Genomic DNA, 144179 nt, shown 5'->3' on the forward strand with positions numbered 1-144179 from the left:
GGGTATATATTACAATTAGAATGGGGTCTGCAATTTGGGTAGGCATATGTGCAAGTTAGCTTTCAATATCGGAGTCTGGACAAGATCCAGGGGTGTAGCTGCAGCAAAAACAAAAAAGCACACTTAAACTGAATTGTGTGCTGCTATTAGGGTCCAACCAAGCTAATGAACCACATAAGGCCTTGAGTGAGGTGTAAGCAGACCACACATTTCACTGTTGACCTCTTCAGTGATTTCAGTATTACCTTTGTATAGTAAGGCAAGTAATGTCATCTTTGTGGTGATGAAGAATACATTGTTTTTCCTCTATAAGATGAAAAGAGTATCAGTGTGGAATTTGCAGCATGTGAGCTATGATTATCTCTAGTCTTGAGAATGACATTTGTGCAATTAATTACTTGTAACCGCTGCATCCAATCGACTTTAAATTCTGCCAAATGGCTCGATGAGCTGTTTTCCTTTTCAGTCTGCTGATACATCAACCCAACTTTTAAAGATGCTGGAATGCAAGGATATATAAATGAAAAAGAAGTTGCAACTAGGTGAATATTTAGGGTCAAATATATATACTTTAAATAATTAATAAATAATTTAATGATTTATAAATAATGACTTTCTATATTTAATCCTATTTTATAATCAGATTGTAAATTCTTTATAAAATGCAAAATTATATTTTACTACAAAAATACCTTCCTGTTAAAAATCTCACATGTAAAAAATATTTTTTTAAAGCACCTATGACTTTTGATCTTGATAATTTTTTTACTGTTGTTTCAACAATATGAAATATCAATTGTAAATAATATTTTTAAACTCTATGGTAACATATTAAAAACCTATCATTGCCAGAAAATGTTTTAATATTCTTTAGTGCATCCACTAAATAGGTCAAGAATAAATAGATTGCAATGCGTAAAGATGTAATTTAACCTGAGTTTAGCAGGACATTTATATGTATACACCTACACATATATATATAAAAAAAAGGAAAATAAGGCTATACAAGACACAAACACTTCTCATTTTCCCAGAAAAACATATACCAACGTCTGCCAGGAAACAATTTCCATAGAAGGTGTTTACTTTACAACATTACTGTCCCTAACTGTTGTTATACAAATATTTTTGCTTTTTTTCCAAAAGATTTAATTGCCAGAGTAAGGGGATTATGGAGGAACCTTGGCTTTCTTTAAAAATCTTAACATTTTTATATCGTATCTGATAGCTTGAGCTTGTACAAATGCATTGATTAAATCTGTTTGACTTTTGTAGTCACCTGGATCTTAACAAGTACACTTGCAGAAGCTGAAACAGCATCTTCTTGATGCTTGGGTAACTGTATGTCCTCTCATATTTCTGAGGCATTCTCTGATTGCATGACTACCACTATAAATGAAAGAGAAGCCACAGTCAAGCCCTGGATCCCTGATTTTCTATATTGCTTAACTAGCATTTCATTCCCCAGCTCCATTTTGGACTGCCCGAGTTAGATGGCACTGTGACAAAGCTCAGAAGTGGCTAAGTAGAGATCATTTCAGATAATACAACTGTACTAATCTAACCTCAGTCTATCCTAAACAATCCTCTGACAGCACCCAATCTTCAAACACCCATATAGGCCTTCATGGCACTTGCTAAAGAAGGCAATAAATAACTTCAGTCCTCCCTGGCATCTGTGACATACTCCCTATGCTATTTTAGGCACTTTTAACTGGAACAAAATGAGTAATGAGTAATAACAACATCTCAGGGACTCATGATACTGAAGACCGCTCTGGACAAACTGCTATAGAGCGTGGGCATGGTTAGCTTGCTCCAGGTGTCACCAGCCCTGAGATCCCAAAGCCAGGCAATGTTGGGATCACTGCCAGTCTCTAAATAGTATAGTGGACTTTGGAAAATGAGGCTTCTGTGTTTGTATGCAAATCTAATTAGTACATAATTATTCATTATGCCAATTTTCCTCAGCAGCCAAGACAGTTTACCATTTACCAGGTCATTAATGATATGCCTGATAATCAAATCTAAGTTGTTTTTAACTGTTCCTTCTAAATCCCTGAGCATTAGAATATCTGCAAGTTTTGATGCTATTGGGGACTACTGAAAATCCACCAATTAAATAATGCTCGGTATGTTTCTTCAGTTCGTTCTAACAGCTCATGTTCCTATTCATTTTATACTCAGACAATTGTCCAAACTTTTCGGCGTATTCTAACAATTTGCATATAGGTCTTTACAAACCACTTTAAATCAGAGTAAAATAAAGCAATCTGAACCCCACCGAAGTTTTAAATCTTATGTAACATTTCTCTGTGCACTGAGTGCTTGGCTTATCCTATGTGGTAAGCACTTATGTCTGGGCTTAGCTTCACATGAAGGGTTGTACTGGAACTAATGCACCTACTCTTAAAACTCAGAATATATAACTGGATTGTCTGAGTCAAAATCTCAGTTTCCTCAGGGCAGGGCCATTAGCCATTCTTTCTGTGAGACTTAAAAAGGAAACATTTACTTATATGCCCATTTTTCCTCCAAGTCTGGTTTGCAGCATGCAAAAATTGCAGCTCAAAAGTGACATGGTCCCATGGCAGAAGCACAGACAGCCCAGCTCCACTGTTTATGGGGCCATCTGGACTCTCTTTTGGTCCTCTCATGTTAAACACACCTGAAGGGCCTTGATGAGTTAATGGTTTTCAACAGGTTACTAAAGAGAAAACAGGGAACTTACACATGGGCAATGTTCTAGCTTGGCACTTACCAGCAAGGTCTCCTATAGCACCAATAAATTTCTGCAGAGACCCAGTTAACAGGCTTGGGGGCTGCTGGTTTACTTTTCATTCAGCCTATAATTGTATTATGTATGAGATAAAATTAGGGAAAAGTAAACACGAATCTCCAAAGACATGACTCTAAACAAGTATTTTGCCATGCTTTCCTACAGGGTTTCTAGAGCAAGCAGCAGTCACAAGTATAGAGGCCATGTTACTGAGAACACAGTTGCAATGGGCAGGGCACGTCTCAAGGATGAAGGACCACCGCCTTCCTAAGATCTTGCTTTATGGTGAACTTGCCGCTGGCTGCCGCATGGGAGGAGCCCTGAAGAAAAGATCCAAGGACTCCCTGAAACAACATCTCAGCCTTGGCCATATTGATCAACATAACTGGTCTACTGTGGCCTCCAATTGGGAGGCCTGGAGACACACCATCTATAACGCAGCTGTCTCCTTTGAGAACACACGCAGGATCACTCTCGAGGAGAAAAGGTAACGCAGAAAGAACCGTGTATTGCAGAATATACCACCTAAGGAGTCTTTCTGTTGTGCCTTTTGCAATTGGATATGTCTGTCACATATTGGTCTCATAAGCCACCAGCGTGCCTGTATCAAATGTGGATAGAGCCTTCCCAAATCTTTGTTCACGAAGCCTAGCCATGAATGAAGAAGTCCTACAGGGTTACATACCTGGGACTCTTCATCTGCCACCGCTGGGCTATCTGCCTCAAGACACAGGTGCTCACTATCTTTATTACTATCTCCCTGAGTGCCTTTTACGGCTGATCCTTGCAGGTGTGGTTTCCTAACTCAGGTCTCCCATCTTGAGGATGTGGAAGCCTACAAAATCAGTGGCTGTTTTTTCTAGTGTAACTGTCTCCTGCTTATTTAGAGAAAATAAAGTGTGACTGTGGCTGAGGTGAAAGTCTACACAAAGGGAGGTGTTCCCTCTGCAGTTTATAGTCCAGTCCATGATTTGAAGCTGTTGTTCCACACTTCTAACACGTCTGGTTTAACTCCATTAGAAAAAAAAGTCCATGACGGAGTTATTGGCTCTTGGCAAGGTAGTGAGCTGTTCAACTGTCCAACTTTCAACAAAGTTTCTCCACAACCTGCGCCCCCCTTGCGGTTCTCAGGAGCTGTGAGATGCTCTGAAGATGATGAAGCGTGGTCGTTCACAGGTGTTGGGGAACTGCACCATCTGTGCTGCTAGCAGCCCTCATTTGGGGGCAAGACTGTGTCCATTGCAAGTTCTTAAACAGGCTGTTATTGGGTAAACATAGTTTGGTCTTTTAAGCCTGTGAGACCTTTAAGTCAAAGGTTTCTTTAAGGAAAGGCTGAAAGTTTATTCAATGTCAAAGCATACTCAAGATTTTATCTGTCTCTCTTGCAGAGGAGCAACCGTCTTAGCCACTCTGCACACAGACTGCCTTGCTCCTGCCTATCTAGAGAGCCAGAAATGGACTCAGCAATACCCTGTTCACCAGTGCTTTTACGCAGAGAGGAAAGAAACTCCTTCAAAAGTGGTACACGCTCCTCCTACACTGCATCTCTTAGACAATTCACCTATTCAAAGGGGTGTATCAGGTATGATGCTTCATACTTCACTGAGTGGCTGGTAGCCCAGTGTCTGATGATGAAGGATGGCCTGCCTTAAGAACTCAGGGTTTGGCAACCAAGAGGAGGCTGAGAGGAACTGGCTTGGAGGAACTACTGGGCTGGACAGCGCTATATTCTTATGAAAGAGAGGGCAGCATGTCATACCAGAGTTACTGAGTTGGAGGGGGATACTATGTCTAGCAGTATAAGTTTCCATGTCATTCATGATTCTAGTGACCTGTAGAAATGTGTCAACAGGTCATTCCCAGGCCACCTGGAAGTGCCCACTGGAGGCAGATGGGAGAGGTGGGTGCACCTGAGGTATCATCTGCATTCAGAGAGCATTGAAAAATCTCACTGAAAACTGTGTAATAGGGAGTTTCCCACTCATGGCAGGAGCTAAAAACCTGCGAAAATTTGTGCAAGCACTCCCAAGAGCAAGGAAGGCGTCCATATTCTCTCTCAAAAATATAGGTTACTTATAGATGCTGAGTAAAGAAAAATGTAAGTCATTAAAAGGACTGGCAGTGGGCACTTAGCACTGACTGCACTCCTAAGTGTCCCAGCCGAATAGTTCTCTCTTGCTTTTTCTACCCACAGAGCAAGAAAATAAGAGTGGTTTGTTTGTTTGTTTGTTTGTTGTTGACAGCTGCAAGAAAAACAAAAGGGTGGGGAAAAGCTCGATCCCAGCCCTCCTTACCTTCTTCACAGAGTGAGGTCTGGAGCAGGGAGAGCTCTCAGCAGGGGTGAGACCAGCAGTTTGGGGACCAATGGCTGGGCTTGGGGGCAACAACAGGAAGCAAGAACCCACTGCCTCCCTGCCCAGTACAAACACATACAGACTTAACCTACAGCTGAACTTTTGCCCTTGAGTGACCAGTGCCATTAGGACGCAGGTCAAAAGGTTGCAGGGTGACAGAAAATGGAACTTTATTGAATGAAAGAGAAAATGAAAAAATTCCTTTGTTTGCTTAACTCTGTGTGGTTTGTATAGCCACTGTGATCCCATAATGGAGTCCAGAGTGAAAAAGTAACTTGATTTATCACATGCAAAGAAAAAAAAAAAGGAGGGGGATTTTACTAAGGAATAACCAAATAAACAGTGAAAGACTAACGTACTCAAATCCCTGAAACATTAGAATAAATGTGATTTTAATCAATAAAAGTTGTTTTATAGATATGAGGCAGAGAAAGATTTTTCATTCTTTGGGAAGAAGTGTATATTAAGAACACTAGTGTATATATCAGTGTGTATTAAGGACACTAGTGAGGCATGCTAAAAGAATATTCTTCCTGTATGAGTCAAAAAATGTGCACATATATGAGCATCTGGCCTAAAAATATTTTGGTTTGACACATGTTTGAGTGCCAAAATCATAGTTCTATATGTATAATCCATCTGCATTTATATGCAAATGCAAAAGTGAGATATTTGAAATCTGTTTGAGGAAAGAACACACGTCTGGATAAGTAGAAAGAAAAAGGGTAGAACTGATGGGGCTCTGGCTGAATTGGAGGTTCCAAATGAACTCAGCTAAACATAACCTGAAATCTCAGCACATTTGGTGTGCCTGATGTGCATTTGATTTTTTTCATTTCTTGACAGAATGTAGTCCATCAATAATCTGTTTATAACCAAATGTTTTAAAATATTGGATTTTTAATATAGTGGCATATTCTCAATCAGATCCAAAGAGTTATGAGGTTAATGTTCTAATTCTGAGCCCTCTCACCAATGACATAGAAATCAGTGGAGGTAGAGCACAAGAAATCAAACAAAGTCCAAATCTATGCAAGGTAGTAACATTTAGGATATATAGATACTCCCAGACCCACCTAAATTAAAAATAAAAGGGTGTTAAAGACAGATTTTTATTGAATTAAATGGTTCACGATCTTACGATCTATCTTTTGAAGCACTAAGGAACAGACTCTGTCACTTGTGGCATATGTAACTGCTGTGGGTGAGATGAGTGGTACCGTACTCGATGTGTGCATAAATACTACTTCAGGGGCAGGAGACTGAAAGGCTGCTTGGCAGGAACAGGGCATCAAAAGCTGGCTTCCCGCTAGACTCTCACATCTCTATTACTCTGCCCCCTTCCTTTTCATTTTCTCCTTCCCTCTTCCTCTCCTTTTCATCACTCAGTCCACAACCTACATGGCTACAGCAATTACATCTACGTCCTCAGTGTGCCCCACAGCCTTTTTTTTAATCCCTGTGGACAACCAAACCTTCTGGCCTGTCACTTAGCTCCAGAGTGACATTCTCTGTAGATCATATCTCCAAGGGTCCTCATTTCCAGAATGTGTTTATGTTTTGCTGATTCTTTTTTGCATTGTATCACAAACACAGGCCTTTCTTTCTCATCTGTATAGCTAAAACTCATATCCAGACTAGTTTTGGGTGTTGCAGTCACGTATATCGCCTACTGCAGTATCCTGTGCTTTTGTTCCTGAAAAATGCAACCGTGCTCTCATCATATCTATTTGGAGTGCTACTGTCAAAATCGTTATCCCCATCTGTTGCTTTGAGTCTGACATAATTCTCTTTGTCTCTTTGTATTGTATCCTCCTTCTCCACTTTAACAAATACACTACTTTTCCCTATTCCCACTTAAACGACTCTAATAGTACCAAAAGGCTGACTGCAACCTCCATTAGGAGTTATCAGTTTCCATCATCTCCTTTCCAATTTTCAGACATGAGTTTCCAATTTTCTATCTCTCTTTCCACCTAGGTGTGGGAGGAAATCCCCATTAATGCATGCAAACCTGCTTTGTTTTCTGACCTCAAAAAGTCTATTTCATTGACCAGTGCTATTGCAGTTTCCTTCAGCTCTTCCATCAGGCTGTCTGATTCCATCTAGTGTAAGCACTCAGACTCCTGAAATCTTCCTTTTTTTGTTCTCATTAGTACAATGCCTAAAGCAATGGGGTCCTTATTCCTGCTTAAGGGTTTTAGTTTCCTTGGGTAAATCAAATAAAAATTATTAGTAATAACTTTCTTGGTCAAACAAAGCTAAATAAAGAGTAACTCCATTAACTCTAAGTATAAAGAACCCATGTTTATATGAATAGTGAAAAAAGTTTCTCTTTATTTTACTTCTACTCTTCACCTACGAGGACTAGTAATTGCCATATGTTTCCCCTTATACTCCTCAAGATTGTAGAAAATGTGGTTTTAAGAAAAATATAAAAAAGAAAATGTGTAATGAAGTCTATTCATGTGCAATATTCTGAATGAACTTTGAGGCTGTGGTGAATTAAATGTCTATGAAATCCTTATAATGCAACTTAAAAATAAGCTTGTTTGTACACAAAATCTTGAAGGCACTGTAAATTTCTTTTTTTCATTCAATGTGTTTTCTTCTCACAAGTATAGTTAGACATATCATAATTTACTTTTCTCTTTGAAAACATTGAAAGGTGCTTTTAGGATCATGAAAAGAATCTGAAAGAAGAATTTTGTATTTTGTAAAGAAAGCTTGGTTCTAGCCTAAGATCCTTTATGCCAAGTTTCAGTGAATATTTTCAGCCAATACACTTCCTCTGACAATTTTTAATGTTACCAGACAATTTGGCTACATGGTACTGCTATCAAAATGCTAAAAGAAAAACTCAACAATTCATTGCATTGGGGAACTAGGTGGCAGTAGACAGTTATTATGACTTTTAGTGTTGTTTATGTTCTGTAGGTATTAACATGTTTGGAAAAAGGGAATAAAGGATGGTAATAAAGGCAAGAATTTTTTTGGTGGGTAGATGGATGATTATGCTTCTGCACACTGGCAGAGACAGAAAGTAATTTGTGGAAGGCATTGTTCAAAACAGAGATATTTTGGGAGCAAAAGTACTGTGCATTGTATACCATATGTCAACCTTTTAGGAGGTCATGCCAGAGAGGCAGAAGAAATTTTGGAAAAAAAACCAACAAACCCCTCTACATTTCTTTATCTTCAACACCTCACCAGGAATCTGATGCCTGGAAAATATGAACCTATCAATTAAACTTGCCTTTCTCAACCATAATGTCTGCTAAACAATGTAGATGGATCCTTAAAAAAAAATCTGATTTATTTCGTATAGTGATAGAATGTTTCTGCAGCTATTACAGAAGGGAATGCAAAAAATATTGAAGACAGGGTGGAATTCTTCTGAAAGCAACTAACACCTCTGCTTGGTATGAATTAGATGATTCATTTAGACCAAACAGATAACATTATGTATAAGACTTGTAGGCAGTTGAAGTTAAAGATTATGAATCTCATTCACAGAAACTACCTACACTTGTTTTGGCACTCCTCACTGTGCATGCAAAGAATCAGCCTCTGACCGCTGCCAGGAGCATCACATCAGCAGTCATGATGTTGAATGCAGGCAGAATGCGTTTATACAAAAGCAGCAAGGTGATCCCTTTTAATATTTAAAAAGCTCACTATTAAGTAATACAGATAGTTTGAAAAACAAATACACTCCTTACAAAAACAGGTCAAACACTTTTCAGATATTTGCAAGTGCCATGTGCAATCAGTCCATAGCTTCTCTGTGAAAAGTGCCAGCTTGTTCTGGTAGGGCAAGAGAGGGACTACTGCTGGGAAATAACTAAGATGCTCCCTCATTTAACACAGACCACAAAACAGCTGCCGGATATGAATGCCTTTCAGTCACCATTGATCAGGAATTGATTAAAATTAGTGACCTAGAAATAAAAGGCTTCATAATAAAGAGCAAATTTCCTATACCATTCTGCCTTCAGTAATGAGAAATGCAACTGTCTGCCACATTTAACTTTCAGCTGTTAAATACAGAAGAAATAGAGGACCTCAAAGAATGACAATATGAAAACAAACCTCTAAAACTTCAAGAATTTTTCTTGTTAAGTGCTTTTTTTTTGTTTGTGTTTGTTTGACAGCTTCCTCACCACAGTTGTCAGTTAGGTGTTTACAATGTTAGGCAAATGTAGGAAACTAATATTTTGTTTTCCACACTTTCTCATAAAACCTGGCTTTACAAATGGTTTCTCTATCCTAAACTTCTTATATTACATTAAAACCCAAAGAGAGGGTGTGCTTTCAAATGCTAGGCTAAAGCATTCATGATTTGGATTCCAGTCCTTGGCTTTGGAAGAACTACCTCTTGGCCTTGGCAAGCTACTTGTATTTTCTCCATCTCAAATTTGCACTTAAAAATGGAGAAAAGTAATGTTTCTCTATTCTGGGAATATTTTGAAATTATAGTCACAGGTAACTGAAAGACACTCTGCTATGCATATACAAATGATCAATCTGACAATCTTATTGGGCTTTTTTGACTACCTAATGTTTCCTTTGAAGGTTGAGCTGGGAATACAAGGCTGAAATGTAAGATTTATGGATATCATTTTCATACTTGTGGTTCTTAGAGATAAAAACAAACAACATTTCCCTCTCCCCAACCACTGAAGAAAATGGGTCAATCGAAAATTATCACAGTGACAGGTTTTTCCTTTCATTAAGATTACAAAACACTCAGCGTTAGTAGAATTGTACAGATTTTTCTGACAGAATTAATTATTCTGAATGATTAGTTTGTTATGCTCCTTGCAGGCACTAAGTTTGGAAGAGGAAGTGCTTTGTCTTTCAATTAAAAATATCCAAACAGCTCTGTGGAGTCATGATCTGAGAAACCAAAACAAGTCCTTAACCATAGATAAATGAAGGTTGGCTGATCTCAGTTTGTAGAAAGCCAGAGGAAGCCCTCTGCTCTGACCCCATGCCCTCTGGCATCACAGCTGGTGCATGAGCACAAAGACAACTTGGACGTAGATGCTGCTGTGGCCACTTTACACAGACTAGATTGTAAATTTGTCCATTTATGAGTGTCCTGCAGGGTTTCCCACCAACTTGGAAGACAAAGCAAGAGTTGAAGCGAACAAAGCATATCCATAAAAGCTCCTCTGATTGCCACTATTAATAAAATGGAGGCCATAAACAAATTTACTGTGTACTGGGTAATGTTTCCTAAATGGGGGAGCAGGAAGCAGGGGATGCTTCCCTGGAACTGAAGGAGGTGTGTGTGCTACACAGGGTGAGTGTAGAAGGTATGAATGCGTTATGAAAAATAAGTCTGCCTGATGGAAGTGTTTTCTTTTAGACTTCATGCTACTGGACTGTGGACAGGAATTTCATATTACCTGAAATCCCAAATCCTCTTGGCAGAAGTTTGTAAATTTGCATTTGCAGCATACGTAAAACAGACAGGTTTGGATTTCTGGAGTGGTTTTTTTTCTTTATATAAATTCAGAAATGGAAGAGCAATTTTGAAATTGTCCTGCCATGTATCAGTATACTCCAATGCACTTCAAGGTCCACCTCTAACTTGCATATTTTTCATTTTTATTTACCCTTTCTAACAATAAGGAAAAGATACTTATTGATTATTGATATCTAATAATGCCAAAGGCTATTATTAGATATCATCCAAAAATCATAGCAATTTTATACAAGTGGCTTAGTTTTGAAGGAGCGATTGACAGGGAAAGCTACATTTCTTTCAAAATGGCAAGCCCAGTGGTTCCTTCCCATCCTGTGTACAGAGACCGGTTCACACAACGGTTTCACTTATAAGCCATAGGGCTTCATGAATTTTCCAGGACTCTCTGCCCTGGTTTGCTATTCATGATAAGGAGTTCTGCAAAACACTGCAGAGGTCAGTAAAGTGGGGAACAAAGCTTAGGTGGAGGTGATCACACAGTAACCTTTTCAGTTGTCTTGAAGCAAACAGTGTTTGCCAGACCCTGTGTCAGTCATGCACCCATTCTGCTGTAGTCCACCTTGTATTGCAGGTACCCATCTGGAAAACTTCACTGCTTCCCAAAGCTGATATGTGAAGTTAAATACATTGATTTCTGACTCAGCAATGAAGACCCAAAGCAAAAAAACAGTGAATACTCCCAGTGTGTCTACAAGTCAACCAGGTCGTAAGGAATATCTCTGTGGCCCAGCAGTGGGATCTTCCACAAGGGGCAAAGACCTTTAGGACACCTGTGATCAGTTCCTGGAAGCGTGACCCACCATGGAACACAATGAATGCCAAAATCACAAGATATTAGAACACAAAGACACTACTTGTGCTGTAGCTTTCTGCATTGCACTTGGATCCTCTTACAGATAAGAGTATTTTAGGATTTGGAAGAATATTTATACTGAAGAAAATTGGATAACTAGCATGGCACTTAATCTCCCCAGGGTACCAAGCATCAAATGTAGCAGAGAGATCCAAGTGGATTTTCTTTTTTTTTTTTTTTTTTTTTCTTAACTTTAATTACTGCCAGGTAAGTTCTAGGCAGAAACCGGACACCTAGCTTAGCTGGAATTCATGGTCTGGAAACCACTAAGAAAAGCCAATTCCTGTGTTTTACATCTCAAGCCTAATATCATGTGGTCACACTCTGTCATGCAGTAGCACTGACAGCAGTGCAGGAAATAGCTTGGAGAAACACCCTCATTCTGTTTCACTTGGAGCTCATTTGTTCTGAAACTTCCAGTGGCAAATTATGGTGCAGTTTTAATAGGAGTATGTGTCTAAACTCATACTCATGTTTTTTCTGCAAACATGGGTTAGAAGATCTCATTTTTCTCCTCCCACACATGCAATCTCTGCCAGCTTCACAAACAATGACCTGTATTCATGCACACTGTAACTCTGTTGACATCATCAGGCTACAACAGAGATAAATTTGGTCCAGTGAGACAAAGTGCTGCAAAATAGTTTGAATTTATCTTTTACCTAAGGCAAATGCATCTGGAAACCTATCATACTTTCATGCTGACACACAGAAATGTCTTCATCATTATCAGGTGATTGATTTTCCTACACATCCATGAGAGGTTTTTTTAAACAGATGTTTAAATCACAAATGCAGTGCATGATATTTTGTTCCCTGCCCAGATAACTTCTTACAACTGTTTACTTTCGCTGCACGTGCAAGTGTCCTGTGCTAAAACACATGTGTAGTTGACTGTGGGGTTCATTTGTAGCAGGGTTGCCCACAGTAATTGCTAGCCACTTTGGGGAGTAAGCGAACTACAGCTAGAGTCCACGTCCTCCAGACAAACTGAGACAGCATGGTACATTACAAAAGCTCTGAAACTAAACATCTCATTGGTAAATTAAAAATTGAAATGGGGGTGTGTGCCTAGTCACATATTCTTCCTGCTCAATTTCCATATGTGGTGAGGAAAAATATACCAGAAAAAGAACTCAAACTTTAGGAGACTAGGTAGACTAACAAATCCCTTTTGTCCATATCAGCTGAGAAAAGGTTGAGATGATGTTGTGCCCAGGCAAGTAGAAAATAGTGCATGGCTGAATCCACGTATTCCATTACCACATCAAGCTGGGCCAGGCTAGCAGATATGGAGAGAACTGCAGCTCAGCTCAGAGCGAGGCAGTGATATCAGATAACAGCAGTACCTGTACTGCTGAAAAGGTGTATAGAGCCTATCACAGGCCATTTTCATAATTTTCTCAATTGGAAGGGACCATTTATTTCATGAAATTACCCAGAATCAAAGAAAGTTTGCGGCTGTCTTGACATACTCTAAATGTGTCTCACCAGTGCAGAATAGAGGGGAAGGATCACCTTCCTTGGAGTGCTGGCAATGTTCTTATGCAGTCCAGTACACTGCTTGCTTTCTTTGCTGCAAGGGCACATTACTGGCTCATGGTTTAACACAGTGTCCATTCAAGGCTCTCTGGTCCTTTTCTGGAGAATTGTTTTCCATCTGGTTGGCCCTCAGTTTATACTGATGCATTGTGAAACTTGAGGTTCTTGTCCGCTCATTTCACAAGCCTGTCAAGGTTCCTCTGAGCACACCAGTCTGGTATATTATCTATTCCTTCCAATTTTGAATTGCTTGTAAACTTGCTGAGGGAGAAGTTTGTTTCATAATCCCAGTAATTAATAAAGAACTTTCAAAATTTGCAGCACAATTGATGCTGTCTCTTAGTAGATATCTGCTCATTTGTGAAGATGATGTGTGTGTCACCATACTGAACTTCTCAAAGGCACTGGTATCTTCATACTAGTAATTGTGTGACAATGACAGTGAATATTTCTTCTCTATTTGGATTAAAAATGATTGGATGGCCTTTGTTTGAATTGTGTGGTATAAGCAATTAATGGACTAAGTTGTCTATCACACAGATTATATACTGGCTAGGAAGTCAGTCTCAAGAAAGTTGTTGGTATCCCCCTACACAGTCAAATCTACATGCGCTATGCAAGACTAGCATGCATAGAACATACTTAGAAAAACTGAATTATATTCCTCATTGACAGATTCATCCTTAAGATGTACTTTATTCGAGCACAAAATATGTTTAGAGACAAAGGAATCCTGGCAGTTGCCCAAAATCTATGCTATTTTTCTTCACAAAACAGGTAACTCTGTGATGCCTCATACCTTGTGAGATTAACTCTAAGAGCCCTAAATTTCATGATTTAAAACCTCAATACAGCTTTCAGATGCATAAAACCCCACTTAGCTCCCTGGTGCTTCTTCTACAGACTAATTCTTCAGGACTGGGCACGTGAATGAGATTGCCATAAGAAGAAAATGGGGAAGAAGACCTTGTGCTCTTCATGGCTAGAAGCCATCTCTGACAGACAGGAAATTTCAGCATGACAAGAGAGGAGCATGCTCTGAAAAAGAGCAGATAATGTTTTCTGAAACTGTTCAAATATTACGGAAAGCACAAACTTCTCATTTGATTAATAATCAGCCTCTTCAGTAACCTTTCTTTTGCACTTTATGGCTGTGTAGTGGGTTGGTTTTGGATTTTTTAGGCCATCCTTAGCAACGGGGGTCAGAAATCTAAGGAAGTATTCCACATCATCCTTTAGCGTAACACAACGTATAAATAAGACAGTGATAAGAGAGCTCGCTCTCTTCTCTCTTCCAGTGGCTGAAGGTGACAGGTCTCTCCGCAGACGGTCTTTGCCTGTATAGGCCAGGGCCTGCCTGCTCCGACTTGCCATTATCTCCAGTTCCCTTCGGGAGCTGTGGGGGAGTTGCTTGGTGCTTTCCACAGTTCTGTTGTCTCGTTCAGGGAAGTATTTAATTCGTTTTTTTGTATTTATTCGCTAGCTCTCTACTAACGGGTATATTTGGAGGATATTTGTTTTTAGGTTTTTTATCCCTGTTTCCCTCTCCCTTTTTTCCTTTCTTTTTTTCCCTTCGGGAGCTCCCTATCGTGTGTACAATATATTCAAATTGTATATATAATTGTAATATATGTAAATATATATTTTTTTGATGGAATTCTGTTTGTTCAGGTTTTTCCCTGTGGTTCATTTTTTTTTCCCTCGCTTAGGAGAGCGGGGGTGGGGGGAGGAGACAGCTTGGACTTGGCCGGAGTGCCAGGCCAAACTGCCACAGGCTGGAAGGAAATGAAGGCGTTTACACTTCTGGTTCTTTGCATGCCATCTCAAAGGGATGCTGAGTGATGCAGTATACAAACCTCATTGCTACAGAGAGAATGAGTGCTTGAAAACTAAATCTGCCTATCAATACTTTTGAGAAATGTCAGACTTGGAAGTAAAGCTCCAAAGGGAAAAAAATTACCCACATGCTGACAGATCAAGCTTTCATTTTCCATCTGCTGATGAGAAATGAGGTGAAGGGGGTAAGTTCTTGAGAGATGGTTGTATATTGATCCTCTTCCCGAGGAAAGGAAAATGTCGAGCATGACAGTTTCTTACCTTAGCTTGCACTTCTTAGGTACAGAAAGTGTTAAGCAAGGTTTCCATATGAATTGAATTGTAGCCCTTGAACCTTGTGGCTCCCTATGATAAATACCTCTGTGTATACACCCAAGCATGGATTTAGATCACCTGTTTCAGTCCCACAAGCCTATCTAAGCCCATGCTGCCAGCTTCTGTGTCACAATCTCATGTATTCACAGTACAACTCAACAGCTTCTCTTCTGCTTAAGGGACTACTCAATATGGTGTTTTCTGAAACCCAGAAAAGCGTGTTGGTGTTACTCTGGACTTTTCTGGAAGGTAGTAACTTGGCTTCAGTCTCCTCCAAGATGTTCTCCCATACACCTCTTGGATTATTTTTTAAACCATCCCAAGAACTTGGACATCGTGAAATGTCTACCCTAACACCAAACCAGGGGTTTGTCAAGCATATCAGTGAACTACATTTTTCGAAGTCTTGGTTCTGTAAAAATATTCTAATCTTCTAGTCTCTAGCTCAAAATCTGATCACGTAATTTCTTCATGAAAACTACATTATCACGATTAAGAAAGGAAATATTTATTTAAAAGATATTTCTAATAATGCTATTAAGCTAGAATAGGCCAAAAAAGTTAGAATGAAATCATTAATTAGAGTCTATTTTGCTAACACTTATGGTCCCATTAATTTCAATAGAATTACATGACTTGGTGAAATAAGTAAGTTTTTCCTGAGGTAAACCTTTAAATTAAAAGTTGATGGAAATCTTGATATGGGGAACTGTTGATTGAATTTGAAATATGTAGCTCTGATTCTGGACTAATTTTTTTTTTCTCTAAGACTTTTTATGCTTGCCTACATATATTTTACCTATCAGAAGAGAAAGGAGTGTCTCAATTAGAATAATTGAGAAATATTAGTATATTTCTATGTTTCAATTCTTTGCTCTTCATAGGAAATAACTGATTGTTTTAATGTGTTGGGATTTTTAAAAAATAAAATTAAATTACTGTAGAAAGCTAAGTAAAAATATTTGATGTATTCTTTTGAATTAGGTAAAGTTAGATTCTTATCTTCTTTGTGTTGTTTATTTTTTGGTATATTTGATTTATAACATCTACAAGCCTAGATAGCGATGGCAATCCCACTGTACTGTGCATATGAAATCCTACTTTCAGGGGAGCAGAGGGTAGGTTTCATGGCCCCTACCAACATCTATTATATGCACAAATGTAAAGAGGTACATTCCACAAGTGTAGGCATATTCCTGCGCACAGGGATGTGCGTGCGTGGGCACACTTGTTCATTCACATGTGCACTTTACCCTCACTTTGAGAGCCTGATATGCAGTGAGAGAATTTTACTCCCATTTACTGACCTTTCTGAGAAGTGAAGGGAAAGAGAGGAGGGGGAAGCATACACACCTGCAGTTTACTTCCTTTAAAGAGATGACTTGAAGATAGTACAGATGAGATAGAGGAAGAATACTGCCTCTTGCCAGGAGCTTTGTTCAAAATCTATACAGTACATGGCCTCAGAAGCTGACTGGGAACTGTTGCCATTGAAATGAGGAACAGTATTGCTGGAGGTCATGGAGCAGGGAGTGCAATTGATTAGAGGGATAGATGGCAGCAGGGAAAATGTCAGTAACCAATCAGTCTGCTAAATAACCTTTCCTCCAGATGCATATTATTCTTTTAAAGCTGAATTTGCGTTCAGGTGTTTTAGCTTAGGCACTGGAAGCTGAGTGACTGTGTGGGAAGATAATTTAGAACAAAGGATTCATGAGATTATTTATTTAGCATGAAAAATGCCTGCTTGATATTTGAAAATGTAACTACAAGGGAATCTAGAAATAAGGTGAGAGAAGCAGAACTTAGCTAATGTTTATTGGTGATAGGTAACTGATTATCATTTAAAGGGCATTCCAAGTCCACTGATGTCAGCGGTAGCTTTTCAGGAGAAATTTAATTGGGTCTTTGGTGAACAACATCAGTCTGTGGAGATTGTTTCAACAATGTAATTGGATACTTGTTAGGACAGTAGGCTCCTAAATAATTGCATTATTTATGACAAGCCACATTTATGTCTGTTATAGTATGACACACTCTGTATTTCTCTTATGAACCTCACTGACAGTTTTAGTATGTAAAAATTAAGACAAGGCTATTTTAACCATGTTAGAGATAGATGCCCTGTTGGCCTTACTTCCTTCTGTTTTTTCTTTCCTCTGTAGAGAAAAAAATATACATTGCAGTATGCTTAAATTTAACTCATCACTTATTCTTGTCACATATTTCTGTATATTGTCATTCAATCCTAAAAAAAAGCCCCAAACAAACAAAAAACAACTCTCTTTTGATAATGGGATCTTTTTCAACAACAGAAATTCTTTCTTCTTCAAATTCTGCTTATGCTGTACTGTGCCCTGATTCCTACTAATGTGGAGAAACTCACAGTTCTTTTATGATCTAAAGTAGATCTGAACATTTCAAAGATGAAAACTGCATGAACAGCAGCATGGAGTTCCTGGCAGAAATTTCTGTTCTCAATATCCTCTGTCAGGAGAAATGTTTTCAGCTACAAGATCAACTTATGTTCGTCACAACCGAGGAGTGAAAGTGCCTACTCCCAGATGAACTGCAGTATTCTGCAGATGTGATTACACTCTTTTAAGTGGCATGAGAGTTTCGTTGGTTGTGTTGGTACCTTGTATTTGCACTATAAAAGTTTAAACCATGAAGACAAGTTACAGTGTTGAATTTCAAATGTTTTTGATGGACTAGTGCATATAAATGTCTTAATTCTCTCATGATTTCTGATAGAATTCACTCTGCTAAAAGCTATTAAGTCAGACTGAGTGAAAAGTAGTATAAAACATACAGTACCATGTTACATCACTGTTTTTGACATATTGCACGATTTCAAGACCATTTTGGAAGGCAGGTTTTAATTTCTTCTAAGTCCAACAGCTGAACATATTCTTTGTTATGACACAGTACTGATGTTCATGTCAAAGAAAGATACTAACATGATGGAAAACGTCAGAAAAGACTTCCGTCCCCACACTAGGAAGGATAAAGGTTACACTACCAGGATCTGTCATGCTCACATGTAAAAATAGTATTAAGACCTTGAACTCCCACGTTTGCTTCTTTTTTATCATAAGAATTCTTACAGTAGAGTAACAGCTGAAGTAATCTTTGAGTAGTATTTGTTGAAAATTTGATAGTTCTGATAATGATGGATTTCCTCAGTGTGAGTACACATATACAAGAGAAATTCTGTTGTTCTCACATCCTGTTTTGTACAGTGTTTTGTTATCCTACAGCTGACATCTGGGAAACACAGTAAGTAGCTGATATAAAAAATTATCAACATTTTACTGTCTTTAGCAACTATCCAGAGGCACACATCTTTGCAATCAAAACCAAATCTCTTATTTCAGCTGTGATATACAGCATTAAATCTCCCTGTTGCTGTAACCAGGAGACAAAAATGTGCTCCAAGCCTTTTTTTTTAAAGAGTAACACACTTCAACAATCAAAGGGTGAAACCATCTAAAAAGTTACATTGAACTGCATTTAAAATCACTGGTTTGAGAGTATGGGGGGGGAGGGGGCAGAGGATATGTGTGGGAGAAATCCCCTTAACTGAAAGAATTAGAAAAATGGAATGAATGTAAAATTCAACAGTTTAATTGGATCCCGAGGAATTATCTTGGAACCTGCAAACTGGCTTCCAAACCCTGCTAACTAACTTACCTTCATCAAATGCTTAAAGGCTTTCCTCACATTGTCAAAAGCATTTTAAGCAAGCACAGCACTCAGCTACATACCATGACAAATTTTGCCTGTAGGCTATTAAAATGGCTTTAAACTAGTGAGGCGTGCTCTTAAAATATATATACATATATACTTTGTACATATTTCATCCTGAGCTGTCTTCCTCCTCCCTAGCTGCTTTCTTTTTGGTTTTTGTTTCTGGTTACTTTTTTTTCTTTTTTCTTTTTAGCCTTTATATCTTTGGAGTCTAGCAGGGTTATTAATTAATGAACTTGTGTATTTTCTGTCTTTAGCTGCTGAAGACTGAGGAACTGTCAATCAGCGGGGACCCTCCTGAATTAGGTGAATGCTGACATTTGGCAAGTGTCATCACAGTTGCCTGCCCATGCCCTTGTAATGCTCTAAGCCAGTGACCCTTCCCTCTTTGTCACACATTTCAGGTAGCACTCAGAGCTCATTGTGTGCAACTGAGGTCAACCGCCAACCAACCAAGTGCTCTGTCCTGCTTGCACAAAGCTTTCCCTGAAGGCAAGAGAAAAGAATAATAAAAGGGGGAAATGGCCTGCTGAGCAAAGACTCTGAGTCTTTTATAACAGGAGGTCGTTTTTGATTATAGGAAGGAACCTTCAGTGGCCATGGAAACCAAAATGCCACACAAAAGCCAGAGGGTGCTTGGGAGGTAAACAAGATAGATGAAAGGTGATGGTGCTTTTAATCTGCACAATCCATGTGCTTAGGTGGGTGACTTTAATTTAATCCATGTCTGATTAACCCTCTCCCTTTGTTTACAGCATTATAGGAGTTTTTCTCCTATAAAATTTTTAAACAAATGTTAAAAAATTCCAGGAGAGGGCTGGTCACCACAGTGTTTTCATCCTATTCACCCCCCTAATGTAATCATGGATGTTCTCATTATCCACATAAATGCCTAATCCTTCTTACTCCTGCTAAGCCTATCCTCAGTGCTATATTTTTGAATGAGAGAGTGAAAGTTCTTATACAAATACAAATTCTTGTGACTTTCTTTTTCAGACATCTAGTAGAATGAAATAACTGGAAACAATGGCACTCAGTAAGGAAAACTTTTTCATTGAGAAGCCTTAGAGCAGTTTGGTTTTGATTTGGTTGAGTTATGAGCCCTTGAAAACTACACATCGTACAAGCTTAGATATTTTTAAATAGCAGCAGTGGTTTTAATGACAGCTGAATGTTCGGAAGGAAGTTGTGCTGTGCATGCGTGCGTGGCTAATTTACCTACTTACTGAAAAATATACTCAGGGGTAGTGCTCTGAATGAACCCTGCCACATTCAGTTTGGGTTGACTTACATGACTGAAAACTCTCTCTGATGGCTGCGCAAAGTTTTCCACAATAATGACATTTTATGGATGAGATTTTCAAAAGCCAGTCCCAGGTTAGGAGAGCGGATCCCATTCAGACAGGAAGGGGAAGGGAACTAAAAAAAAAAGGCCCAGGGGAATTGGTATTCCTATATCCCTTGGGTTTAAGGGGCACATTCAATAAAGACAGGTATTTAAGCACTTAGTCTCAGTGTCACTAGAGTATGAGCTTTAAAACCTCTCTGAATATTGTTCTGACTCCTGAATGAAAACAAAATTCTAACCCATTCAGTTGGGCTTGCTTAACAGTCTGGAGTAAGACAAAGATGCTTCAAAATAGTATTTGCATGAAGAACTCCCTAAGCTCACTGACTTCAAGTTATCTTAGCCCTTCCCACCATACAACTGTGCACTGTCAGAAGTTTGAATATTACGTATAAAATAAAATGGTAAATGTCAGGATATGGGGCCTTCAAGGTGACAAATCAGCAATTATGCGCTGGAGGTGCTTTCAGGATTAGCTATCAAATGTTCAATTTGTTTTCAAGGGCTTTGTTAAGGAAAAGTTTTATAACTCCTGATCATGAATCTTTCCATAACTGAAGCTTTTCAGATCTTTCGAAGGCCACAATTATAAATTGTTCTGAATCTAATATTTTGAAAGTTTCATGGCCATTCTCTTGGCAGAGGCATTGATCCTATGCTTGTAACATATGTGTGAATACAACGGGAAGCAAGGAGCTTTCCTTCTTCTCTTCCTGCTTTTATCAGCATAAAGATTGCCCAGAGCTGCTGTGGTCCATGCTATGAGGATTCAAATTTGAATCAAACTTGCTTTAGACTTCACACAAACTGGTAGGCATCTTTCAAGGAGTACTAATCCTCTGAAAAATTTGTTCTTTTCCTAAGTATGCTCAGGAAAATGTTTCAGGATTCTCTGCAGTGAACAAAATTTGATTTGCTTCATCTAACCAACCCGAGGATTATTGTTGACCATATATTGTGTCACACTGAAGCACTCACAGCACCATTCACATAAAGGAGCACAGAAAAAACGTGAATCCTTCTCTAATTCTGATATGGCAAAACTAAGCTTAGTGTGCTAGTCTATTTAATGACGACCTTGTGATCGGTACTACTGGTTGCATTTGTAGAATTCTGGCTTTTGACAGAGACTGAATCAAAGAGCCTGTGAAATATTTCTCAGATAAGTACGTGGCAGGGCAAGATCAACTGAGTTGGACAGAAAAGGAAAGAGAAAGCTTTTTCTAGGATTTTGGCAGGTTTCAAAGGACCTTCCACTCATCAGTCATAGGATCACATTCTTGTTTTTGCTTTGGAATTTTGTTTGGTCACTTAAAAAAGGTAACGAATGAACAGAAAAATCAAAGAAAGTAAGTGGTGGAAGCACATCACATAAGGTGATCAATATCTTAGTCTGTAAAGATAAAATATGTCATAACGTATGTCATTTAGACAGCAGATCACTCAAGAAATTGAGGATAATGACTGAACGAAAGGGAAAAGATTTTTTACTGACTTGAAAGGAATGGCAACAGTACCAAGACTGAGAGCATTGCTATGAGGATGAGGAACTGAAAAGAAAGGTGATTAAGTGATATTTAAGATTTTGCTTACATTCCTATCAGAACTTTTGGGCCATTCGTGAGTGTTTGCAACTGTTTCCACTTGTCTCCTTTGCCTGCTTTAGCAACAACATTCAAACCCTCCACATTCAATAATTTGAACACATCAGGGTGAATGCATTATTTATTACATGCTTCACTCTGCTGGAAAGGTCCCTAAGTTGCAGTGGGATAAACTCAGGATTCCGAAAAGGACCGTTTCTCACTGTTTCTCTCTTCACTGTGTGATTGGAGTGTGACATCTGAATCCAGACAAATTGCTGCGATCCTAGAAATGCAATCAGACTGCTTGCTGCACAATAACAGAAGTGTTATATGGCCAAACTAGGCAAGCCAGTGACCACCATGAAATCTATTGACGTTTTTCCTTAGACTTGATGTGGATACTTAGCCAAACCTCTTTGGCTGAGCAATTGAGCTTTATCATACTCCTGTCCTCTTCTCCCAGCTAGAATTATAAATACCCTTATATTTATGCTAGTGCAACACCACCTACTAGGAGGCTGGGGTAAGAAAGCTAGCTCTTTTAAAAATTAATGAGCCTTGGAAGGAAATGAAGCTGAGAGCGTATGAAAGCATATGAATTTCTCCTATACAGAAGAACCAGCATTCATTAAACTGTAACTCTACACTGTTCAAAGCTCCAGTCCACTTCAGCAGTAGATTAGTATGAGTAAGGACTATAGAGTTCAGGGTATGTGTTTTTCTCCTGCCTGGAAAAATATATTACTGCATGTGTGGATAATAAGATTAGCAAAGACATTTGCTTTGTCACAGAGACATGTCCATACCTGTGCATTAGCTGTAATAAAATGGGGGTTTGCAACAGTCTGAGAAAATAGGAGATTTATATCTAGTGCTAGATTTGGGACCCTTTGCAATGGTAGCAGTTGTAAGCATAATCCTATTTTTACACTGCTAGATGATGGGAATCACATGAACTGAGCATGTTTAGAATGGCAGTCTGGAGTTTTTGGTACTAGCTAATATTAAGAAAGCAGAAGAGGTGAAAATGGATGTTTTTACAAATAATTCTATTAAACGAGATACCTTTTAATTGTACTTTTATTACTTTTTTTACTTAAAAATATTAAAAATGTAATGCCTTCATAACCCTCTTTTATATGCAAAGAAGTGGAATACTATTGGGAACCAATAGACTGGATTATTCACAGATATATTTTTCCAGCTATGATCACATAACTTAGATTTTTGTACACGTGGATGTTACTTATTCTTCTCGTCCACCAAAAATAGTCTCAAAGAATTCATGTTCCAGGTCAGAATGCTAAAGAAGGACATATTGACCTGGATTCCTCTTGTTCTGTACGTTTTAGACTTTTTCTTATATTCAGTCTTCTACTGAGGGTCATTTATACAAAACATTTCTATCAACATATCTGTATCAAATGAAAGTTCATTGTTATTGGTATATTAGTACAAACATACTGTATTCAGTAGGTATGAATGTTATTCCTTGATACCATCTTGGAATAAGCTCTGCACAGTCAACACAGATCATATAGAAATGACTGTACCCATGCTAATGAACCATTATACCTTCATCACCAAATGTAAATAAAGAAATACAACTTTACAACTGTAAAGGAAATTGCTGTCAGATATGATGGATTGTATTTCCTGCCTCTATGGTTGGTAAATTTATATTTAGTCTTCATTTGATTACTGGTCACTATATTGTGTTTATTGCATTATCAATCACTAAAGAATTATCAAATACTTTCCATGAAGACACAATCCACCATTAGAAATGGAGATTTTTGAGGAGACACAATTTCTTTGTCTTTGAAAAAGCAGCTATACAAAGGATGATCTAACAAAAACGAGGAAGATTGTCTATATTCTTTCCAGATAGCCACTGCTGACATTTTTAAAGAGCGTTATTAAATGCAAGTAGAGTCGATCCGATGCAATCCAGTATCTGAAACAGTTCTCCCAAGACTATACAGAATTAAGTAGTCCCCAAATCAAAATAATGTTCAAGGGCTAGTCACAAGAGGGAGCTCAGTGCTTCAGAGCTATAATTGAAATAGATTTAGACTGAGAAGCAAAACTTGAATAGTTTGTAAAAGGGTATAGAATTTATAAATCAATAATAATTTTCAGTGCTTGGACTGTGTTCATTCACCTTGGATTTATCCTAGAACATCAACCTTTGGCATCAAAGAAAGAAGAGTATTTTGCACTCAGCTGATATATAGCTGACTTTCTCTGGCTTTTACCTTCCCAGTTCCTCATATTTCTATTTCTTTGTCAAGAGTAAGGTTAAAATTGAATGGAACCTGACAGTTCATAGCAGCGTTTTAAGGCAACCCCCCCTCCCCCCAAACCCAGAACAGTAATATTCTATTTACTCTATTAGTCTTAGGATTGGATTGGACACAAACTTACTATCACGATTAAAAACATTCAGAACTATGTGTTTAAAATATCATGATATTTGAAATTATATGATAAATAAAATGCAGACAAATGGAAATGGATTTTTCAAAAACTTCTTGTTGTACACCTGAGATATGCTGGCTTAATAACCGCAGACTGTAGATGCTAAAGAGCCTCACAGCCATGGGCATCATATTGATTTGCACCCAAATGGTCAGTTACACCAACAGGAATCAGAGAGTGGATGAGCTGGCTCAGAGCCAATCTGGTTATTTAGGCAATTAACACATTTGCCAGGAATATTTTAGTTTTAAAAAATAGCATTTTTGAACTGAAGAACCGTTGATTGATAAAATTGTGTTGAGGTGATCCTGAACGTATTAAACCTAGAAATCACAACAATTAACATGAAATTTTCAAGAAATCCAAACATATTCTAATTTTTGGAGATGTATATTTCTTAAATTCTGTTAATTCTCCCCTGTAAGTTATATAATGGGAAAAAAATATGATTTAGGCATTCCAGTATTTGTTGTTCCAGATTAAAGTAGGTTGATTCTTTAACAATGTCTCGTTTCTCATTTGTCTCACCCACTCCTGGTGTTGCCTGGGTGATGTAGTTGTTCAGATGTTGTGGGCTTCTTTGAGTGTTTAGTTATCAGTAGTACAAAGCCTGTGGAAAGGATTTGCTTGATGAATTGGTTTTATAGTTGTTTTTCTTCCCCAGAACAGTAGAAAGTAACTGAAACGGTCATATTTTTCCTTCTTTCTGTAGACTTCCTTATCTTCACGTCTCTTAACCTACCCTATCTTTGACAGTTTCTTTTTCATGCTCTACATTTGCTGGCATGTTTCCCACTCCTTCTTGCAAAACTTACATTATCCTCATCCTCTCTTGGCCATCCGCTTTGAAAATGTCTGGTGAAATGGATAATTTAAAAAGCCGAGTCTGTACATGTCTCACCAGAGAAAGATTTGTCATGGTCGCAAAATAGAAGCTGAAGCAAATAACCTCTGCAACACCCTTTCTAGGAAGTTCTGGATCCTGTGACAATTATAGTGCTTGAATTAAGTCTGAATCTGAAGAGTATGCTTTCAGACTATACTCATGGACTTCATGACAAAGGTACTTGATAAAATTCCATACTCTATATTATGCAGTTTTTCAACATAAATCAACCTAATGATCTCTCCTGGCTTTATGAAGTTTTGCTCTTTTGATTTAAAAGGGCCACCATGTCCTACCATTTTTGGTGAGCACCAAGCTGAGCACTAGGGTGTTACTAAGGTATTTTATTAGGAAAAAACCCTAAACATTAAATATAATAGTATATTTCCTAAAATATCAGTTTTAAATCAATCAATTTATTAATTCAGTTTATTTGTAATTTTTAAGAAACTGCTTAATTCTAAATTTAAAGAGCAAACACTATAATTTTGGGTATCATAAGCACGTGCTTGCAATTCAGAATCCTTGCATTAAGACAAAAAGACCCCAACCTCAGTTATGAATGCAAGCAGTGATTCTATGAAAGATTTACAGAGAGTAGGATACAGATTTTATATTTCTATGCATAATTAATGGCTATATAATGTATAAAGAAAAAAGACTTGAATAAAATTTTCCACTTAAATTATCTTTGGCAGAAGGCATTATCTTGCATTATCTATTAAAAGTTTTCTTCAAAAGTTTTTGGTCAGCGTATGTGAACATCTGGCTTTGGCACTATTTTCCCCCTTGTTTCTCAAAGAAGCAAGGTACCCATTATTGCACTGTCTGAATAGCCTTCTATCTTTCTATTTTCCTCCCTAAAAGCTGTAAAAATGTGTTGGGTATTTTTTGATATAATTTTCATGATTTTACTCGCATGATTTTACCACTTGTTTGGAAAAGAGAACCTGTTAGGGTCTCACTTATGGAGAACGTACAGAGGGTTCTTCTCTTGTCTTTCCTGTATGGATGCTCAAAACTCAAGATGCAACTACTATTTGACCAAGAAGCATTTGCATAAATAACCAGCTAATCAACATACACACGATTCAACCACAAGAAATGATGCCCCTTCCTTTCCAGCAGGTCAGAAAGTGGAGGATTTGCAAGGCAAATAGGGATATTCCAGTGTATGGAACAGAAGACACGAAAGTGTAGGAAATCAGGCTTATTTAGTTGTTCTTCTCAGTAGTAAAGACAATTCACAAAACAGAGGAGAGACCTTCTCATACGGCCATGAATTAAGCTCAAAAGAGGCCGGGTATCTTAGCCTGAGAGAAAAATTGGGAAATCCTGCTTTTAACCATCTAGTTGCTCTTGCGATCAAGGCAACACAACAAGCTATAAATTAGCACATGACAATTGCTATAAATTAGCACATGACAATTTGAGTTAATTCCAGTAGCCCTTATGGGAAATGCCTTGGCAGCCAGGGTTTGATGGCTGTGAGACTCCTCAGCCACACTCTTCACCTAGAGACATCTTGTCCCCAGAGGCTTTTAGTTGTATCCCACCGCTCTTCTCTGAGGAAACCTGAGGAGGCACAGAGGCTCTGACTATACAGCTGTAAAGGTACTAAGAACATTCATTTCCCTCCACCACAGCAAATTTTAAAACAACAACTTAAACAAACCCCTCCTAAACTGTCTATAGCTCAGAAATTAATCCCAGTACAAATTGGCAAAAACTCAGATAACTTCAAATTGGAAAATATGCAATTAATTTGCTAAATGCAAGATGACATGTCTGAGAGCATAGTCTGTATAAGAAATCAAGGACAGTTGATTAAAAATTGTGCTCTCTGCTAAGAAGGAAATAGTCATCCTTAATCTGTGATTGAGAGCTTGATTTTATTGTACTCTCCTTCAAGTGTGCAATGTCTCATTGAAAATGAAGCAAATCTAATTAACTAATATTGGCTTCTCATTATCGTGCGTCTGCCCTGCACTTCCTGAATGACAAACCTAAGCATCAGGAAAAAATACAGCACTCTTTATAATCAAGGATCATATAAACAACAAAATAAAAAAAACCCCACAACTCCCCGAGCCATATCCTATTGCTAAGAATAATCCAACGGTATTTTAGCTGCCCTGCTGAACAGACAGGCCTTACATCGCGCTCCCAGTTTCGCCAAACCGGAGCTCTGGCGCATGGCCAAAGGAAGCAGGTTTCAGCAGTGCGAGCCCTCCACTGAGAACACCCTACCGCCAGTCCCCCCGAGCCGGGGCACTGCGCACTCATTTTATGTGTAGTGCTCCTGTGTCTCACAACTGCTATGTCTGATATTTTCTTTATGACTTCAGCTTATTTGAAGATTTGGCCACAAGATGTATTTTCACACAGTACTCAATACAAAATCTAAAAATCGAGCTCAGAAATACAGTCAAACAAATTGAAAAAGTCTAACCTTGATCTCTAGAGATAAATAACTTTGGAAAGACAGAGGGATCTCTTCCTATGCTGTTTCGATAGTTTCTGACATGCGTGATGACACCAAAAACTGTTATACAAAAATATACGCAACCTTAGCTGTCAGTCGGGTGAAATTTCTTCATGTATACCTGACAGAAACAGTAACATTAAATCACTAGTAGCAGACAACAACCATGAATATTCACAACCACCTTTGTACTCTATCTCACAGACTGGCATTCCAACCTCTTTAACTCTTCTAACTTCAACTTCCCTTTAGAATGCTACCAATGACCAGTATATGTTTTTTTTACGGTGTGCCTGAAGGGCTAAGGTGGAGTTTTGAGAGGAGAGGAGGGGGAAAAAATTGGATGTGCAAGCAGAGTCACAAGTGCATGATCTGCAAATGTCTGTGGTCTTCGGCACTTGACTGATTAATACAAAATACCCAACTCTTTCCAAGAGCTGGAAAAAAGGTTGATTTTTACCTCATCACTAACATTCTCATCAAGCGATGAACTATAAAATTTTTGCCTGCAAATTCAAATTGAAAAAATGGTCAGACAGAATCAATATTTTTTTATGCAGTAAAACCTTAAAAAACTGCCCAACTGCATGACTTCAGGTCTGCTGTTAATATATGGAGTGAGTTCCATGGACAATACTATGGTTTACCAAAGTACTTAAGCACATGCTTGATTTTAAACTCCAAATAAATCCCATTTGCAACAGAATTTAAGAAGACATGCCAAACTAAGGATGGAGTTGGAGACAGAGAGCAGTCCTTCCACACGGCTCAATCATCACCTCTAGGAGTTTTGCTGTCTGGATGCAGGTGGCACAGCTATTTTGCAGGAATTTAGGTTTGGCAACCATTTACCTGGAAACCAGGATAAAAACACATTAAAAAAAATTAACCAAATCATATGACGAAGAACCAGCAAAAATCTGTTGTTATGAGAAATAAGCAGAAAAAAAAATATGGTAGATAAGGTATTTGTGAGTTTAGTGTGTGTCTATGGCTTTAAAGAAGTGTTTGGATGGCATATAGTACAGCTCTTGGGGATGGTCCTGTGCAGGGCCAGGAGATGGACTTGATGACTCTTCTGAGTCCCTTCCAGCTCAGCATATTCTCTGATTCTGTGATTCTGTGAAGATTATCATGTTGATTACAAAGAAATCTCCAATTAGTATTTCCTAAGATATTTCCCAGTCAAGTTATGATAATAATTTTATATTTGACCAAGTGTGTAGAAACTTATACCTGCATTCAAAATGAACAATCAGAAGACAAAATAGTTATCTGAACATAGACTGGTATCAGTGAGAAATCTTACTGTATTCTTATTTCACATGTGGAGCAGAAAAAGAGTAGGTCTAAATATAGTTACCAGGAAGGCTGAATGCCTCATTTCTCTAATGCAGGCGTTCTCCTGGCATTAGAACCAAATTAAAGTATTAATATCTCTATTGTCATGAAAATGTAGGCATCATTTGAATGTACTTTTACATTTTTATAATTGACTGCTTGATGTATTCAAATATAGAGTTCCAGCTTTAGTTTGTATGGATACAATGTTGTGATATTGGAAGGTAGCAATACAATAACAATAGAAGTAATAACAGCCTCAGTTTTGTAAAGTATTTTATATGCAAAATGAAGGGGCACTTAAAATAAGCTTAAGCATGGCTTTAGAGGCCTAATTTACTGAAAAATACTGTTGAGTAATTACATGAGAGAACAGCAAGTTTTGTTCTGATGTCTTAAATTCTGGAGCTTTAAAATTCCCTAATCATAACTGTTGGTGAAACTGTCTCCAAGATTCCCCTATCACTTTTCATTAAGCATTTTCCTCTTGCCGTCACAAGGGTAGAAAAAATTAATCAGTCTGGTTTCATCATGCTAAGTGATTTTTGCTGAAAATTCATCACATGTGGCCAGGTTAGGTTGGCAGGTGCTGGATTTTGTTAGAAAACTCTATCCACTAACTTTATTACCAAAGTTGAACCTACCAGAGACTACTTTACTTGATGGCACTACTGACAGAGCCTTGGTCAAATCTGGAATGGACAAATAAATTTAAACAAAAGAGTTAACTTAAACAACTGTCTGAAACTCAAAGTGTGTTTCCAAAGAATCAGTACTTTGGTTTTGAAAAAAGCTGACAGAACCTTTCTTGACTGGTTTTTGTTCCGTTGTCACTTTTAAAATTCCTGGTTTAAGCCAGGCCAGTAAGTAGAAACAGAAAATGCTACAGATCTACCTGTTCTTGTGGAGTTTTTTTTACCAAAAAAAAAAAAAAAAAAAAAAAAAAAAAAAAAAAAAAAAAAAAAAAAAAAGAAGGAAAAAAAAAGGTAAGTCTCTTGATCTTGCAACTTTTAAACCCAAGTTTTGCAAATCCAAGATTAAGCCAATTAAAACCCAACTTCCCCCCACACCAAAAGAGAAGAAGAAAAAAAAAAATAATATTTTATGTCAGAAATTTGATGTGTCTTCAGACTGGATTTATACATGAATATGAGTTTCCTTAATGACTTAATAGATAGAAATATCACCATAATTGTACTATTATGGAAATTTAGTTTCATATAAAGAGTCTGAAAAATATTTTTTTTTATAGTGATAGCATCCTGATATAGCTGGATTTGAGTGCTAGAACTTTTCTTCCCTAGTCATGGAACCAACAGAAGGTAATGCTTTTATCAGTTTTGTTTTGGCGCGGGGTAGAGAGATAACAGAAGTCCTAACTGTATCAGATAGCTTTGAATCCATATATGATTTAGCTTAAATTAAATATAAAAGCAAACACAGTCTAGACAGTCTTTATTTCAAAAAAGCAGTTCTGGAGAACTTTATGAAAACTATTCCCTAAGATTTAAGGAAAGAAGAGGTCTCTCAATAGTGAGAACAGGATTTAGACTGAGTAATGTATTGGGACAGAAAGAGAATAGTAAGGACTTTGTGTCATCCAGAAGCTATGACATAAGCATTATGGCCAATAAATTAAGATAAAATAGGTAAATTAAGATAAACCAGGTAAATCAAGAAATATATGCAACATTTAAGATTATTGCAGACAAAATGCAGGCAAAATTCAGTGCATTCAGCACAGGTTCAGAAAGTCTACATCTCATACTCTTGAAATTAATCTATGCACTTGTGAGATCTTGCAGCAAGGACTTATGATACTGATCATGTTGAATGTGTTAATTCATCAAGTGGTGCAGTGACTTAGTAAACTTAAGGAACAGACATACCACAGAATCATAGAATCATAGAATTGTTTAGGTTGGAAAAGACCTCTAAGATCAACCATTAGCTCAACACTGCCAAGACCACCACTAAACCACGTTCTTAAGTGCCACATCTGTGCATCTTTTAGATGCTTTTGAGGGATGGTGACTCCACCACTTTCCTGGTCAGTCTCTTCCAAAGCTTGATAAGACTTTCTGTGAAGAATTTTTTCCTAATATCCAATCTAAACCTCCCCTGGCACAACTTCAGGCCACTTCCTCTGCTCGTGTTACTTGTCACAAGGGGGAAGAGACCAACTCTCACCTCGCTGCAGCCTCCCTTCAGATGTTGTAGAAAGTGATAAGGTCTCTTCTGTGTTTCCTTTTCTCCAGGCTAAACACCCCAGCTCCCTCAGATGCTCCTCAAAAGACTTGTGCTCCAGATCCTTCACCAACTTCGTTGCCCTTCTCTGGACACACTACAGCACCTCAATGTCCTTTCTGAATTGAGGGTCCCAGAACTGGACACAGATATTAAACAGAACTGGCCCCCATACTGAGCTCTGGGCAACACCACTTGTGCCCAGCCACCAACTGGATGTTATTCCATTCATTCACAACTGTCTCTAAGCCACTGCACCCCAAAGAATGATGAAGCCACTTTAAACTCCTCAGATTTAAAACAAAGAATAAAAATAGCCAGGAGAAGATGACTCCATAACTTCTGATAAGAATAGTTGGACTGTCTGAAGTTCTGACTTTTTGCTTTGACTTTGTGTTTTGGTCAGTAGTTGGTTAGAGCATAAGTGCTACTAACACCAGCGTTGTGGGTTTGTTCCTCTTGTGGGCCATTTGCTTAAGAGTTGGTTGTGATAACCCCCGCGGGTCCCTTCCAACTCAGAATATTCTTTGAAATGAGAGGAGAGGGAAATCTCTCTGTGAAATCTTAATGAATACTGAATAGACAATTCATGATGCAGATAAAGAGAACCTAAAATCTCTTTCTCTTCCTAAAGGATTGTGCTCATCACTAAATAAGAGAATCAACTTTCTTCTTGCTTATTTTCTCAATGGCCCCATTTTGCTCTGCAGACTGGAAAACTTTCTGCTTAAGTCTCTGTGATGATGAAGGTGTTTTCCAAGGAGGTGGGAGCTGCGGGACATTTTCTTTCTGAAAATGAGTCTTAGACATCTGGTGCTTTAACTACTAAACAACTGTGTAAAAGTCTGAGCACAACTTGTTCCTCTATCCATGTGTTTAAAAAGAAACTTTCCAGATGCCTAATGAGGGGAAGCTCATTCTTACCTCCAAGTCTGGGAGTTTCCAAGCTGTAAAATCCAGTTGCATATAGGTTTTTATCTCCACTGTAAAAAGATGCTTCTATGTACGTGAGAGAGACAAGACTTCGAATATGCTTCATTTCTAAGCATTGCTATTACATGGCTTGAGGCTTCCTATCACCTACTTTAAGTATAGGCATCTTTCAAGTCTAGAGCTTAATACAGGTGAGCACTGAACTCAGAACTATGAATGCCATTCTCACTGAACTTCAGGTGCTGTTATGCTTAGCTAGGTATTGTCTATATACTTCTGGAAAGTGTTTTATAAAGAGCAAATAAAACAAAATACTCCATCATTGCCCATTGCTTCACCTTCTCTGTGAACAAGCTGCCTTTCTTACCTTTGCACATGTCTTTTAGACAGCTGTGAATGAAAATAACCAATTAGATCTTACTGTACTTAAGTCCTCTTAGATTGTACTTTTCCAGAAAGAAATTGCACCTTCTCTGGAGGTAGGATGGTCATGAGGAGAAGCACAATCTGAGTGATCTCTTTCTCAATTCTTTTGAAAGTGTCAGCAATATTCCTGGATTTTAGAGGACATTAAGGATTTGACTTCCCAAAATTAAGCACTCTTGAGTGGTTCTCAGAGGGAAAGCCCAAACCACTAGACAGTTTTAAACATATAGATTTCGTCCCACAGTTATAAGTTTAACAGAAAAAGTCTATTATGACCTTATTGGGAGAAAAAAATACAAGAAGAAACGAATCTCATTTATATGTTTGATGAAAAGTTGATTTGGAGTTTGTATAGTAAGAACATACTTTTTTCCCTTTGCTCATATTTTTGCCTCATTCTTTAATGACCTTCATTCAAAAAGTCTTATGAAAGGAACAACACACCATAAGTTTTTTAGGACATCTTACAGGAACATAGTGGCTAGAAGGTGTATGCTTGACACTTTTTAAAATCATGAATGAGCAACTCATCTAACTTTATGTCTCTGGACGAATACTCACGGATAATCCACTCACAGATCACACCTGAAAGTACAGATTTTTACACGTAAGGGTGCAGGTTGATTCCTGTAACTTCTGTTTTCTTTCTTCCATTTTAATTATATGGATTTTTCCAGATTTACAGAGATGTGAAGTTGAAGCAACACAGTGTTATATCCAGCACATTAAAAACCATAAGTACTTCTAGTGCAGTATTCATCCAGATAACTCTACAAGTACATTCTTCTACTCCTCACCAAACACTTTGTTTTTTGTGTGCCATTAATTTACTAGTTTCTGGGGAAAGAAAATGTCACCATTTGCAAGTTTGCATAAATTGCACTCTTTAGTGCAAGATAAATAATGCATAAAATCTATTCATGCTGTTTGAACAAGTCTAAGGACCCTTGCAAGAAGAGAGATGACAATTCAGACTTAATAGTTTGTTTAGTCAAAGGAAGTTCCCAACAACTGAATCAAGTTGATTCCCAGCAGTCACCTGCCACTGAATGCATTGTGATTTTGCATTATCACTTGGAAATTGATTTAGTGGTATCCCCTGAGCCCTAATCTTTTTCCTAATTGCCTGTAATGTATTTTCCAGGAAAGTTGGCAGCTTTGGAAATGTTTGAGTTGCTCTGTTAACATATCTGTTTTCTCATCTAACGGCATAGACTGACTGGAAATCCAGAGATACTGGGCTTCTGTGTAACTTCCAGAAAGATTTAATTATTAGTAATTAGATAAAAAAACAAATAAAAAGACTTTTCTGCTGTGCTTTTTGTAATTTTTCTGTCCCAAACAAAATGCAAGCACATGCTCCTGAAAGAAAGGGACATTCTGAGGAGGAATGCAATGCTACCTCCATGTAGTAAAAATTGATTCTATGGAGAATCTGTGGGTCCCATGAAGAAAAACATCTGATCTGTGGTGGACATCTACATTTGAACTAGTCATCTGAGTCCTCTTTAACAGTAGGGGGGGAAAAAAGAATGATTCATCTCACTCTAATGCAGACAGTTAAATTATGTGAAAGTAATTGTTCTTTAGGAGTATGTACTTCACTCTTTGGCTATGAAAATGACATAGTGGCATTAGTTCAGGTGAAAGCATCTAAACCGATGGCATGTACGGCTAGGTTAGGTGAATCATTCCTTGATGGTTTTGACTCTAATGGTAAATTAAGCAATGCCAAGGAATGATCTTGGGTACTGGAATTCAGCCTTATATAATACTCAATTATTTAAATAGCCCATGGAGTGATTTTGGTCTATTCCACTTAGGACTCCCACAATTAACTTCTTGGGAGCAGATATAGGCAGGCCAGCAGCCATTCCTACCAGGCAGTGTAGCCACCCTGACTTTGAAGGTAAAAGAGTTTAGAAACACAAATGCAGCCTGCTCTGTGCCAGCTGGCCTCAGTGCCAGAAAACCCTTCAAGTGATGTTTAATTTTCTACTACAGCTGTATCTGGAATATCTAAATTTGAAAGTAATGGTAGGGGGAAGTAAGTCTTCATAATGAAATATGTCACATATTTTCATCAATTTGTTGGCTGCAGCATCTTATGTTATCTAGTAGTGGCAAATCTGTACATAAATGAAACCAGGATGACAAGTGTTAGAGGATTTCCACAGTACACTGTGAATCACAGTGAAATATCCTTCTGAATAATGTGGCCTACTCTATCTGTGAATGCTTCAATTGCTCTGATACAACTTGTGCATGAGGGTTCTAATATAAAAAAAATAATAAGAACAACCAACACATTTTTTTGGTGCAGTCAATTTTCTATATTCTATCTGCCTCCTTTTCTTCTCTAAAAATAAAATAGAAAAGTTCATGAGCCTTATGGAATATATTTTAATTAAACAGCTACTATAGCATCATTCCTCCAGGTATTTGCCTTTGTATATTTTAATGACAGCTTATCATTCTCATTGTAGCAAAACAGTATTTTAGACTAGACATATGTTTTTTCTGATGTAACCAAAACTTTCATGTGTAATATGGAATTATCTGCTTGGAAGCTAGACACATATGTATATTTTGCATAGAAACCAATATGGAGTAATTACACGTTTCCTCTCTATTCTCAATCTTATGTATTTGTGCTATTCTCAACAATGTGATTATAACACTGAATGTCTTTTGAAAAACAGAAGAATTTATCCAAATTCTGAGGTAAATTATTCCATGACAATGACATCTGCAAAGTGTATATTTTAACATGAAACATATATCAAGTAAATAATTTATTTTAAATATATAAAATTCCTTGTATGGAATAGATACTATGCTCTCTGATTCAAATGAAAAATTACAAAGTCAATGAGAAATGAGAACAGACTGTTTGCAGTCTTCTGAGATCATGAGAAACTGCTGAGCCAATTGGTAATTTCAATTCACATGTTTATTTCTCTATTACCGTTACTGTAAAATAAAGAATAAACAATCTTTGCTCTGCCTATTGCTTAATTAACCATAACAAAACTTTCTGAAGTGTGGTACCTCAGCAATTGAAGGTATCATGGTTGTAGGTAGTGGCCTGCCAACAATAATATGAAAAGATCCTGAAACTTGCCAAGACTTCTCCTCAGCAAGGCTGGGGCTTCTGCAAGTTATATGAACCATTTCCTGCAGATGGGTTGGACTTTTTCATTCAAACAATTTTTAGAAATTATTTACTTATCAAATTCTGTGTATTTTCTCTAAACAGTAATGTCTTGCAATTGTTTCTGGAAAAAACTCAGATAGTTGGATCTGGGTTCCAAGCTGTAAGAGTTTTACTTCAGAACTTCACGTTTTAGTAAATTCCTACAGTTAGTTACACTGTACAGTATAAACCATATCTCACTGATTTTCCACAAGCAACTAAAATGAAGGAAAAGTTTGCCATAATATCCTTCACAGACTTGATGCTGGACAGTGGTTTGGATTGTCCATGTGAAAGAGTCAGGAGCAGAGAAACTAATACTCCTTGGTCACTGATCAGCTGAGAGCAGGTGGACAGAGAGCAAGTGGGATACGTGGACTGGGAAGGAAAAGTTGGGCATGGCCTTTACTTTTTTTACTGACTGGCTAGAGCATCTGAGCTAGAGCTGACATTGAAGTAGTTCAGTGCTGATGTAAACCTGCAGTGAATTAGTAGTACTTTGGAGAAAAAAGAAACAGGACAGAAAATGTGCCACAGCATCTCAGAAATGCTCTGCCTTCCAAGACTTTTCTTGGGTAAGTGCCAGTGAAGATACCATTCTTTGCTTTGAAGAGGAGCTGAGTTAAAACCTGGCTCTTGCTGAGTGCTCACAAGCCTCAGGCAGGCAGGAGACTTGGCCAAAGGCATGCATATGTGCCCATGGTTTTCATGGAGGCTTTTTTGTGAGGAGAGTTCTGAAACTGTGTGCATAGCATAGATCTAGTATATTTGTGTGTATGGATACGCAAATAACCTCTGTGCTTGGATTCCTGAGGTTCTACTCCTTGGCTGAAAATATTTCCTTTGACAGTTGTGCTATCCTAAACACACATTTGCCTTGCAACAAAAGCAACACTAAACATAATAAAAACTTGGCTCAGAAGTGCTCCCTGTTTTCTTAGATTAAACTCCTTTCCCTAGCTGCATCTCTTTTAGGGTCTGATCAACTTTATAGTTGACTTTCATGCTTCCTAAGGCTAATGGAAACTTGTGGAGAACACATAATCTGTGCAGCAATGAAAAAGAGCAGAAACCCTCTTGAATGACAGGTTCAGTTACTGTGGCACGCACAGTGAGACTTCTAAGAGTATTTGGATAAAAAACATAGACTCTTAAGAAAGAGACAGGATAGAAAATGCTAGTGAGAAAAATGGCAAATCAAGCTATGAAAAGCCCATGTGAGACCTCTTCAAACACTGGCCACCTGTCATTGTTCACAGAAACTCCTAGGTATGCTTTCTAAGTATTCTAGATTTTTCTAGCATTGTTCTTCATTTGGTTAGGACTATTTGCTCATTTACTGAAGTTTAATATCTATTACATGATAAAACACATGTCCAAGAAACCTATCATCTGCTTTATAAACTGGCAGTCTTGTCCACAACTTCCATAGGAGCCATCTAAATGCAATTCATGCTCAGTTGGCAAGCTCCATTTTACAGTTAATGGCCTTTGGGGAGACTGCCACTCATGAAAGCTGTCCTTTGGCTAGAATCATTCCCTGGAAGAAGAGGAGATCCCAATATAAAAACTATTTTAGTCTAAATAGAAGCCAGCTTGCATCCAGAAGCAGGATAGCCAGCGTCAGACTTAATATACCCTTGTTCTCCAACCCCAGATCCAACTGCTCCACTTTATGCCTGTACTGGCCTCGCAGGTGGTCTGGTTTGTGAGTCTATGGGAGGAGTCACTTGGGAAGTGGGTTGTGTTCACTCATGGCCAAATGAATGTTATGCTGAAGGGAAGATGCCAGGAAGAGTCTGGGAGAGCATGTTGTTCCTGAAGAAAACACTTTTGAAGTTACACCTTTATTGTTGCAAATCTATAGTTCTTTATTGCTTTGGAAAGGTGAGTGCAAGTTAGGTGCGAAATGGAAACCCAAACTAGTAGTATTTGGCTCTCATCTTGCAATTCCTTTGGATAATTTTAAGTGAGCGTATATACTAGCAAGGCAATGGATAATCAGGTTCCTCAGCTGGGTAGGTATGTATTTTCCACTTTAGAAGCCAAGAGAATATGTTGTGTGATGTGGTTGCTTTGAAGGTGTTTTATTTTGCTTTTAGATAGTTCTCTGAAAAATAGGAGGAGTGCCAAGTCTTCTCAAATGGCAAATGAAGACATACATCTCTTATTTTGGGATACTTTTCCTTGGTGGTGTGGGCAGAAAGAAAGGATTTTAGAGGGTGCAAAAAAGAATGAGCAGATGCAAAAGTGTATTACTTTGTTGCAAAACCTTTCAGTTAACTGGTTTTTTTTATAAAAAGGAATAATTATTTAATTTTTACTATATAATACATGCAATATGTACTTTCTCCTGTCTACCTTAGAAGAAAATTAACTTACAAGTTTATTTTTGAGAGTTTAGAATTGGAGATAATAAATTATTTTTAATTTTTAAATAACACTTTGTCATTCTTAAATGAAAAATTTTTATTCTACTCTACATTTTAAAGCTACTCCCCACCTTCTAAAAAAAATCTAAAAAAAAATTATTATTCAAAACTTTATTGTAATTTTCAGAAGAACTCTACTGGATTAGTGCTAGTTCTCTTCCCTCTTCTCTTCCTGCTTTGAGACTTCAATCTCCTCTTTTTTCTGTTTTTTTTTTTTTTTAATAAATTTTTAAGGGTCACACGTATCATCATCTTGCTGTATTGTTACCATTGCAGCAACAATACCAGAGGCTGTTGAATTTGATTATTATTATTCCCTTTACTCTTCTTCTTGTTATATGGCGTGTGAAATTTTTAATATTACATTTTTTGCTAATCATAGTAGCCCCAAAACGTGAGTAGCACTAACCTGTCAGTTAAATCAAATCAGCATCGGTGGGTCTGGGTGATTTTTTCTCTTACTTCCCAACATACACAAACTTTTGACAAGAACTGCAGCATTGGTTGTTTGTACCTTCAAAGGAACTATGTGGGTAAACTTGGGTGGCATGCAACAAAGGTTTTATTTCAAAAAGACAGAAGCAGGAAGTGGAGAATCAGGATCCCACCTCCAGGCAAAAAATGCCTCTTGGCCAAGGAACTACAGATGCTCTTGGTAGGATGGGTCTTGATTCCTGAATTCAGCTACCAAACTTGTCCTTCTCTATGTTTGGGACCCAGGCCAGACCCCAGGCCGATACACCCTGTTTTGTTGCTCTTGAGTTTCTGATCAAGTTTGGTACTGTCTCTGCCAGCAATTAACAAAAGCTTTGGCCTAAAGCTCGAATATGATTATCATAAACATCCACTATAGAAAATATTTCATTAGTGACTGTCTCCTGTTCAATTTAAGTCCCATACATTTTATTTTACATCTTAAAATAATAACTTCATGTCATCTACTGCAGCTTTCAACCATTGATATCAAAAAAATTGGCAGACTTCAGAAAATACGTGCCAATTCCTGCAATCCTTTGCATCCTTTCAGTGAAATCTTGTAATGAATTCAAATGGTTTTCCTTGAGAAAGGAATGAATAGAGGGTGGGTCTGTCAGAGCTGACATTGCTGCGGTCAAAACTAAAAGTGAGTCACCTTTGAGGAAAGGGTAAAGCCTCTATGCAAAGCAACAGGGACAAAACAGGGAGGCAGATGCTTTACAAGCATCTCTCAGGTATGGCACAACAGCTGAGGGCTTGTCGTGGAGAAGTAGAAACCTCTCTTAAGCAGAGGGGGATTTCTGCCTATCTACAAAGATGCCACCTGGGGATCCTCCTGGCCAAAAGCTGTCAGGAATTTCGGTCAGCAACCTCCTGGAAGTCTGTCTTCACAACAGGCTGCCATATCCTGACCACATCTTGCTTGAAATAACTGTTCTTTACTTGGTACAAATGTGTTCCTATAGTATGTTAGACTTAGCACAAATTCTCTAAATCCCAAGTAGATGGGAACTGAGGCAATTATATGAAGTTCCACATGTGGCAAAACCAGTACTGCTTAAAAGCATTTAGTATTATTAGACTGGATTTCTCAAAAAGAAGAAATACTGCTCAGAATGTAAGATCACTTTATGTTTTCAGCCTCCTAAATCTACTTGTTACAAATTTCCTGACTTTTTTTAACCTCTGTTTCTACAACAGAGCTGAACAGTCTGTTGTGGATATTTCTGTTAATGTTATTATGTATATTTTCTGGTCCAGGCAACCAGTACCTATCCACTTGCATAACTTTAACCAGTTCACTAAAAACGGAGTTTAAAAAGGATATAAAAAATGGTATTTCTGTGTGTAGGAGGATGCGAGTGAGAACATAGCTCTTTCCCTCAGCCCTGGTGATTTACATGGAGTAACATCATAAACCTGTCTCTGTGTGGGAGGCTCCATGAACACAGCATGAATCTGTCAAATTCCAGTCTCTCTGGCATAGTTTGTGCCAGCTCAAAATCTACTAGAGACTGAAAAAAGAATCCTAAAAATATCTCCCAGATATATAAAGTAGACACCACAGAATGCAGTGATAAGCATTTCATATGGATATTAGCGGAGATCTGCTTTCTTCTTTGGCTGTGTTTCACTTTCTACAGGCTTTCCCTGATTATAAACCTGTCTGCTTTATCTACAATGGGCTCTGCATCAGTATTGTCACTTGCAGGCTGGTGCCTCCTCATAGAACTGTCCACCAGAAAGAAACAACAAAACTTATTTGATAAAACTTTTATCTATGTGCTTGGTCAAATACAATTTGCCAAGGCTTTGAAAATCTACATCTGTTCTGTGTACAGTTTGTATTGCCATTTGTTACACAGATGTGTAACAAGACAAATACCTGTCCAGGCATACATGTGATTCAGAAATGCATATGTTAATCATGCTGGTGGAAGGAGGTGAAGGAAAAGACAATAAATCAGCCTACAAATGGTTTCAATTGGAAAGGTCTAACAGAACAGGGTTATTTTTATCCTAGGATGCTTTTAATTTGAATCAAAAATGCTTTACCACATGTTTTGCCAGCAGTTCAAAAGAATTGGTAACAAACATTTAATCTTTTTTATTCTGGGATTGGCACTAAGCCCTCATCAAAAAGCATATGCAGTCAAACAGCTTATCTCCACAGAGCTGTTTTCCTTAATGTGTTCCTAATTATAATCCTATATATTGCTCACTGTGGCCGATTGAACAATATGGCAATAATTTCTTTACAGACCTCGCTATTCTTTGAACTGCAAGTACAGAGGGCTAGAACGGAACCAGATCAATGGGATTTGAGTGCAGGGGAATCCAGCCAGATGCAATCTCTGGAGAATGCATTTCCAGCTGTTCTCCAGAAAGGGACTGGAACAGACAGCTGGTAACTGTGCAGTCCCTTTCATACAGCCCCGTGGATCTGTGCTGCAAGGTGTAGTCTTTTTTACCTTTATTGCATTCTGTTCCTCTGGGGAGGGATTCAAGCAAATTCCACAAAAAGGGCGGTTTTTAACTACAGGAATTGGAGTAACAGCTTGCCCACCCCCTTCTCTTAAGATTTCATTAGACTATTAAAAAGTTTCTGATGGGCTATTTGAATCAAACTTGGGCAAACATTTCCATAAGCTGAAAGCTGTAAAATGAAGCCAAGAGGAAGTAAAAGTATTTGTGTTATGGTTTTAGCTATGTTTGTTTGTGGAGGGTTTTAGAATACATAAAATCTGAAAAGTTATACCTTTTGTTCTTTAAGTGCCTGCAGCCTTAGGAATTGCAACCCTCTCTGCTTCCTTTTCCCTTTGTGAACACCTGGTTCACAAGGAACACATACAAGTTGTAATGTGACAGATACCAAGTAAATGAAAATGGTTATAACTGAAGTTATGTGTACGCCCAAACAATTGTTTGTGTTTGCCAGCTTCCACTTAGCTCTGATGCAGTGATAGATAACAAGGAGAAAAAAGTGGCCAACTAAAGATTTGGTACTCTTGTGCATTCAGTAAAGTTTCCCCTTGCAGATCATATTCCTTCTTTTATGATCAAGGTATGCATTTCCTTTAATGGAATGGTTTCCCATTGCCCACATACTCCTCACATACAGAACATCCAAGCAAAACAGAGCATAGTGCTTCATCTTTAAAACAAAGCAGATCAGAGAGGCAAACTCCTCAGACTATCCCTACATAATCCACAGGTCAAAATGGATATTCTGGGGCTATATATTGGCTTTAAGGGAAAAGACAGCATTGTACAAAGTGCTTCTAAGAGACCTTTCAATTCCTCTGGAGGGGTATTGGGCAGGTTCTACATACCACAATAGCCCCAGGCCTGGAAATCAGGAAGTGGTATGTTTCATATGTGTATGTTGCTGATGTTAGAGGGACTGAAAAGCAAATAAACTCATTTTTACCCCACCCACAAGATCCAAATACAAAGATTTTTTTTTGACCTCTGCCACATGTTGGCAGATTTATTTACAGAACCTGAATAGTGGCATATGGAAGTACTATTAGAGACGCAGCTGCCAGAGCTGCTGTCACTCCAGCTATGCCTTGTGAAATAGGGCTATGCACCCACCAGCTTCAACAGCCACAAGAAGGAGCAGGAGCTGGGTAGCACTAAAGAGAATGGAGGTGGATATGGGGGGAGGTGGATATGCAGAAAATCCTTCTGATCCATAGCCAATTGGAGTCACTAGGAAGACATCTCATGATTGCAACAGACTTTGGACCCCATCTTGCCTATGTAACATCTTCACATGCACTCACACAGAGTGAATTGTTGGGAGACTGTTCTGACCTTCTCACTTGAAGGTCTCACAAAACCCATTTATTCTGTACCTGGGTCTAACTGCCTTTACCAAACAATGTTGAGAACTTCACACTACCCCACTCACATTGTTTTAAATGCCTGAAGTCTACTAAGTCAAAGTGCAGAATAATATCACTTGAAAAACAGTATCACTTAATATATCATTGCACATACGAATAATCAATCAAATAATTAAACTTGCTGAGCATGTTCAGACTGTTTTTGGGGCAGTCAGTGTTCACTGAGGCTCCCCAAGGAATAAAGATAGTTGCTTTCAGAAGGTAGCACCACTCTTTTTTTTATTTTATTTTCATGTCTTGTGCCTCTAATCCCTCAACTTTTGGGATCATTGCCTGCCAGATATCTTAGTTATCACCCTTCAGACAGGTGGAAAACATGTTACTGTTTGTCTGTGGTTCATAAGTGTCTTAGGGTGCCAACTTCTTAAGACTGCCAGAGATTTTACTGCTCACTAATTCTGTTCATGTTCATTTTTCCCTCCAGTCATAGAACTATTGACACAACGTGTCCAGATACCAAACCATATTTTTTGATACAAAATACATATCTTTTGCCCTAATTGCCTTTTGTATACTGTCAAGTCACCACTAACCTTGTTTCATTTTCAAATAGACGCTGCACATTTTCAAATAAAGAGATGGATAAACAGTTTTTTTGCTGAATGTTGATCCCATCACTTGTGTTGAGTCCTCTAGAAAGGATTCTGGTGACTGTTAGATTGTTCTGCAAGTCAGCCACTTGTAACTGAAAGAGTATTCCCTGCGAGGTGTGTATTTCTGGGCACTTTCTAGACTTGAGAAGAACTTTATGGGCAGTTTTTTTACTCATACCTTCACATAAAGAAAAGCATGAAACTTTTTATTCTATTGACCTTGGCCAAAGATTTAACCAGATAAATAATTGTTCTTTTTCAGAATCTGTGATGAATATAACACTGGTTACCAGTTTCAGCTGTGCTGTTACATGAAGACCAAGTCAATAGCCCGCTTGTAGCATCTTCTAAGACGTTAACATTGCTCCTAATGTCATTAGATTTCAGGATCAGGGCCGCTTTGCCTCAGATTCTCATGTCTGTTGAATAACTTTGCACTGTAACATTCCCAGGTAGTCAGTTTAGGCTGTTAGACTGAGTGTGTTTACATGATTCACAGTATCAAATAATTTTGTACCAGTTTCACCTCTATTAACACATGCCTGCTGCTGAAAGCCTCAGCTTTGATGACCTACATGCACACTTACTGTCTCACACACATATGTTACTGTCTTCACACAGAAGCTACATTTCTACTCATCCAGATTTATCTCAGCTGATCCATGTTTTTCAGTCCTTCTGGTTATGCAAAACAACTTTTTCTTCTCATAGTTAAACACCATCTTTATAGTCTTTTGTGTCCTCTCTACACAAAAAAATGTTATGTTTTGCAGTCAAACCCCTCAGGGCCTGGAAAGAACCCAAATGGTAGTCTGCAGAAATAATATTTCTCAAAGGGACTGTTGAGTGTGAACAAATATCTTCTGTTTTTCTTAGGGCACCCTGTTGAAAGCTATGTGGCATTATTCATGTTCTCCAATATGTCTCCTCTCATAGGTAGAGCAAAATTGTCACATTTTATATACATAATTCTTCAGGACTAAAAATAGGCAGAGATTTGTCTCTTTTTTAGTCTAAAGGGCTACCAAATGAATATATTCTAGTAGGGGTTTTTTTGTTGCATGTCTCCTAAAGCAATAACCAACATAGTCTGCTTTAGTGTAAAAGAATCTTTCCTTTGCATATAAGTTGCTCATATTTTGGCTTTTTTAGCAATATTCCCAATTCTGTTGGGACTTTTCCTCTTCTTACTCCCCTCTCTTATAGTAGTTCGAAACCTCTCACTGATGTGTTAGACAACATCTTCGGGAAATTGCATTCTTAAGTTAAAGCTTGCTGCCTGTCAAACTTGAACTGTTTTGTTAATAATGATTTCAACATTCATCATATGGATTATGCTTTTTTTCCTCCTCCCTTTCCTCCTGTGACCTGTTTTCTGTCAAGGAGTTGCCAGTTAATATTGCAAGCTTTTTAGTCTCAGATCAGTTACCAACTACTACGTTGTTTTTTCCCTCTTCCTGCCTCATTTCTTATATAAGATACGTTTCTGTGAATCTCTGATTTCTAATTGCCTCTTCATTACTAGCCTTAGCTGACTGAAAACCATTAAAACCACCAAGTGCTTCAGAACCAGCTGTTGTGAAAATAGGCTGTTTTCTGAATTTCATTGTCTTGACTGTCATGTATCTCAGACACACAGGATGAATTGGTCTGTTTCAACTTGATCCAGCTACATCCCAAACTACCAGAGAGCTACAGGTTTGATACAGATTCTGACTGTTGCACTATTCCAACATTCACATAGTGCATTCTTTTAATTTCTTATTGCTTTAACATGTGATAACCATATGATAATCAGTGAGCAGATTTACAAAGGATGTAGCATTTAACTCAAGTCCCAGTCAAAAAGAAAAATTTCCATTTACAGCTTATGTAACTTTTAGTCCTAATTTTACGTGTAGGCAGTTAAATCATCCTTAGGTACAAACCATTTTGTTACATGTTACTATTACAAAAATGTACATGAGAGCAATAAGCAGAGTAAATGCACAGTTCAGGACATCTGTACTTCCATTCCTAGTATTGACAGACTAATTTTCCTTTAAAGTCTCACTAAATTTTAAAAAGCATGATAAGCATGGCCAGCAAGGATGAGAACTTACTACTTCCCTTCTAATCACAGAGCAAAACAACAATAAGATGTACCCTTATTTTCTCTTTGAACTACAAACATTGAGTACTTCTTTGACCAATGACATAGCTTCATGAGGAAGAATGGATTACGGCCTTATCCTGACTTCCCATAGCCTCTGATGCAGTGGCTGAGACCACATTTTAGGAAACAAAATGCAGGAAGCTTTCCTCAGGTAGAATTTTATTCCTCTTTTCTCATTTCCCAGATAAATGCTTTAACTCTTAGTGACTGTGTCCTGTTTCTGCTGTTTTCGTATTTTTTAGGTGGTTTAGGTGATTTCATACTCTGATAGTGATGGCATACTGCAGACTTTTTCTTCTCCCACAATTCCTAATGAGGTGCCTTGAAAGCAAAGAGATCATTTATTTAGATTAGATTCAGTTCAGGATTGGGCTGGATTCATCCGACTGAATCTAAGAATTTAACTGTGGAGGCTACTTTCTTTGCCTTAGACTCCATCTTTATTCAATAAATCTGTCTGGAGAGAGAGAGTAGGATGACAAGTTATGTCTCTGCTAAGTGGTTGAAAGTAGGTAGATAAATCCAGGTCTGAGGGGTGTCCTCTTAGACCTTTAAGGCATTAGTTCAATACTGAACTTGCTTATATACACTTTTATTTGAAAAGTGCATAAGCACATCCTTGCAGTTAAACATCTAAAACTTAGGCATAAAGTCCTGCAATAAATCATCTTTTTCATGACTACTGACTGTGACATATTTCTTAAAAGAGAAATGATTCCTGAACTTCTATTTTTCTGAAGTGACTTTAAACCTCCCTATGGTAATAAAATATTTCCTACTAAGCTAAACCTTCTTAACTTTCTCAGATTTCGATGTTGTATTTCCGTCCTGTGTTTCTGCTTTGGAAAATTCCTGAAGTTTACAATTCCATTCATTTTAGTTTGGAAAGCTGATATTATATATTGTATTCAAATTACTGGTTATATTTGAAGAAATAATCTGGTTGTACTTGAAAAGATAAACTCTGACTATAATAATTGCAGCAATATGAAAAACTGTTCCACCTTCTGTTTTCGCATATTGGGAAACCCAGTGTATGAATAGAAGCATATTCAATATTTGGTCTTGTTTGATCTTTCAGTGAAGCTACTCAGTCATCTTATTAGTTAGCACCTAGTGAAATCCGTGTTCTTTGACTAATGAAAGTCTAGCGATTACATTTGGGATTCTCTGAAACAAGAGATCTCATTTTTCTAAGCATAAAATATGTACAAGATATAATAACTGCTGAGATTACAGTATGTTTATAAAATGTAACCCAAGCTAAGAGCCATCTATTCCCCAAATACAGGGAACAATTGCACACTAGCCAGAAGAAAAACTTCACTTCAGGTACTGGAAAAGCAGATGAAGTCGCTGGGCAGCCTTATCCCTCCTGACACCAAAGAGTCAGAATTTCAACCTCCATCACACTCATAATGGGGAGTTTGCAGCAAGAAAAAAACATTTACTTTATTTCCCCATTCCTCCAAGCCAGAAACCTGAGTAGTCTTTCCCCTCTCCAAGGCTCTAGCCCCTTGTTTCCTAGAGTCCTTTTCACTGACTTGCCCCATGCTAAGAACTGAGCTTTTCCCCTCCTTGACTTTTCTCACTCCACAGCAACCCTCCTTCCACCATGCATTATCATGTCTGTAAAAGAGCTTCTCCAGGTCCTTTTTCCAAGCCAGCTTAGGCATTTTGGTTTGTAAAAAGAGACTATAATATTTTTCTAAGGACAAAAATATTTAAGTGAATGTCTACTTTATTTGTATTATCACTCCTTGGTAGAAACCAAACGAAGTTAGATACCTATTCAATAGACAACCGTTGAGCCTGAAATAATTTTGTACATGTGGACAATTGCCTTTTAACCTGCTATCTGTCTAGATATGGTCTTCACTTAAGTTGTCATGTTCATCTTGATGAAAATGTAACTAAATAGGATCAAAATGAAACAGCTGAGGCAGAGGGGTTTATAACTGGTGCCAAAACAAATCTATGGGACCAGATTTTTCCACCTAGATTGTTTCAGTCTAAACAGACTGAAAAGTTTTCCCCCTAGTAAGAGAGAAGCCATTAAATAAGCAATTTTAGTAGTTCAGTCACCCTCAATTTATTTGGTGTCCCTTTGAGATTATTGAGTGAAACAAAAATAATACCTTTCTATATCTTTATTTCTATAGAAAGTAGTGAATACTGAACATACTTTCACACTTTCCAGACTTTTGCTCCTTGCTGCTCAGCCTCATTTCCTTATTTTTAATGATAAATAAATTAACATTAATTTTCAGTGTTCACAGCACACTATATACATCAGCTAAAAAAAGAAAAATGGTTAGTAAATTCTTTTTAATGGAATGCAAAATGTACTGCCCCTTCTGTGACCTCACCACTCATTCAGGAAATTGATTTGTCAAGAAGTAAAATAAAAATGCATCATTTCATCACATTTTTGAAAAATATTGGTCCAATCTTACAAGATGCAGAGAAGGCTCAGCTCTCTTAAAGCATTTCAATGGAAACACTTAGCACCTCACAGTAACAGGATGATTTTACATGTTGTTTCAATGATCCCTTTAATAGTTAATTCTGGAACCAGCAATGCTGAGCGTCGCAGTGCCTAATGCCCTTGTTGGGCCTGGCTCCAAGCCAGCTTTATGCTTTGGAGCTTATATGTACCCAACAATCTCACCTTAAAAAGCATTTGTTTTCCCCGGGATGCAGGTGTTGATATTGCTGCATTGTAGGTAAGATTCTTGGCTCAGGTTATAAATCAGGGCACGGTGCTGACTGGGGAACAGAGTTCAGGCCTCAGGGCGGATCTGAACAGTCACTCCCCTCCTCCTCTGCAGTGATCCTGTGCAGCCCAAGAGTGGTCCAAGAAAAGCAGCTTGTACAGGCACTACAACGTCTGGAAAATCTTGTTAATATTGATTTTCAAGCAAGAGGGGCAGATATATCAGGCATGGCTTTCAACACTTTACACAAGTTTTATACCAGTGCAACTGAACTTTAATGAAACCTTGCTGGCATAAAACTGATACTACACAACCGACAATGGCTTGCGGCTACTGCTACTCTTTTTTGGCAATATGAGAAACAATGATTAATTTTGCCACATTTTAGAATATGATTAGTCATGACAGAATCATTCATGGACTTCTGATCCATCTGGTACTGTAACGTCCAAAAGACACAGGATGTAACAACCCATTATTATTCTCCAGTATTAATAATTAATAATCTCTGAAAATGTTTCATAGGGAGCAATTCTCCCTCTGCACGTTGTACTTCAACCTTCCTTCCTGTTGTTATCTTTCCAATTATTTCCATCTATGTCTTCTGCTAAATGTAAAGCCTTTGAGTTCATAATTTTATTCTGCGGTACTAAGACAGACCCTTATCTTTTTTAAATCTTCATCATCTTAACCTTTGTCTGTTTGCACATCTTTGCCATGTGACACCTGTACACCAACCAGATGCTGGAGTCCTACACTCTACTTCCTTTAGTCATTCATCTATTCATTATTTTTTTAGAATTAATTTAAGTTAGTTATTGTCTGCAAGCCAGGAATTACACATAATATCATCTTCAGTAAAGTGTGAGAAAAGATCAAATATACTGAATGTGGCACTGGAAGAACCCCTAGGAATATCAGAACAAACTCCTACCTGATCCCTTTTCCTGGTCATTGCTCAAGTCAGATGATAGACCTTGTCTTCAAATGATGAGGAAAATAATGCATCTTTTGGTGTGCCAATCAAATCCTGAAGTTGGTAACTGGCAGCTGCTCTTGTCTCAAGCTGGAGATGTTGATGAGCTACCTGAAGCCCTCTGGGTTCCTGGTACTCACACATTTACCACAAGGTAAAGAAAACTCCACTTCCAGAAATCCTGAGATACTTAAAACAATTTTTTGAACTTGCTAGGTGTTTTTCATCAAAACTCTATATATCTGAAAATTGCTAACCTCTTCTAAGTACAGAGCAAAAAAACCACAATAAGGAAAGGAAATTTAAGTTAATAAGTCCAGGAAAACCCTATGATCTTCATTTTGGTTTAACACAAGCTGGCTAGCTCTTGTCCATTCGAGGGAAATTATCTGAGTTAGGTCTGAGTAAAATCTGAGTAAGGTCCTCAGGACTCAGCCCACAGTAACTCAGAATTTCCTATATATTATTAGTCAAATAATTTTGAGAAAAATAGCAGAGACAGAGTGTTTTCTGCAGCATACTTGCATAATTTTGAGATCGAAGACTGTTGGGAATTTTTAAGATTGTGTTTTCTGTGCTTCTGTAGTGAATGTTAGATTCAAAACTTTATGGCGATATTTTTATAAATTGCCAGTTACCCAGATGAACAAGTAAAACAAGCAAAATTGATCCTTGAAAATATGAAATTCCTTTTCTTTTCCTTCCTTTTTCTTAGTTCTCTGCAACATATAATCTGTCCAGCAAAACAGTATCAAAAAATTGAAAAAGCAAACTGGGAATGGAAACTGTTGGGCACGGGGTGCAAAAGTGGAATAAGATGAATATTTCAGAGATATCTACAGCTTGTACATACAGAGCACCTCAACTATTAGTCTATGAGAAATATACAGCAAGAGTTGACAGGTAATGTTTTATTTCAGAGTAGGTAGTGGTTAGTATAGGACATTCAGTACATGGGATGGTGATGGCTGTGGTGTAACTTACACTGTTAGAACAAGGCTGTGGTGTGGCATTTGGCCAGTGGTTGAAGTGAAAACTGAAAAGCAACAACAGTATCCTGCCAAAATCTAGTATTGTCCCACAGGCTTTTCATTTTATTCCAAAGGTCATAACATACTGTTTTCAGCCAAATCTGCTTTAAGAAATTCCCACTCTAGGAAAAACACTTGACAGAATAAGTGCTATGTTGATTGTTTTTATATTTTTAAAAGAATTTTCTTTGTACAGAAATAGGTTTGTAAGGTAATGTCTGTGTACAAGAAGGTAAAATCCTGTGAAAAATGTGGCACAGTAAATGGATAAATCTTGTAGCTCAGCAATTTGTGTCAATGTTTTACATAGGAGGAAATCCTCTGTGACATGTAAATGATAATTGAATAATTTCATAAAAGAGTACTTACTACATGAGGGCTTTACTGTTTGCAGTGCCATACAATGGAGTACATTAGCAACACAGCATCAGTTTAATGCTGGACATTGAAGGCTGAGCCCTGCTTTTACTTATTGCATCAGCAGGAGTTAAAGAAGCCTTGTTCTAAGAGTAAAGGCCAGAAAGGCAGGGTTGAAAATTAGCAAATACTGAAGAGTGAGGCTTTTTGCATAAGTTGGAACAGATTCCCTTTCCACTGCTGTTTTTACATACTGAGTTATCCTTCTTATTTAGAAAAACACTTCTCACAAACCGCTGGTTTTGAAAATCAGATCTGTTTTTCCATCTAGGTTCTTTCACTTCATTACCTAAGTGACTCCATCATTCTAAGTACCTAATACCTCTCATTATCTTAGTGACTCATTTAGGAGCTGTTTATTTAATATCATTAATTCATTATGAATATATGTGAGGGCTAAAATCTACATTTGCTCTGGAAGATGGAAAGCTTTTTTTTAATTTCTGAGGTCTAAGTTACTTAATAGCATATGAAACCACTGGAAAAGTTTTATAAAGAGCCCTGAGAATAAAATTAACAGCTGCTTCCCAATAAGATATAATATTTTGCATAACAATAAGCAACAGCTACCATTTATTGTTAAACCAACAGGTGCTTCTCAGCAGTAGATTTATTTAGTTCAGCAGTGGGTTTCCTTCTACATTGAACTTTCTTGCTTTGTAAAGGAAACTTTGCCCTCAAAGGTGAGGAAGAATTCAGTCATATTTCCTCCTAGAGAAGTCACTGCTGGAGGAACAGGCAAGTTGGACATATTAAAGCACCATGAAATGTGTTCCTTTTTCAGTGCCCAGCCTACTTGGTTGGCCATGTAAAATGGTCTCACTTTCCCACACTGTAATTCTGGTAGCTACCACCTAATGCTGTGCTAAGATGAGGGAGCTCTGAAATTTCTTTTGTAGGATCACAAGGGCATGTTTTACCTTCTCCAAGGCTATAGTACCTGTGTCTATACTGCCTTAGGACTCTTCCAATCAGAGGTGTGTGCCAATAATTTTAACTTCTGCACTTTTTAATTGCTTGCAGTCCATACTTACACACATTTCTGAGTGTGCTTTCTATAAGACAACCTCGATGGACATTTGTGCCTGTTCTACTTTGTAGGATAGCTCAAGCTCGAGGATGTGTCCACAGTATGTATAGGCAGGGCATACCACAATCAGGGTTGTTCAGCAAAGCCATTCACCCTGTATTTGGTGATGTCTTATGGAGATGTCAGATGGTCAGGGTCAGGTAGGAAAGTCATATACTTGCCTTACTAAAAGGATCTCATGTTAAATATTGCAAGAAGTGATGGGAAATGTAAGCAGAGTGCATTTGAATGGCTCACGTTTTGCACTAGCCCTCACACTCTTATTCTTTGCAAATATGACGTATTCCTTTCATCTTACAATTCTTTCTAAAATTAAATCTCCTTTCAGTCTGAACTAGGACTGGAACCACTGAAAATGCTTCTTTAAATTAGAGAGTTCGCATGAAGAAAAGGCCAATTACAGTTATTTAGAAAATATCTATCTAGATTGAACAGAAATTTGGAAGGTAGAGAGATCTATGTGTCTGCATCTTGTCTTGGTGTATGTATCACCACTTGCTCAGAACACTAACTAAAAGGAAAAAAAAATCTTTCCCATTGGCTGTGAGAAACACTGCAGAGCTCAGACAGTGTGGTACTGTATAGGAGCACAAGGCATGCTGCATTCCAGTCTGAGCTCTCCTGATTCCTTTCTGACTGTGTAAATACCGGTCTTTCAGACAGGTCTGGTGCCTACTCTGTTCTTCTTCCTACCAAATCTAAGCCCCTCTTTTGATCAGGCAGGAGCGGAGAATTTCAGAAAGCAATTTTTAAAAAGGATTGTGTTTCTTGTCTTTTTTGTTTATTTGTTTGTTTGCTTGTTCACCACCCATTATTTCTATTATTATTACCCTAATTTCTTTGGGCATTATTTCCTGCAAAATTCTGATCATCAGTATATCTGTTTGTTTAGATCTCCTTGTCCTCCACTCATGATACCTCTTGAAATCAGCCTCAATAAAATTCATAAAAGCATTGTCTTAAAAATATAAAGTTCACTCAAGTTTTCTAATGATCAGTGTATTATTAAGAGTCAAACACTCAAGATGTCTAATCTGCTTTTCTCACCTCAGTGCCTCCAGCCATGGAAAAGCTGTGAACTCCACAATATCTGGTGTGGCATACCAGCTGGCCTCTCCACAGGCATCTTCTGTCTTGTTCATCAGCACACATAGCACATGGGTTTATGGGGCTATCATTTGAGAAGGAGGAAGGCAGAAAAAGAAAAGAGATACTGGGAAATTCAGAGATAGTACCAATGGACACTATCCCAGGTCACAGTGTGATCATAGTGTGAAAGCTGATGGAAGACATAACAGACATATATCCCAGCCAGTTCTGCTGCTCAAGACATAACTGGCTTTCTGCGCCTAAAAGGACTTAAGAGTTTCCTTTCCTGTTGTTCAGGGCTTCTTTTAGCCTTTCTGTCACTAGCACTGACGTTTCACAGCTTTGATCTCAGTTTTGATACACACATGTACCACATTGTGATGACTCTCACCTGATTTCTAACCATACCGTGTGGGAGGACCAGGATTTATTTTACCTGTCAGACTTAATCATCTTTGCAGGAGTGATAAATATTCACAGGTCAAGAAAAAAACTGCATTTTAGGACTGAGGAAAAATAGCTGGTGAAACTCTCCCCCAAACTTAGCTTGAATTCATGGGTACGGTTTTCTCTTTCAAGTTTTATTATTGTGATTGTTTTAAAATCTGTAATGCTACATCTGTGCAAGTCAACAGATAGTTTGGAAATGAATTTTTGGTTATTATGTATAGAATAGAGATTTCAAAAATAAGTGTGGTGAACCTCTGTATATATTATTTAATAAAATCATTTTTTATATCATTGTAGAGAGTGGGGTTTTTTGGCATAAGAGGTAAAATTGCTGTTGTATGTTTCCAGGAAAATCCTTCAGTTTTATTTCTTAGCAAGAATCCTTTTGAATTATTTCTTTAAACCAAATAGTTTTCTTTCATGTACGTGCAAAGGTTTGAAAGCAATAAACCCAAACATGGACTCAGCATTTTAAGAATGCATGAAAAATTCCTTCTATCACCTAATTTCCCCAAAGTATGCATATGTGGTTACCTACCCTTTTGCTGGAAATCTCTGGGGATTTAGGAAGCTGACTATCTTATGATCAGGAGCATGAACCAAAGTATTTCTCCCAGTAATGACATCTGAAATGTTTACTGGAAAATTACCTCCTCTTAGGTACTGCAGAGCACCACAGCCTTGCAGCGTCCATGTTACAGAAAGCAATTCATATATCAAACAGGCGGTAATCCCAAAGAGGATGTGTTATGAGAAAGGGGTCTGGGAAGACGGGATGTTTTTTTCTGCACACTGTGCCTAACAATGCTGAAATGTTTTTTTCCCTGTCCGTTTGCTTTAACAATGTGCCATTCTGTACCTCTTAAGCACTTAATTTATTCCAACTCTTTGGCCTGACCTGTAATCCCCCCTCTCCTTACCCATCTGACCCATCTGTGTTTCATTTCCCACTCATCAGCATCCAAAGAGCCAGGCCCAGGCCCTGTTTGGAGCCATTAGACAGAGATTGGCACTGTTCCCTCTTCCTGCACCACATCCTCCGCTGAAAAAAATGACCATCAGATCAGAGAACAGAGCCTGCTTTGTCCCCGGCAACCAAGATCTGGAAGCACTTTCAATCATTTGCACTCTATACCCACTCAAATGCATTAATGTGATCAACATTGGGCCTGTTGTGGGCATTTTTTCCAGCAAATAGCTTGCTAGCATTCCAGGCATGTACTTCCCTGAAAACAAGACCGAGACAGGGCCCTGAATATTCAATTGGAAAATAACCAAGAGCAAGAGCTTAGCTTGGCACGGCTGGTGTTGATTCTTAATAAGTGACTTCCTAAAGCTGAGGCATGGGGCTTACAGCTTCAATGACTTGTTTGAAAAATATTTTGTAGGTGCCTCATACCACTTTATTTCCTGTGGTATGCGTCATATTGTGAGCTATTCTGAGCCAGGCTGTTTAAGCACACTAACATTTTTTTCCAAGATTGCGGTGTTTAACTAAAAATGTGCTTATACAAGATGAGCTCATAGCTATTAGTGCTGATGTAGTTTTAACTAGTTGGATACCAATAGCCCAAGGCCTAAAACCTGCTGAAAAAGGGGGAAAACATAAGCAAAACCCATCCTTCTCAGTCATTTAAGGCTTTTTGAAGACAAGACAACTGTGAAAATATTTTAAAAGTTGGATTTTGTTCTTATAGGACCTTTGCTATGCAAAATGCCTTTCAATCTTTTACAAATGCTTGCTATTGAAAGACTTATGGATATGAATAGCTGAAGAGATGTCAGACACACAGTTAAAAACAATTTCTTCAATGTTTCTGCCTTTGCTACATGTATCCCTTCCAACAAAAGTGCAGCTGGATGGCCTAGGTACATCCTAATGTTTTATTCATTTGACTATGTGTTTCATTGACGTGGCTACCATGACGAGACAAGTTTGAGTGTGCTGAAGGAGGTCAGCAAAGATTTTTGTCAAGGCACTCCGTTGTGGAGGAGGGTGTCTGACTGTCACAGCGCTATTGTTCAGTGACGTGTTGTTGTACGATTCCCCATTCCTCAAGCTAAAAGAAGATGGCAGCATTTTGCATGAGACACTTGAAAAGTTAAGGGGTGGGATTTCTGGAGCTTACCTTGGTGCCTAAAGAGGACTATGAACAATGGGATGTACCTTAGTGAAGCCTTGTTTCAAGGCCCATTTTAGAGAAACTACACCTGCTGGGATTATATCAGATTGTGTCAGATATAAAGGTGTAAAAAAGGAAATAATAATTAAAATGAAGTGGTTGAATGTCTATATGGAATGTTAGGACTGTGCCTTTCTAGGCCAAAAGCTGCATCCTGGACTTGATCTGCACCTAAAAGTTCTATGTAGAAATAATCGCAGGAAAGAGAATGGATATAATTTATATTTTCCCAAAATATGCTATGTATGGAGCAAGAGGAACAAGAAAGGCAATGATGTGCAAATTACAGATACTGTGATCTCTTTTTTTAACCCAAACTATTTAAGAGTCAGGTATTCAACTCTAGAAGAGCTTATATAAAAGTACATTTGCATGTACACAATTTTATTTCATCCAGACTCCTTTTTCTGTATTTCAGTGAAAAATAACTGTGACAGGATTTACAGCTGAAAATGTCAACAGGAATGTTTTACCATTGCATTAAAACATCTATACTTTGTTGGTGAGATTATTTTTGTAACAAATGCATACATGTAAATTGAAGTTGGACCCTATCCTAATGGGAAACATAATAGTTTCTTCCTGAATTACTGGAAAGAAATTGTCCTGTACAATTCTAGAAACTCTGCTTATCCTTTTCTGTGGATTCCATTGTAATTTATGGCACTTCGTAAAAGTGGTAGTGCTTTTTGACAGGGTTAAAGTACGTATGTTTGTACTTGCACATCTGAGTCTTAACTATGCAGATTCCTCAAAGGAGACACAAACCTAGATTCTGTTAGAAATTTGTGCAAATCACTGATTATGCTAAACACCCTAACCTCCCCCATTTTTTATAAAGAACTTCCCTCTGAAGTGGGTTAAGGTCTCAGTGGAGTATAGTTTCAGCTCCCTGCAAAGCAAATTCCAGGGCTTCAAATTCCTTCTATAATACACTATGCTTATTACAAATTGTTTTGCATTATGGAAAATAAGCTTCCCAATTTAGCAAAGTAATGGGAAGAGAATGCGTGTAATAGAATGTCACAATAACAAATTCTGTGATCAATCACAGCATTTCAGAGTAAATGTGGTAGTGCTAGTGGTATCTGCTGCAGTGGTGCTGAAGTTCTATGCTCATGATGTTTGAGCTGATTTGAGTTTTCCCCTTATTTGGCCCCATAACAGAGCTTTAATGTTTAACGTGGGCATAAATTCACTGTAGCCTTCAAGTGAAGACTATATTTTAGAACTGAATAGAATGCTTGAATTTACTCTCCAGATTTTTCTTCCATGATCAAGTAAAGTTCCATATAACTTTCCTTCTCAGCGCAGTGCACACAAAATCTCAGGAAACAGAAGGGCTTAATTAGGACCCTATTTTATAGTTTCACCTGAAAAAATACATTTTAAAAATTACATATGTTTGGCTGTGCAGATTTTTTAGTCAATAAATTCTTGTTAATTAATCACATTAATGGCACTCCTTAAAAGTTGAAACAAAATCACAAAACAAACCAAATACCCCATAAATATTACGCATAAAGAACCATTCACCAATGCATAAACTACATGTCTAAACCATTTACAAATATTTCTTCTTTTTATTTTACTTCTTTTTCCTTTTCTCTTTCTTTTTCTTTTTCTCCTTCTTTTCCCTTTTTTCTTTTCTTTTTTTTCTCCCCTTTCTCTCTCTTTTACTTTCCCCTTTTTTTTACCTTCTGTCCTTCTTTCCACCTCTTTTCCTTTATTACAGGCACAATGCCAAGACAACAGCTGCTATCAGAGGTGAGAGTTCCCTAGATAAAGCCAAACATGTTTTGGGGTGGAAAATATATGATATTTGGTTAAATGATGTAACACTTTTCCCCTTCTATCTTGACTTTAAATGCCCGTTTTAGAATTTTAAACAGAAGTGACTGCAATGACCTTCCCTCAGACAAAAAGAGAAGTCCCATTCAGTCATTGTTTTGTCCCAGGATGCTGAAAGCAGTAATCCTCAGTGCAAACTGTGGCAAAGAATACTGCGTTATGATCTATGACTGTCTGATGTAGAGTTAATGACACAAAGGCAGGATTATATTGAGCCTAACTTATAACGTAAAAAATAAACATGCAAACAGAAACAGTCTGAGTTTCCTGGATTATCGCTTATGGTGCAGCTACTTGTTTAACAGCATCAGTGCAAAACCACAAGAACTTAACATCACAGCAGCTTATTAACTGGCAGACTCCTAAATCAGGGAATATGTATTTTTTGTCAAAGTGTTTTGGATGAAGCATGAGTGACAGTAAATACATGTCCTTCCTTCCCTTAGTAAGAAAATTAATCTTAGAGTAAAATGATTCCCCCACTCTTTTGTCTTCAGTGAAAAGGCAGTTTCTTCTTTGTATACAGTTGCTTCTTTGTATACTGACGCAATTCTTTGAGATAGACCGAGAGACTATCGGTCTCTCACCATAGGTTATTTGTGCACATACATCATATTCTATTACTATATACAAGTAAATTTACTTTTATTTTCATTGTTATATTTAGAGGCTTTATAATGCTTTCCCAATATCTGTGCTGGGCATATAAAAATGTCTCTGTACAACTTTTAAATTATAAAATTCAGAAAATGATCAGTCTAATTACTCTTGAAAAGAAGTAAGAGAACAGTTTTTTTGGATGCTTGTGATATTCTGATTTATCCCCCTTTTTTTTCCCCCCAGTTATTTCCAGGTCCTTGTAGCTTTTTAAAATACCCATTTCTCTTTAGGTTCTCCTTCATGTTTCTGTGTTTTGTCTTAACATTATCACTTTTCTGACAACAGCCCAGCTTCAGAAAACATGCAAGATGTTCACAGGAAGGGGTCCCTCTGTGGGCTTCTGCAATAACACTTATTTCAGCCTCTGCATATAAGACATGATTTGAGCATACAAAGTCATTACACAAAGACAATTCCTTTTCCCTTACATTTATTATTACTGTTTAACAATTGTTATTATTATTTTCATTTATTAGTATTGTTCAAGTCACTTGAATGCTCATTTCAGTGGGAAATGAGAGCCAAGAAACTGCTTTAACTTTTGCCAGTCAGAATGTGACTGTTGGAAAACCAAGACAAACAAGAATCATTTGAATTTGATAATGTTGCTGCATATTTTGTTCCCCACAGGCAGAGCTCTTCCAAAGAAAATGGGGGCTGACTGTGAGCAATTGGCCTAGCTACAGCCTGACGGTGTTTCTGTGGATAAAAGTGCCTCTGCTGCCAGTGTAGAAAGTGTAATGGAGCATGGGGGGCACAGAGCAGAACGCCTTGAGTACAGCTATGGATATTTACTGCGTGCCCAGGAAACCATGATGAATGAAGAGAAACCTGTGTCTGTCGTAGCATCTGTCAACATAATGGTTGCAGTTTGTTTGTGATCTGGTACTTAATTACAGTTGGCATCTATAGCTGATTGCTCAAGATTTGCATGCTTACCAAAACTTTCTACTGTCCTTATTTTACCAAACTTCAACTTTCACATACTAGTCAAAAATGGGTGAGGACTCAGGATGCGAGACAAAACTTGAATCTGTAGTGGAACAAAGGTTTTTCTGGTCAAACACAGTGGTTTGTAAATGATGAACTGGCAGAGATGCAGGAAAGTAAGGTAATCTGTACTAAGAAGGAAGGCACTGGAAATGGTGGAAGCTTCTAAGAGCTTGGGGTGGTTGCACTGGTGAGTCATTTCATTTATTTGGGGAGACTGATGGAATATATTTCCTCTCTTGTTGATTATGAAGGCATGGGATATGAATTTCACCCCTTGTTATTTCCTCTGTATCAGCATTAATACAGTCTTTAAGCTTTCTTCCTCAATATATTTATATTCTTCCGAATAACACACTGAGATCAATTAACTAACACATCTTTACATTACCCTTTCTCTGTGGGTTCCAGGAGACCTACAGATCATACTTCCTATCACTTCAATTTTACATTCGTCAAGGTTTAACCCCAGACAGCAGTCAAGCACCACAAGGTAGCTCACTCACTCCCCCCCGGCAGGACCGGGAAGAGCATTGGAAGGATAAAAGCCAGAAAACTCATGGTTTGAAATAAAGACGGTTTAATTGGGAAAGCAAAAGCTGCACATACAAGCAAAGCAAAACAAGAAATTAGTTCATTGCTTCCCATGGGCAGGCCATCTCCAGAACAGCCTGACAAGACTGTTTGGCAAGACAAACACCATCACTCTAAACATCCCCCCTCTTCCTCCTTCTTCCTTCCACTTTATATATTAAGCATGATGTCACATGATTTGGAATATCCCTTTGGTCAGTTTGGGTCACCTGTCCTGGCTGTGCTACCTCCCAGCCTCCCATACACCCCCAACTTTCTTGCTGGTGCGGCAGTATGAAAAGCAGAAAAGGCCTTGGCTCTGTGTAAACCCTGTTCAGCAATAAAACATCTCTATATTATCAACCCTGTGTTCGGCACAAACCCAAAACACAGCCCCATACCAGCCACTGTGAAGACAATTAACTCTACTCCTGCTGAAACCAGCACAACCATTGAAGATGTTCAGATGCTAGGCAGTGTGTAACAGTTTATCTGAAGATAAAACTGGCCTGTGTTCATGTTTCTGAAAAATAGTTCCTTTTTATCATAGATAAACACATCAGCAAGGCTAAACAGAGATGCTTTAGCACATAGACACCTTTCTCATACGTGTACTCAGAAAGAGGGTCAAGATACAGCTTCAGGGAACAGGCCTCTTACCAGCTTTTCCCTTTCCCAGGAAAGATTAAGCACAGCCACCCTAGCAGTCCTCAAAATCCCACATTTTCTCTGTTTGATGACTTCTAGATGCAGGCACATCATGTCAAGTACACCTCTCATGCCATCCATGCTATGGTCTTACACCTCAACACTTCTACCAGTCCACTGCCATGTGATGCTTGTATTGCATTTTGAAAAGAATTAGTAGAAGTGGCAATATTCTCACGACAAAAACTAAGCAGACCTTGCCATTCTTGAAGGCAACAAGCATGGAACCTGCTTCTTTAATTTTGATGTCAGACTTTCCATCTCCATGTTCTCTTTCGTGATACAGGCTTTTCTGTTACTCAGTTCATTATAGCAACCAACTTCCTAGAAAAAGAAGAGTGATAATTATTTTATCTAATACAGGGGAATGTATGTGATTATTTTAACAATAGTAGTGGATAATTTGTTGCCTAAGAATCACATTAAAATGGTAGTATATGAATTTATCCTGAATAAATGTCACCTTTTCTGTTACCAAAATATTTTTTGCTGTTGTCTTTAAGTTGTGTTAATGTGAATAGGTAACACTAATGGGGTTGTTAAAATGTTGAGTATTGCAAAATGAGTGGGTGTGACTCCACCAGGAAATATGATATTCTGTGGCTTGACTGTACTCCAAATCCTCTTGATTGCTTAAGTTTTTGCAGAGCTTAGGGAAACTGATGTTGCTGACATGCCACAAGTTATCATAATGCAAAGCCAAGAGGAATTATCAAAGATTATACAAACTTGATTTTTTTTAACTGCATTTTCTCAGAAATGAAATGTCATTATATTTGTCCTGGAAGAGAAACAACACTAGTAACCCAAAATTTAAGACATTTCCCTGGTCTACAGGTCCTAGATTTTTATTAATAATTATGATCTTAGAAAAATTTTCCTTAAACAGTAAAGAACATTCTTTCTTGTTCCCTGTTTTCCTTTCTCAGGTGTCTACTTATAACCTGCACAAAAGTGACAAAGCTACCAGTCAAGAGAACTTGCAGGTGAGAAGCCATATGCAGTTGGCAGCTGTAGAAAATGTTAATTTTTTTTTTTAAATCATGACTGTGGAAGTACTTAGAAGACTGAGTCAGTATTAAAAAAGAACAGAAACATGAAATTATCAAGAAAATACTTTTATTTTTAAGGGTAGAAGGATTAAATATATTTCGTGGCTGCTGATAATAGAATCACATTTGAGAAAATTTTGCATTAATACAGCTATGACATGTTTCAACTAAAAATCAAATGATTTTATCTAGTCTACATAGCTAAGACAGACAATACTATGAGGAAAAGACATTAGCCAGACACAGACAGTATAATATGGAGATATTAATAGGCTCAAAGGCCTCATACAGCAGCACAAATTCTGATAGTACTGTGAAGACAAGAAATGGGTCTGGATGTTGGATTTGTCTGCTATATTTAAAGACAGGAGGCACTTTGAGGTACCTGTCCCCTTGTAGGCTTCCCTTGTTCTGCAGCAGTTCAGCTGTTGGACCCCTTGCTTTTTCTTCCCTTCTGCTGGCTCTGTGTTCTCAGTCAGCATTTTCAGTTCCGTTAACCCTTCTTAAAATATAGCATTCTCCTTCATGTGGACATAAACACTTCTGTAAAGAAACTAATTCATCTTTCCCTCATTCCTTTTTTCCACCTGCCTCTTGTGTTCTGTAAAGTTTAATTGTCACTTCTTCGACTGTGTCCAAGTGTGTGCCTAATAGGAGAGATGTGATACTGTATCTGGAGATTCCAGCTTCTGGGTAGCAGTCCATAGTCTGTAGAATAGTGGGGTTTAAAAAAAAAAAAAAGAAAAAAAAGAAAAAGAAAACAAAAGAGAATAACTCCTCTTGACATAATTTTCAGGGAGAAAGAGCTGTGATGGACACTGAAGCCTACCTACTATCTATTCCTTTGTTTCATTCCACGCGCAGATCTTCTTGTATGTGACTCCATGTTGGCTGATGTCTGGTTTGACCTAACGTTAACAAACAGATCTGCTTTGTGCTTCTAAAGCACTACATAAATATGTTCCACTAAAGACAGATCCAGTAACATCTGTACTTTCTTCACACTCTCTGTGGTTTTGGAATAAAAGAGAAAACAAGAAAAAGGAAAAAAAAGCTCTTTTCTAGAGTTTCCCTACTAAAAAATACTTAATGTCTTCACAGAATTTCATGTGTATCTGTTTGGATGTAATTGAATGAATTACCTTAATAAATAGGTTTTGAAATACTTAATATTTTTTTCTTTTTCCACATGCTCCTGTGAGAAAGGTTTTCAGCCATGGTGGTATCTGGGACAAAACAGAAATATAAACTGCACATTGGCAGTATTTAGAGACTGAGCGCTTTTGGCAACAGTTTGCTTCTAGATGCATGTTATTATGGGCTCCAGGAAACTAACAAGGGTCATCACATCAGGGAAAGGTAAAATGTATTAGTAATCTCTTAATAATACTCTTCCATGCATTACTGTGTACTGCTCTTCATCAGTAATGAGCAAAGAGGAAGGTGACTGCTGAGAAGTTTTCTTTAGGGTCCACAAGGACAGGTTTGACAAACACCTGTCAGGAATGACACTTCTCGTGATGTCTTCCAGTTCTGGGATACTGAATTTTTGCAATAATTTGGGAAAAAATATCCCCAAAATCCTATGGGTATGTAACTAATGTATTGTAGTTTAATCATATTAGTGAAAGTGAAAACAGATCATAGTTCAGAATCATCTTTCATTTTGACAGTTGTAAAGTGTGACTTCATAAAAATAAATTACAAAATGGTAAACTTAATATAAGATTCAGCCAAAATTTCATACATTAATTATTTTTGAGAGAAGAATTTAATAGTAATATTAATGAAATTGAGGAGCATTAGTAATTAACGGCACTGAATTATAAGTTTGATAATTGCATGTGATGAATTCAGTTGAAAAATTTTATCTTAAAAGCACGAATCAAACTGGGCATTGCAAAATGTAAAAAAGACTGGTGATTCCAAATTTTTAATGCCTATTGTGATTTTAATGACAGTATTTTCCTGAGGCAGTAAAATGTCTTTGCCATACAAAGACAGTTCCAAGGAAAAGCCTAAATTTTCTTGGATTCAGATCTCATTTCTTTAATAGCAAAAGGCATCCCATTCCTGTCAATAAATAATATTCATTTGGAATTATAGTTAGCTTATCAAAATGGAATTGAAATAACTCAAACTATGCTTGCTACCCAGATATGTATATGAAGGACTGGGGAACTGTCACAGAAAATAAAGTACGATATGCATAATAATCAAAAATAAAGTATGTATGATATACATATTAATCCTTGATACTAACTGACAATATTTCCTTGCTAAAATAACTGCCCAAAGGATCATTTTCATGCTACATAACATATCCCATGGATGGTTTTATATCAATGTATAATTAAAATTAAATGAATGAAAGAATAAGTACTATATGTGAATATATAAACAGAAATCTGAAATAAAATGTTTTCTGCTTCAGCTGTGTGATTAGATATCTCATGTAATTAAAAAGTGAGTATTTGATTTATTTTGACAAGACTCTTAAAAATTTTATAATAGAGAGTGTTTTATGAAATTAGGAATTTTGAAACAAGGAAAAGTAGAAAAATAAACACATGAAGAAAAGCTTCAGTTCTTTATTTTGAACAGTATTTTTAAGAGGAATATTTTGAAAATTATTTTGTGTTGATACATGTGATATTTTTAATATGAGCAGTTAAATTACAATTTGAGCTATTGCACTATCATTTGTGGATTAAAGCTGAGATCTGAACACCAGGCTGAAAGCTGCTATTTGAGACATCTTTTCATAATTTGCTCCCCTCAAACTTTAATAATAAAAAAAAATTCTCCTTTCACTCCTGTTTGTCTATTCAGTTTTAGAGATAAATCATTCTGTGATATAGTTGTGATTAGGTGATTTATGTTTCCAATGTCTTTAATATGGACATTTTTATCAATTCTACAACAGATAAAACATGCTCTTGTCTGTAAGCTTAATGAGTTTGAAACCTATAAAACTCTTTTAATAAATTTATTAATGTATTTCCACTTCCCATGTAAATAGCCACCTAAAATTATTCCCTTCTGTCCTATAGCAATTTCCATAGCTGAGCGTATTTGCTCCAAGAGCTGTTGGACTCTTGTCAAACACTGACCTGAACAACGCTTGGGCATGTAACATGTGAAGTAACCCACTTTTTCACATACATGAGAGTATGTGAGGACTAAAGCCTTGCAGAAGAGTGGGTTAAACTGTGAAATAAGATACTATAAAAATCACATTCAAGCTATTTTAAGAAAAAAATTATTGTCTTTGGATCATCGTATTATTCAGGTATTATTTTTTTATGACACAGTCTGCAGCTATGTACAAAAAAAAAGATCTGGTAGGTTTAGGTTGAGACATGGTCAGATTCTGACAGGTGTAAACTGGCATAGCTTTGTAGAAAATTGGCTCAGACTGAGTCTCTGGCTCAGGCTATGCATAATTGAACATACAGACATCATGGCTGATTTAACCTTGGTTAATGCATCTGAGCCTGCGGTATTGCTTAGGGGAACAAAATAAGTGTCTTTGGAAATAACCATTAGCTTTTTGCTTTCTGATTACTCCATTACATTTGAGCTTTGACTGAACTTATCTTTTTCTCCCAGGAAGCAGAAACCATGATTTGGGAATGGCATTTTACTAAGAAAAAGAGTAGAGATAAGTAAAAAGCACATGGATATATTAACCTTCCAGAATTTTCTTTGATAAAAAGACATTAAAATGCTGGAAGACAATGTGGTAATTACCCATTATCTGTAGATCTAGAATAGATGTAGAAAATATCCTGGTCAGTCATTGCATAGAGGTGATATAGTGGCACAGTATTATACTGGCAGAAGGAGTACAAGTTTTTTATGTCAGAGATGCCAGGCTGAGTTCTGACTTGCATTTTTGTAACCTTGGGGGAAATATTCCAGGAACTGCTGATACAGAGAGGTAAAAAAAAGGCATTGTCCTACATAGCAAATACTATGAGTGCCTCTTGAAGAATTCTGTTCTTTTTTAGTTTTTTTCTCTTCAGAAGAGTGGAGTTATGAAGGAAAGCCTGATATGCCTCAGATTCATTTGGTGAAGCAGGTTGTCAGTCTTTGATTAATAAAATATACTTGAGTTCAACAGAAGACACATTCTAAACAAGGCTTCCTTTAGTCTTCCATTTTTTGGAGAGAAGGGGAAGTTAAAAAGGGAAAGAAATACATGTTTGGAACATTTTATTTTTGAGATTGGCGTATAAAATATCAGTGTTTTCCTTCATGTCCTTTGCTTTTTTTTTCCCTGACAAAACAATCTCCTATTTGTAAAATAAAAAAAAAAGTAATATTTTGTGGAATGTGAGCAATTGGCCTTGGACAGGCACAAGAGGAGCAGAATTACAGAAGAATTAAAAGCAGAAAAGAAAAACTAATCTTTTACTTATCATAAATGGAAGCTTATGTTTTGTTCATATTACATATGAACTAACAACTTCCATATTTTTTTTCTGAAAAGTAGAGGAATGATGGGTAAAGCTGGTTGAAATTTTATAGTTGTTTTTGCTAAGAAAAATGACTCCTTAATCTAATGTTTTTATGACAATTTTTGTTCCTCCTAATGAATAGGAAATTTGAAGTCTGTTTTCAATGTTAAATTTCTTGTGTTTTCCTCTATTACTGATGAATTAAAAAAAAACAAAAAAAGAAAACCTCAAACCTCAAAAAAAAATTGGTTGTCTCCAATTCATTTTTGTTATATTTATGTTCACTTGACAGTGATGTAATCACAGTCACCTTCCCCAGGGAATAGTATGGAACATATGCTGAGTTATAACTGAGCAAAGTGGTGATAAAATTAGCACAAATAATCAACTATTCACACAGCAAATTAACAATGGGAAAATGTTACCATAGAAAGTAAGTTCTTATTGCATCAAAGGTACATCAGGAATAAAGGCAAATTTATAATTTCTCAAAACAAATTGTGCCCTTCTCCTATCTCCCTACAATCAACATACACAGACTGTAAGCACATACTTTAATCTAAAATTTTCTCTGGAGTGATCTTGGGAACATGACCAAACTGGACACAAACCAGAGCAATAGTATGTGGTAAGAAAATAACAGATGTGCTTGACTTAGGTCAACTTCTAGTTCTATCTCTTCCTCTTTAATACAAGATTAACCATATGTAATCAAGACGGAAGACAAATTACTTCCTGCCTTCTTCTTTTTTCTTTTTCTTTTTTAATTATTTTTTCTGGAGTAGCTAGATGAATTTACTCTGGGAATTCAGTAAAAGAATGTAAAGAATGACCAACATTTTTCCCTCCCTGCACACAAAATAAAATATTAGAAGTAAAATGCTCCATTTACTGTAGCAGCAGTCTGGAGATTTTTAGCACAGCCAGGAAATTGTGAGGTGAGTTTCTCCTGGAACATTTGCTATCCTTTTTGTGGCTAAAGTTATTAAAGGGCCCTTCAGAATGGTTATTTTACACCTTAGTTGGCATGATACCAGTCATTCTTAAGGCTCTTTAAGTCTGAAAGAAAGGACAAATGGTAACTATCAAGCATGTAGATGGACCTTAAAAATATAGCTAGCAAGGACCAGGGTGAGAAGATGGCAGAGGAAAAGAAAGATAAACTGGCATAGATGAACAGATATCTGAGTGGGACGGGAGAAAAAGGGAGGAGTGGGTCAATTTATTCTTTGTATATTTTGTCCCACTTGACTTATGCCATCATGTGTATTGTTTTAATGGCATTAATGTCCTCATCTCTCTCCTCCAGCAGCCAGCAGATTTTTCTTCCTCAAGAGTCCTCTAAGAAATTACAATATCCTTGAAGCCAGCTTCCCCTTCAGTCACTGGGCATTCACTCAATTCACCTGAGGACTCTTCCAGCCTCCTAAAGTTCCCATAATTTATTACTCTCTCATGCTGATCATACTAATGGAAACCTGCATTTGTAGTTGATAAGAAACAACAATGGTAACATTACAATGGTGGATTTGCTGTACATTTACTTCCACACGTGTCCCAATCTCTGTTTTTCTAGACAATGTTGTAGCATCTATTTGTTTCAAGAGGCTGGAGGCCCAAGAAATGTTCTTGTTCAGCTTTGCTAAGATAGAGAAAGGGATGGGAAATCATTCAGAAGCAGTGACCAGAAGGTTTTGTTTTCTTGTTCATTTGCCAAGACACGGTCCCTGCCAAAAAAAAAAAAGAAAAAAAAAACCAAAAAAACATCTGATGTAATTTCTAAGCTACATTCAACGGTGAGATCCAGGTGTGCACCAGCACAATAAATGTGTGTGTACATATATATATATATACACACATCATACACACACACACACACATGCATGCACATGCACAGATTCACGAAGCCTAGCCGTGGATACACCACATATATACCCCACCACTCTTACCTATGTGTGTGAGATTCTACACAGAGCAAATTCAAACACGCCTCCAGTGGGAACAAAGGCACACTCCATGAAGGCTGGCAGTCAAGATGGTTTGAGTGAAAAGACCAAAAATGTGCTACAATAAGTATCAAAAGAGGTAGTCTACAGGTAGCTTCGAAAACTGATCATAGATCAATACACGAAGGCATTTGTAAAGGACTAGGTACCAGTTCTTGCTATACATGTATGACATCAATACTTCAATACTTATTGACTGGTTACTGACTATGAGTAAATCTTAAGAAACTGTTTCTGACATTTACAGTCCTTCATGACACACTACTTGGCTCAAATGCTGTGCCTCATACTCTGACAGTGGATCAGATCTGCTCTCTGACTGGGACTGGCATGTGAAGGAGAGCAGGCTGGTGAGTACATTCTTTCAGCAAGGAGCCTTGAACAAAGAAACTCACTTCCATACACTTAATCTAAAAATCAGAGTTCAGTTCATTTCCTGCCCCTCTTGGATCTATGCTTCCAGAATTTCTTCCAATTTATGTTTCGGGAGAGGAAAACCAACATATTTGTCAGTGATGTAGTGGAAATTAAAAGAGTTAACTCACTTCTCTGTTGTATCTATGAGGTGAAAAACTCAATACTGTTCACACCAGAGATGGGTAATTCCTATTTTTTCATAACTGTGAGAACAGTGTTTGTTAACACTCATTGGTTCTTTTATTTTTCAGGAGGTTAATTCAAATTTTCTTTTTAATTTTGTATGCTTTTTCTGATTAGAAAATCCTGCCAGGTATGTCCTGACATAATTTTATTTTAGACATAAAAGGACAAAGTTTAGAAAGCCTTCATAATAATTTTCCTCCGAATTTTGTGTAAACAAAAATGACTACTGTGTGCAAAGCAACAATTAATGTATCTTCTTTACTGATATGAGCACCTGATATGAAAACATTTTACACTAAAGACCATCAATAAAAGATTTTTCTTGAATTCAATTTTACATCACTTATTTTGAAATTGCCCACGTATACAACAACTTTCTTACACAAGTCTGGAAATGGAAAGGGATAAAAGAAAGACAATAATCACATATTTGCAAGCTGAGGTTGGATATTTGTCATGTTAGCTTAGAGCACAAACAAAAGTATTCATGTAGTTCCACTGACATCCATGAGAATTTCAACAATACCTGATTTGGAAAGAAAATATTAGGCTCAAGAACTTTTAAAACTTTTAAAACTAGGATGAGTATGAAAATACATAACTTTGAAAAGATGATGGAAGGAAAAAAATAATTAACAGAGATAAGTGTGTAGTGGCATGAAACAGACACTGTATGGTATCGTCCAGCTCGCTTTGCTTCAGTTCAGTAAGATTTCACAAAGCTTCCTGAGTAATTCTAAAACTGAGACAAGAACATTTTCTTGAAGAGACTTCAATACTTAAGAACACTTTAGTAGGTCTGTAAACTTGTTAAAATATTAAGAAAGACATAGCTGCTAAAAGTGCAGTTCTTAAATCAGTTCCCAGGTGGAATATGAAAAAAAGAGTTCAAAGTAACACTGTTGCATTGAAAGCTGATGCTGCTCAGTTCATTTAGAAAATACTATAAACTACTTTACTATGGGAATTTGGTAAAGGAATCTTTCATTAATAGGAAATATTGAACTCTGTACTGCAAATAAAGTGATATTTACATAATTTTGAAAGATCTTTCAAAGATTCAATATCCTTCTGCTGTGGCTTACTGTAAGCACCATATTAAACTTGCCATTTTTAATAAAATGAAAATGCCATAATTAGGCAGTTACATTGTAGGGAAAATGCTTGCACTTTGGACAGATACAGAATTAGATTTTTAGTCAATCCTGAGTTTTTTTGTTTTAAACAAAAGCTTCTACACTAAAACACAATCCCAGGGGGTAGTTGTCAGCGTGTATCAGATCTACTCCGAGACCAAATTCTGCAAGGTTTACAATACCTAAAGTTTTAGGGTAGCTAAAGAATTTGTTTAATTACAAACAAAACTCCACATGTTTATTTAAGCCTTAGTAATTTCACCATAAAATACAACATGAATACTACTTTTCAAAGTTCAGTTGTTAAAAGAATATTAAAAGTAATTATATTTTTCTTTGTCACTACTCATTCAAGAATAGGTTGAAAAGAATTCCTCATAATTTCCTCCATTGTTTGATTGGTTGTTGTTTTCTCTGCAGATACACTCTTAAATTTGCTCTCACTGTTCCACAGCCAGGGCAAGAAGTGAGACATGCAGGCTTTAGCTCACACCTTGTTTTTGTGTTGAGCCCATGATTTCAGAGGGTTTGGCTGTCAGTTATGCCTTTCATGTTAGTTTAGAGATTAGAGTGGAACTCACTCATACATTCACGAACTACACCGAGGGAATCGCAGATTCCTGACGACCTTGTTGCCCCACGAGATTTTGTCAGAGATCCTGAAGAGAAATGTGCATGATGAGGTGTGTGTGTGCTTGCTGAGTGCAACCATTGCCTGACCAACTAGCACAGACCATCCGACATAACTGGAAACAACAACAGTTCATGTGCAATGCTGTAATGCAGAGGGATGGATTGTATATCAGACTTTGCTAAAATTAAATATTTAAATTTAGATATGTATGGCATGTATAAGGTATGTACAAGTATTTCAAGATAGGCTTAGTAGCTTGGATTTTGTAGAGGTTTCTTGTTTATTTTAAATACATGAAAATGAAGAGTTTGCAAGATAAAAATCTGTGAATTTCTAGTGGAATGAAAATTATTATTTTTATCCAGCTGTAGGTAACTACTCCTGATTGGCGACAACAAAACAGAACTCTAGAATTAGAAGAACAAATCTGGTTCAGAGAAAGGAGGGCGAAAATTTCAGATAAAGGAGAAAGATAAAGGAGCTGTATATACCTGTATGTAAACAGTATTGACCCTTGCATTTAAGCTTCATTAAGGGAGAATTAAGATTCACTATGACAGTTTTTCATAGATATTTTAAGAGGACATCTTTTGTGCAGCATCACACAGCAGTGTAATAAATAAATTGACAAAATACATCAGAAATTGATTTAAAACAACATTTATGGTCACTCTAACCTCTTTTTGGTGCCTTAATTTGGTGCATAAATTTCTATATATTCAGGACAGTACACAAAGTAACCTTGTTCACTTGTGTTGAGTGGAAAAAAAAATTACAAAATGTTTTCTTAACATGAGTGAATAGACATCTAAGATTTCTTGCTTTTTAAGATTTTGTACTGTTTAACAAAATCAAGAGAACAAAATTTGTCTTGAAATTTTGATATACACCTCACAATACAAGGGCTGCAACTCATAAAGAAATCCTGATTGAAAGATTTACCTTCTGGAAAAAATCCATGTGGATAAAGTGGCTAGATAAGAGAGGATGGAATAGCATACAGTAGAAATAGGTTCTTAGGCTTTCTGTAAATGGCATTCTTTTGTTCATTGTGTAAAATATTCCAATAGAAAGGTTCACTGTACATATTAAGAGATGAGATTTAGGAGCACCAGATATGAAGCCCACACACATTACCTCTGGCTCAGAAATCAAGTTTAATGGAGTATAACAAAACAATAATATAAAGCTTGCTTTCTGGGTCATCTGAGAAACACCTGGACTGCAGTCAATTGGGAATTTGTGCAGAAAAATAACAGACTTGCCTTTGTGGGGTGTTGTCCGAAAGGTAGCACATTAGGAAGTAAGTTTACTGTATAAGAAAAACAGGATTGGGTTCCATCTCTATTTTTTATACTTGCAACCAAAGTTTGTTTACTATATTAGTAAAAGAGCAGGTTGGGGGCAAGGGAAGCCTTTCTTTTAGTTCCATGCAGCTGAAAGTTCTATCATCAATAGTTAATCTAATAAAATCCATTATTTCTTCCTACAAATCTTAAACGCATGAAAACATTTCTTTTGTTAAATCCTAGCATGGACTTGATTCAGGAAAATGCTTAGGTTTGCACTAAAATCTGTCCCTTTCAGACTAACACCTAATGTCATAACTGACTTTAAGCACACGTTTATTATATTCATTGATTTCACAAGGCAATACACACGCTTTAAATTAAGCATCTGCTTAAGTGCTGTCCTGCAGAGAGATGTCTTCCAGAAATGGAACAATAATAATCACAGTTAGATCAAGCTGAACATGGCTACCTTATACACACACAAATTCCTTTATTACTTCATCTCTCTGATTAGAAATAGTCCTAAAAATATTGCCACTTTTTTTTCAGTTTGACCTGTATTTCACACATACATAAAGCTTGCCATGGTTGTCTCGATAATTCTTTTTACAGTCCTTGACAGATTTCCCTTTTGAAAGTTGGAGTAAACAGAAATTTGGTTAGCACAGGAAGGACAGGAAGAGTTTACATGGTCTGCAATTGTGGTCATCTATATCCAGCCGAAGGGAAACCTCCAATTTTCTAGCTTATGTAATTGAATTTTTAACTGGTGCACAGTGAAAAGCTGTTTTGTTTGGTTGGTTTTGGTTTTGGTTTTTTTTTTTTTTTTTTTTTTTTTTTGTTGTTGTTGGGGTTTTGGTTTGTTGTTTTTTTTTTCCCTGAGAGAAACAAACTAAAACTGTAATGTATGCAAGCTGCAACATTTAAATAAGCAAATAGTGGTCTATTCTTGACATTTCTTTTTCTAAAAAACAAAACCAAAACCAAACAAAAAACCAAACCAAAAACAAACAAACAAACAAAACCCAAAACCAGACACACACACACACCAGCCCCAAAACTGTAGGAAAAATTTGAATGTTTTGCAAATAAATTACTTCCTATAATCAAAATTGCCTTTCTATTTGGTCAAGAAATTTGGATCTAGCAGGAATACTAATGATTTTAAAAGAAAACTAGATGCATGTTTTATTTTTACTTTTTATTTTTTTCTCATTTCAGTAATGACAGGATATGTTTTCTTCATATGAACTGTTAATGAGTAACAAGCATGTGAGAAACTGAAAAGCAATAGCAGTCCTGGTTTGGAATACTGTCATGGAGAAGAAGTAACCCAGGTACATCGCCTTGTCTTAACCTACACTTTGCTTTGACTCTCATTTAAAAGAAAGGAGAAAGAACCAAATACACTAGAGCAAGGACCACTGGGCTCTTGTTTTAGACCATAAATGTTTGGACATGCGGAGAAAGAAAAGAACCATTTCTCTATATACTGTTACAAATCTTCAGAGCAAGGTTGCATTCAATGAAGAAAATTTCTTTCCAAAAACCCACAGAGTGATGTTATCAGGGGTGAATGAGATTATCAAGTGTGTAGAACCATGAATTGGTCTATCATAAATGGTGTAGGGAACAGAAGAACATAGTCAGAGCAATAGCAGAAAAATAACCATCCAACTCTAACTTTCAGTAGAGAGACTCTGATAAAATTATTTGAACCATAGTGTCTAAAATGTCACAGTATTCAATTTCAATACATCAAACATAGGTGTATTCTCTATTTGCCAACAAGGTGAATGTATCTGGATGCTTATCTCTATTTCTATACGCATTGATAAGATGTTTCCTGCAATACACATGGGGACTGATCTGAAGTCTACTGAAATAGAAAGGAGTATTTGTATTGCATTTACTGATCCATGAATCAGACCACCAAAGAATAATAGTGAGCTGAACATTTAATGTTCTGAACTGTTTTTCATTTTGGACCAACATTTAAAAGCAAGAATGTTTCTCCCCATTTAACCAAAGGCTGCTTTATTTTGATTTCTAGAAATCATTCTAAGATCCTGCAAGAAATGGTTTGGGACTCAGTTAATTTTCATTCTGTCTGGACTGAGCTGTATCAAAGATTCTGTCATTATTCTACTTTTTTATAGCATTTCTCTTTACAGGTTATCAAAGATCCAATTCAAATTATCCTGGACTCACTGGAAAATTTCTCAGATATTTGATAAGCCTGACTCTGTGGGAATATCTGTGAAGTCTTTTGAATAATTTGGTGGAAAAAAACCCCAGCACCATTTGCATCCTCAGACTAATTTGCCTGCTATTATAGATGAGAAAGTTTCTGCCATGTATTGATCAGAAAACAAAGGAACTAAGATAAGTAAATGAACAAAAAAGAGTAGAAGTAACTACGCAATTATTAAAATATAGGAATGGAAAGCCACATGCTTTGACCGAGAAAACTAATAAAATTATCAGATATCCCCAAAGCCCAGAATTCTATCTTTAGTAAAAGTCTCACTGATACTGAGGCAACCTTCTTACAAAAAATCAAGTTTAAATAACGGCAGTTCTTTCCAATTCCTCTAAAAATTTTAGAGATTTAGACAATTTGAGTTCATTTCATGCTTCCTAAACTTTATTCTGGTGGGGTGATGACAGCATCCTCAGCTACAGAATGCTAAGGAGAAGATCCATGCTGGTCCTCGAGGCTCTAATGTGACTTGCAACTCAGGCCACATGGACTACTCTAGATGCTGGTCAGTTGTCCAAATTTAGGTTAAATATTCCACATTGTGTAGATTTCAAAATACATGTTGACACCTACTTCTCATCAATCAGCTGCTAAAACATCAAACCCACATCCCTTTCTTCTCTATTTCATTCTATTTCTGCTATTGGGCTATTTATCCGATGTTCAAACCCTACTACTACTGTTGGAGGGGATCTTGGAAGTATAATAATGTCCAAGAATCTGACAGGAGGACCCTTGAGATTAGCTATTGAAATGTCTACAAAATTTTAAGGAGCTCATCTGTGTGCATGTATTACTTGAGATAATAATTTGGGAAAAAATAAACAAACAGAAAGACTGTTCTCTTCCTAAAGATCCTAAGATACGAAACTGTTGAGCCATAAGGAAGGGAAGCTTTGAGAATTTACAGATCTCATAGCTGCATTCTCTGCTGTAGAAAGCCAAGACAACTGAGATAGAGTCTGAAAAAGACTAGATAAACCACTATTTGTTCTAATAGAAATTAGTAGCATATTTAGTGTTGTTAACAGATAGAAAATAGATTATTAATGTCCTTGTTAGTGCATCACTTTGGTTAGCAGGGTAAAATCTAGCAGAAAGTAATTTGGAAATTTCCTGAGTGAGAAATGAGTAAAACCTGCAGAACGACTTCATAAAAGGAGACAAAGGACTGTAAGTTACAACTGGAGATCACTGTGACTGAAATTGGAAGAAATTCATTTAATGCAGGAATATCTTATTTGTGTATCAAGGTATAGAAAAACACACAGCTGGATACTAGAAAGAAATTGCATCTGCATATACACCACACTGTGTATATGCAGATCTGTGGAAGCTATCATTATTACCATCCTACTTCATCTGACACTGACTACTGCCAGAGGCAGCATGCCAAAGAGAGTTTGGTTCCTTACGACATGATCTCCAAACCTAAAAGCTGTTGAGTATGATCATTCCCTGGGAGAAGCAGGAAAACCTGTTGAACATAAGAAAAAAGTGACTCTCTGTGTGCCTAAAGCACACTTTTATTCCCTATCTTCTAAACCAAAGTGTTGTGTTCTTTAGTAGCAAATTTCTGTGGTTAACAGTTCTAAGGAGCATGATAAATTTAATGGTAAAATTGGAAGAGGAGGGGGGGAAAAGCTGGTGATACTGAGAAACTGCTTTCACTTAAATCTTATCTTAGACTTCAGCACCAAAAGCCATGGATGGCCTCAGACTGAGCAATGTCTGTGCTGTGAACACCATTTAGGAAGCAGTTAGCTACAGGAAGGGTTTAACCCATTACACTGTTACTCTTAGAGATATGTTTTGATCGAGTGCTTATTTATTTTCTTAGGGGAAAAAGTCTACTATTTAAATGAAAACATATTGTGTCAATTTTTCATTGAAGGAACTGGCAATTCAGAAATGGAAGTAAAAAAAAAGGAACACCACTACTATGTTTTGTCCATGCAGCAACAAAAGGAAGTTGTGTCAAAGGGATAACTGTCAAACTCACCTAGTGCATGAAAGCAAAAAGTTCGCATCAAGTATGGTTCTGTCTTCTTATGCTTCTGACAAATATCTCTGAGATTGTACTGCTTCTGCTGACTATGATTACTGCTGGAATCCCAGCAGTAACATACATATTTGACATATGTTATATATCAAATGTGTGACTTTTTCCACTGCTCTGTTGGAATTTCTCTGATTTTCAGAGACTATTATAAAATAAGCTGCATTAATTAGCACTGTACCTGTTGTTTACCTTAGCATGCTGAAAGAGATAAAAAATAAATAAAAGAAAAAAAGCTGCTACTTTATCTTTGAAGTGGTTGGGTTGCAAGGGGAAGTAGTTAATTCCCCACGGGTAGGCACAAACATTCCTTCACTTGTGACATGTGTAAAGGTTGCTGTTAGGAGCAGACTCTTTTCAAGACCCATTTCTTCTGGGCACTTACATTTCTAAACCCCTCAAGAGAGCCATACTTCTGAAAAAGAGAGTGGAAGCTCTGGTGTTCTGGGCTAAGATTACACCAGCATTTTTGTGAACAAACTTTGGATCAATCCAGAGTTGGAAGTGAACATGAAAAGTGTCAGTAACTCTTTTAGAAGTCTTTTTGTGGTGCATCTGATTGACCCACATTACGATGTACAATAGCATGAAAGAGTGTTAGCAATCAGTGCTAATGAATACATGCACCTACCTGATTCATATCCTGGGCATTACCCCTCACTAATGCTTTTGTTTTGCATTCATTAAAATTCCCATCATGACACAAAATGCTGAACATTTGCTATACCAAAAACAAAAGCAAACAAAAAAATTAGACACATTTATTGCAAATTTCAGTCAAAAAAGATATAAATAAGGAAATCCCATAGCACAGGCACATTGTCCCAATCCTACTTTACTTTAGTTCATTAATTAACGTTTTTAGATAAGATATTTACAGTGAGACCTCAGGCGAATAGTCAGAGAGAACTTGAGGCATAATCCTTCTCTGTCTTCCCCTCTTCCCTTCCCCCAGCTGCAAAGGAGAGTGCTTATTCTTTTTTCTCCCTTTAGAGTCCAGGAAGACTTAGAGAAATTCAGTCTTCATGGTTTAGATTTTTCATCAATCTCCTTTTCAAGCAAACTTCTTATAGAGCTAAAATTGACATTTACTAACTGAATTTTGGTAGAATTATTGTTAAAGTGGTTTCAATAAGCCTAAGATCCTAATAAAAATCTTTATATGTTAGTATCAAAGTTACAAAAAGCTCCTATTTCACTTTCTTTTGCTGTAATATAGTTACCTGTATATAAAAGACATCTGAAGATTTCATTCCATACCAATTGAATTCTCAATATGATATGTTGATAATCATAATCATAATCATGTAGGTTATCATAACAATATGCCACAATTATTTTTCTATTTTGTAAAAACATTACACTGTATTATTTTAAACAGGAAAATATGTAGCAGAATCCATTCCCTACACCAGGAAAAAAAAATTTTAGATGATGAAGCATTTACAATTAGTGCCTTTGCAGATTGCAAGAGAAGAAATACATTAAAAAAGTTTTAAATGAAAGCCCTTTTAGTCCTGCTTAAACATAAAACCTTGAGGATATATTATGAGAACCTCATTTGTATTGATGATAATTCTGTGTAAGTTCTTATAAGTCACCATATGGTGTATTTGAATGCTACAACACGTCTACCGAGAAAAAAAGGAGAAAAAAGGTTTGTTTTGGGGAGGCACTGTGCTACCACAAAAAGGATTGGGGAATGTGAAATAGGCTTGTACAGTGATAAGACAAAAAGGTTTCTTTGCATGTCGGACTCTGTTACAAAGAAGACCAAAAAGCTGTTTTTCTGCACCTCTCATTTTCTATGCCATTTGCTGCAAAGGAGGTGCGTTTGATGTGATTATTTGTGAGAAGGTCAGGAATGGAGAAATCTGGTGTATAAAGACAGGTGGATGGCCAGCTGTGCTCACAAGCATGATTGTGCAGCTACAAGTCTCTCCCAAGTTTGGACTTTCAAATACAGGTACACTTTTACAACCTGATAGAGAAAACCAGGGAACTAAAGTATTTTTCTTTTCACTGGAAAATTAAGGAAAAATAAAAGAAGAAGGAGAAAAAATACATACATACATTCTACTCTTCTGCTCAGTGCTATGAGAACATTAGTACTTGTGTTAGCACGTTCAGGTAAAAGTCAAACACAGAGGGTCTTGTTCCTCTTTGTTCAGATATCATGGGATCTATTTGCTGATGTGAAGCCTATCAGACTGAGCCCTCCAGGGTTTTAGGTAAAAAAATTATTAGTTTAAGGATTAATCTGAGGATTTCTTATGGATATAGGTATAGGAGCTGTTCTGCTCACACCTTCCAAGATAGCAGTTATTGTGCAGGTGCACCAAAGCAGGTATAAATTTACTAAAGAGACAATATTATAGAGATAAGAGTCTTAAGGCATGAAAGACCAGTCTCATGAGCCTGGACGCCAAAACTGGGTTAACATGTCCCTTCAGGAAATTAGGCATTGGTGTCCTTTGGGAGTCTGTGCTGGGACCAGTATGATTTAATATCTTCATTAATGACATAGACAAAGGGATCAGCAAATTTGCAGATGACACCAAGCTGAGTGATTCAGCTGACACACCTGAAGGACAGGATGCTATCCAGAGGGACTTGGACAAGCTTAAGAAGTGGACCCATTGGAATTTCATGAGATTTAACAAGACCAAGTGCAAGGTGCTCCACCTGGGTTGGGGCAATCCTCACTATTGATACAGGCTAGAGTGGTGAGCAGTCCTGCTGAGAAAGACTTGGGGCTGCTGGTGGATGAGAGGCTGGACATGACCCAGCAATGTGCACTCATATCCCAGAAAGCCAATTGCACCCTAGGCTGGATCAAAAGCAGTGTGGCCAGCAGGTCCAGGAGGTGATTCTGCCCCTCTACTCCATTCTGGGGAGACACCATCTGGAGTACTGCATCCAGCCCTGGGGTCCCCAGCACAGGAGGGACATCATCCTGTTTGAGAAAGTGTGGAGCACCTCTCCTCTGAGGAAAGACTGAGAGGACTGGGGTTGTTCATCTGGGAGAAGAGAAGGCATTGGGGTGACCTAATTGAGGCCTTCCAGTACCTGAAAGGATCTTACAAGAAAGATGGAGAGAGACTGTTTACAAGAGCATGTAGTGACAGGACAAGCGAGAACGGTTTCAAACTGAGAGTAGGTTTAGATTAAATATTAGGAAGAAATTCTTTGCTGTTAAGGTGGTGAGGCACTGGAACAAGTTGCTCAGAGAAGCTGTGGATGCCCTGCGTTTGTAAATGTTCCAAGCCAGACTGGATGTAGCCCTGAGCAACCTGGTCTAGTGAAAGGTGTGCCCACTTATGGCAGAGGGGTTGGAACCAGATGACCTCTAAGGTTCCTTCCAACCAATGTCATACCATGATGGTTCTATGAGGTAATTGAGGTTTCTCTTGTGGATTACAGATGTGAAATCTAAACATTCTATTTTATATATAGAAAGTTCCACAGTTTAACTAAAACCAGAATGTTCTGTGTCCAGGTAATACTGGAATCCCCTCAGTGACCTACCTTTATGCAGTTTCTTAGCTCATGAGATGGAAGTCCCATCTGACTGGGATTTTTTTTTTATAATAATTATTCCAGTTCAACCAACACAATTCTAGTCAAATTTAATTTTCCAGGCAATTCACCATTGTTAAAAGCAACTTGTGTTTGTTTATTTGTTTAGGGGAAGGCGAGTCTAGGCTTTCTCATATAATGAACCTTCTGATTATAGCAATGTATGTGGCTCAAGTAAGACATCCTGGCTTGTATAAATCAGCTGCAATCTTATTTGGCTCTGTAATCTTATTCAGTACTTCAGCTGTGTTTTTATGCTTCTCTCACAGTGGTATGAATATTTGTTACTCATCACAGTCCTTCAGATCCCCCATTCATAGGTGGAGAGAGTGAAATGCGGAAAGCAAAGCTTTCAGTTGATAAGAGAAGGAAAATACATAGAAGATTTTTGCTAGATTTCCTAAAGTATAGTAGTCAAACATTCTAGTGGAGCAATTACTACTACTGAATGCAATCTAATTACAGATAAATACTTAGCAATATATTTTATTATATACCTTTTCTAGAAGTAAAAATATTGAATTCTGGTGTTTCATCTGCAGTCAGAGGCAGTATTGGTGTCAAACCATGGCTGTTCTTCCACCTTTGTAATCATTCTGTTCAACTGGGGTTTCTTTGATGCTGAAAAAGAAGGAAAACAAACAGAAATGCCAAACCAAGAAACCCCAAACAAACAAACAAAAAGTTTCTTTCCTTCAGAGGAGTAAAAATAGATTGCAGCTGATCCCCACTAATTACTCTTGTTGAAAGCTTGACTTTTTAAAATCGCTAAAAAAAATAACTTTTATGAGAGCAAACTCTATCACTCTCTGCATGATGATGGGGAAGCCCAAATTTAGGCATGTTACATTTTGAACCTCACTCAAATGATCTGTTTCTCATCCTTATTTACTTCACTTCATGATATGACTCAACTCATTAAACATTTCAGACTCAAGTTAGGTCCAAGAGAAAGTGTTTCTATCCTGCCAAGGAGTCCTGCGATGGAGTTCTATTATCCATCACACTCGTAAACACGACTTCCTCCTACTCGATTCTGGGTAATAATTTGGAAGTGAGACCTTGGTATTCCCTCTGAATGACTGCGCTGAACTTGTGGTTCAGGATGAATCACTTGTGCAGTAGGTACACTACAGAGAGGGCAAATTGTGCTGTAATTGATTCTCATTTTGTAGCTGGACTGTATATTTTCCACTCAGTTCATTTGCTTCATCAGCATCAATTCAACCTGCCAGCAAACCACACCCGTTTCAAAAATTATTTCAGGAAGAAGAGGCTGTACAAGCATGGCCACACATTTCCCTCAGGACAAATTGCTTCATATCAACATTCAGAGGATGCTCTCATAAAGAAAACTTGAGATCTTGTAATTTTTTATTCTGTAGTGATAAAGTCACTGCATCTGCTATATGATAGAAATCACACCAAGTTCATGTAGTTTCTAGCCTCCTCCAAGCAATGTTTTTACAGACCTTCTCTGGAACTCTTCCATTTGCCTCTCCTGGATTCTTTCTCTTTCCAGATGAAAGAACCAGTAGCTCTTGAGATCAATAATCTGGAAGAACCATTAGAACAAGAGATTCCATTTCAAAATTAAATTGTTCAAATTGGACTAGCTCAGGGCTGGTTGACATTCTTTCTGAACACAGTTTCCCCTATAGAGGCTGAAATGACTTCTTTGGAATACACCTTCAAAGGCTGCATTACAAAATCTTATTACATCCTTTCTGTATTTAAAAGGCCAGAGAGCCAGGATTTAGGCCAAAAACTATACTCATAAAATTCTCTTCAAATACTGTATCCAGTAACAAATAATTATAACAAGATGGGGTTTGGAAAGAAATCAATCATCATTTTCAAAAAAAAGACATCTTTCCCCTATGATAATCTGATTGTGCATATTTCACACATATAATACCTTACACACGAAAAGAATTATGGCCACAATATTTAGAAGTAGACAAGACCAATTGATTCATAAGAGTGAATCTAGTTTTTTTAAAGGTTCAAATCTCTGGAAGCTGTCACAGATAAAAGAAAAAAAAAAAAGAAGCAGCTCATATTTAAATGCCCATGTATGTATTTAAGGCCAGAAGCAAACAGGGATTACCAAATTGTGATGTTGATCATAGCGATGCCTGCAAGTTTCAAGGACAGAACTGAAATCACTGAATTAAGAACTAAGAACTGTGATCAGCAGAGAGTTAGGCTCCTAGGAGTGGGACCTAGATTAATCATAATTTCAAATGATAAAACCTTCTTCTGTGAACAAGAACAGGTAACAGGGCATGTCTGAAATTGTAGAAGGAAACTTTAGTTTGTGGACTCATGGATTTCACACTGACCAAACCTAAACATTCTGCAAGAGGTAATGCAGAGCATCTAAATTTATATTTATGGACAACTGACTCCTTTTTTTTTTTTTGAACATATGGGTGAAAGAGGTGAAATTCTGTTTGTAATAGCAAAAAAATGGACACTAGAAATACAGACAGTGAATCCACTGAGTGTGTGTATATTGCCAAATGAAAGAGGGTCAGGGAGAAGGTTGATTACTGAAACTCTAATTTTGCAATGTTTAATTACTATCTCTCTCTCTGGTTCTGTGCTAGATTTTTCCATCTGGATTTTTTCAATATCTGTCTGCCTGAAGGGGTCTAGTTCTTGTCAGCAAGCCAACACCTTGGCATTCTCTTTTACTTACCAGTACAGCTGCTGCAACTAGTATAAGCAGTTGTTTTAAGGGAAGTAGATCTCCTCTGAAGGATTTGTGTTTGTGCTCCACTGAATTTTATCAGAGCGCAGGTGAGCACTTGGCTTCAAAAAAAATTAGTTTATCTCTTCTTCATCAGAGCTAGGTGCCTAAAATAAGCCTGCATCTTATTTTGCCACACTAGATGCTAGACTTAAATACTTCATATTTTCTATTTAACACATTAAACGCACAGTGAAAACAAAATAATAGCAGTAGGCAAAAGGGATCTGTATGCAATAGGTGTAGAATCCCTAAAGGTAGGACAGTAAGAAACTGGACAAAGGGGAGGATGTATCAGTGTTCTAGATCTATGAAGGAAAAGGTTTACAGGAAGGTCCCTGCACTTGGGATCCACTGAGATAGATGTGAGATTGAAGGCTGAAACAGCACTGAAACATTGAGACAATCCTGCCCTGGGAAGCCTAGAGTCAGCTTTGTTCCAGCTCTGCAGAGTAGCTACAGGGAAGTGTATTCACAGTTTAGTTCCTCTCCTGTGTAGAGGAGATGATAATGTTACCTTTATCCATTCTGCATGTTTGTTTAGAGCAGCCTAATGCCTGTGAACCAAGATGCAGACCTGAACGCGCTGCTACAGGTCCTGTAAAGAAAATCAGTTTTCCAGCAAAAACTTGGCAATGCAGCTGTATTTCTTCGCTCAAACTCTGCAAGGCAGGTGAGGATCATTCTCTTTTTCCCTGAGCCTGCTACTGCGAACTGAAAACTTGAGGGTGTGCAGTGCTCTGAGGCAGCACCTGATACCTTGCAAGTTACATCTTGTACGCTTTTCGCAGAAGACTTTTCAGGGCGAATGCGATTGTAGATACCAAACTCATGGTATTCATATATTCATGTTAAGAATATGTAGTAACAGGTGTCAGTAGAGTTTCTCTGATTTTTATGTTGAACCTCCAGTTGAACCTGGAGGCTGCCATACACCAACAAAATGTCTGCAAAGCTGCACAGAAAACTTCCCTTGACTGCAGTACCTCTTATTCATGGGATTCTTTCCAGGGTAAGCAGGAAAACATTTTTCTACTTTATCTTAGTTTGCTCAGGGAACTGAAATCATCCAGTACTAAGTCACATGGCATTTGCAGAGCCCCCGACTATGGCAGAGCAAATTCTAAGAAATCTTTTATTCAGAGTGTCCTCTGGTTCAGCAGGGCCTTGGAATTTGGGTGACCACAGGAAGCAGTTGAGAGGTTTTCCAGCCTGACCATATCAGCCGTCTCACCACAAGAACTTCCTATTTTGGCTGAATCCCTGCAATCAACTGGAGGCTGCTCTGTATAATCCATAGGAGGGACTTTAAGGATGGCTTGTTTGCCTTATGTTTGTGAAGTGGTTCTTGTTCCACAACTTCTCTATCTTACAGCAGAGTTGCTACCATTTGCTTTAAGGCTTTAAATGACACCTAATTTTTACAAAGAAAAAAAGGAGTAAAAAGAATATATTTTATACTAAATATCTTTAAAGGTTAACAGCAAAATAACTAACACAGACTAGAGAAAGATTTGAGGTAAATGAAAAAGTCAGTATGTGATAGAGGATGACTTTATAGGTAAACAGCACCTAAAAATAACATGACATATAATATCCAAAATAGATATATGAAAAGTATCTGTAAATTCTATTGAAATTGAAACGTAAATGCAAAAGTTTTAGCACAGGCTTTTAATATAAATATGATAGTTAAGTATATGGAAATGAAATAATAAACCACTAAGTACTATTTGCTTTCATGCAACCATTGAAAAGTTTCATTATCCTAGGGAGAAAACAACATCACAGTACAAAGCCATTAGTATATCATGAAAATAAGCTAGTGAAAGCTACTTCAGTATCTGAAAGAGATTTAAATTCAGGGTTTTCTAGAGGCATGGGTAAATGAATGATTTCAGTTACTGGAAAATAATATTTGCGTTAGATACCTTACCATTTGAATAGGGCAAAATGAATGCATCTTATCTGTATCAGATCACTGTGCCCTATCTCAAAAATAACTATGAATTTGTTGTTTTTCTTTCACAGAGAAGCTCTTCATTTTCAAGAAGGGGTATGGTAGAACAAACAATTAATTGTTTTGCATAGTCCATGATCTTTTAATCTCAAACTCGGCACAGACATATAACACTGCTTAGTGGGGGAAAACAGGGATTTATTCAATTGAAATAAATGTTTTATCTCTAAAAGGAAATGTCGTCTACCTGGAATACAGTGACTATCTTGTTCAAAAGTTATGCAAATTAGTATAAGGTAATTTAGTTGATTTGGAAGATTTTTTAGGTAGAGGCTTTTTATCATTAGGTGCTCTTTAGGAAATTGAGCAATAAGAACTGAAATACAAAAATCGTGAAAAATAATTTTTATTAAGTTCTTTTAGATTAGAGTAGGCCATTAAACCGTGACAACTAATATCCTTCAGACACAGAGGAAGGATATTAACGTGAAGGACAAATGTTGGTTTAGTTCTTTTAGTATATCCACCCACATGTACAGTACTGGAAATTAAAATAAATTCCTTCCTTCCTTGGTGACTGCTTTCCAAAACCTGGAATGAAAGGATATTTGTTCAGAGGGTGTTCAGCTGATTAAGGTGCATGAACCAAAGTCTCCTCTATGAGACACAACTAATTCCTGGTAAGAGGAGAAATCTATAGCTAAGGAAATCCTAGTGTGCTACTTGATGTGAAAAAAAAAGACTTCTCAAATCTAAGAAGGGTGAAGAGCAGAAGCAACCTTCAAATTTATTTTCCCGGTTTCACATTCACAAGGAGTATGGGCCTGAGTAAAAATGATTTGAGACAGTATCTTAAAACATATTATAGTATATCATAGACCACAACAATTACTCTGAAAGTATTATTTCATCGTAAAAGCAGCAGTGATCAACAGTGGGTACTGCTTCAGTGATTGAGGTTCCAAAAGTAGTTCAACCATCTTCCACTAATACTTTATGCAGATTTCAGTTGTGACATCTCAAATGTATACAAGTTAAAGATGCAGAGGTAAGAGAATTTGGAAAGAGTGTTAAGATGTCTAAAAAGTACCTTAATTTTTTTTTCTTTCTGTTTGACTCTTAGGTGTGCTAATATCCCTTTGCTCAGGGCTCATTGTATAAAGAAGCTTTGAAATGTATGTGTGAATACTCCCATGAGAATACTTCAAAAAAGGAGATCCTCCTTGTACAACAAAAGGTCTTTTCTTGTTTTACTTCTATCATAGAACTTCCAAAACTGGTGGAACAACAGCTGTGTTCTGTTATTCCCAGGACACACCTTGCTAGAGAGTTTACTGCCCTCTCATGTAGCTCCCATAGTCCCCTTTTCCTCCAGGCCAGCCCCCGGGCACAACTCTTTTGTCTCTAGTACTTTTGTCCGACAAAATTAAACTGATTTGCAGATTTCAGGCCAGACCATTTTGAAGCTTTGGCAAGTGAAAAGAGAGAAAACAGAAAAAAAGCTCAGTGTGAGATCAGTTTGATCCCTCACATTGACAGAAATGCTTTGCTTCATTTACCTCAAACTGACCAGATAATTTTTATTCTGGCATGTGATCACACCTGTGGCATTTCAGAAGGATTTACTTAGGTTTAATGATGTTACCACTGGTCATAATCTGGTTTATAAAAGGAAGCTGAAAGAGTAAACTGTGGAGTAAGTATTCAGTTTCCTACACATAACTACGGAGGCAAGCAATTGTCCAAAAACAGCTTTGCTTCTGAAAACAAAGTTTGTCATCAAGAAAATAGCTGATGAGAAATGCAGCATTAATGTCTGAGTCACTGGTGTTCACCATATTTCCTCAGTGCAGTTCTTTACAAAATCACTGAGCTATAGTCGTAGCTAAAGCTGAAAGTGACAAAAAGAGATAAACCCAAAACTCCCTTGCAGGGAGAAGAGGAAAAGAAACTCTGGAGACACCACTAGCATAATGTGTACTGTTTATTTGCTAACTTTCAGCATTGTGAAAGTGTGGAAAATGTGAAACCAGAAGAAAGAAAGTATTAGACTTCAAAAAATCAGTTGGATACGACATTTTTAAATTATACTGACAGAAACTTGTTGCACTAGAGAAATGGGTCCTGGATCTGTATTTTGCCCATGGGGAAGTTACAAAATTTATTCTTCAAATATTTTTGTTAATCTGCTGATCAAATTTTATTAAAGCTCAAATTGCCTTGCACATCACGGCTTACTATGGCTCCCTGAAACAAGGTCATTATGCCTTAACCATCTAACACACCCTTCCTTCTTATGTACACTATTACATGGAGAATACTTGGCTCTCGCTTGCAGTTTAAGGAAAAAAGTCTTTCCCTACAGTTTAATCACACCTTTTTTTTCTCACTTACACTTCAAGACTTCCACATGCTGCTATCATGTTTCCAGCTAAAATCAGGCATATAGAATCCTCTTGTCCCTGGGACAGACCATAAGCCTCTTCCAGGGTGTTTCTGGTATTGTGGTTGCATTCCATTATTTTAATATCAAGGAAAAGTGGATCACAGCCAAGAAACAAAATTATACCAAAGTCTATTCATTGCCACCAGATCATCTAAGCCAATGACTGAAATACAATTAAAAATAATTTTTCTTCTTCTGTGGAACTACAGTGGACATGGAGTGCAGCTGTTGTGATCTGGTTTATGTGCTATCATTCCCGCCTCACTTAACTCTTGCTGGTGCATTTCCAAAGTGAAATAGTAGACATTCTTTCTGCCTCCTTAATGGAAGCCGTATGTTCCAGATTTTGCATAAAAATTTTCTTTCTTTATAGAGTGTCATGATTATTCAGAGGTCTTTTCAAAAGAAGTAAAAAGGTGACTGGATTCTGCACACCATTATGGTGGTGTAGATCTGTAATGGTTGTATTAATTTCACAGGGAGTATGGGTATGACTTCCAGCAATACAGGGGTTAAGCAGTCTTGATTCAGTCTGGAATTAAAGTATATTTGTAGTTGTTATTTCAGTGACTGGAGTGATATGCTGGGTCAATGAAGAATATGGCTTTTTTGATAGATTTGGGAGAGTACAAAAGGTTACAGTTGTGCAGCAGTAGATGCAGAAAGTAATTCAGCATAATTAGTAAAACTGGACAGGTTAATGAACTGATGTGGAACTCTGCTACACTTAGTGAAGTTATTTTAAGTTCTTTAGGAAGTTAATCCTACTCCAACAACTTGACTTAAGACTGTAAAAATATCATTGTCAGGAAAGGATATCAACATTTTAATCTACTTTATGCTGATAAAGAGAGGGAGAGGGGAGGGTTTAATTTTCATGGAATAAGATGGAGATGAAACAAAAAAACTTTTTGTCTCAAGAAATGGTGCACCTGTAGTCAGTTCCCTGCTGATTCCTTAGTCAAAATTTGACTTTTTCCTTCCCCTCCCTCTCTTCTTTATTTTCAGCTCTGAGGAATGTGAGGCATGTGAGTCACCCTTCTTGCCACTGACAAAACTGTGCATAAGAATAGGCCTTCCTCACCCAAGTTACCATCACAAGTCATCTCAGCAATGCACCTGTACCATGTAACGCTATATTAAACTTTCCAGAGCTTCATATTTGTGTGACAGACTTAAGATCCATTTAATCTCAAACCTATGGTTAGGACTTTTATTCTGACTAGGAAGGTGTTTTAGGAATGTATTGTGGTTTCCAAGCAACGGAGAAATTATTATTTTTTTTTATGAAACGAGAAGGTGCAACTTCTGTTGCATCCCCCTTACCCAAATGAACCTATAGCACCTTCAACACATTGCATGAGAACTAATTTTTCTTGGATATACTCTTCTCATTAACTTTAATACTCAAGGTTCATTGTCAGCTCAGATAGAGATCTGAGGTCTTCCTAGATGTTTTGGTCTCAATGGAAACCTACAAAAATAGAAGGTGTGTCTAGACTGGTCTGATAGCCCTAAAATCATTACAAATTTTGTAGGCAGCCAAGTACACGAAGTTGAGAAGAAAGCCTCTATACAGGCTGTATTATTATGAGTACTCAGTAGGTTATCCAACCTTGCAATAGATAATAACGTACCCCAAATTTTCCTATTTTTTTTCAGACCTGTTGGTAGGTCTTCACTGAGTAATTCTTGGACTGTCAACAGCCTGGGAAGATGTATCTCTCAGTACCACCCTCTGCTGATCTACAAACCTGATACTGAAAGAAGCATAGCAATGTGAGTGGGGTTCATTAGTTTCCAAATTGGATCTAGTTCAGTCATTCACAGTGGGACAATCTGTGCATCTTGCTTCAAAGAATGGTTATCAATATTTTCGTCTCCAACTTGCAGTGTATTCCAAATTGGATTACCTAAAAGTCTACCATGAGCCTAGTTTTATTAATTCTGTGCCATAACAACTTCAATTATGGCATAGACTTTATATTGACAGCATCCACAGATGACAGCAAGGCCACAGAGTCTGTATAAATTTAAGAGTCTGTAATCAGAATTTGAAATAAATTAGTGAGCAATGAGAAGATGTTCAAATTTAAGAAGATAGAATATTAAAAAGACTAGTGCCATATGTAGGAAGCAGAAAGCAAATTCTTTCTTTTGGGAAGCAAAAATCTCAAAATACTTCCTGGTAGGTTATACCAGTAAAAGAAAATAAAAAAAGACATCCTTTAAATGAAGTATGGACCAAAAAAATTTATGCACTTTGCATAAAGTGCTAGAAATAATAATTCCAGTTCTACTGTGCCTTAATGTAATGTAGGTGCTTGGATTCCTGTGACTAATGACATCCTTCTTGAAAGAAAGGTGTTACTGACCTGAATAGAGACCAGAAGACATAAGTCCAGAGCACAACAACAAGAAAGATGAGAAAAACTAAGAAAAAATTAGAGTCAAAGTAGAGTCTAAAGCCTTAGTATTCTTTAACATAGGAAAGACAAGTAAAAGAGCAACCTTGTCTCGGTATGTTATAAGACAGCATTGATTAGTTCAGCAAACGTACCAGCATAATGACAGACAAAATCCATTTGACTGCTAACAAGATTTGAATCACATATCCAAGAACTGACATGTGGTAATGCAGAACTGGAAACACTTAGGGATTATAATGTCTCTAAATCAAGTTGGAGGAGAATCTTTTACAGATAGATTGTATTGGTCATGCAGTAATGTAGAATTAGATAAGGTTGTTTTCATACTTTCCCAAACTTGTTTTCTCAACTTAAAAGGCATGGTATAAGTCAAATATTTTATTCCCCATAAATATGTTACAATTGCCATTACTGGTGGTAATCTCTCTTCATATTTTATTGATAAGATCCTGTATCTACTCTCCCTTATATTAATAAATTAGCTATTGGCATTTCATAGAATCATAGAATCATAGAATCGATTGGGTTGGAAAAGACCTCCGAGATCATCGAGTCCAACCCTTGGTCCAAATCCAGTCCATTTACTAGATCATGGCACTCAGTGCCACGTCCAATCTGCGTTTAAAAATCTCCAGGGATGGTGAATCCACCACCTCTCTGGGCAGCCCATTCCAATGCCTGATTACTCTCTCTGTAAAGACTTTTCTCCTGATATCCAACTTAAATTTCCCCTGGCGGAGCTTAAGCCCGTGCCCCCTTGTCCTATTGCTGAGTGCCTGAGAGAAGAGACCAACCCCCACCTGGCTAGAACTTCCCTTCAGGTAGTTATAGACGGTGATGAGGTCACCTCTGAGCCTCCTCTTCTCCAGGCTAAACAACCCCAGCTCCCTCAGCCTCTCCCCATAGGACTTATGCTCCAGTCCCTTCACCAGCCTTGTTGCTCTTCTCTGGACCCGCTCCAGCACCTCAATATCCTTCCTGAACTGAGGGGCCCAGAACTGAACACAATACTCAAGGTGTGGCCTCACCAACGCAGAGTACAGGGGAAGGATCACTTCCCTGCTCCTGCTGGCCACGCTATTTTTGATACAGGACAAGATCCCATTGGCCTTCTTGGCCACCTGGGCACACTGTTGGCTCATGTTGAGCTTCCTGTCAATTAGTACCCCCAGGTCCCTTTCTGCCTGGCTGCTTTCCAGCCACTCTGTGCCCAGCCTGTAGCGCTGCAGGGGGTTGTTGTGGCCAAAGTGCAGGACCCGGCACTTGGCTTTATTGAACTTCATCCCATTGGAATCAGCCCATCTCTCAAGTCTATCCAGATCCCTCTGCAGAGCCCTCCTGCCTTCCAGCAGGTCGACACTCCCTCCCAGTTTGGTGTCATCAGCAAATTTGCTGATGATGGACTCAATATTTAATATTTTAATATTTAATATTTAATATTTAATATTTTCTTTTTTTTTTTTTTTTGTATATTGAAAAAATAGTAGCTTTCTGCAGCCCTCTGGTATTTTCCATTTTCCAAGACTTCTTTGAAAACATCACTGAAGTTCTAATGAGAGATCCTCTTTCAGATGTTTTAAATATCTAAAGTGTGACTTTTATAGTCTTATGATTTAAAGTGGCTAACATTAGATCTTACCATTTAACATCCTGATGAAATACAAATAATTTCATAGTTGTCCTTAGAGACAGGAACATATTAGCTGTTCTTTCCTTCAGTCTTTTTTTTGTCTTTTCCTTCACCCCCAATTTTCCTTCTGATTCTTCTTTTTCTGTAAGGTGGGGTAGGTGTGTTTAACCAAACTGAAAACTGAAAGTTTAATCCGAAAAAAAAAAATTGTAACAACTGATAGATCTTATTATGCTTGCAGCAGATGAATTAATGATCTCAGCTCCACTCCCACTGAAACACACAGATCTGTTTAACCAAGATGCACATAGGAGAGAGGCTATGCCAACCATCTTGTGAGAGGCTAATCGTGGGTGACTTCAAGTGCCTGTATATTCAAAGTTAAATATTACCATGAGCCAGGTGAGTCACCATGAGCCACCACTCTGAAGTGGATTACATTACTTTGCATTTAGAGCAGACTATGCCTATTTTTATCATCATCTGCTGTGGATCAACCAATGGGTGATACCTTCTTAAGGTGATGTAACTCGACCACTTACCTGAGATCTCACTTTGTTATTGGAAGAGTTTTGCAGGTTAAGGATCAGTTGTATCAGAATTGACTGAAATAATGCACCAGATGCTGATTTATGTAAAAGATCATTAAATATGTTTGCTAAAAATATTTCCAAATTTCTTTCAGCACAGAGTTATTGTTAGACATGAACAAGAAGATTTTATCTCAAAGATGTAGTCTGTATTGGCAAGTGATTGTGGTTGGTTTTTCCTGATATATTTTATATAGACTCTGCAGATGAAACCATGTACACTGATAAATTCTCTGTTTTTGTAAAATAATTAAGCTTTCTAACAGTGATATCTGTCTTAATTACAGTCATGAGTCTTTTCATGCACTGGACTTACTTAGAAATAGTAGCAATATCAGTTCTTTCTGTTAAAGGATGAAAATATATGAAAGCGTATAATGCATTTTAGAAATTATCACCTTTAGTACAACTTTCCTGTTAGCTAAACATGGAATTTAAATGATGTTTCACAAACATGAAGTTAACACACTAGTTTCCTGACCGGAGCTGTAAGAATTGCCTGAAGTACCAATAAGTTTCAATGTCTTCTTATTGACCACCTATTAATCTCTGGTATATGCCTTCTATCTCCATATATTTTCCTCCTGAATGTTGTAAGTAGAAAGCTTCATGGATCACCAAAGTTGTAACAGGAGAGGACAGATATATGCACCTGTAATTTGTAATTTGTTTTAAAGTAAACTGATATCACATAACAGCTGTCTTATCCTAGAATCCCTAGGCATCATACATTATATATGCTTCTTCGTTTCTTAGTATATCATTTGGGCATGTTCTATTTTGTAGCTTCCAAAATTTCCCTTCCTATTGTATATAGGTTTGTCATTATATTCACATCGATGTCACTCTAATTATTTTTCTTTCTGGGTGAAGGAACTAGTAGATGAAATATCCTAGCTGAGATCAAACCGAATCAGCACTCATTAGTGGATCCCATGTGTTTACTAAGCAGTCAGTAGGGGAATGAAAGAAAAGGACTCACTTTTAAAAACATGGCACTCAATTCTTTTCTGAAATGCAGATGAAAGAAGAATTAGTGTCCACAGTGAATGACAATACCTTCGAAAGTTAGCTACTTGTCTGAAGACCTAACAGAACCCTGAGTCTTAGCTAGTGGCAAAGATATGCGTTCCACATGGAGCTACACAGTAATTATTCCTTTAATCCCAGGAAATTAATAAAGCTTGATGGATTATGAGATTCTGTCCCAACGGATGTAGACCAATTGACGACATTGTTGACACTTTAAAGACCTCTATTAAGCACAGGGTCACCGAACCTGCATCATTTGTTATTGCATTACAGCTCCACATACTGAGCTCCAAAAGGCACAAACATGCAGCGTTTTCCATGTTCCTGGTTGCAGATAAAGGTGAAAAAAATGTTTCCCATTACTTCCCCTCGATCAGGTATTCCTCCCTCTGTTCTTCTTTTGCATGGAATTTGAAAAAAGTCCAGGAAATTGTATAAACACTCTTCAGTGCAACCACTGAGTTCTTAAGAAATGCAGAACCTGGTCTGACCTCAGAGCTGTCCCTGCTCTGAGCAGAGGGTCAGACTAATGGACTCCTGGAGTCCCTTCCCATCTGAATATTCTTGTGATCCTACGATTTTTAAAACTCTTTAAAACACTTTAAAACTTCAAGAAGACTTGAAAGTGCTTATTATCTAGCAGTACTAAATCTTAAGCATGCAAAACCTTTATTTTCTTGCCACATGTACTGTCTCTCTTGGAATTTCTTTAAAAATCAATAAGAGTCAGAGAAATATACAATTCAAATACATAAACAATCTCCATAAAAATCTGAAACTGCCTGAATAAACACCACTGGAATCTGTTCATCTTTCACAGAAACCAACACAATGCAGTTTCCCTTTAGCTTCAGTTATTTGGCATTTTATCAAAAATAATAAATTAAATATAACACATATTAACCATGTGGTTGACCTTACTGTAATGATGTGAAATTTTCTAAATCTATCCCATACTCCTTAATCTGAATAGCAATTATGGTCTTCCTCCTTTGAACAACATTTTGTGGGATGCTCCTGGATGAGAGGCCTCAAACAACAGGAATAACACTGTGGTATTTTCCATAGTTCTTTTCACCTGCGACTTCCTGTAACTAGCATGCATGAGGAACTATTTAGTTCTGATAGAGAGGTTTGACTCAAATATAGTTCTTTGAGTCACTTAGTATTGTTCACTGCAAATGACTAAGGAATAGAATTTGATACTAAAATTTGGAAAAAAATAAAGAAATAGTTTGAACACATACTTACAGCTATAATTTTTGTCCACTAGCAGTATCTAAAATCCTCACCAATTTTTGTAAGTAATATTTGACACTTGTTTCTAACTTCTCACTTAATGGCTCATTACAGAAAAATGGTACTGGTACTGGTACTGAATTTTCTACCTCATCTTCCCTCTTCTTCTTTTTTTCTTTTTTTTTTTTTTTTGGAGGAGTCTGCTGTTTTGGCAGCCTAAAGGTGCTTACATGGCCCACTAGATTTGTCTGACTCGATAGGACAACTGATCTGTCCTTTCTCGCTACATACTAATCCCTTTCACTTCTGTCCTAGGCCTTGTGAAGGACAGCAACCACAGTAATAAGTTTTTATGGTTTTGTCTTCTCCTCCAAACTGAAGTGGTAAATACTAATTGGGAGCCGACTAATCCAGCAATCCCCTTCCAACATCATTATTGTTCTCCCCTGTCTGTGAGGGAGAATTTCCATGTTATGTCCTTTCACCTGACATGACTGGTCATCAGGAGGCAGGAGAAGAACAAAAATGGTTCGGGACCAGACATGGAGGAAAGGAAGTTGCTGTCTTAAATGCACTAATCTGAACTTGGGCACATTCTAGTAGGTAGTGCAGAAAGTCAAAAAAGAAGCCTGTCATGTATAGTAAAGCAAAAGTAGCATAAGGCCTCTGCCTGCTTTGAAGTGGGGACACCCCATGTCCACATGCATTGCATGATGTTCTCCAATGAGAATATGTAAAACATTATGTAAAACCTTGATGTTCTCTCTTTGTCTAAATACACTACACAGAGGCACTACTACTCCCATCTTTCCCTTTGGAACCACAATTTTTGGGCGCCTGGTTGTCCATTGGTATTTGTTCAAGAGAAAAGGTGGACATGATTTTCTGTAGGCTACTCAGGAAGAAGGCTTCCTTCTCTTTCACATCTCATCTTTTCTTGGAAGAACAGAGTGAAGTACCTCTTTAAATTAAATTGAATAATCAGGATTATGTCACTAAAGCTGACATAAAAAAGTCAGTGAGGACTATCCTAACTGCTATATTGGATTAAATATTATGTGCTATCTACTGTTAAGATCTGAGGATGTGTCAAGCTGAAGAATTTTGGATACAACTGTACTAAAAGACTTTTCTGTTTTTTGAAGCTGTTAGAAAAAGGAAGAAATGAGATCTTGACTATAATGAAACATTTAATTCTAAATATAAGCCATTATTTTTATTTAAAAACAATTTGAAAAAAAGGCAATTGAATAGATAAATTATTGTCTTAAAGATGACATTGTCTTAAAGATGACATTTAATGTCTGTAACTTGAGAAAATCATTAAGATATATGCATAAATCATGTATTCACAATTCACCTTCCTGTTTATAAACATACAACATGGATTTTGGCCAAAAAATAATTTATCATTACCTGATATCTTTTCTGGTTTTGTTTATGTCCTTTTAGGACAAGAGAAGATTTTGATAGAGTTTATTTAAAACCAAAAAATTTCCAAGCCCTTCATTTTTGTGTATCATTTATAAAAGGCTCTTTTGACTAGATGAGAGTAATCCAACAATGCTGAGATTACATTCTACGGTGTCCTTACAAGACTGAAGAATTAGCTTTCCAATTTGATCTTACTCGGAAGTTGCAATTTGGGTTGGTTTCAAACCACAACTGAATCACAGATTTCTTCCAAGTTGCTACCGTCTTGGAAACATCATGATTTGTTGGCGATAATAAAATGTATGTGAAGTACATAGCCTACAGAATAAGTATATGATTATACACATAAGAATCGTAGGGTGCCTCCTGTCCTTATTTGTAACATCTACTCTTTGCTTGCTTTCTCTTTTTAACTGGAGTGGTTTCAGTTTTGCAATAATTATTTTCTCTTTTAAAACCCTCTGAGAAAGCAATGTGTAATTTTTCTACGTGCCACAAAGTATAAAAATACTAATATCAAGTCCTTTACATCCTGAAGTCCTAACAGTGAATACTCAGAAGGTTTCTCAAATCTGTTTAAGATTAGGCCTAAAAATAAATTGGAGTAAAAAGAATGTTTTTATGTGCTCAGATATTAGGACCAGCTTGAGCTACAGATCATCTTGGCAGCCATTGCTGGACCTCCCTGGTGTCTAAGGAATTGCAAACTCCTTTCCAAATCCTTTCGGAAATTGCCAGTTTGATAGAATAACATTGCAGAAAACCACTCAAATTTAACATATTTGCTATTTCATGTTCTGCCAAAACAATGACAGGACACCAGATTAGGTCATAGTTTGAAAAAAAAAAAAAAAATCTTCAGACAGTAGATCCAAATGCTGCATTTTGATATTTAAAAGATATCTTTTATTTTTGAAAATGTGAAGTCAGAAGAATAGGTACAGTTCCCTATATCATTCCTTTGTAGCTAGTTTCATAAAATATAGCATGAACATTTTCTTTCAAGGAATAAAGCCTACTGCTTCTTTACAGAAAAATGTTATCATGTAGCTGGAAAAGATATTATTTATGTTTTGTACTCCTGGCAGTACATAGAGAATGCATTGAGAGAGATCATTAGAGAAAAAGTCTTGGTTTGTCCCCAAAGGATTTAAAGTTTAAGTAAGGTACAGCCGAATAGTTCAGTTTTTAAAATTATTTGGTTTACAAAACAAATTATAAATTTTTGTCTACTTTCTTAACTTTTATTGTAACTGAGTGCAAATTCAATGATGTCCAAAGAAGTTTTTGTTAAAAAATAACTATTTGAAACTGATGCAAATAATAGCCTTCTCCTGCTCCAAGGTGCGCTGAAATGAAATGTAGAAGATAAAGGACATCAACAGCAGGCTCTATAGGAGATAAATTCAGGTGAGAGAGTTAGGTAGCTAAATGATATCTTTAGAGATATAAATTAAGTATTCTTTATTTATATGTAGATGTACCATGATGGAAACTCTTGATAAAGAAAAAATGTGGTTTTTTTCTATTCCTAGCTTTTAAAAAATTAGTTGGAAAGGTAAAACTTAACTCACCACAGACATGGAAGGGTTATGGGAAAGGATGTGGCATGTTTTGAAAGCCATTGAGTTTTACACTAAAATTCACTGAGACCATCTGCATTAATTCCTCAGAAGCAAGCTGTATATAGCTCATGTGTTATTAGCATGAGTAACACAAGTAATGCTCCCATGGAAATGTTTTGGCAGATATTGATCCTAAATCTAGCAGCTGATGGAAGATTAGGTAATTATGATGTTCCATGGCAGTAAAGAGTCCTCCAGCAGAAGATGGAACTTCCCTATTAAAATTCTGGTCTTGCATCATTTTGTGGGATATTGAGCTGTGACTGATTTTTGCCCAGCCAAGAATGCTCAGCACTGGAGTTTGAATATCTCACTGAACAACTTGCCATTAATAAATAGAGATTCAACAAAAGCAAAATATTTCCTAAAAGTATATTTGTATTTTCAATATGTTCTTTGAAAATTGTGAAATATCTGTTTTCAAAAACAATTACTTTTTTTACTTGCTTTGATTATGAGTCAACTGCATTCTTATGTAGAGGAGCATAAATTAGAGTGCTTTGGCTTTTAGACCATGTTATTGTCAATATTAATAAGAAAGCTATTCAAAGAAATATTTTGATAGAAAATTTACATTTAGTCATCCAGTTTAACTATTTTTTACTGTAATGATTTTTCAAAAATATTTCAAAAATAAAAACTTTAATGGAAATATTTATCAACACAAGTCTGATACATGTTGAACAGAAATGATACTGTTTAGTGGGAGTGTTGGACTCTGGTAGCAGTCCTCTTTTCTTCAGTTTTCAGTTCCTTGTAACCTTGATACACAAAAATGCTTTAACATAAGAAAATAAATTATTTTAATCCTTAGAAATGCCTTTCACTATTATGCATAGAGGTTAATATCTTTTTTAAATATTGGCTCATCTATGTTATTAAATGTGTTTGAGACACACTAAAAATGAATGGAAGGATCAGTCTATTTTTCCTTCACAGCAGATAAGAGGCCCTTGTTTCCCTTTTAAAAATTGAAATGGCAGCTGTTTTGGCAGCTGCATAGCCATGTAAACAAGATACCATTTTCAAGTTTCCACATATTTATCATATTACAGGCACTGGGAGACTGAATCAATAAAATAAAAAATTCTAAGTAGAGATTGAGTGAGTTAGACTATCAACAAGGAGATGTGTTGTTACCCTAGCTCAAAAAACTCTAGGGTAATGAGGAATTAAGATATGAAAATTAAAGTACAGTTTCCTTCCCAAATATATTGATATTTATACAGAATATAACAGAAATATAACTAACTGAATGTGAAAATAGATGAAGATATAAATAATTTGTTTTTTTATTACTTTTTTAAAAAGAAGGTAGCAGTAAAAATATCTGCTAAGCAAAATGACTCATAAGATGCACTCAGTTTCAAAATACTTCTAACAGACTTCAAATGTAAACCAGAGTAATAGCTTATCTGAATTTTCTTCTGTACAAGTGGAGTCATTAATTCCTTTTTTTCTTGTAGTCATAGAAAACTAGTCTAAAGAGAAATAATATTCAGCTGGAAGTGTAGAGGGTAGGGTATAATCTAGTTTTACAAGAATAGATATGAAGATATCTTTGGATTGCATTTTGGAGGTTTTTGTATTTATTTCCAAGAGTTATATATCTGAACATGACTGTGTATGATGTAGACTTTGAATACAGAGACATCCATAAATTCTAGTAAAGTCAAATATAAATTGTGCATTTAAAATAGATGAATGCTATAACTAAAGTGACTAATCGCTTTACTTTCAGCATGTGAACAGCCTCATCGACTCTAGTGCAGCTCACTTTTGCTCTTCTTTCAGTGATTGTAATCACATACCAAATATTTTGCATACTTCTTGTTGCTTTGCTAGATAGCTATGTCTTGTCTTTCTGTCTTATTATTTAGCTTAGTGTCCTCCATTTGCTACTGATTTTGCAGAAAACTCTTCCTTAGACACCCTTTAGAGATTACAAATTTTACTTCATGTCTCCATCTTTTAATGTTATTAAAAGCTGACTATAGAGGGCTTTCAGAAAATGATAAAATCTGTAAAATGGATCACCAAGAGTTTGGTTTAGAGTCTAATGGGATTTTTTTTTATTTACAGAATAAAAAGAGTTGGGAAACATTCAGACCACATGAAGGCTGTCTTATTTTATATTTAGTGGACATGCAGTCTGGTGTAATCCAAGAAAGTAATCCAGAAATCTTATTCCCATCATACCCTATATTATATGTATTCAGGAGTATTGGACCACGAAGTTACCTAACTGCAGTTATATATGCACATAAAAATGTGTGCTTCTTTAACTCACTGACGTACTTGGAAATCTGGCTGTTATGTCCCTTCTGAAACTGGGAAAGTACTCTTTCTAGCAGGACAAACCTAAATACTTCTGTTTCTGCATGGCAGGAAAACAATTGTGGTTTTTTTTTTAAATTGTAACTACTGAAGCATAGATAATGATATGTAGCTGCATACTGGGCCCAGTTTTTTAGATAGTGACCTGTTCTTAGGGAAGAAAGACAAAAATGTTTTATGGGTACATAGAAAAAAAAAAGTGCCAGTTACCTGAAGTCGCTTAGATGTGTGTTTAATTTCCAAGATCTATCTGAAGTGATCCAGGAGTATGGAGCAAAGGCTAATGTGATATGGGATGGGTAAAAGCATGTACCTCAGTTATGATGTAACTGTCTCAGATAATTAGATACGTGGCACGATGTGTGTTTGCATGTATGTGCATAACACTTGCAAATAATCACATACCAATACATGCACACACACACACACATATATATATGTATGAGCTTTTTAAATATTTTAAGTGGGTGTGTAGCAAGAAAACTTAAAAAATCCCCAACAAATCTATCTTGCCTAAAGCACTGAACTTCTAAGACCAGGCCTGACTGGTAAGGTACTAAGTGTCAAGTGATGGTTTCTTATGCAAGGACTGGACCACAGCAGGTTTAATGTTCATTGGCAGCTTTCCCTCCCTTAAGGCAACAATAAAATACCTTCTTTAACACTCAAACAACTAAAACTAATCAAGAGATTCGTGCAAAAGGGGTGTGAATCAGGAGAAAAAAAAAATAACTAGAAGGGTCTTTCAGTCTTGCCAGAAGAAAGAAATATTGAATTCTTCTCTGAAATGTAGGGCAGAGAGATTGAAACAGGAATCAGAGACAAACCAAGTCTGCATCCCACAGGTAGTGCTGGAAGGCTCATGTGCCAATGCTGCGGTAAGCCACTGGTGACAGGATCCCCACATGGGTGGTCAGACAGATACCTATCAGTGCAGAGATGAAACATAGCCAGAACATCAATTTTGACTGCATCTAAATTGAGCTGCAAGTGTGCACTGCAGTATGTCCTGAATCAGAAATTTGGTGGAAGCATGTAATGGCTCCCATCCACACAGCACTCTCAGGTACCCATCCTATAGAAAATAGATGAGAGGGAGAAGGCTTGTTCTGGTTTGGAGGTAGGGCCCTTATCCAGAGCCATCAGCTTCTAAGTGTTCCCAGTTCTCCACCCAGCTAAGATTGCAACCTCTAAATTTTCAAATATCCACTGTTCTTCCTATCTGTCAATTTGTATAACAAAAATCATACCAATTTTCAGGGCGGAGTAATAAGTCTGCAGCTCCTAAAGCAAATAAATAAATGCTTTTGCATTTCTAGACAAGAAGTCATATCTTAAGACAGTAATTCAGTAAGCTGTTTGGCCACCCAATGTGGCATTTAGGACCCTGAGTTTTGGGAGAAACAACCTAATCCTCTTTGCAATTGATATATGATAAGCACTTTAAAGGCCAGGCAAAAGACTGTCTACATGTTATGCTGCTAGAAAGACATAAATGCTACCTAAGGTTCTGACTATGTGACCTGAATGTCTGAACATTCTAGTTTTCTATGGCAAACAGCATCTGTTTCTTGTACATAATTTGCTAAACTAATAGGAGATGGGGATCTCAATTTAGCCACTCAATTAAGCCTGATGCATCTTGCATCTCCCTGGTAACCAGGGAGTGCAACAGTGAGATACTTAGTGTTGTTATCCTACCCAACATCTACAATGTGCCTTTCAGACTGGAACAGGTCAAAATCACTGTTTTGATAGCAATCAGGACATGTGATTTATATATATATCTGCCTGGCTGGCTAAATTTTCTAATGAAACCACAAGATTAAGTAGTCCCACAAAGAAAGCAAAAGAGCATGGGAAAAGTTTCTAATTGTTATAGCTCATTCCTGTAAAACTTTATTGGTGTCAATAAACCTTCTTTCCTTCTTTAAACTTCTCTGCTGAGATTGATAAGCCAACAATGCAAATCTGCTATTTTGAACCCGGCTAAATTTTAAGTGGCTTAAAATTCTGGAAGAGGGATTTGTACCTACTTGGCAGAAGTTTCAGTTTGTGACCAAATGGTTGACACATCAGCAGCTAAAAATAAGAACTGTAATTTTCATAGATTTAAGACAGCTCTGATTGAAGCCTGTGACTGGTATCTGGTCTCCTCTTCATGTGGTTCTCTCTCCGTCTATCAATCAAGCCAGGAGTTTTTTGAGGACAGAGAGAAGCAGCTGCAGATTCAATAGGAGCTCTGAGTAGCTCATCAGCACAGCTGTTCCCCTACATTTGTTTCCAAAGCAAAAAGTCTTTTGTGTTTATATTAGGTAAGGAAATGTACTATTTGTGCCTATGAGATTTTTCATTAAAACTTCTGAAAGAACAAGAAAGCAAAAAATATGCTTAAGGGATGGAACTGCATAGGAGAAGAGCTCTGGATAAAGAGCTAATACATTTCAGTTAAATTCACTTTGGTAAAAGCTTTTGAAGAGAACTTAGAGTTAATATTAGTGAAAATTTTGTATGGTAGTGCTTGTAAAGTGAATCATGGTCTGGCTGTCAGTTGAACTACCTTGTATGGATATATTCTCTTCTCTTCTCTTCTCTTCTCTTCTCTTCTCTTCTCTTCTCTTCTCTTCTCTTCTCTTCTCTTCTCTTCTCTTCTCTTCTCTTCTCTTCTCTTCTCTTCCTCTTCCTCTTCCTCTTCCTCTTCCTCTTCCTCTTCCTCTTCCTCTTCTTCTTCTCTTCCTCTTCTCTTCCTCTTCTCTTCCCAAACCTTCCCTTCCCAAACCTTCCCAAACCTTCCCAAACCTTCCCTTCCCAAACCTTCCCAAACCTTCCCTTCCCAAACCTTCCCAAACCTTCCAAAACCTTCCCCCCTTCCCTCCTTCTCTTTTCCACCCTTCTTTTCTTCTTTTTAAAGAGAAATAGTACAAAGTAACAACATTTAGCAAGATAATATTTATAAATTAATCTAGAAATACAGGAAAGGCATGGCAGGGTTCTCTTAAGTTCATGTGAGAATAGTATTTGAGGTTAAAAAACAGACAGAATAATGGGACATTATGTCAAAATTCTGAGGCATCCTGACCCTGAAATTCATGGATAACTGACTCTAGTCCTTTATCTTCATGAGAAGATCCATGTTTTAAGTAGAGGGATATTAAAACTGATTTCTACAGTAAAGACATTCGTCAGAGACTGCAATAGAGATCATTCTCTGATTTCGAACTATGCCAAAAAGATTGCAATTTGCCTTGATTTTGTAGTGCTTTTATTCACGTAAATTCTTCATTTCCTGCCTAATCAGCCCATCTAAAGTGATTTGTGATGTATGTTATTTTCTAGAAAGATTTTGAATCAGAAAAACTTGTGAACAAAAGCTGCATACCAAGGAAAACAAAACAATTTTTTAGTAAGATAAATGAAAAGTCACTTTTTTTTTTTTTGGTAGAAAAAGCCCTATTTATGTTTGTACGTTTAGATCCAGTGGTTCATAAAAGGACAGACTCAAACCCATTGAAATTGATGAAAGTTTCTGTTGACTTCCAAAGGCTTTGGACCAAACCCAGTGTACACATTCATGACTTCAAAGTAGGAGACCCACTAAAAAAATGCAGTTCTTGGTGTGTAATGCTACAGTCTTTTGTGTTTTCATTATAACAATTACAACAGAAGATCTTTGTGCCAGATGTTGGGTCACTCACGAGAAACATCTGTTAGTAGCACGCAAAACCTGCCTAGATCAGGGCCATTAGGAAAAATAAACAAAAATACATTCTTTGTTTTCATTACAAGAATTATTGTAATTCTCCCAAGAACATGATCTTTCCCCACAAAAGGAAGATTTTGTGAGCCATATACGCTAAAACCTGAAGACATGAGATCAGTGCCAGCAAGAGCTTTCCTGGAAACTTCTAGACTCATTTGGATCTGGCCTGAATCAAAGCAGAGAACAATGTCTCTCTAAATAGAGAGAGATAATATAATAGGTTTGTTTTTTCCCTACTATCTGAGTGTAAGAAACTAAAGAAACTAGCTTGAACACAAGTCGTACATAGGATATACACAATTCCTTTTTCCTCCTCCACCTTTTTCATCTGTTTTTTTTTTCTCTTCTTTGGTAAGCCATTTAGACTGGGCTCTATTTCAAGCTGTTTAGATCATTAAATGTTTAGCAAGAAGTTAGGTCAGACTTTAGGTAAAAGCTGCATGTCAAGTCAATTTTCAAAGGCTTGTAGCCAAAGTTCACACAAAGTAGCCTTGTACCCCAGTGGCGGATGGGAATCAGTCCCAGTGGATTTGCTTTTGGCAGAGCATATTTGTACCGGTTTGTGCTAGCGGGAGATATGTGGCCTGGGACACAGGCTGGAGGTCTTCTCTCTGGGAAGGGTCATGTGCTGAGCTGAAAACTTGGGGCCATGCCCAGCCATTCTTATTAGCTGAGCTCACATCTGTAGAAGATCTCTGAGAGGAACTCCCCAAAGTATCTGGACTGACTGAAGGAGACAGGCCGATTTTCCTGCAAAGGAGTATAGCTATTGTGCTATTAAAATATCTTTAAAGTGATGAGGGAAGGTGGAAAGTTCAAAACTAATGGTGATTGCACAAAGATTATGATTTCAGCAACAAGCCTAGTGACTAAAATAAAATGCACTGGGATTGGTGGTGATGGTGGAAAATGGCCAAGGGCTCCAGGGTAAGGAACAGGTCTATTTGAGGAAGATGATGGAAGGAAAGGCCTCATTGGGAATTTTTGTATACATTATTGGGGAGACTGAGAAATTTGATGAAAGTTTCTCAAGGTTTTTTGCCTTTTTATTTTTTTCCCAATGGAACATGTGGATTTGCAGATCAACAGTTATTGTCAGATCAAAGATGAAATTTCTCGTGACACAATCAAAAAAAGTCTTAAAACCTCAAGAGAATCAACAGTTAAGTGACAATCCCTTCTTTTTCACCCTTATTTTACCCAAGCTATATTTGGTCATGACATTTTTCTTATCAGTGCCCCCATCCCCCCTTCCTGTTTTTAATAAAACCCTTGGGTTTTTTCTGTCACAAAGAAAGAAAAACTGGCCTCATGGATACCAGTTACTCGTTATAGTCTTGGTGTTGGTCTTGTACAGGCAGGGAGGAGATGGACGGGAGTGCAGTTGCTTTTGAGTACTGCAGGAGAGACGATCTTCAGGGGAATATTAGTCCATTCCTCTTCATATGTGAATTTGCCTGTGAAACACATAGCATGCACTGCCTATGTGGGAGGCTGCAGATGTCAGGCCAACATTTTTCGTTACCTGTCTCAGTGTTATTCTCTGCAAAGACCTGGGGGTGATCCCCTGTGAATCCCCTTAGTGAACTTTGCTTTTGCTGGCTGACACTGGCTCAGTACAATTTTTCTGCGTGGAAGGTCCTGGTCATATAAGGGAAGGAAATGTGGACGGTCACAAACCTCATCCTCCTGGAATGAAACAAAAACATGCCTCTCTGGGAACACCTGTTACTGGTTTAAATGTCTGTTTACACTGACCCTTATAACAATCTGAAACTCAGAGAATGGTGCAGCTTGGAAAGGAAAGGACAGCTGAGAAAGATCTATTCTGCACAGGGTGAAGATTTTTAATTTGCAAAAAAACAGAACTCAGACAACATTGTCTGAGTGGTGTCTTGGTGGGGCAATAGGAAGCCAGGTCATAGAATATAACTTTTGCCTAATGTCAAGCCAAAATGCTCAACAGGTGTAAATTCCTATAAATCACTGGAACTTTCCTTCTCTGTGTCATGCTGGTCTGTGTTGTGGGGCACACAGACAAGCCTCTGTTTGAGCTTTCTATAGGACGTCAGAAATTTTTTGTATGACCTGCCTCCTGTTCTAGACATTTTGTCAAAAACTGACTGGTCTGAATTGCATTATTTAACCTCTTTTGGTCACTTGTTACCTCCTGTATGTTCATGCTATTCGTTGATCTCTGTTGCACTCGTCCCTCCTATTCATGGTCCAACACACGAGATATATCTCCTAAAAGAGAAGTTGCGAAACTAATCTTATGTCAGCTGATCAATGTAATGGCTTGACAGCTGCATGACCAAAAATGTCCCTTGCCTCCTGGACACATCATGGCAATTCTACACACATCCTTGGAAGTGCAGGTAGATGTGGTGACCATAGCCAGCACTTGAGCCCTGGCTGAGTGCAAGCTGTTAGGAGTTAGTCATTCTGATTTGGAAGCAAATTATTGTTTACTCTTTCAAACTGGTAACTTTACTGTTTTAATTAAGTGAGCTTGCAGAGACATGTGCAAGACCCTCTGCCACTGGAGTGTGCTGTTTTGAAAAGGTCACCTACAACTGATGGTGGAAATATTTGGTTTCTCGTTCACTGCTCAGCTCTGCTAACCTATTACTTTATTTTTCTCCTGAGCATTGAATGTTCTGACTGGAACATATTTTAAGAATTAAGAAGTGAAAAAGAACCACTGGCTTTTCTCCACCATATGACAGTTTCTTGGAATCTCTTAACAGCCTGGGATTATCTATTTCTAATACTGATTAACTGACTGATCAGAAATTATCCTTTTTTTTTTTTTTAATCCTGTATCTGTAGGGTGGATTTTTTTCCCTGAAACAGTTCAGAGTTCAGGTAATGAAGGTAGTTTTTCTGTGCGCAGTGGATGAAATGGAGAGAAATTAACTCTTACAGGACTGTGGACCTGTTTTTAAAAAGGACAGGGACATGGTTAAATGTAATACAGAGAGCAAAACTAAAAAGCAGAACACTTCACCATGATCATTTCTAGGGGAAAATGGACCTAAGAGTTTTATTTTTCCTTGTAGGTCTTGCAGAAATGTCTATATGACATTACACATCCCAAACAATCACTAAACTTAATAAAGCCCTAGATTTTGAAGGTGTGGACAAAAAGCAGAGGGGGGAAAATAAAGAAAATTCATATTGTTGACAACCTAAGTCAAATTTGCATTGATCTTTCCACTGACCTGCCACTCATGCAATACTGGAAAACTGGCATACTACAGAACACTGCTGCTCTTCAGATACTGGGACCGCAAAATTCGATTGCTCTGCCAGCAAGCTCCAGGACAAATCGTTACCCATAGCGTATAACACATCATGCAAGGTCGTACTGCAATCAGCTGACTGCAGAGAATATCTGGGTTTTCTCCATCTGACATCTGAGGAAAAAATACTCTATGAATCTGCGGTCTACACAACACATATACAAATGGTTAACATGATGCTGTAGGTTAGGGTTCCAATAGAAGGCAAAGCTCTTATATTCCTTGCCTAATAATAATGCATGTCCTGCCACCAGAAAGTTGTTTCTGTTCAGCTTTCACTTGTTGCTGTGATTTCAGGGCATTCATAACTACAGGCACATTGCTATGACATACACAGCACAGGTTGAGAAAGAGGATAAAGCTCCATAATTGCAGCTGTTCATTGGGCTTGCCTAGGTTCTAATAGATCCAATGAAAATATCAGATCAAATCTTATACAAATTAAGAGAAGGCTCACCTTGTATTTAATTTTTTTCAGTGCAGTGGTTGATAATGTCCAAAACCTATTTCCCAAGCTGTGGTCTTGAATTTTGACTAGTGGTATATTAACAGTGGTTTAATAATGGAATGTTAGAAGGTAGAGATTTTATCAGGTAATCTGCAAGTGAATTAATAAGTGCTTTCCTGAAAGGCAGTCAGTATCCTAGCAGTTTTGGAGGCTTTTCAAACAGAAGCATTTAAAACCTGACAGAAAAAGTAGTTTAGTTAATGTTGAAGATCTACTTTAGACAAAACAAAAAATTATTAAATGCTGCAGAAGATTTTGTTTCAGCATAAGCAAAATAACAGCCACACTGATCACAGTAAGGTACAGAAAGCAAGACAGTACTCATGGAAATCTGTAGACACAATTTGGGAAATAGATGTAGCTCACTGTATAAATGTGTTCAATAATTATAGAAGTGAAATGTGAAAAGCTGAAAGGCCGAGTCCTTCAGGTAAGAGCTTGTCCCATAAAAATGGTGGTAACGAATGCTGATGTCACATGTATTACTTTTCCTTTTGTTATTCCTATTCCTGTTAAAAGGGTCAGGGAAGCCACCACTTTAACACTTTGACTGTTTAGTTCCAGATGCACCCCAACTGCTCAAGTTCATTACACAGGCTTTCAAACTATGAAATCATTATGATTTTCATCTAAGAAATGAAGGTGTACATATTGAAGAACAGAAGACTTACATGATAGATCATGACATATTGCTACCTGAAATGTTATCTCAGATATTTGCCTTATGAAATCCCTAAGTTCAAGTCATGGATGACTGTGAGCATCTGATTAAACAGGCAGTGAAAAATTGAAAGAGGCTTATATGCATAAGGCTGTATCCCATCAGTAATTATATGGGCACATTGCTATGTTAAACAGTGAACAATATAAGCCAATGAATTATTTAAATTTCTCTTTTAATCCCCAGTGTATGCAGAAAAGCCTTTAAACAGTTGAAATCTGGTTTATTGCATAATGAGCTCTGATAGCTAAGTCCTTTAATATAGGGGTTTTCTTTTCGTCACCAACTAATATATAGTGAACAAACAAATGACTACTCCATTCTTCAGCTCAATCAGAGTATGGAAATCAGCTTTCAAACAGGTATTACAAGCAGGTGGACAACAAATTCAGTGTTGAGAAATCAACAATTTGTTCCCTTCTTCTTTCAACTGAAAAGCTACAGCTCTCATTACAAGGCTTCTGCAGAAGCCTAGAAGATAAGGGGCTAATGTGTATGTCTCAAAAACCGATAGCTGGTTGATTGTGGAGCCAACCAAGGATCATTGGTAATAACATACTGTGAGAAAAAACAGGATATGGCTGGAGAAAACAGCCATATGGCGGTAGCGCATCACTTTTTGGGATGAATGTCCTTGTTCTAGTCCCTGGAGATAAGCATAACATAGTACAGGACTGCTGTGGGATATCAAGACCACCAACAATCCCTGAAAAGAAAGCAAGAAGCTTACCTCCAGGGCAGGGAAAACTTACCCACAGAAAGGTACCCCCACAAAGCCCAGTCACATACGCCCCAGGACCATGGACACCCCAGCTAGATTGATGCTTGAGTAGATTGGTGATCTATCGTTCTACCTTGCTTTCTTCCTTTCTTTCTCTCTCTCTGTCTGTTTCTTTCTCTTTAATTCATCTCTCTCTTTCTCTCTTCCCTTTCACCCTACCCCTTTATGCAAAACCCACTGCCATGTGCTTATACTACAAGGTCAGGGACTAACATACCAATTTCCACGTCAAGTGTGACATTTATTGATAAATTTTATAAGCTTTTGCAGTCCTTTGGGCTTTTGTCATTCCTTCTGACCACCTGCAAATCTTGTGTTCCCCTTTAGAGTGGGAGGCCACAGGTGCTGCGACACGTTTTTATGATATATAATGATAGCCTCAGATGTATGAAGCAAACATCATTTTCCTTTGGCCTGACCCAGTACTCACTGAAGTCGGAAGAAAATCTCCCACTGTTTTCAAGTCATTATCAGTACACATAGGGTATTTTTGCATTTTCAATGACTGCATTTAATCATTACATATTAATTATTACTGGTGTTGGTACCCCATGTTGAGATCAAGAAACTGATGCATAGAACTTTTCAATGGTCAGTCATTAAAAACCATAAATGTTTTTAGGATGACCAGTTAGAAAAGACACACCTACATTGCTGACTAAGTAGCATTTTTTGGCCATGCTGATCAGTTAAATATTTTATTTAAAAGTATAACAGGTTTACTAGCAGCAAAAATGTTGAAAGAGGCTTTACATTAATTGAGGTATTAAATATTGCAGAGGTGGTGACTGTTACACCCTTTCTGGCACAAAACATGTATCAGAAAAACATATGCTTATGTTTTGAAAGTCTTGCAAAAGCCTCATTGGAATGTCAGACTTCTTTTGATGAGATCATTTTCTGCATGTTTAGTACATAGAAGTACTAAGCACAAGTGAAAGGAGCAGATACCAAATGCTCCTATAGAACATTTAGCCACAGCACAGCTGGCAAAAACAACTATTTCATGTAGGTTGGCTAAACTTTGGTTTTAATCTCAAGATGAGGAGTTCAAAAACAGCTCTATAAAATAACATGAAGGAAAACCATATGGCATTCTGAGTTGCTGAAAAGCACAGATAAACATGCTGGCCTACAAAAAGCTGATTAGCTTTTAATTCTCTACAACAGCAGAGCCTCAATAATGGTTTTCAAAGTCAAGAGCCGCATTCAAGTTTACAGCAGCTAAGGGACCCCTTTTGGTTTGAGACTATGAAAAAGAACAGTCTCAGCCAATAACAGTGTTATTAGTAGAGTTCTTTTTTAATATCTGTAATAACATAAACAAAAAAGTTAATATCAACATAAGAAAAAGTTTTTTTAACTACCTGTGTTAAGCTATTTTTATAAATATTAATGAACAAATACAGCAAAATCTCCACCTGCCAAAATCACCTCTGGTCTCCCCAAATGGCTTCCCATGTACTGAAGACTCATTATAATAAGAGCTGTGATCCACAGTATCTAATAATTTCTGATTGACGTATCTAAGCACAGACAGAATTTTATTATATGAGTTCAGAGGTAGGTTCCGTTGTACCTCGTTGTCTCTACCTTTGGTGATCCTGATCATCTGTTGTACATTATAACAACTGTGATTAAGAGACTGGAATTATGTACTAAGCATTGCTCAAAGCATGACAGGATAAAAATGGAAAGATGTGTTTCATATCAACACTGATGAGTAGTTTATTAAAGTATGAACAACTGACTGCTAATAAGAACATAACCGTGGTTTCCTGATGAAGATGAACCAGCTAAATGAGTAACTCTTCTGTAACTTTCTACTTGGCAAGGCTTGTTCATTAGTCTGCAAGCAACTTTTTTTCTGCGTTCAATATAGAAGGTCTGGTGAGTTAACAAAATGAAGGAAAACAAAAATTCCACAGAGCGATTCAAGCAGTGAGAGCTAAATTGTACTCTTGTATATTTTGAGACCAAATCTTTCATCCGGCTGCTTGCACTCCAGTTCCATTGATATCAATAACCATAACTAAAATATGTATTGAAAATGTAACGTTACAAGTTATATGCGCTGCATTGATTTTTCAGAACTGCCAAAAAAAATGCTAAAAATTACGTATCAAAATACTTGTATTTAAATAGTAAGAAGGTCAGAAGCTGCAAATATTTATTACTGTCACCATAAAGTATTATAGTTAGTGTTAACTTAGCAAAATCTGTTGTGGTTCATAAGAGATGTTTCATGTCTTGAGACACTAACATGTCTTTTACCAAAATCTATATGAAATCCTGATCTCACTGATGATTCTAGGAGATTTTACACCAACTGAAGATGAGAATTTACTCAAGGATTACTGAACTTGCAGGGGAGTTATATGCCCTAGTTTATTTCACTTGACATGAAAACCTGATTCTGATTAGTTTGTAATCATATTCTCAAAAAACCAATGGCAGGAGGGATCCATTTTCCAGTCACATAGCTGTGATGAGAAGTCTGTTTCATATCGTGCAGTCTCTGGTCTAGGGTTCATGTAAAAGGAAATTGGAGATGAGAATGTAGATCCATATACCGGGATAGATATATTCCTCAGGACCATATAGAAAGGACCAAGACATGATCATCAATGCCAGCTCCCTAACAGAAAAAAATAAGGTGGATCAGCAGACTCTGAAATGATACAAACAACAAGAGTAACCCAAGCATTCTGAAGCTCTGATAAATAAAGTTGATTAAAATCCCTTGAGATTTCAAAATATTACTAATAACACTTAGCACAGGAATTAGGGCAAGAGTAAAGGGAAACAAATGAAAATCCTCCAAGACATTTGTTGGTTGTGTTCTCCGTCTATCTAGATGCTTTGAGAGTGACTACTGTTATAACGACTGAAGACAACTTAAATATTTAAGAACAGATATAATAATTTACCTTCTTTTCTTTCCAACTCCATAAACAAAGCAACATAGGGATTTCCTACATAGGTGTCAGATGTTCTCTAATTACAGTTAATAAATCTTCACTATTGAAAAAAAGCCCTAATATTTATTATTTTCTGTGAATATTGTAAGACTGTGGATATAGGTCTAGATTCAGACAAGATGATATGAAGAACAATTCAGGCAGTATCTAGACACTTCAGTCTAATAGGTCAATGCTGCAATTATTTAAGTATTGCCCGACTACTGCCATCAAGAACATGACATGGTAGAAAGGCCTGGCTGACAAAATGCTAATGTTCCTTCTTTAGTCAATTATAAAGATTATATAGATTTTCATTGTAAGTGTTGCCCTAATTAGACCTTGAAAAAAATGTGACAAAATTTATCTTGTTCTTTAATACATATTCGTAGGAGAAGAAATGGCTCTTAAAAGTCATGGATTTAGAAATCTTATAGATTTTCTCCTGAAGATGATCCACAGTCTCAAAATTAAATGAATAGCCTCTTCTAACATTTGTTTTCTACTGTTTTTTATCTTGCGGATCTCTGGGAGTTGTGAGTTGCTGTCATATCATCACTCACAGACTTTATTATACATGAAGCAGTGTCCCTTAAGAAAATGTTTGAAGGTCAGCAAAGTGAAGAAAGTAATATATTCCTTTCTGTTATTCCTTTCCATTAAATGCAGAACCCTTAGATGCAAATGTGTAGGTGAAAAAGCTAAATTTTGTACTCAGTTGTTACCCTGTAGCTTTGCTTTTCCTTCCAACAAGACGCACTGCACACATATCTTAAAAGCTTATACCATTCACTCTTCACAGGTTATGAAAAAAGAAAGCACTTTTATTAGAGTTTAGTAGGATGGCTGAAGAAAATCTGTGTATAGCTCTTCTAGGACTTTGTAAGTCTTTGTAATTTTAGAGTGCTCTGTACTCTAATCAGAAATAGTTTTCTGACTATTACTTAGCTTTTAAAAATCATAGCCTGTTGCAAACCCAACAATTTGAAGGCTTAAAATTGTTCTCCTTCTTTTCATAAAAAGTACAAAACAGCAGAAGTGAGTCTACTGGTTTAAAGAAATGAATAAGGAAATGTTCTTTTCCCACATATCACATTGTGATGAAAGTCGATAGGCCAGCTTAATGTCTTTGCAGCACATAAAGGATAAAATGGTCATGCAGGTTTCTTCCTTTCCAAAAAGAATATATCCATATAGGTAGCCAGCTATGACACACGGCTAATGAGAGACCCAAGATCTTCAAAAGGAGCGTCTGAAGACTAGTCTGGATGCTTTGGAGTGCAAAAAAAGACTGGCAATAGATGTATGCTTTTCTAATTGAATCCCAATCCCAGTTTCAGTGACGAGTAGAATACAAATCCCAAACGATTCTCTAATTTAGAACAGGAAAGTTAAGGGGGCTGGTTGGGCTGCAAAATTGAAAATCTTTTTCTTCTCTATGTTGAGTTCAGCGTTTATGAGACCAGAGACTAACTAATTTGTTGTCTAAATGTAAAATGAATTTCTTTTATTGTTATTTTTCTGTATGAAAAATGTTTACAATGGGCTATCAAAACAACACGTTTACCTGTTTCTGTTCACAAAGAGAATTTCTGCAGTCATTCATAGTAGACTATATTTTGAAACTATAAAACTTATTAAAATCAAAAGAATAAACAGAGCAATAATAGCTTTGTTTCGAACTCTTAGAAACAGAAAAGCCTATATCCCTTATAGGGAAGATGATATTTCATAAAAATTGATTCAGGCAATAGAAAACATAATAAATATTTAGAATATATCTAAGTAACATTCAAAATCTGGTTTAGATGGTTGTGATCTATAGTGATATAATGATACTTGTGAAAACCTACTCAAATTCACACATTTTTGCAAAGAAATCTGGAATTGTGATCACACTGAGATTTAAGAGCATAGGAAAAGCACAAAGTTTTATATCCTAAACTTTGATAGCCAAGGCTATTCAGAGGAAATGTTCCAAGCTAATAATGCCATGGTTCAGGATATGCTATTGTGACCCTACCTGAATAACCTTAAATGATTTCTTCTTCATCCATAACTAAGCTGTCTGTTTGGCAACAATAAGGTGATAGCACTAAGGTTAGGCTGCCTTTAAGCAAAGTAGGCATAAAGATAGAAAGAGAGAAAAAGCCCACTTACAAATAAATCATAACGTGTTCTCCTATATTAGTTATGAATATCTAAAATAATAAGGAAAACAAAGTACATGAGCTTGGGTGTCAAAATAAGATATAAATTTTGAGTTAGAACCTTCAGAATAGCTCATACTAAACACATTTCTTTTGCAGCTAAATTAGTTCAAATGAATTGATGTGAATTATGCACGCTCTGAGCTTAAGCAACGCAGAGAAGTGCTGAATGGGTTTCATTTTGCAGCCCTTTCACATAAGCAATTCCTTTAAGTAGACTTAAGTTGTTGAATGAAGTCAATGTGTTAATGAAGTTCACAGGATCAGGATCACCTGTGGTAACATGAGCATAGAAATGTCAAAAATTAAGTATGTTGGAGTTGAGAGACAATACAGTGCCAGATGGCCAAAATTCTCAGAACAGAAATGTAACATCACTATCAAAAGTAGTGCCAGCTCTAATTGTGTATCCATGTTAGAAAGTTCATTTATTAATAGGTGGCTATCTATGCAGATATGTATCAGCACTTTTATCTGGTTTTGTATACTAAAACTGATTTGTTTATCTAAACATCAGCCTTACTTACATAGTACTAAAATTGCTCATTTAGCCAGTATCACACATTATTTTTTTGATAATTCAAAGAAAGGATGTTTGTTGCACATTCTGAAAAATGACATTTGTGGTAGTATCAAAATAGATAGATCAGCATCACATACTTATCCGAGAACAACATTATTTTTCCATGAATTGTACTACATTTATGTGAGAGAAAAGTGGGATATTGTCTTTGCCTAACTATGCATCAAGTATCACCCATTTTGTGGAAGTGCTCATAAAATATTCTGTACATGTGAGTTTTTCCAGATACATCATTTAAGAGCAGCCATATGTACATAGATTATAAAGTACAGTAAGATGCAGTTATTGTACAGAATCAGCATTGAAAAGCTAATTTTTGACACACTTTGGACTTTGAACCAACTGTAACGTTAGAAGAATGGATGTAAATTAAATAGATTAGTCAGAACCTGTGATTTATATTTTTACTGAATCACTGAGTCACAGAATATGCTGAGTTGGAAGGACCGACAAGGATCACCAAGTCCAACTCCTGACTCTGCACAGAACCATCTGCAAGAGTCACACCATGTGCCTGAGAGTACTGTCCAAAGGCTTTTTGAACTCCGTCAGGCTTGGTGCTGTGGTCACTTCCCTGGGGAGCCTGTTCCAATACCCACCTACTCTCTGGGTGAAGAACCTCTTTCTAATATATGACCTAAGCCTCCTCTGACACAAGTTCAGGCCGTTCTCTCAACTTCTGTCACTGGTCAACACAAAGAAGAGATTAGTGCCTTCCTCTGCTCTTCCCCTCATGAGGAAGCTGTAGACTCCGATGAGAATGAGATGTCCTCTCAGCCTCCTCTCAGTCTCCTCTTCTCCAGGCTGAACAGACTGAGTGACCTCAGTTGCTTCTCATATGGCTTCCCCTCAAGGACCTTCACCATCTTCGTTGTCCTCCTCTAAGAGCTTAATATCTTTCTTATACTGTGGTGCACAAAACTGTACACAGTACTCAAGGTGAGGCCACACCAGTGCAGAGCAGAGCAAGACAATCCCCTCCCTCAACCAGCTGGTGATGCTTTGATGCTTTGTCTGATGCCCCCCAGGACATGGTTGGCCCTCCTGGCTGCCAGGGCACTGCTGACTCAAATTCAACTTGCCATTGACCAGGATCCCCAGGTCCCTTTCCTTGGCACTGCTTTCCAGCATCTCATTTCCCAGTCTGTACTTATATCCAGGGTTGCCCCGTCCCAGGTGCAGAATTCAGCACTTCCTCTTGTTGAACTTCATATGGTTGGTGGCCCAGCCCTCTGATTTGTTGAGGTCTCTCTGCAGGACCTCCCTGCTTTCCAGGGAGTCAACAGCTCCTCTGAGCTTTGTGTCATCTGCAAACTTGCTGAGTATGCCTTCCAGTCCTGCATCCAGAATTTCTGAAGATGTTGAAGAGCACTGGGCCTAAGATGGAGCCCTGTGGAACCCCACTAGTGACAGATCACCAGTCTGATGTTCCCCCATTCACTGTTACCCTCTGTGCTCAACCTGTGAGCCAATTGCTCACCTGCCACATGATGTGTCTATCCAGCCGTGTGCTGGATATTTTGTCCAGAAGGATCCTGTGAGAGACAGTATTGAAAGCTGTACTGAAATCTAAAAAGATTACATCATCTGTCTTCCCTTGATCAGCTAGGTGGGTTACCTTGTCATAAAACAAAATCTGGTTTGATAAGCAGGACTTTCCTCTTGTGAAACCATGATGGCTGTGACCAATGACTGTGTTGTCTTTCAGGTGTTTTTCAATACTTCCAAGAACAATCTTCTCCCCCTTAACTTTACCAGGCACTGAAGTGAAACTCACAGGCCTGTAGTTTCCATGCCCCTGCTTCTTGCCTTTCTTGAAGAAAAGAAAGGACTTCTCCAAATTCCCAAGACCACTCAAAAATCATTGAGAGAGGTTTTGCAATGACATCAGTCAGCTATTTGAGGACTCTGGGATGAATCCCATCAGGCCCCACAGATTTGCAGGCATCCAGTTGGAGCAGCAGATCCCACACAGTTTCAGAGTTGACTGGGAGTTGATAATTCTCACAGTCATGGTCCTCCAGCTCAGGGCACTGAGACCCCCTTGGTCCATCATCCGTGTTGAAGATAGAGGCAAAGAAACTGTTAAACATCTCTGCCTTGTCTCTGTCCCTGTTTGTGAGGTGACCATCCTCATCCTGTAATGGGCCAATGATATTCCTATACTGGCTATTGTCATTAATGTATTTGAAAAAACTTTTTTTATTGTCTCCCACATTTCTGGCAGCTTCAACTTCCGTTGGGCTTTGGCCGCAGGAATTTTCTCCCTGCAGTAGAAAGCAACGTCTCTATATTCTTTCTATGTTACTTGACCTTGCTTCCACCAGTCATACAGCTTCCTTTTTTGCCTTATTTCCAAGAGAAGATTCCTGCTCGACCAAGCTGGCCTTCTGTCTCACTTGCTTGACTTCTGATATTTGGGAATTGCTGCTCCTGTGCCCTTAGGAGGTGATGTTTAAAAAGTGACCAGTACTGATGGACCCGAGCACCTGCAAAAACATTTTCCCAGGGGATCTTACTTACTAATTCCCTGAGCATCCTGAAGTCTGCTCTCCTCATGCCCAGAGCTGAGGTTTTGCTGACAGTTTTCCTCCTGTCAACAAAGATTTTAAACTCGATTGCTTCATGGTCGCTGTGGCCAAGATGGCCACAAATCTCCCCTTTGCTCACAAGATCTGCTCCACTGACAAGCAATAGATCAAGACGAGAATCTCTCAAAGTCAGCTCCCTTAGGACCTGTTCCATAAAAGTTTTTTGGAATCTTCTGGCCCAGGTTGTTCCAACTGTGTGACGCTCCCAGTTAATTTCTAGCAAGTTGAAGTCCCTCATAAAGACAAGAGAAGTTGAGTCAGAAGTGTCCCTTAGTTCCTCAAAGAATGATTTGTCGGCACCATCATCCTGGCTGGGAGGTCTGTAGCAGACTCTCATCGTTTGTTTGCCCCTTAATTCTTACCCAGAGGCTCTCAACTGTGCCATTTCCAGCTGTGAGGTCCATATATTCTAGCCCTTCTATTACATTCTACCTCTTCTGCCCCACCTGTCCCCCTTGAAGAGCCTGTAACCATCCAACAGGGCACTCCAGTCACAGGACTCATCCCACTAGGTTTCACTTATACCACTGATGTGAAATCTCTGGGACTGGGCCAAAGCCTCGAGTTCCTCCTGTTTTTCCCTCATGCTGCATGCATTGGTGTAGAAACATTTCAGATGTGGTACATTGTAGCCAATATCTCACAAGGTAGGTTGAGGGATCCCATTAGTGCTCCTTTCTTCAAGTTTTGGCACACCATTCCATTGCTCATCACTGGCAAACCTGGTTTTGTCCCTTTCCCCCTTCCAAGCTAGTTTAAAGCTCTGTCAACAAGCCTCTTTGGCTCCTGCATTAGAAGTCTTTTTCTCCTCTGAAAAGGTGCATCCCATCAGGTGTTGAGCAGATCACCCTGTGAACAAAAAATCCCAAATTTTTCCGATTACACCAAACTTGGAACCACTCATTGACCTATTACACTGGAGAGTTTTTCAGTAATGTCCCTTACCCAAGCCCTTGTGAGTTGGGTCCGTTCTGCACATCGTGCCGTCTGTTCCCCTTAGAAGGGAGTGTCCTATTACACTGTTAACAGAGGAAGAGATGGGACTCACGTATTATCTCTTCATTCCCCAAATATTTCATTAAGTGCAGAAAGACAGATATCTATCACTTCCTCTTCCTGACCTGGGGACTGAGCTCACTTTCATCACCTAAATTTGTGCTGCTGAGCTGGAAATATTTTTCTTGTATTTACAATTTAGACATGCAGTCAATATCACATTTCAGAGAAAAGTCAATAAGATTTACATAGAACAGTGCGTAGCTAAAGGGGTTAAAAAATCATTATATAATATTAAGGAAGTGTCACCTTTATTAATTAATGTATCTGTCATTGAAATGAGATCATGGCCTCACAGTTCACTGTTTCAACAGTGTGTAATTAGTATTTATTTCTATCTTTCCTAGCAACTGATTTAGCCAGTTAGAACTATATAATCTTCCCAGAAATGAGAATCAGGAATTAGGTAGATTAGAAGGCACTGGGAATGTCTGCTGATCAAGATTTCTCAAGGTTACTGTTTTCAGAGTTACTGAGGTAAATGTGGCATAAATCCTACCAAGTTATCCTTTAATACAGCAGTATCATAAAGGAAATGGATATGGCCCTCCATATTCTGATGACACCTCAACACACTTCACTTTACTGGCCTTTTTTTGTACTTGTGGGTATGATGTCTTTTACACATTATTGGTTTCATTAAAAATTACTAAATACAATGGAATGAAAAAAACCTATTTAGTTTGCAGGAGTTCAATTATTTTATTTTCTTTGTCATACAGTTGTATGTGGAGCTTTTAATTCTCCTTGAATTAGTATATAATTTTTCAATCCCATATCTCAAATTAACTTCACTTGAAACAGGCTGAAAAAATGAATTGGCTCAGGTCTGTTTGGAATTTGGTTTAATCTTTGGGGGTTTTTTCTGCAAATTGCGATGCACCTTTCAATGATCTTTGACCAAACAGTGAGCAACAACAGAAGTGAATCAGATGTGTGTGTGTTTCTCAAGTTCTAATGCAAATATTTTCCACCCTCCTCGGTGGGCCAATGTCATCCTGGAATTAAATTCACCAAAGTCAGTGAAGTTCTACCAAAGAATAAATTGGCTTGTTAATTTTTAACAGAGTGCTAAAGGAAATGCTGATTGCATTTTGAAACTCCAGCTCTTTATTTCAAAAAGAAAAACAAACAAACAAACAACAAACAAAACCAAAAATACCCAAAAAGGAAATATTCATACAGAAAGAATATTGAAGCATCATCTAGTTAGTAAACTGCATACTGGTGGTGACATTGGGCATGTTTGCTCATGTAGCTTTAAAGTGTTTGGAGAATGTATATGTATTACTGAAGGGAGTTTTGGCACTGTCATTTGATGTCTGGATTGCAACAACAAATTCTTTTATTACTGACAAATAGAAAGCATATGTTTGGCATTATTTATTGTTTTCTGTGGATCATATGTCAAGGTCTGAAAGTGTGTGTTTCCCTAGGCACGTACTAAGTTTAGTTGCTATAATTAAGTTGCTAATATCTGGCACAGTAACCAGTCAGCAGGATTTGATTTGACAGTATGGGAGACTGGCTTAACATCTCTGGAAGCTGAGGAGGAGACACTCAGCAGCACACTGAGATTAATACCATCACTTTTTAATGATTCAGATCATATTTTCCAAAGTAGTCATTAATTCTAGTCTTTCCATTTCTGTGTGAAAAAAACAGAAACTGTCCATCAGTAACAGCACTTGGTTACAGCTGTAAAAAATGTTGCTTCTCCAGAGCCCTGAAAAGTAGGGGGCATTTTGCATATAGTTCTTTGTGAGCTGTACCTATTAAGACGACTTTTAAATTTATTTTTTTAAGAATACAATAAAAGTTTGAAAACTTATTATACAGTTTTCCTGTAAAATGATCATTTTAACTTTTTCCTCCCTAATTCTGAAATTCATAGAATGGCTGGTCAAATCTGTACATTTCTATCCCATGAGAAAATATCACAATTCAAAATTATTTTGACTTTGTATTGGAATGAAAACAAATTACTTTGCAGCTTTGAAGTAAATTTTTCCAAGTGAATTATGTTTTGCTTCATTTTTTGTTATTATTATCATTTTTGCATATGTATGTATGTGTATGCATAATAGAGAAAATAGCATTCTGAAATGCAAAATCAAAATAATTACTCCTAATATTCAAAATAACATCTGACATATAACTGAAATTTCAGTTAGATAAGTTTGCTTCTATAAAATATTTTTACTTTGAGAATTTTCTTTCAGTGGAAATAACATTCTACAGAAATGTAGACTTCTGGTAGTGTTTCATCATGTAAATGAATATGGAGTACATATTCAATGCTAAAGTGACTAGTGGGTTATAAGAGTTATACACACAATGAAATCTGCAGTTGAATGTTTCAGTTTAAGAATTTTTCTTTGTCTCTTTGTTTCTTCTTAATGTTCTGAGGAATTCAAAGTATTCAAAATACATAGATATGGAAATGGAAAATTTTATTAGCTTAATGAAATAGGCATAGTGGTTGAGATGATCAGAAAGCACCTATTCAGAGTCTGTTTTTCATAAACAAATGAAAAACATTCTATGCAAATCAAAAGACACAAATGAAGGATGTAATTCTAGGCTGCATTGATATAACTAAATAAAACAGGCCAGGGAACCAGTATCTGGCCCCAGGGCCAAGTAGTGGGGCACAGCTTGCCTCTGTACAGCTGCACTGCTAGCTGTCAGAAGCCAAACTGTCCAATGAACATGGTAAGCATCATGGCTGATTACAAATCAATGTTCCAACCTGGGATCAAAATCTCATAGAAACAGAGTGATTTGTGTTGGAAGGAACCTTAAAGATCATCTAGTTCCATCCCCCCTGCCATGAGCATGGAGCTTTTGACTAGACCAGGTTGCTCAAAGCCCCATCCATCCTGGTCTTGAATCTGCATTATTGATTAGCAGAGACATAGCCTTAGTGACTCTTGAAAATTTACGTTTATGAATAAAGACATTGTTACAGGGAGCTATATAGAGTCAGACAGAATGTTGGATAATTTACATTAAAAATCAGCAACAACAGCAAAATTCTTTAAAGGGTTGGAGTACTATTAGTATCAAGAAACTAAAAGAACAGTTTAATAAATAAACTAAAATTCTATTGCTTTCTTTAAAGCAATTACAAATTTTCGTAGTTTGGAGTAGCATTCACAATTTCAATATACAAAGCGATATAGTTTTGGCTATTAAGTTTCAAAAAACCATATGTGCCTGTAACCCATACTTCACTAGGAAGCAGTCTGGGGATATGAATAAACTATGCTACACTGTTGTGTAATAAATAACAGGTAATGTTTATCAAAACTGAAAAAGGGAGCCATGTTGTTCCTAGAGGAGAAGTGAGTGACCACAAGAAAGAGATCAACAATGTGATCAAAACCACCTCTTCTTACCACCTGCTTCCAGTTACAGTATGTTTTGAGGCATGTGAGAGTTTTCCTACTCATGGAAGTTTTTGTCCATGATGGCCGTGGCATGGCTCCATATTTTGTCCGATCCTCAATTTCCACATTTTGTAGTCTTTCTCAGTCTTTCAAGGAAAGAGTCTTTCTAATTTTTCTTAGTCTTTCTAGTCTTTCTTAAGCTTTTCAGGGAAAATAGATTAGGAGGAATATGGCAGTGAAAAGTTATCTGGTAAATTGTTCTCAGCAAAAAAGTCTTCTGGATACCTTAAGCAGAATTAATGGACCCCAGCACCCCCTGTGTCAGGTGATGGGCACCGTTCCTTCCACCATGCTGTTAATCAGTAGAAACCATTTCATACACAGATCAGGGGCTGAAAGAAGCACAGGTCCAGCTCCAACACAACTCAGAAAAAGCAATCCACATGTAAACAGATAAAGTCATACCACTGAGCAGTCAGCAGAGATGATCTGTGGACATTACTTACAGCTGGCACTATGTAACACCATGGGGCAAACTCTGAATGGGATGCAGGACTTGGTCTCCATTTTATCCAGAGATGCATTCCCTTCATCTTAAGTGCATTGTGCATGGTTATTTTTTCACACTATATAGGTAAGCGGGTCTTGCACATTAGGAAAAATTCCTTCACTGAAAAGGTGATCAGGCATTGGAACAGGCTGTCCAGGGAAGTGGTGGAATCACCATCCCTGGAAGTGTTCAGAAAATGTGTAGCTGTGACGCTTGGTAACAGCTTAGTGGTGAACAAGGCAGTGCTAGGTTAAGGGTTGGACATGGTGATCTTAGGTGTCTTTTCAACCTTAACAATTATGTGATTTTATATAAATCCTCTTTACAAATAATAATTTCTATCTGCTACCATTAATGACCATTGACTTTTTTTTAGCAAATTTTATTATGACAAGCGTCTGCCAGGATCTGTCAAAAGGAGGCAGAAAGAGCTCCAGATTCTTGAGCACTCTAAACAAGAGACTTTTCTTTTAAATATTTGTAGTGTTATCAGTCTCATTAACCTTTTCCATCCACTCTCACTCCTGGTGCCCCTGGTTTAAGGTGCTGTTATCTGAATTAGCAGGGTTCACACAGGTGTGACCGAGGGCAACAAGTAGCCCATTCATTCTGCAGTCTGTGCTTCTTTGAGGATCCCTGGGGAACATAGTGCTGGCAATAGGTATTTGTGGCACTTAGTGGTTTCATGTTCAAAGCCGAATACAATATCTTACTGTGTAAATCTCCTAGGATTAACACTTCGATTAAATCTAAGACTGGACATGCTTACCCAGGAAGAATAAGGAAGAGTTTGCTTTGTGTCTGCCTGTGCTTCATAAACCTAGAGGGAGGCAGAGTGATTTTCCTACAGTACTGGTTGGTCTGACAGGTACATACTATTTGCCCCTTTCCCAGCAACATGTGACTGGTTTCATCTGAAAGCTATAAACCCTGAAAATGCAAGATCTACTCTAAATGCATTGAAATGTAGACTAATAATTTATGTATCATTTCTGCTGCTCCAGGTGGAAAGACCTCTGTCTGAGGAAAGACAGATGAATTTCACCCACTGCAAACTGCCAAGCTGGAGATGTTGGCCAGAAATATTTTGACAAGGGTGTTACTTATCACAATCCAGAAGGCATTCTAACACAGTGAAACTGTGGCTATAAACACCGAAGTTCAACTATGCAGAGCGACGTTATGAGGCCACCATTCAGGTGTTTAAAAATTCCTGTCACATGTACCCTTATCAGATGGCCTTATTTACATTCTGCTACAGGTGTCTTTACTCATACTGCATGACTAAGGTGGGTGGAGATACCTACAGAAAAGAACTTTTCTTCATTCACTTCCAAGAGCTGCAATATACAACTTTAGCTGGACAAAGCAGTCTGAGTTAGGGATTCAAAGGCATTTTACACTGACTTAATTGCTCCTACTGCAGCTGATAGGAAATTTTTAATGTTTAGAACTCTTGAAAATCCCATTACTTCTGGTTTTTTTTAGTATTCAGCACTTAGATCAGCTTGCTGTGTTCAGAGTTTTCTACTTCATTTAACTTCCAGATTAAAAAATGTAGCTGAGGAAGCCTCCTTTTTTCGGAATTTATGTCTCATCCTTTGATACTTCTATAGTAAGGTGAGAGTCTTCACACATCTGTAATCATACAGTTTTCCATGAATGAACTCAATTGCATCTAATAAAGACTGTGCTGTAGGATCTAATCATAGAATAGAATCATAGAATCGATTGGGTTGGAAAAGACCTCCGAGACCATTGAGTCCAACCCTTGGTCCAAATCCAGTCCATTTACTAGATCATGGCACTCAGTGCCACGTCCAATCTGCGTTTAAAAATCTCCAGGGATGGTGAATCCACCACCTCTCTGGGCAGCCCATTCCAATGCCTGATTACTCTCTCTGTAAAAAATTTTCTCCTGATATCCAACTTAAATTTCCCCTGGCGGAGCTTAAGCCCGTGCCCCCTTGTCCTATTGCTGAGTGCCTGAGAGAAGAGACCAACCCCCACCTGGCTAGAACTTCCCTTCAGGTAGTTATAGATGGTGATGAGGTCACCTCTGAGCCTCCTCTTCTCCAAAATGTCATCATGAAACTTAGGAGAATAATTTATTTCAGCCAATGACTTCTAAAATGACTGGCATAAGAGAACAAAAGCATATCCATCACAAACATCGAGGGTAGCATGTCTTGCATTCCTTATGAAGCCAGACTAAGAAAAAACATTTAGGGATCGCTTAACATGTTGCCCAAGATTTTCAAGCTAAAGTAGGGCTTTTTAATTCTATGTGGACCTAATGAGGGCTTGTGATTTCTTCAGGTGGCTCATGTGTACTGTCAGGCACCTGCATAGAAGAATAGTGGGAGAGGGATCAAAGACATTGTGTATAAATAAAGTGATGTCCTCTGTCCAGCTAATGAGTAATTTTTCCTCTGGACCCTATCCAGTAGGTTTCTGTAGAACTATAGTGCTCACATTTTCTGTAACAGCCTCAGCATCTGTTTTTGTGAACCCTGAATGTTTCCTTCCGCTGAAGCAGAACTACAGAAAATTTCAGAATAAAAGATTTTTCAGTAAGGGGAAGAGAGGGAAGAAGGAGGAAAAAAACCCAGAAAACAAATTGAAGCTTCAATATAAGTTAAGCATTACTTGTGCATTTAATTTGTAGCAATCAATTTCATATACAGATCCTTGGCTTTGGTGCCCTTCTTTCTCCCTATCTCAGCTCCCCAGTCATGCTCAGAGCTGGCATCTCACATTTCTTATAATCGACTTTGGTGGATTCAACTCAGGGCTTGCACTGCCACTGCCAGTTTGTTTGCTGATTTTTTTTTTTTTTCTGGATTGCATGTGAGATATTACTCATCAATATGACTAGTCAAGTGATTTAATAAGTGAAGTATCATCCAGTGAACACATGCTCGTGCTTCAGCCTGACTAAGCCAGCTGTCAGGGATGGCAACAGCTGCTGATTCATGAAAGGAATGGAAATATTTCTTTGTTAAATCAGAGCACATCCAGCAAAATCTGTCTTAAATGAAAATGAGTGACTATAGCTATGCATCAAATAATCCAAAGTGGGTGGGGGGGAATTTTGCAACGGCAAAATCTGTTTTAAACCAAAAGTTGTAAAGCAAGGCAGCTTGATCCTTTGATTTAATTTCCCAAGATTTATTCAAAGTCCAATGAATTTAACACATATCCCAATATAGGCAGATGATTCTGCTAAGAGAAAAAAATCCACATACAGATCCCCACTGTCTTCTGCATCTGTCAGTTTTCATCTTAGTCTTTTGGGGTTTTAGAGATTCTGCTGTGCCCCTTCTTTCTTATCAGGATAATCATCACACATGCCATTATTTTCACAGCCCTAACTACAATATACATAAGTATAAGGTCCTATATAGGACCTTATATAGGATATAGGATCCTGCTGAAAGCTTTTTTCTCAAATCCCTCTTCTTTGTCTTCAAACAGACCCCAACTCTGCAAGTCACAATATCAGCAACAAACTTAGCATGGACCAGTACATGCCATGTGAAAGACTTGCTAGAGTCTCTGTGATCCACACAGTAAAGGCTTTCAAGATCAGACCCATCAAAATTCTTGGACCTCCTACAAATCTTTCTCATAATGTAACATATTTCTCCCATAGTAACAAATGCTCTCATACGAACTGTAGAGATGAAACAAACCAACCATCATGAACCAGAATGACTGTGCTCAAGCACTTGGTAAAGAAGGGGGACATTCAGACCCCATTCATTCTCCCAGAAGGAGAATATCTTCCACTAATGTCTCAGTCCTGAACTTCAGTGCACATCTATAAAATAATTTTCTAAGAGGAGTCCAGACATTAAAATCATAAATTAAATGGATATATTTGTTTCATCATGCATATTGTTTTCTCTCCTCCAACTAAGCACTTCAAAGGTGTCATTTCATGGCTTTAAATCATCTTTTCTTTGCAATAAGGGTACCAAATATGTGGAGTTGTTTCTCAGATAATTAGATTAATTAATTATTCATGTTGAAACTCTATTTAGCAGTGAAATTTGTTTCTCCTTAGAACTGCAGGCTTGTCTGAATGTTTGTGTTTCTTCTAGTCACTTTTACAAAAGCTATTATTTAGCACATCACCCACATCACCATTGGTGAATCAGAGCTCAAATCAGTCCAGCAGTTTAATTACCTAGGTAGCCTCATCTCCTCGGATGGTAAGACTGACGGAAAGATAGACAACAGGTTAGCAAAGGCATATAGAGCTTTCGGAAAGCTTCATAAAAGAGTTTGGCGAAATAAACTCCTGAAGAAAAGTACAAAGACCAGTGTTTACAGAGCCACTGTGCTGTCTACTCTTTTATATGGATCCGAATCATGTGTCATCTACTGCCACCACCTGCGTCTCCTAGAACGCTTCCATCAATGCTGTCTCCATACAATCCTAAACATCCACTGGTCAGATTATGTGACCAATACATCTGTTCTAGAACAAGTAGCAGTCACAAGTATTGAGGCCGTGTTACTGAGAACACAACTGCGCTGGGCAGGGCACGTCTCCAGGATGAAGGACCACCGCCTCCCTAAGATCCTGCTCTCTGGTGAACTTGCCTCCGGCTGCCGCATGAGAGGAGCCCCGAAGAAAAGATACAAGGACTCCCTGAAACAACATCTCAGCCTTGGCCATATTGATCACCATAACTGGTCTACTCTGGCCTCCAATTGGGAGGCCTGGAGACACACCATCTATAACGCTGCTGATGCTTTTGAGAAAGCACTCAGGATCACTCTTGAGGAGAAAAGACAACACAGAAAGATTCGTACCTTGCAGAATATACCACCTAAGGAGTTGTGTTTTTCGCAACCAGATGTACCTGTCTCGTATTGGCCTTTTTAGCCACCAGCGTGCTTGCAACAAACATGGGTAAAGCCCTTCCCAAATCTTCATTCGCGAAGCCCAGCCATGAAATTTAGCACAACATTATTTTCCTATTCCACATCAAAAATCCTCATAACTACTGGTATAGTAATGTTACTTTATGTATTTCTTTTCCCATACAGTAAAAATATAAAATAACTTAATGATATTTCATTCAGAAGTGCCCACCCCTAGAAGTAATAATTACTGAGGTTCCACATAAGAACTTCATTTGAAAAACTGGAGGTTCAGGAGATCAACAGTGATTTAAAAATTCAATTTGTTGTGTTTATTCTATGTTGTCATACAGGAACACGAGTACATTCAATAAAATTGAAAGATCCTCATGTTTTTTGAAAATGTAAAGCTTTTCAAAGCTAATCTAGTTTTGCAGTTGTTGAGAAGAATAGAGCCAGTACTCTTGCTCTCTTAATATTAATAATGTGCTTCCCCATATATCAGCATTCTCCATACATTGAATAATGACTTCTCTTAGAAAGATTCCTTCTGCACATTGAAGTGTTTTCTTCTTTCTGCGTATTTTATATTCCCATACAATATTTTATAGTGTCAGAAGTGTGACAGTATTTACGGAGAAGGATGCAAAAACCCCTGAATGAAACCTCTGGGTTGCTAAATGTCAGTTCTGCTTGCTGGAAGAAATAAATTCCTTGCTGTTGAACTATTGTTTCTACAGCTAAGAAATCTTATATCATGACAACACTGAGAAAAAAAACTGGGGGTCTTTCTTGCAGAGAGACATAATTCTCTACCAGGAGATATTTTTACCCTTTATATTTTTAGGTCTGTTTTGATTTTGCAAGGCATTTCTCTAAGCAGGTTAGTTAATCTGTCCTACAGAAATTGGATGTGTTGCCAAGTTTCTGTTTAAACAAAGAAAGAAGTGAATATGAGTTTACTTTCTGAAAAGTAAATGTGAGAAAGCCTTTCGCAAGAGGAATGACTGCCTAAATTATTGGTGCCTAAATTCTTTCCAGTAAATGAAAATCATAAATTGTCCTAAAGAGGGTAAATGACTTTTAAAAAGAAGAGTAATGTATTAATAATCTATTTCTATTAACTCAATATATCAGTGCTTGCTATATTGGTGTCTTTACTGCTCAGTCATTGAACTTCAGTTGGCAGATAAGTAAGTAGTATATCCCATGATACACCAGTCCTGGAGTGGCAAACCTTTTCAAAATGAGCAGACTGTCTAGTTGCTTGGGTTAATATTTTTAATAGGGTATTAGTAGAATAATGGTAAAGCGTTTGAAGAGAGTCATCTCAGCTTTCAAGTGTTCTTCAGTGAGAGGAAATGCAGCCTTTTTAACATATCAAAGGATATAGGTCTGGTACTCTTTGTATAATGGGAATAAAATAAGCTCTAAATAATATTGAAAACTAGACATTGTATAGAACAGATCAGTTTCCTATTAAGAGAAAAGAATATGCCAGGGATTTAATCTTGCTCTGTGTTGTCAAAGGGCAATTTCTCATTGTAGGATATAAAATCAAGATTTCTATAAATAAAAAACTCAACTAATCGCGTTATCAGTTTGGGTTTTTTTTTCCTGTGTGATGCATGCATGAGAGTCTCACAAACCAGCACAAAGTTTCTAGCTTCTGTGGCTATGTCACGTGAGATGGTGGATAAATATACACATATATAACCAGAAGCCAAAATGCAGCATTATTATCTGTGATGCAAACACTGCCTAGTATGGATTTCATGTCGAGAAACAAAGACAAGACCTGTATTGCTTTTCTGGTTCCAGCCAGGACAGGGTTAGTTTTTGCAGTAGCTGGGGGGGAGTATGGCTAGGACCTGGAGGTTATTCTGTACCACCTCATATCATTGCCAAGGGCAGAGGAAAGGGACTACCTTCTGGGGAGAAGGGGTTCCTTCAGGTCAGGAAACTGTGGTGGATGGAGTGGTTGGGGTGGGGTGCCGCTGGCTGCCGTGTCATGGGGTCAGGCTCAGTGAACATTTTGCATGTGAATCACTTTCTCTTTCATACACTTCTGTTGTTAATATTATTGCTGTTACTGTTTGTTTTCTTATCTCATTGGCGTTTCCAGTAAATTGATCTTATCTCAACCTTTTTGTGCTTCCAATTCTCCTCTCTGGCCACCCGTAAGGATGGGAAGGAGGGTGCGAGTGAGCAGCAACATGGTTTGGAGAGTCTCAGTGGGAGAACTAAATTGGGGTGTACCATTCCTGAACCACAATACATGTGAAACCCGAAAATATAGATAGACAGCTTACTCAGATTTGGGCTGATTTAGACTGTAAATAGCAAAACTGTGGTGACTGCCTCTGAAAAGATAGGGTGTAAAAGAAGCACAGCAAAAACATTCCTCTCTTAGTTTTGGCCTTACTCTTACGTTTTTTCCCTACTGTTCAATGTAGCTGGGAAACTACTGATGCTGACTCCCTAAGTATAGTCATGGCCCTGGTTATGTTCTTGTGGGTAGGACTGATAAATGTAGATGCTGAATGCCGAAGAAAATAGAGAATTATTTATTAAAAAAAAAACCCACAAGCTGTGAGCTAAAATTCTTTTAAGTATGTTTTATGATGTTTTGTGTTGTTTTGTAGGCTGAGCTCTTTACTTCCATGGAATCTGCACCTAAGTGCATGCTTTGATCCAGACTGTCAGCATACAAAGGAAGACGTCATATCAGATCCTAGCAGAATGATTACCAGTCCTGTTTCAGCTGTGACAATCAACATTCCTACTTAGAATGAAATTCCTTCATTAAGAAATAATTATTTTATTTCATATATTTTGTTTGGTCGTTTCACCTCCTCTACTTAACAGAAGTCTTCACTGATAGATGAAAATACTATTCTTTTTTCTTTTATACTAGACAGTGTTTATGACAGAGCCATTTATCAAACCAGAGGAAAACAGTACTAAATATCCCCATTAATATATTCACTTTATTTATTAACCAACACTGAAAAGAGCTTTCCATAGGGCAGGGCACAGCTGTGGTAATGGTGAGGAAGTTTTACAAAACTAGATACTGCACTCCTTCTGACATGACAGAAACCAGTCATTACCCTGCATGGCTGTAACATAGGTCCCCTTCCCTTTCTTTTACCAGTCTCTCTCCCCTTCCCTTTCCCCTACTTCAGGACTTAAATAAGAGAAAGGGGAAACACAATCATTGAGTAAAGAGAGAAGAAAAACATGAAATAATCTTCTGATCTGGACAGAAAATACACAGCCAACAATTGAGAGGAATTTCTGAAAACTTCCAGGAGAATTCAGCCAGGAAGTAAAGTGAGTATGCACGGTTTTCTAGGGAGGTCTTATAGATGAATTTTTTATTGCTGTGTCCTTAAGTGCAATATCATCTTTGGTATAAGTGAAGATATATAATTTGGAAAAAAAAATCAAAATTACTGTCTTTTCACTGGTATGTTCTCTACATTTGACTAGTACTAAGTGAAAGACTGTGACCTCCGTGACACAGGCATTTCAGGTGTGAAGAGCAATGAAGTGCTCAGCCCCACTTGCTTTCTGACTTCAATAATGTTTTCTTTCCTGTAGACCACTTGCCGGTGGGCAGCAAAAGACAAAACAATTGTCTACATCTCTACATTCACCTTTCTTAAAGATCAAAGATATTTTAATTTTTACTCACCTTTCTTTCCATCTTTCTCTGTTTCTTTCTTTCATATGATGTTAATTTTAATTTCCAGTCTACGGCAGTGCCCTTTCTTCAACACTGATTTTACAGGCTTCACTTCTGTTTTATTACATATGTAGAAACTATGAGGAGCCTCAATTAGGAATACAGTTGTGTCAGATAACCTCCATAATCAATAGTGGATTAGAGAGAGAGAGAGAATAGTGAGAGAGAGACAAAAATCTTGCTATGGAGACCTCAATTACCCTCTAGAGGTCACAGTCTTTCTCCAGTCATTACGAAGAGAGCCATGGATGATCCCATGCCATCAGGCACTGAAAGCTGGGCTGGAGAAAATGAGCTCCGGTGCCATGGTGCTCACTGAAATTATGGGGAATCACATCATCTCTCCCTGGTGTGTCCTGGTTTGTTTATGAGCATCCTCATGTGAGGAGTGGCAGCAGTCTTCCCAATTTAGTCAGGTCTCAAGAGCAGATGAATATGGTTCAACTGTTGCACATTAGTTATAAGCTGCTAGACAGGATTTTCTTCATGTGTTTTAAAAAAAATTGTTGAAAGTAAATAACATAGCTTTCATTTTTCTTGATATCTCCTTCTCCTCTTTCCCTTTCTGTTTCCCATTACTTTTTTTTCCAGATATTTTTTTCTCCCCTGTCTTAATGCAATGTCAGCAAATGCAAGTCTTTTTCTTTTGAATGGTGGGAGGGAAAATAAACTTGCTACAGTGGCATAAGCAATCTTTTCCAATTTTGGCCAGATTAAACTTTCACTCTTTCTGTGCTTTAGCAGAATTACAGGGACAGCCATCAGAGACAGAGAAAAAAATCCTTCTAGTTGACATTTACTATGCCACTGGTCTTCCAAAATCGTTGCATACTAAAAAGCAGAAGATCATTAGTATATCCCTTAATATATATCGTACTTCCATACAAAGCAAAATAGTTTTAAAACATTGATTCAGTGACTAGGGAAATAAAGCAAAAACATCCATGGCATGAAATCAGAAAAAGACAAGAAGAAATCAAGAAATGGTTTGAAAAAACTGAAAGATACTTAAGGCTGAAATAATCCAGCCAGCCATACATCAAATACTTCCTCCACTGTGCAACAAAATTTTCAAATACTGTGAAAGCCATCCTCATATTCTGAAAACTCTTTCTGTTAGTTCAGGCTGGATATTTATTTCCTTCTGCAAGACACACTTAGTAACACGCCAAAATGTCTTAAATAAATGGAAAGAGTCTGAGAATCTAAGAAATGCCTTAAGAAAGACCAAAAGACTGACACAGAAATTCTTTCTCATCAAAAATATATTAAAGTTTAACAAAATATTAGGTGATGACATTTTATCTGACTGTTCATTGCAGAGGAACTGTTTTATTTCATCTGATGTTTATACTGGCTGTATGAAGTAATCCCTTCATTACCACTGCAGAGTGGATTTATATAGCACTTTTAACATTATCCAATATTCTATTTGTAAGATAGTCATTTGTGTAAGCAAAATGTACTGCTTTTACAAATACTTATAGATTTGTTTTAATTACGAAAATATTTATTTATGTTTTGACTATGAAAATGTTTTTCAAAACTGTTTTTTGATAAACAGAAAGCTCTCCTAAGCTCATTCTGTAAGCTACCTACATAATATAAAGTTAAAGGTAAGGGTAGAAACCTTTAATTTTTCTTTCTAAACCTGTAATTTATTTTGTTGAATTTCTTTTCTTTATTGTCACTTCACTGAAAATACATGCTTCTTCACTGTTGATATGAGTGACTCCAAGCCACTCCAATCAGTTAACTAAAAATTTCATGGGAAAAGATGTTTTTTTGCAACATTAGGCATTTCCCAGCCTTGTGTCAATGTTTTGGATCCACTTCACTTTTGGAAATAGTGATACATATTTGAATTTGGACAGCTGAAGCTGTTTAAACAATCATTATAATCAATAGAGATATAGTCCATACAGTCGGCAGATTCTGAAGACTACTTTTTTTTTTTTTTTGGATCAGTATCAATTTAATGCAATATAACAACTCTCTGTACTTAAAAAGTCATGTTGATGTTTCCAGGCAAAGAAAGTATAAAAGGCAATCTATACAGCAGTTATCTTTTGTCATTCTCACAGCAAACCATGCATCATCTTTATTTATTTACAGGACTACATACATATGGACCCAATCAAAGAAAATATGCTTTTTGCACTTAGGAAAAAAAGTGAAGAAAATTGAAGTTTTTTCACTTAGGAAATTCACTGTTCTGAGAAGTCCTTTATGCATTCTGCTCATCTTTTCAACATCCTACTACATCTTTTTTGTCTTATGGAAATCAGTAAGAAAAAGTAATTGTTCTGTGTATCAAGGTCATTGTGAACTAAAAGCAGAGAATTTTGAGAAAAATTACAAAGAAGGGAAAAACTGTGGTTTTTGATAAATAATAGCTGATATCAATTTATTTTTCTATAATTATATTCTTTCACAAAATTTATTCTTCTTGCAATCGCTTGCAAAATAAAAATACTTTGCAAAAAAGTTGATTGAACTTAGCCAAAAAAAAAAAAAATCTGTGGTCTTAAATGCTATGGAACTTCTCCATGTTAGCAAAAACAGTGGTAGCTAATTTGGTATAAAATAATTACATTACATGTTAGAATCATTTATTTTCCTTGGGCAAATAGTGGTAGGATCTATTCTACAAGAACTTGATGGTGATATTTTATATGGTTTGATGCTGACAATTTTAGCCATTTTTATACTTTTTCTGGAAGATTCTTGTTACCAGAAAGCCAGATCAATTTTCTCAGCACACTCAATAACACTGTTCTGTAAAATCATTTATAACATAGACCATCTCTGTATATGCTGGACAGAGATACATCCTGCTAGTGAGAACACTCTTTGAAAGACTTCCTTTTAAAATGTTTCCAGGATGAGAATAAACCAAGCATGTTTTCCCCATTCTACTTATTCAGCTTATAACTAGAATTATTTTTTTAAGGAAGTCGTCTCATTTTCAGGATGCTGTTCCCACCCAGGTCAGAATATACCAAAATGGGACAATATTCTTCAGCACTGGATCATCATGCTCCAAGAGCAGAGATCAATGGGTCATACTCTACCTGGAGGTCTGTGTGCTAGAACCTGTCCTTTTTAATGTCACTATCAGTGGCAGGAAGGAAGGAACAGGTTATGCCTTCATCAAGCTTGCAGATGGTACCAAACTGGAGGGACCAGTCAACGTGCTGATGGGCAAGGCTGTCTTTCAGAGGGACCTAGGTATGCTGAAATAACTGGCCAGCAAGGCAGAGTATGTCACCCAGAGAACATGTACTTCTCTATTCTTTGAGATTTTCAATACCCAACTGAAAAAAACACAGAACTTCCTGATCTGACCTCTGATTTTGAGCAAGAGGTTGGACTAGGGACCTCCTGAGTCCCTTCTCACCTGAATTATCCTGTGATCATGTGATTGCACCTATTGTCCTTGCCATCTCTTTTTTCATACTCTGAATTTCCATACGAACAGCATATATGGTAAAGCTTCTTCTAAAGGCATTTTATAGTATTGTTCTTACCTCAATAAGGAAAAGGGCTGAAGAAAAAAGCAAAACAAAAATACATCTGTACAAAAAGTATTTTGCTCTAATCCATTTCAGACTGAAATAACTGCTTTAATTAATAAAGTGGATAATAATGTTAAATATGAGCTGTAACTCAATGTTCATAATGCTAGCTTTTTAGGACCTTTCACTTTAGTTGAATATGCATGTGTATTAGCAATTTCAGACACTTGTGTTTTCATTTTGACAAACTTTATTTTTCAACATTTGGAGTAAATGGTATATCTGTCTGATCAGCTGTTTCTCAGTATATCCAAACCATTTAATTTCCTGACGGTGGATAAAATGATTTTTCTTTTGGACTGGTAGACTTATCTTTGCTCTCTCAAATCATTTTTGTGTGTAAATTCCTCTGTTTATTTTCACATTTTTGTTTTTCATTGAACTCATATACTGCATCTTTTCTGTTGTAACTAAAATAGAAATGAAGGATAAAAAAATCCGAAAACAAACACTCAGGAAAAAAAAAAGTTCCACCTAATGCTTTAATTTCATGTAGTGTATTACTTTGCATTTTTCCAAGTTAGTTTTTATTCTCCCACTAGTATTGCAACTATCTTTGTTACTGTATTTCCAAGAAAAAAAATCTCAGTAGTATTCCGTCAGCTACTAACAGCTCATATCTTAACCATTAGATATTAAATATTTACCAGAATATATTAAATCTGTATTATATTTTATATTGCTTATTTAATTAGAAAGTAACAGCCCTTGATGCTTGTTTCTTAAGCTGCCTCAACTGCTAACTCAATTTTTCAATTACCATATTGTGTCTAGGTGAAAAGAACAGGTAAAACAAACATGATATCAGCGAACAGATATGCAAAATGTCTTATGAAGAAAAAGCCTCAGTCTTCCATCATCAGTTTAAATGTATATTCCCAAGTTCTGCATTTTTTTTTAGCTCTTCTTAAGAAAATCAAACTCAGTAATGATCCTGTTTCCCACACCCAAAAAATGAACAAGACCAACAAGGCAATTACATTGTGATAAAAAGTACTTATTTGCTGGTGTTTTCTAGATCTAAGATGTCAGCTGACATAAACTCAATTGATTTCATATTAAATGGGTTGGCAGCATTCTGGGAGGTCCAAAGTTTACCTCTACTATGTTGGCACTATCTTTTTTTTTTAAACTGAATTTACAATATTAATTTCAGAAAGGAGGTTTTTTGATGGTAAAACTGTTCAATTTATACATATCACATCTTTTTTATTAAACTTGCCCAGAACATTTGGCCTTGAAGATGCACTAGGATGTGTTACAGAAGAGTTGAGTTTCATCTGGAAGGGTGACTCCAGGGTGGAAAAAGTAGGGGACGAAAACAGGGACGGACTCTGTAGCTAGTTAGTAATGGTACTAACCTGAGATGTGAAAGATGCCCATTACAGTTCTTTCTTTTCTGGATTTGGAGTGGATGAGATGGAGAACATTACTCTGAGTTTGGTCAGAGTCTGATTAACGTTTGAAGTTCAAAATATTTTCTTCTTTGTGCCAAGGTGGAACAAAACTAAGATTCTGGAACCATGCAAATGACTGTGGAAGAGAACTGTCATCACAGGTAACTGTCCCTGATTAAGTCTGCTTCCTGATAGCTTGCAAAGGAAGGGTTTAGCCAATAGCTGGATCTTCCCCCTGGGCTGCCAAACATTTTACGATGGAACAGGCTTCATGGTGGACTTATTTGCCCCACTACAGTCAATTTAATATCAAATTCTTACTTCAGGTTGAAAAAAGTGGCCCTACAAGAGTAATACAATCCAGTGTCATGTCAACATGACACTAATGCTGAAATATCTTCTATAAAAAATGAGGAAGAAGCTTCTTTTATTGACAAATCTATTGGTCACTCAATGGCTACAGGTTGTTATCACCAGACAAAGAACAAGGAGAAAAAAAGCCAGTATTTGGATTCATCAGCTATTAATGTGATGTTTTGAGAGATATAAAAGGATGGAAAGTAAATCAAGATAGGTTAAGGTAGCCAAAACACCTAGTTTCAAATAAATGTAAGCTCATGATATTCTGATTACTGTCAGACAGGGGCTGCTGTGCAGAATTCCATATGACTCCAAGAAAATGGCATTTTTACTGCCTGCATCTATAAATGTGAAGATCTAGCTACTCATTTCAAAACTAGACTTTGCTACACTTGAAAAGCAGCTACATTTCTCTACACACTCAGTCATCATGGCTAGGTTTCGCGAACGAAGATTTGGGAAGGCTCTATCCACATTTGATACAGGTACGCTGGTGGCTTATGAGGCCAATACGTGACAGACATATCCAATTGCAAAAGGCACAGCAGAAAGATTCCTTAGATGGTATATTCTGCAAGGCACGGTTCTTTCTGCGTTGCCTTTTCTCCTCGAGAGTGATCCTGCGTGTGTTCTCAAAGGAGACAGCTGCGTTATAGATGGTGTGTCTCCAGGCCTCCCGATTGGAGGCCAGACTAGACCAGTTATGGTGATCAGTGTGGCCAAGGCTGAGATGTTGTTTCAGGGAGCCCTTGTATCTCCTCTTTGGGGCTCCTCTCTTGCGGCAGCCCGTGGCAAGTTCACCAGAGAGCAGGATCTTAGGAAGGCAGTGCTCCTTCATCCTTGAGACGTGCCCTGCCCAGCGCAGTTGTGTTCTCAGTAACATGGCCTCAATACTTGTGACAGCTGCTTGTTCTAGAACAGATGTATTGGTCACATAATCTGACCAGTGGATGTTTAGGATCGTACAAAGGCAGCGTTGATGGAAGCGTTCTAGGAGTCGCAGGTGGTGGCAATAGATGACCCATGATTCAGACCCATATAAGAGAGTAGACAGCACTATGGCTTTGTAAACGCTGATCTTGGTGCTTTTCTTCAAGTGTTTATTACACCAAACTCTTTTGTGGAGTTTTCCAAAAGCACTATATGCCTTTGCTAACCTGACACACTCAGTACCTATAAGACAAAGACCTATTTCACAGACACCAATCAAACATTAAAGTACTTAAATACTGTACCATTGCTTAAGGGTTTTTATACAGCCACTGGACATGCAAAGTACTCCTGGATGTGAATATCTGAGCTGTGTTGGTCAGTATGTTCTATGTTTCCTTCATTTCCACTGCTTAGAGAATTTGAGATCTCATTTTAATCTTTTGTCCTTAATTATTACTTCTGGATGTCCTTCATGTGTATTTGTAATGTTCATCTATCATAGAAACATGCTGCTATCAAACCTGGGAAAATACCTTCATTTTCTGTGTTTTTACTATGTCCATCAATACAAATTTAGCTATTAAAAACCAAAACCAAAATCCATTATTACTCAGAGAGAACAGATCTGACTGCTTTTCTGAAAGACACAATTTTGTTCTGTATTGTCCCTTACACACTTTAGATGATGAGCATATATTTTAATCACACACCCAATACCATTTATGAGATAATGTATTGCACTTTGTCTTTTGGCCTCATTCATAGTGCATATTCAGCAATCTGTTTAAGAGGGTATTAAAAAGAGAGCATAAATAAAGCACTCGTGCAGGCAGTAGAGAGTCAATAGTGTCAGCTTGCTCTGCAGTGCTGAGGGTTGCTGGGCACTTCTGTATGGGGTCCACCACAGTCAGCATACTGAGTGTGCATCCATCTACAGCTAGGTAATACAAAATACAGAGCTCAGGGATACATCATCACTTCCGAGTTAGAGTGACACTGAAGTAGCTCTATCTGCTTGGCATCCTGGATCTGGAAACAGTTCTTGTGGGAAAATACTTGACACCTCTTTTTATTTAGAGTCTGAGTGAATGATCTTGGTTCAATACATTTCGCTACTAAAGGCAGTTAGACCTTGTATCTTGCTGAAGAATGTCCCAATGTGATGGTATTATTTGGTTGGAGGAGAGAGGTAAAAGAAGAGTTGTCAAAAGGTTTTTCACTGAAAAGCTTTTCACTCAGCATCACACGGTCTCAGATTGAAGATCCATTCAAATCACTTTGTAGTCATCCACTCCAGCCCTTAAATTTTCACTTACTAATTTGACAACATGTTTCAGCCAAATAATGCTACAAACCCTAAAACCCACAGTGGACCATTGTGTACATGTTGTACAGTGCAGGGTTTTGGAGTGATACTGGCTTAGATCCTGAGAACAGCACAGTCCTACAGTACAGTCCTACCAGTGTCACTGTGCAGCCTCAGTGATACATCCCACTTCTCAACAGACTCATCATTACAGAGTCTGTGTAAAACCAACACAACTGCTTTGCTTTGTGTTCAAGAGCAGCCTGTACAAGATCAGCACCTGCTGTGCCTTGTAGTTGCGTCCCAAGATTCTCGTTAACAAGTGGGATCGCTCAAGTTAAATACCTTTGCATTGAAGTGCCTGCTTCCAAGAAGGGTCTCAGTAGCATATTAAAGATAACAATCTCAAGTACAGATTCTCATGCAGTGGAATCATAATAAAAATAAAGGAAAATAGTCATTGCTCATTTATGACAAAATTTTCTGTCAAATATGAGTGAATACATTCTGCTAGGAAATTCCATTTCCAGGTTGGTCATGATATTCTTGCTGGCTTTGTAAACCAGATTTAGTCCTAGTTTCTCTAATAACTGGTGAAAATCTGATGCCTCTACTGCATGTAATACTCTACAGCCAACAAAGGTTAACTGCAGGTAGAATTGATAGATATACATCTCAAAACCTCTGATGTGAGTGATATTGGTCTCCCCCTTAGTGTCTCAGTCAACTCTCCTCTGTATTTTCCAGTTGCCCCAGCTTACAGAAAGGAGGAAACAATAAGTACTTTGCAAGTAGAGTAAGAAGAATTAGTACCTCATCTCATCAGAGCCCATTTTGAAGTTTATCTAAACTGGAAGAAGAGGTCTCCCTGTTGGGCTACTCTCTCTTCTGATTAGCTGTTTCAAGGTTTTTTTATTTCAAACAAATAGAGAGACAGCTCCAAGGGGAAAGACATCCCAGTCATCTGAAACAAGATAGGGTCTTTTATGCATCTTGTTTGGCATGGCAGAGGCTGTTTTAAATATTTAAGCAACTTTACACAACCATAAACTACTGCAAACTGGGGTCTAGAGCATACATTTAGAGCTGCAATTTTCTGGAACCAATCTGAGAACAAAGATCTGTCTTTCTTCAGTCTCTATCATTACCACTGACAGCATCAGTCTTTTCTCCTTTACAAGTGGAAATCTTCAGCTTTGTTGAAATTAATGGCTCACTCCAGCTCACTGTTAACCTGCAGGGAGAATCAGACTCTGGATATCTACAGTAATAAAAGTTGCAAGGCAATGGAGAGTCTCATTACTACTTCAGACTTCTGTATTCTAGAATGCAAATTGATGATTCACTGGCATATAGTATGCCAGGTAAGGTCGGCTGTAAAAGAGCAGACAACAACAACAACAACAATCCCTGGTCAGGCTGGTAACCAGAAACTTGGCTACACGTTAGTTCATATCATACTATTTAAGGGAATTTAGAAGTTACAAATCTGGGTTTTATTATAGATATGCAGATAAATGCCGGGCAGTAATAAGTGTATGTTTTCTTAATTTCTAATGGTATCCTGCCAGTAAATGCCATACAAAGATGATGATGACATCTGATCCAAGATAAGGCACAGATGCACTTTTATAGAACAGTGGTACATGTGTAACACTACATATATAGAACACATGCATTTGATTTCGTAAATGCCATACTGCCAGAGGCAATCACTATTTATTTTAACCTTAGAGAGTCAGAGAAGTTCTGTCTATGCTGCAGGATTCTGGCATTCCCAATCCCAGCAAAACTGTAATTAATGTACTAGATGTTACATGCGAATACGCAACCACTGTTGCGTAGGCATCCATACTACCACCAAGACTGCCTTGCACTCAGCAAAGTTAACCATTACATTCTCCACCACCCATAAATCTTCCTTTCTTCAGTGCAAGTCTAGGCAGCAAAACTGTCTAGAACTGGACTCATTCCATATATTGTCCTTTTGCTCTCCCAGTTGATACTCTGCTTTAAGGTAATGATTTAGTCTACTTCAAATTGTTCAAACGTTGTCCCAAAAGAAAACAGAAACATAAACAGGAATATATTGAGAAATTCTGCTTCCTTCCGGTTTTCTTCCTTTCAACAACAAACAAGAGGCATCAAAGGACCCCTTCTGACCAGCATCAAAAGCCCAACTTTTTACCAAGAGAATTCAAAATTCAAAGAGTTTCCATTTGTGGTCAGTGGGAAAAACACTTCTTAAAGCATTTAATAAGTTTTCTCTGCTTTTAAAAACCCAAACATTTTACACTATAGCAAAGGTTTTAATTCAGTGCTGCAGTAATCTTTATCCATCTTAAAATAGGGAAAAATAATATCCACAGCAAAGAAAAAGAAATAGAAAACCCTTCACAGCCCTGAGACCGTGACCTCTGCTCTCTGCTTTTTCTGGTTTCAGCTGTAGATAAGGCAGAGAATTATTTCTTGGCTAACAGTAATTGAGAAGAAAACATAAATAAGTATCAGATACAGAGCAAGTTAAGAAAGTTTTCTATGGTAACCAGCATGCCAGGAAGGAGCAAGTCAGTGAAAAAGGAGTAGGGGGAGGGGAATGGTCTTTAAAGACAAAGCACCAAAGGACTCTGTGAAATAGATCCTGGTGCTCATAGGGCTATTTTCAGCAGAAAAAATACTGTGGTAGGAACCAAGCAGGAGGAATATTCTTTGCCTACTCTAATAGAGATCTATTTGCCATTACATCAGAGTCAAAAGAGATGAAAAAGAGTGTAGAGAGGGTTTGAGGAGGTATCCACTATTTTCAGGCAACTATTAGTGGGAAAATATGTTATTCATGGCAGTCCTGTCAGGTGTCTTGACTCCCTCAGGACCATTTAGCTCATCAGCCCACCACTGATCTTTTGCCTGCCCAAAGGTGTATGGTGTGGTTCACAGGGTACCAGAGCCACCAAGCAGGTGGGTGCAAGCAGGGAGCCACATCCCACTTGCAAGGAGCTTCTGGAGTACCACTTCAGCTCTCATCCTGGCCCCCAAGAGGTCTGTCTCTCAACCCTAAAGGGTTAATAAGTAAGAGTCTGCTAGCACTCTGCATTACCAAAATCCTTTCTCACAAGGTTGGAAACATGGGTAGGGCCAGTAATGGGTACCACAGTAGGGGTCCTGTGATGGGGCCCACAAGCTCTGAGGGTGCGGGGGAGTGGAGGGAGAAAGTGGTTGTAGCCCACACCTCCACCCACCCCACACCTCCACAGGGACAGTGCAGTGCAAAAGGCTTTCCTCCAAAATAGAGGCTCGGACCGTTGACAACACTCCTTAGTTTAAGCCATTGGGCCTGCTAGGTGAGAGAGACGGGGTTACAGGCAAAATAAACAAAGGGGAGTTATAATTATATAACAGAAACAATAAGAGACTGAAATTACTGAATCTGAAGGTGGGAGTGGGGGGAACAGGAGGCTTGGTCAGACTGCTAGGAAAGCCAGTGTGCTCTCATGGAGTTGCAGAAATCTCCTGTACGCAAACAAGTAATCAGTACAGCCCCAGAACTGCCTGTGAGGTGTCTGGAAGGTCTCATCCCATCCAGCAAGCTGATAGCAGAGGGCAAGCTAGCATGGAGCAAAGTAATGGAGAAAAAAATGAACCCACCTCTTCATCTTTTGTAGGACTTCACCATGTGGCCAGGCACAGCAGCAGTTTAGTGTGAATAGTGCCTTCTAAAAAGAAATGGAATTTTCCAGTATTTCCCAGACATATTTTTAAGGAGCATGTTGTGAGCTTTTGAGGCAGCTCATCTGGAATTGGAAATGACTGAGCTTTCCTGGCTTCACCAGGTTTCTGAATGTGAAAGCCAACCCATGGGGTTCTACCTCTTGAATCCTTATGCCTGTAGCAGTTGTATGGCAAGATTGTTGCCTGCTCTCACAATCAGAGCTGCAGTCGTTAGTGTTGAATTAGATGATGTTCTCTGCTGGTGAGCTTTGAACTCTCTGCAAATACATCACTGTGAACTGTTTCCTTTCAAGTATTTCCTTTCAAGACCCTCAAGTATTACAGAAAATGTGCCTGATTTGGGAGGAGAGGGTAGCAGCCAGTCTCTCTATGATATGAACTGTGAAGAAACTGTATTAATAATGTATTGCAGCTACTGTACCAAGCTTTTGTTAACTAGAGTGATGCTTGAAAATAAGGTAGCTTGTACCTATGTAGTCCTGTGTATATGCACCTAGTTGTGCAGGTAAAGCCAGAAGTATTCTTGTTTGCTAGCAGCTCTCTGATACTGCAACCTCAGCTCCTGAGCAACAGCTGCTATACTAACACTTTCCTGTGATGATGAAATCACAGTTTTCAAACATGAATATTCTCTTTGTGATGGTTGTGTGAGGGGAAAAACAGAAGATAGGTAAGGTAAGTGCAACACGATAAGCACATGATCCACCGTCACACACTTAGCAAAGCTAGATATAGGACAAACACTTATGGAGTGCTGGTTAGAGAGGCAGTTTCCTTTGCAAGCAGGTACCCTCCACTACAGCTTGGTCTTAACTCCTCCTTAAGATGGGTCATGAGGAGGAGTGACTTGGGTTCTGCCAAGACCTGAAATGGGAGACTGGTGCAAATGGCAGATAGCCAGAAGTGAGGAGACATCTGGCATAAGACAAGGCACTAAGGTGTGTTGTACATAGTTGTGAAACTATTCTACCTTTGTTTTCTGTGTAACATTATATTTTCAAGAACTGTGCCTGCCTGAGGAGACAGTAGTTGTTTTGTTCTCTGAATTGCTGTAGCCTTGGGGTGTCAAAGTCATTTAAGCACAGAGGGTTGAATTCCATGTTAAATTATGGTTCGTGGGTCATAGTATAAATATACAAATTGCATACTTTCCAATACAACAGTATCCCAGTGATGTCAGTGGAAGTTCACAGAGAGATCGGCATCACTCAAGTGAACAATTTACTCCCATTTAAGATCACAACTGTCAAGCTCCACATTTCTCTCTTTCCATCAACTCTTAATTTCAGTTCTTTAAGAGATGCACTTCCGCCTCTTCCATGCTGCTTGCTGAAAGCAATCAGCAGTGATGCAGAAATGCGTTCAGGGAGATTCATCAGCCTGGGAGCGTTTCAGGCTGCTGCTGATCATGGGTATATATCTATCAGCTATGTGGAGTCATGCTTGGAAGCTTTTCTTTGTAACCAGCAAGTCTAGAAAAAGGAAGCAGGATTTTATATCCGGTGTTCCTGGATATGGCCCACAGGCGATGTTTTCATCTCCATAGTGCAGGATGAACAAAAACAAACAGCTCTGTGTAACCAGATTTTTTTCTCTACTAGCCTCAGATCTATTTAAACCATAGACATGTATATGGAAGAAAAATGCTACAGACACTAAAGTCTGTTTCCTGGTAAATTTATGCCCAGTGACATTTGTGCCCTTATATACTTTGCTGTATAAGAAAGTTCAGTCTTTGCTTACTCTTTTCTGACTGAAACTTCCTTAAACCTGTCCTGCATGGACCCTCTGGTGTCTGGTAGTGTGATGGACCATACTCAGCCTCAGCCTTTATTTCTCTGATTGCATATTTCCATAAAATTGTAGCATAATTATTTTGTTTGAAGTCATTCAACACATGTAATGGAAGATGGTTTGTTTGGAAGGGATGTAGGAATGAGAGCAGGAAGGAAGGAAACAAAAAGAAGGATGTAAAACTCCCAGACATGACTAGTTACTGTTCGTGCTGCTCTTAATACATTCTAAATGCTAGCATTAAGGTTGGGCTGCTGCTTCCCAGCACAGAGCACGAGTTGCCTTACACATAAAAGAATGTCTGACTTTCCACATGGGGAAATGTGTTTGCATAAATCTCTGTATATTCATGTCCTTAAATCTCAACTTCAGTCCTCTTGTGTTGTCTGCTCATCCCAGCCCCTCCTCCCTTATCTCATGTGGGATGTGGGTGTTGTTAGAAGATGTTCACATGGGAACACTGATTTTCTCTTCTTCCTCACGAATGAATAGGAGATTGCTTTTAAAGGTATTAAATGGACACAGGTGGGACTGTAAACTTAAGTGTCTCCACATGGAACATCTGCTGCATGTTCTCCACTTCCTGTTATCTTTATAGCAGAACTTGATCTTTTAACCCCTTCACAACTGCCTCCCTCAGTACTTGTCAGAAGATGTGCAATGGCTTTTCTTTGATGTATGGAGAAGTCACAATGGATCTCTGTGGTGTGACTGGCATATGGTGTAGCGCTTTGAGCTTCAGTGTGCTTAGCAATTTGCACAGGTGGGTGGGGGAGGAAGACAAGTGTTGTCCAGGTGTTCTCAGTCTTACTACAGATAAGAGGATTCCAGACATACCACAATACATAGAATATCCCCATTCTCCCTCCTTCTTCCCTCCCTTCTGCACTCCCCCTGCCTCAGGAAATGTCTGTCTTGGGGGAAGAACATACTTGTGGGGATACTCTAAGCCAGCTGATATAATAGCCATTTGGAGTGTAAAAGAAATTATTTCTGAATGTTTGCTATAGACTCAAAGCAAATGATTTTCCCTTTCACCTTCCAAACCCATCCCTTCTCCCTTATGCTTCTTCCAAGCCACCTTGCTTTCAAATTTAGGTATAAAATAGAAACCTGGACCTTGTTAGTGTATCTTTAACCTCTTCACTGCTGCCTCTCACCACCCCACAGCATTGGTGCAGCAAAGCTGTGTAGCATTTTCCTTTGAAGCCTATTGAAGTCAGAGGGGACCCTTGTGCTGGAGCTGCAAGCTGGTTGCCAGGTGAAGCATTCGCATATCTTTTCCTTGTACTCAACTTGAAAAAATGGATGAAGGTACAT

The 144179-nt window shown here is 37.6% G+C and overlaps 1 long non-coding RNA gene across 1 annotated transcript; it reads left to right on the forward strand.

The window, feature by feature from the left end:
* Positions 1–3243: 3243 nt before the first annotated feature.
* LOC120322501 lies at positions 3244–61164 on the forward strand. Its single transcript, XR_005562258.1, has 3 exons — positions 3244–3266; positions 4168–4361; positions 61085–61164. It is a non-coding gene; the product is annotated as an uncharacterized LOC120322501 (long non-coding RNA).
* The last annotated feature ends 83015 nt before the right edge of the window (positions 61165–144179 follow it).

This window comes from Pipra filicauda, unplaced genomic scaffold (genome assembly GCF_003945595.2).
Source record: "Pipra filicauda isolate LSUMZ 115617 unplaced genomic scaffold, ASM394559v2 scaffold97_size2427393_pilon, whole genome shotgun sequence".
NCBI classification, from domain to species: Eukaryota; Metazoa; Chordata; class Aves; order Passeriformes; family Pipridae; genus Pipra; species Pipra filicauda.